General features: G+C 43.0%; 4 protein-coding genes across 7 annotated transcripts in view; 2 read left to right on the top strand and 2 right to left on the bottom strand.

Annotated features, from left to right (window-relative positions):
• Positions 1 to 12,093, bottom strand: part of sec16a (SEC16 homolog A, endoplasmic reticulum export factor) — a 13,748-nt gene extending 1,655 nt beyond the window's left edge. Inside the window, 27 exon segments of the mRNA XM_029444692.1 lie at positions 51 to 133; positions 286 to 423; positions 687 to 792; positions 868 to 924; positions 1,011 to 1,109; positions 1,196 to 1,257; positions 1,260 to 1,362; positions 2,238 to 2,282; positions 2,412 to 2,857; positions 3,469 to 3,670; positions 3,809 to 3,922; positions 4,013 to 4,153; positions 4,329 to 4,434; positions 4,546 to 4,657; positions 4,758 to 4,875; positions 4,961 to 5,042; positions 5,128 to 5,225; positions 5,631 to 5,873; positions 5,954 to 6,092; positions 6,425 to 6,486; positions 6,886 to 7,028; positions 7,144 to 7,327; positions 7,656 to 7,854; positions 8,055 to 8,181; positions 8,289 to 8,377; positions 8,511 to 8,665; positions 8,779 to 12,093. Coding sequence (XP_029300552.1) covers positions 51 to 133; positions 286 to 423; positions 687 to 792; positions 868 to 924; positions 1,011 to 1,109; positions 1,196 to 1,257; positions 1,260 to 1,362; positions 2,238 to 2,282; positions 2,412 to 2,857; positions 3,469 to 3,670; positions 3,809 to 3,922; positions 4,013 to 4,153; positions 4,329 to 4,434; positions 4,546 to 4,657; positions 4,758 to 4,875; positions 4,961 to 5,042; positions 5,128 to 5,225; positions 5,631 to 5,873; positions 5,954 to 6,092; positions 6,425 to 6,486; positions 6,886 to 7,028; positions 7,144 to 7,327; positions 7,656 to 7,854; positions 8,055 to 8,181; positions 8,289 to 8,377; positions 8,511 to 8,665; positions 8,779 to 12,093 — 6,768 coding nt within the window.
• A 20,099-nt stretch (positions 12,094 to 32,192) lies between these two features.
• Positions 32,193 to 56,040, top strand: notch1a (notch receptor 1a). The gene is made up of 34 exons (XM_029444691.1): positions 32,193 to 32,411; positions 33,327 to 33,408; positions 39,890 to 40,152; positions 40,252 to 40,590; positions 42,004 to 42,126; positions 42,221 to 42,454; positions 42,821 to 42,976; positions 43,089 to 43,274; positions 43,427 to 43,540; positions 44,160 to 44,273; positions 44,372 to 44,605; positions 44,700 to 44,810; positions 46,023 to 46,215; positions 46,351 to 46,496; positions 46,609 to 46,722; positions 47,264 to 47,383; positions 47,539 to 47,691; positions 47,786 to 48,014; positions 48,107 to 48,308; positions 48,612 to 48,765; positions 48,873 to 49,057; positions 49,389 to 49,521; positions 49,615 to 49,872; positions 49,964 to 50,076; positions 50,358 to 50,929; positions 51,213 to 51,653; positions 51,750 to 51,895; positions 51,984 to 52,197; positions 52,307 to 52,391; positions 52,501 to 52,663; positions 52,752 to 53,050; positions 53,159 to 53,306; positions 53,419 to 53,516; positions 53,638 to 56,040. Exons 1-34 carry the CDS (start codon positions 32,354 to 32,356, stop codon positions 54,880 to 54,882), a joined length of 7,425 nt encoding a protein of 2,474 aa, XP_029300551.1. The 5' UTR covers positions 32,193 to 32,353; the 3' UTR covers positions 54,883 to 56,040.
• A 1,315-nt stretch (positions 56,041 to 57,355) lies between these two features.
• LOC115016714 (calmodulin-regulated spectrin-associated protein 1-B-like) lies at positions 57,356 to 90,230 on the top strand. Of its 2 annotated transcripts, none has more exons than XM_029444694.1 (19): positions 57,356 to 57,692; positions 58,777 to 58,958; positions 64,163 to 64,425; positions 68,774 to 68,935; positions 69,016 to 69,096; positions 69,502 to 69,534; positions 70,672 to 70,813; positions 74,770 to 74,909; positions 74,984 to 75,080; positions 75,174 to 75,300; positions 79,275 to 79,360; positions 79,895 to 79,976; positions 80,077 to 82,474; positions 82,557 to 82,693; positions 83,028 to 83,236; positions 84,258 to 84,345; positions 84,422 to 84,555; positions 88,089 to 88,207; positions 88,323 to 90,230. In XM_029444694.1, exons 2-19 carry the CDS (start codon positions 58,778 to 58,780, stop codon positions 88,611 to 88,613), a joined length of 4,770 nt encoding a protein of 1,589 aa, XP_029300554.1. In that variant the 5' UTR covers positions 57,356 to 57,692; position 58,777; the 3' UTR covers positions 88,614 to 90,230. The 2 variants fall into 2 exon arrangements, with proteins under 2 accessions (XP_029300554.1, XP_029300555.1); XM_029444695.1 differs by having other exon boundaries at positions 84,434 to 84,555.
• A 4,197-nt stretch (positions 90,231 to 94,427) lies between these two features.
• Positions 94,428 to 101,654, bottom strand: LOC115016735 (CD5 antigen-like). Of its 3 annotated transcripts, none has more exons than XM_029444743.1 (7): positions 101,366 to 101,654; positions 100,549 to 100,863; positions 98,967 to 99,254; positions 98,041 to 98,355; positions 96,436 to 96,720; positions 95,827 to 95,924; positions 94,428 to 95,726 (listed from the first exon to the last, which is right to left on the bottom strand). In XM_029444743.1, the coding sequence occupies exons 1-7, from the start codon at positions 101,568 to 101,570 to the stop codon at positions 95,622 to 95,624; spliced, it is 1,611 nt and encodes a 536-aa protein (XP_029300603.1). In that variant the 5' UTR covers positions 101,571 to 101,654; the 3' UTR covers positions 94,428 to 95,621. The 3 variants fall into 3 exon arrangements, with proteins under 3 accessions (XP_029300603.1, XP_029300604.1, XP_029300602.1); XM_029444744.1 differs by having other exon boundaries at positions 95,832 to 95,942; XM_029444742.1 differs by having other exon boundaries at positions 95,827 to 95,942.
• Positions 101,655 to 115,000: the final 13,346 nt, after the last annotated feature.

Here is a 115,000-nt window from a genome sequence, read left to right on the forward strand (position 1 = left end):
GTCTTTTTAACACAAACTGACGAGGTTCACCAGGACAGAGAGATAGATACCTGTGGAGCAGCGCAGGCGTTTGGTGAATTCTGCAGCTGATTTCCTCCTTCGCAGCCTTCGAGAGGTTGTTGATCGTCAGGAGCTGAAGCAGGGAGACAGGAGAACACGTCAGCACAGCGTCTCCTCCTCATCAGGAGCACCTCGCTTGTGAATGTACGGTTACACATGTAAACTGAGACAGGGTTGTTTATCGCAATCATTTAGATTTCATTCATTTTGACGCGTCACACGCACCTGAACTAGGCACAAATAGGTTAGCGGGCATGGGCATCGGTGCCAAAGGAGCGAAGATGTCTGCAGGAGCCGGACCTAATCCTCCCGGTTTATTAATTCTACTGGGGTTCAGAACATCCACGTATCGGCTCTTTGTGCCTGAGAAGAGAGAAACACGTGTGAGGGACAAGAAACGGAGCAACCAGCTGTGAAATGGATGGATGGAATGATAGTTTGGGCTGTAACATGTCAGTAAGACCAAGGTGAGGTCTTTAAATGTCTTGTGAGTCTGAAACCTGAAAGCTGTTGATGTCATAGAAAACTGCATTTTCAGCCCTTTTTGCTTGAAACATTACTTTCACCCGTCAAATCTATTATGCAAGCTCAAGCGTGAAGTTTGTGAAGCCAGAGAACAATCTCACCTGCCCTCCTGGAGAACATGTTGACAGGAGGCCCCCCCGTCGGCGGTGCGACGAGCATCTGAGGCATCTTGGGGAAGCCAGCGGGAGGTGGTGGAGTTGGCTTACTCTGAAATAAAACCATAACATCAGAAGTGTCCTCAACTCATCGTGTGCCGACATCGTATTTTACAACATGACAGACCTCCTCTTCAGGCTCGTTCAAGTCGACCCATCTCTGCTTCTGTTCATCCCACACAATCTGCAGAGAACCCAAGCCTCTCGTTACAACCAGCACACGTACAGGAGAGACACACAATACAGAGGAAGGCTGCATATACCACTTACAGATTTGTTTTTGTCATCTGGTAAGTGAGCCTCATTCTTCCCCTTCCTAATGATCCAGCTTAGCAAGCCCCCCACTCCTCCTCCACCACCACCACCACCCTGTGTAGAGGAAAGGAACACGGATCAGTAATGAACGTTGCAGGAGCTCAGACAGAAGATCTGAAAGGTTGTGTGTGAACATGAACCTTTTTCGGGGAGTCCTTCTTGACTCTCTTGGCCTCTTCTTTGCGGGGCTGTTCAGGAATCGAGGTGGAGGCGGAGAGGCCTGCTTCACTGCAGAGTTGCTCCGCTCCTCTTCCACCCGAGTGGGAGTGGAAGATTCAGAGGTGGTGCGAGAGCGACGCCCGGAAGCCTGAAGACAAGAAAATACTGGTCAGAATAATATATATATAATATATATTTTATTAATATATATATATATAATATATAATATATATATATATAGATAATATATATATATATATATATATATATTATATATATATAATTATATATTATTAATATATATAGAATAAGATATATCTATATATATATATATATTATATATATATCTAATAAAAAATATATATATCTCTTATAATATATATCTTTCTCCCCTATCTATTTATCTATATCTTTCTCCTCTCTCTCTCTTTTACTCCCTCACTATCTCTCTATTTTTTCCTTCTCTCTTATCTTTTCTTCCTATCTCTCTTTTATTCTATTTTATCTTCCTCCTCTCTCATCCTCTTTCTCATATTTCTTCCTCCTCTCGTCTTCATCTCTCTATCTCTCTCTCTTCCTCCCTCTCTCTCTCTCTCTATCTCCTAATCTCTATCTCTATCTATCTCTCTTCCTTAGATCACTCTCTCTTTTCTCTGAAGCAAGAGAGAGATCGCCCTCTCTCTTTTTATATATCTCGAGGATATATCTCTATTATATAATATAGTATATATATCTATATATATATTATATATATATATATCTCTATATATATATATATATAATATATATATATATATATAATCTATAGAGAGAAGAGAGAGAGAGAGAGGGGAGAGAGAGAGAGAGAGAGAGAGAGGAGAGAGAGAGAGAGAGGAGAGAGAGAGAGAGAGAGAGAGAGAGAGAGAGAGAGAGAGAGAGAGAGAGAGAGAGAGAGATATAGATCTATCTCTCTTTTTTAATATATAAAAATATATATAAAGAAAAACAATATTCCAGCAGTAAATACGTGAAACACAAACGCACATGTATTGAAGATTGTGAAACAGTCCTCGATCTCCTCCCAGGAACCTGCAGAGCCAAAAAAGACAATGTAATCACTATTTTCTATTACATTGTGCGCGCCACAAAAGCAAGTCCACTTCTGTGGATGAAGAATTGTGAATGGGTGAAAGAAAAGATATTTTCTTTAATACTCACCATCGCCATTTGGTCGTAGAAGTCCCTCTGGGGAGTGAAGGAGCTCCCGGGTGGGGAGGAAGACATTGGGTGCATCTCTGGTGGGGCGTGGGACATCTGCTCTACAGGTGGCATGTGCCCAGGAGAAGAGGGCATGTGGTGAGGCATCTGGAGCGGCGGGGGGTTCATCTGTATCGGTGAATGCGGCATGTGTGGGGACATTTGGCCCATTTGGCCCATCTGGAGAGGCGGGGGACACGGCTGCTGATGGGCTCCTGGGTACATCTCTATCTGCTCAGGTTGAGGCTGGAAGGGAGGAGGGGCGAAGCCGGGATCCTGTGGAGGGTAGCCTGAGATGGGCATCTGGCCTGGCGGGCCACTGGGGGGGACTGGGTAGAACTGGGGCACATCGTTGGAGGGGAAAGGCTGCGGAGGGGCCATCCCGTCCTGGAGGATAGAGGTGGGAGCTGAGAGAAAGAGATGAGGTGTGATGCCTTTTGAATCTTGCTGACATGTTAAAAAGGAAACGACAAGGAACAACACGGACAGTTATACACTTTGTCCACAGAATTAGCACACGCAGCATACGCCGTTTCTTTTGTGGGAAAACCAGCTAAAGGTGGACGACAGATCTTTACTAATGCCAATAAACAAGTGAGAGGCTCCTTCATCCTTCTGGTGTCACGTTCAACGCCATTTAAATGCATCGTTGGTTTACATCTGTTACTCATTCAGTCCCCGTTCAAACCAGCGTTAGTGATTGTTGAACAGACGGTTCTGATGGTCAGCGAGATAAAATGACCAGTTCTGTCAATGGAGTCTGGTCTGCCGGCTTAGAGGAGATATAACAGATCATCCTCATCACATCTAACTCTGACTGGAGTCTGACTGCAGAGTCATTTGTGTCGGGAATAAATGAAGATTGTAACACTAAAGACAAAAGCCAGGTTTTAGTGGGTGTTCGTGGGGCTTTTGTCCACACACACACACACACACACACACACACACACACACACACACACACACACACACACACACACACACACACACACACACACACACACACACACACACACACCTGGAGGCATCAGCTGCACTCCCTGCGGAGGGGCCCCGGGCAGTAATGAGCTCATCAGTTGGTTGTCAGGAGTGGAGCCATCCATCTCCACAGGCATGTTGTACGGCTCGGAGGGGCTGGGCTGGTCCAAGTCGGAGCTGGGGCTGCTGCAGTCGTACTGTGAAGGACTTGCTCGGTCCTCACTGTATGTTATCATCCCCGTCTAAAAAACATCAAACATTTGAACAAACTACAGATAATAACTCCAAGTAGCACAATAGAAATTCTTATACTCAGAAAATACAACTAAAACTAAATGTTTTATTTTGAAAATCCTCCCCTTTTCCCTCCTCTTCCTCACCCTCATCTGTCCATCCAGCTGTCTGAGGTGGATCAGCCATTCAGGCTCATTGAACAGCTCCTGCTCGGGCTTCTCCTTCAGTTGTGGATCAAAGAATCGCAGCTTTTCCGACATCTGTCAACAAACAGCGTAAAATGTCACGTCTATTTCCCTAAAGCTGGAACGTTTGGGACAGAGGAGGTGCAGAAGAAGAAGAGTAAGTACCTGTATAATTTGGCTTATGAACACAGGAGAGTAATAGGAAGGCTGCATGAGGACATTCCGAGAAATAACTTCACAGTAGTGGAAGGCCTGAGCACTCAGACCTGCTTCAGCCAGGCGGCAGGCGTAGATCAACTTGAACACCTAATAAAGGAGAATAAAGAGCAGAGACGTGTGATCGTGGTCGTAGACGGGCAGGGAAACGCTTCTTTAGTAGTGAGCATTGACCTATGTATTGTTTTATACAGCACATAGTATAAAACACCAACAGAGTGTGTGTTGGTGTATTCATTTATCTGTAAATACCCAAAGGAAATACCTGGAAATTGGGTTGTAAGCACGGCTGGGAGCCCAGAGACTGAGCATACTCGTACGCCTCCGTCCTCTGGATAGCGTCATTGCTCGCACATTGGTAAAAGGGCAAACTGAAGAGACGAAGATAAGATTATATGTGCGGCATATTACGTGCAAACTGTATCGTGGTCTAAAAAGGTCCCTTACAAAAAGGTGTGTGTGTGTGTGTGTGTGTGTCTAACCTGTGGTTGGAGCCAATCAGAACCATCTTAGCGCTCTTCTTTGTGTAAACTCCCAGACCAACTTGGGCCATCAGGTAGCAGAAGTGTGCGGCGTCGATGAGCCCCTTGGAAGCTGCCAACACACAACAAGTGCAGAATGTGAGGCAACGTCTTTGTTGTGGTGAGGAATAAAAACATTTATTAGTTCTCTGCAGCGGGAGATGCAATCCTACCGAGAGTGTCACCCATGGTGGTGATTGTGCGCGTGTCCAGGTCCAGGGTGTGTGTGAGGTTAGACAGCACCATGGCCAGGTGAGGGCGCCAGTCACCCCACTTCTCCTCCCCGCAGCACTGTGGGAACGCAACACATCTCTCAGTTTAAGCGGCAATAGAGACACACAGGATGGCACGGCTGTAAAAAGAAGACGATGCTTACAGTGGCGGATGCAGGCATCCTCCCTGACATCAGCTGGTACACAGTCTGGAGAGGGTCGTTGATGGGCAAACTGTTGGCGAACCTACACAAACAAAGACACGTACAACATGACGTCCCAGAATGCAGCTACGTTCAGTCACAACCTTTCTGCGTCACTGGTGCATTACCTCGTCATGACACGTGCGTGTGTCCTGTTGTCCATCTTACTGGCCAACAGCAGGGCGTGGCCCCAGAGCCCGCCCTTCATAGCTGCTTCTAGTGCATCCTGTTTCACACACACAAGTGGAACTCATGTCACATGTCACAAGATAAAACAATAACAATAATAATAATAATAATAATAATAATAATAATAATAATACACTGAATTCATACAGAATTTTTCAAAATAAAGTTTTTAAAGCGAACTTATGGAATTAAAATTACATTTTTAATTTAAATTAAAGCAGAAATAATAAAAAAAGTTCTATAAAGAATTGAAAGCAATGACATAAAAAATGTTGAAATAAAATGATAATAAAAAGCTTTTTTAAAACAGATGTGTTTTGAAAAGTGATTTAAAAAGAAGTTGCTTTAAAAGTAACCAGTAAAATGAATCCTAAAACGTCCTACTAACCAGCCTGATCTCGTCTTCGGTTTGTTAAAAGCAAAGCCGTCAGCATTTCATTACCTTCTTGCGGCCGAACAGCAGCAGCTCCCTGAAGCGTTCCGTTTCCTTGCCGAGGTTCTCCGGGACAATCATGAAGGTGTCGGAGAGGAGCGACAGCGGTCCAGCTCCTGGCTCTTCCTCAGCTCGAGCCAGCGGTTCATTGTTAAAATCAATCAAGTTCGCCTCATTAGGACTTTTCCCCGGCAGCCACACGGAGCGATGCTCCTTCAGCAAGAGGTCAGCGATGTCCGTGCCGACCACGGTCTGAAGAAAGCAGAGCGTGACAGTGAGAGAGAGTTGTTTCAGGAAAATATACGACGTCACATTCACAGTTATGTCCGTACCCCGTTCTGTCTACAGAGCAGCATGATGAACTCCCAGAGCAGACGGGCAGAGTCCCGGTCCAAGAGGTTGTTGTCACGAGAGGACTCCAGCGCTTTGTTCTGGGAGAACTTTATCACGTCCACCTTGTGGGTCTCCTCCCTGAAGGACAGGATGCAACATGTGAGGCAGGTCAGCGGTGAGCCAACCAGAGCTCAACACACAGACTCTGTAGCGCTGGGCCTAAAGGACCGTTCAATCAAAACATCTCACCAAAAGACCAAAACCAACAATGAATCGGTCTAGTCTCTGTAGCTCCAACAAATGCACCTTCTGCTCCTGTCTGGTACTTACAGATCAGCTCAAGCATAGAGCGTTTATTTCTCGTCTCTTCTCTCAGTGGGAAGCTTTGTGTCGAGGCAGACAGGCCAGCGATGGTTTTGGTCATAGCAGAAAGAACTTTGCCAGTTTACCATTAGAGAAGAAAGACTTACTTAACAAGAGGGCCAGGGAAAGCTCGTAGTTCTGCCTGTTCCGGGGTGTCCTGCAGCATGGTCTGCAATACAGATGTGGTTCAAAACACAACTTTATACGGTCTTAACATTGTGTTAACGGTCAAATGCAAGTTCTCTAACGAAAACAATGACATGCAACAGGAGAGCAAAACATATTCAGACTTTATGCTGTCAGGTTGAGCAACATATGGAGAGCTAGAGCTGGATTTAGCACTAGACAGACAGACAGACAGACAGACAGACAGACAGACAGACAGACAGACAGACAGACAGACAGACAGACATATTGAAGAGAAGATTAAATAAAGAAGTTTAAACACAGGGAAGTTAAAGGGTTAACAGGGTTTTCAGTCCCGTGCTCGCAACACCTAATGCTTCAATCCCTTCCTGCCGTCACCAAACATCCCACAGTTCTGAGGTACAGTCTGTTACAAACGTACCTCCATGTTGTGGATATCTACGAGAGCAGGCTGCCCGGCCGAGGGGAGATTGGGCAGAACTTGGACCAGATGACCGCCGGGTCCGAAGCGGGCACAACGGTGGGGAATGCTGAACTTCTCTGGGGTTGCAGGACGAGGAGGAGCTACAAGGGAAAACATCAGTCAGACTAGCAGCAGGTAGAAGAAGAAGAACTCATTACGTCCCAGATGTGGAGGGTTAATTAACTCTGCGTTAACATTCACTGTGTTGAGACTCACGTTGGTCTGTTGCGATCCAGGTGCCGTCTGCGTTGTATTCAGGGGGGTAGAGGTACTGGCTGTAGTTCTGGGTAGCATCAGTCTGGTCGGGGTACTGTCCATACGAGTAGTCCACAGCCAAAGTGGAGGATGTGGCGTCATAGGCCGCTGACGTCAAGTCCGTCTGGCTTCTGTACACCTGGCTCTGCAGGGTGTGACGACAAACGCAGGTGATTATCCAAACAAGACAAAACAGCCTCATACAGTAAGATCGAACGTTTACAAGACCAACGACAACAAGATTAAAAACTCATTTCAAGAGCGCAGAGTTGGCTCTTTAGTTTGATACCAGAAACGTTTTGGAGTATGAACATATGAAGCCGTTTCCCACAGTTTGTTTTTAGCGACTCAATCGTCTTCTCTCTGCATGTGAAGGAGCGTACAGTACCGTCCAGGGTGTCGTACCAGTAACACGGCGTGTTGTGAATAGAAGCGTCACGTTTCAATACGAATGCAAACATAAAAACATTAACCTGCTGAGATCGTGAGCTGAAGCTGCTTCGTCTGCTGTTGTGGCTGTGAGAGCTGTGCACACTGTGAGCCGACTGCTCGCTGTGGACACTGCGCCGGTCAAACTCATCGGCGTACGCTTCTCCACGCCGGCGGTAATCATCGTCAAAACTGGCGTCGTAACCTGGATAGTACCGCCACGGATCCTCGTAGCCCTCCTTCCTGAGAGAGGGGTTTGGAGCACTACTTTTGTATTAATCAATCTGCTGCAATGTATGCAGTGCGAGACGAGTCACACATGTGACACGTCAGGCTTAAAGTCACACGTACACTATACACCGACAACACTTACTCCGCTCCATCTTTTACCAAATATGTAAAAGCAACAATATCGTTCACATGCACACATTTCCTCTGCATACCTGGCTGGATACACCTGCTGCTGGTTATAGTAGTTTTCTCTGCCTCTGTAGCTTTCGTCATAATTAGCCCAGTAGGCCTGATCATAGTATCCTCTGTAGCGCGGGTCGTACTGTCCGTAGTTGTATCCTTCACACAGAACATATGGAGAGCACGAGGATTCATACACACAGTGTGCTTTGTGAACAACAAGAAGTGGAACATGCATTTGTATTCTTACTAATCACAGCTTTTACCTGCATATTCACATTGCTTGGCGTAATCTGCATAATATTCACTATAGGCACTTTGGTTTGCTCTGTTGTACTCCTCAGGGAAGCCTTGCCTGGAGAAGAGAGGTTCACAGTTCAAGTGCCAGATAGTTACATAGTTCACAATGCTCTCTTAAAGAGACTTCATAAACAAATTAACGACTTCATTAAAAAGTGCTGACTCGAGTGAGAAACCGTTTCACAGACCTGGATGAAGGCCTGTCCGAGTACTGACTCGCTCTGGAGCTGGGTCGTTCTGGCTGAGGCTCTCTGTACTGGTAGTTTGGATCGCGATACGCTGTCTGAGTCTGTCCTTCATATCTGCCATACCAAGGATCTGTTCTGCCCCGGTATGCACCGTCCTGAGAGATAAAAGCAATGAGGGCTTGTCAGCAGCTGCTCATGCATGATCTTCTCCTTCACAACAAACGTGCACATTCACAAACCGGCATACAAAAAAGGACGTTCCACGTACTTGATAATATTGCTGAGCTCTAGGATCCCCAGGTGGAGGTGGGTACTGGCCAGGAGGATAAGGTGCTCTGCTGTCCGGGTATTCTCCATAATTACCATAATAGCCGCCATACATCTGCCCTGCCGCTGGAGGAGGGGGCCCATAGCCTTGCTGGCTGCCTGCAGCGGAGGGTGGTCGAGGTGGCTCTCCAGGAGCTCCTGGAGGTGCTGGTCCTCGAGGCCCCGGAGGGTAAGCATCAGCGGGAGGAGGAGCACTCCCTGCAGCAGGCCCCTGTGCTGGGGGTGGATACTGGTCACGGGAAGGTTGTGCTCCACTCACCGGAACAGGAGGAGCATAATTTTGTCCCTGCAGTGCAGCGTGAGAATCTGATGTCTTGGGAGGTTCGGCTGGTGGCGGCTGGATGATTGCAGCCGCTTGAGAAGTTGCTGGTGGTACCTGTGGGGTAGATGAAGAGGCTGCGGTCTGGACAGGGACATTCCCTTTTGCTCTCACCCCTTGCTGAGCATCTTTGGTAACCTGTAGGTAAAATCCATTACTAGACTGTGGAGACTCATGTTGAGACGCTTGGGTTTGGACTTGTGATTGGTGCATAGAAAAATCAAGCAGTTCATAATTTGATGGCTGATTATGATTAGAGACCGGAGCAGTCACGAGAGGAGCCTGTGGGTTAACTTGGAGAGGAGAGTGGCCGTCTCCAACCAATGATTGGCCCCTTGAAAGTGGGGGGTGGAGTGGCTGAGACGGCGCTGGAGCTGTGACGTCTGATGTTGCCGCTTCTGCGTAGTCTCGGGTCAGATTGAGCGGGCCCTGGTTAGAGGCTGAAGAATTGAAGCTTAGAGGTCCAGGGGCAAACACTGGATTCTGATTAGAGGTTACTGGAGGTGGTTGGGAGGTACTGGCCCCCTGTCCCTGTGTGAGTGGCCTCACAGGGGGGGTAGTTTCCCTAAGGCTACTTTGACTGAGTGCTTGAGCAGGGGTAGCGGGGGGAATCACACTGTAATTAGACACTGGCGGGGCAATTAAAACAGGCTGTTGGACCGAGTCGGACACAAGGAGCGACGCATAGCCCAGGTTGCCTTGAGGGTCAGTTGGCTGTGCCTCACTCACCATTGGTGGGTTCTCTAGGTTCTCCGAGTGTGCCGTTGTCTGGATTCTCTGGAGGGGCTGCAGGTTCAGTGGGCCATCCTCTGGAGGTTGGATGACATCAGCACTGGGCTCTCGTAAAGGGGCAAGAACTGCCGGGGCAGCAGGGGCGAGGAGGATGTTAACGCCTAAGCTGGAAGGATCATGCTGAGCCCACAGAGTAGTGGCAGGGCTCTCGCAGGGCCGACTGGCCCCAAAAGAACGGGATGAAGGTCGAGAATGAACCACTGGGTGTGGCAGATGAGGACCGCCACCTCCAGCCCCAGCAGGCAGGGGGTGTCCTGGGCCATAGATGTTTTCCATATTATCTGGTGGCTGCTCCAGGTTGCCAGTTATAGAATCCACAACCCCTTCCGCAACCATGTTAGCTCTATCAACTTCCGCAGGACGAACCCCAACCCCATGTGAGCGCACAGGTTCAAACGAGCTGTTTGCGCTGGCCTGAAAGATACCAGTTGGTTTGGGAGGGCTAGGTGTGGAGGGCCACATCTGCTCCGGGGGGCTCTGTTGCGCACCCATAGCTCCGGCTGGAGAGGTGTCGATCTGCTCAAAGTAGCCTCGAGTAGCAGCAGACAGGTTAGCGTCATCAGTGAGACGCGGACTTTCCTGCTGAATAAAGGTACCTACTACTCCCTGATGCCGACGAGTGCCACTTCCACTTCCATGGCTCATATTGCTATAGTTGGATGACACACTCGCAGATCTAATGGGTCTTGGAATAGAATCTGGAGTCTCCAGGTTAGGCCCGGTTTCAAACTGGTCTACTCCATGGGCTGCAGTAGCAGCAGGGCTGCCATGGATATCACTGGGTAATACTTCCTGGTTCGGCACACACTCCAAATTCTCCACATGGTCGTACTGCGAATCAGGAGGCTTCTGGGTACTTGCCTGTGGTGCATGGTTGCCATCATGCATGTATGGTAGGTGTGAATGATCTTGCAGAGAAGGTCCTTGGTAATCCAAAGGAACATCTGCATGGCCACTGTGGGCTTGTGGGTTGCTGTGATGCTGAAAAGAATCAGGAACACCATTCACTGCCTTATTCCTATCTCCAGCCAGTGTTTCTTCGTTTTCCACATCATTGTCTTTGAAGAACATTGAGAGTGAACCAGACTCCTGAAAGCATGGGACTGGGGCAGCAGCAGAACTAGGCCCAGGCCCAGTGTTGGAGGCATGAGATGCAGCAGAGGCAGGGTGGGGCTGAGGATGGGCCAGGCCAGTCCCCATTTGGTGGTAGCCTGAGTCCTGTGGAGGCATGCTGAACCATGAGTCCTGGGGGGCAGAGCCCTGACTGAAGTAGCTCTGAGTTTGGAAGTGGGAATTATGCTGCTGAGGTGCATTTGGGTCAGGCCATTGAGAACTGGAGGCATTCACAGGGCTATGGAGAGGGAGAGGAGCCTGAAGCTGGGGATGTCCGGGTTGTGTTGGAGGGGTGGGGGTGTTGTGATGGGGTGATGGAGTGTGGGAGGGGTACATCTGGGTCTGCGGAGGTAAATTAAAAGGCTGTGGCGGTGGGTCACTAGTAGGCTGGAAATAGTTCTGAACTGATGGAGGGCGACTTCCGTGATCAGGGGCCCACTGGGAATAGGAGGTGGGGGGAGGCACAGGCTGGAAGGGCTGAGGAGGAGGCCGCCCTTGAAATTCCTGGCTAAAAGGTGTCTGACTCGGTGCTGGCGCTGAGGCCACGTGTGGGGGCTCCGTGGCCATGGATGGAGTCTGTTCCATTGAATTAAAATAGCTCTGTTCAGTATGTGAGGAAGCATATCCTGCTGGGCTGGGTGCTGCGTAAACACCAGGGGATGCTGTACTGTGAGGGTTGAACAGTGTCACCCCCGGCAGAGAGGATGGTGGGGGACCTGGGGGAGCAGCTGGGACATCCTCCAGAGTCTGCGGTTGTGGGGGGAGCCCTGAGCCGGCTTGCAAGTACATGGCGTTAGGTGGGGCTTGCATTGGTGGAGGGTTGCTGTTGGGTATTGTTGGGGGACCACCTGCAGCCATAGGGGGAGGAGCTCTAACAAAAGCAAAAGGGTTCATCATGGGTTGAGTAGCGGGTGGCATTGCGGCGGTAGCTCCTGCTGTATGCTTTTGAGGCCTGGTCCTGCGAAACATATTGGGCCCAGAAGGAGGTGGGCCTGAGGCTCCTGGAGGTCCAGTCCGAGGAGGGGGCTGCATGGCTGCAGAGCTAACAGGTCCGAGGACCAGGTCACTCTCGTAGATGTCACTGAAGAGACTGAAGTCAGGCAACGCTGGGTAAAGAAAAGGAAAGAGGGAGTGGTGAACAAAAAGCTACACATGTCTCTCTGATGGTCACCGCACCTTTGTTTGTGCGCTGGTCTATTATTCAAACCAACGATGCAACGTGGCAACTTCTACATCAGCTCTAGGATGTAACGACAAATAATTCAGTAATATACTGAGTCGAACACAATTGACTGATTGTAATGAATGCCAACTTCGATTACATCCCACTCGGAGTATAATGGCTTTCCTAAAAAGCTTGGTGCTTATCTCACTCAAGCAAATAGAAGAATCAGGATCATATAAACAAATGCAAACATGCGTTTTATTCTGTAAGGGCAAATGTATAAAAGTGTAATGAAACATGAAACATTTGAGAAGATTAGTTAATCTTTCTACAGATTTAAAAAAGCACCTGCTTTCGGTCACACACAACTTTTGTCAGAAGGTCGTTTTGAATCTGGTTGCTTCTAGAAACAAGTCACAAATAGTATAATGCCATTATAGGTATTTATTTGGGATAGTTCATCTTAACAGGAACTCTCTGATGTAGCCAACAGGTGAACACACACTGCTAACTTGTGCAGCTGCTTTGCTTTTGTTATTGTTGGCAACTCATTTGAATAAAGATGCCGGAAATACAAAACATAAGATAGTAAAGCGCTGACTGTGTTATGAGGACATTATTAGCTATATCTCTCAGATCCATACAATGTGCAACTGTCAGTGGGAAGTTCAGGGGAGCTAGCAACGACTGACATTGAGCATTTCAGATGTTAGCATGAAAGAGCAGTCACAGAACGAGGTGGTAATGAAAGGGCTCTTGGTTAGATGAGCTCTACAGACGTGATCCCGGATCATTAAAGCTGCTCCGGGTTATAAATCCACCAAGAACCGTTGCAAGCTAACGTTAGCTAATGTTAGCTAACATTACGCCGACGAGCCAACATGAAGCAAAACAGTAACAAGTGAGCTGTTGAGATGCACACTACCGACTTCTGATCGTTACCTACACTTGTTAAACTCCACCCGGACACTAGCTAGCACTTCATGCGCTGACACAACATTAACTTAACGTTACACATTAAGCTGATGATGAGGTGCAGACTAGTGCTCGGCTCAACAGCTAACGCTAACGCTACACGTCCTAAACCCAGCAAAACAAGCTATCTAAAGTCACCTATCGTCTAAATACTGCCAACAAACTAACGACTTATCGTTTTTATACATATTCAACACCGATAGGGGCACACACCGAGCAGTTACACTGAGCGAGCATAATTTAACAGGTTCACTGCCTGGTCAGCTAGCCTTAGCATCGGTGCTTAGTTAGCATTGCCTGCTAACTAGCCTATGCTAACTAGAGGGTAACAGTTATACACACCAGATTAAAACGTTCAGAGCAACGCATTGTTAACGATAGTATATATTCACTCTGTCTCTAACGATGTCAGAAAAGTGTAAATATATAAATATATTCTTACAAATGTGCAGGACAGTGAGTCTGACACAGCGCCACCATCTTCAATGAACACATCCTACTAGGCTACGTGTACAAGCAGCGTCAAGGGCCAAACAAGGGTTGCGTCACCGCGGGGCGGGGCTTGTTAAAGGTGAGTTCTGCACATTTATCAGAATACCTTTATTGTCATTATACTCGTGTACAACGAAATGTCGCAGGCTTCTCTCTATGTACTGTAAATAAATAAGAAAACAGTAAATAAGTTGTAAAAAACAGTCAAGAGAGTACAACAATAGAAAGCACTATTTAAATTACAATGTACAGGTGAATTATAACATTTCCATTGTGGATGTAGTCTTTGAGGGGTGGGGGGTGTGTGTTTATATGTGTGTCACACAGTCCTAGGTGTGTGTGTGTGTGTGTGTGTGTGTGTTATTGTAATGTGTGTGATGGAGGAGCTCCAGGAAAGATCTATTTGACACAGTCCATGCTATATATCTGAATCAATTTATGTGCATCCAAGACTTGAAGGATTTAATGTTTTAAAAGAGACATTCTGTTATGGATTTCTAGAAACTGTTGCGCATTTGTTTTGGCATTGCCTTTTTGTGATGTGCTTTTAAAACTGAGACTATAGGTGAGAGGACTGTGTCATGTGTAGGATACATCACAGGTAAGAAACCATGCTTTATTTATAAGTGTATGAACACTGTAGCCCAATGTTTATCTTTTACTCTTGTTCAGCTTTGTTGTCCTTGTTTTTTGCTGTTTTTCTATTTCTGTGCATGGCAATAACCCGAGTGGTATTCGTAGTATGTGTACTGTACGCTGACTTCCTTTAGCAATGAGTTCAAACAATACATTCATTCAAAAGCAATTAAAATCGTAATAGCATGTACTGTGTTAGCATTTGAACACAGATTATAAGACGAATGATCTACAGCACAGAGCAGTTTAAAAAAGGCAAATGTTGTAACATTCAGCCATATTCTTCCAAACCAGGGATATGAAAAGGTAATTTAAATTATGACTTGATTACAAAAAACATCAGTCAGCTACAACACCTGCACATTATGAGACTATAAAGAGTCATATAGTGAAAAGTAGTTATGAAGTGAGAATCATTTTCTCAATAAATGGTTGAAATAAAAGCTAAAACTAATGGCTAAATTGTCTAAAAGGTAATTTCTAAACAGTTGAAACATCCCTTCCAAGCAGTTGTCAAATTCAAACATTGACAGTCCCAGAGAAGAATATTATAACATGTATTTATGTTGCATGAAGAAGATGTTTAAACCTGAAGGGGTTTCCAAGTGTGAAATGCTGAGGCAGCTTTAATATGTTAATATATAACTTTGCTGATGCAAAAATTGCAAATTATAAGTTTTAAACTAACTCAAAACACAGATAAACAACAAATAAGTACCAGAATTATACCAGAAGCATTTTAAGTGCAGGCGCTGTGGAGTTACATCATTCATCCGCTAGAGGGCGCTCTAGTGTTTATCTACTGGTTATCCACTACCATCACTGAGGGCAAGACTGTTTCACCACACACCATATATATTTCCATATAAATATATATAATATAAATATATATATATAAATATATAAATAAAGTATAAAGAAGATAGATAAATATATACATAAAAATATAATAAATATATAAATAAATAAAGAATAATATACGAAAAATATAGACAAATAAAAATAGATGAAATATAAGATAAATATATAACATATAATGAATAAATAGATAAGAAGATATAAGATATACGGATATACATATACAAATAGAATATATATGAATAGAGAGTTCTATATCTATAAAAATATATGAGATAAAAGATAGAGATAGAAAATATATACATGATAAAATATAGATAGAGAGATAAAGAGAGATATATACAATATAAATGATGAGAATGATATATATATCTAAAAATATAATATATAAATATATAGACAATATAGATATATATATATATATATTATATATATTTATATATAGATATATATAAATATATAAATATGTATATATATATATATAGTGTTGATTTACTCTGTAGTGTCGTGCAACTAGACACTGTATGTACAGCAGTGTATTAAAATACCTCCTGGTCCCCTTTCCATAAAAAATGCCATGTTTTTGAAACTCTAAAATACACACTCTTTGTGTTAGGTTTCCTGATAAAGATAAAAGCAACAGATTAACAGCAATATATCATATATTTTCTTGAATGTATGACCGAATATTAGAACATTAAGAGATAGTTACAAATACATACGACATAACAGAATACATTAAAACAAAATTCAAAATGTATATAAAAGAACAGTACAAAAATCCCATCACTGTACATTAGAAATGTATATGTGTATGTGCAACTTCAGATTACAGTATGATCATTTTAAAATGCATTATAGTCCCAAAAGTCAAAGATAAAGATTTAAACCAGAAGCATTTTAAGTGCAGGCGCTGTGGAGTTACATCCTTCATCCACTAGAGGGCGCTCTAGTGTTATCTACTGTTATCCACTACCATCACTGAGGGCAAGACATGTTCACCACACACCTAACAATCTGTTTTATATGATGATTTATATTTTATATATATATATATATATATATATATATATATATATATATATATATATATGATTTACTGTGTAGTGTCGTGCAACTAGACACTGTATGTATAGAAGTGTATTAAAATACATGTCATGTTTTTGAAAGTTTAAAGATAAAAGCAACAGATTAAATAATAATATATCATGATTTTTTATGAATGTATGACCGAATATTAAAACATCAAGTGATAGTTACAAATACAGATGTTTGGGGTCTATGATACTGATTTGTTGTAATATTTAATTCTACGTATAATGCTTGTCAAAATGAATAAATCTTGAAGTATGTATCCAATAACTATACACATAATAAATAAATGTTCCACCTTAGTAATACTTATACATTATCTAACCTTCCATGCAATACACGAGACGTACAGGATTCTCCATTCATGAAACTGTTTCTAACGTAATGGAAAAGTCCAAAAGGGAAAGTGGTACAACCCACAACACACACATTTCTGTCTGCTTCACACACACCTCCTTTCCCTCTACTTTCGCTCAGACTTGTCGACCGAAACCTGGCCTCCCACTAGACTGTGTCGGGAGACTACGGGCCACGGGGCAGGTTGGGACAGACCCTCCGGTTTACACCTGAACCCCCCGGCTGGTCCTCTCGGTGCAGGGTGGGGTGCAGGGTGGGTGTGTTGAGAAACCTGTGATGTAATGTAACAACTCTCTCAGGAGGATAAACATGTAATGAATCCTGTTCATGTTGCTGATTTTATCTAACATGGATGAATGTTAACAAATGCATTTCAGGTGTTTATTAATGTGTGTGTCAACTCAGCTGCTGTTTAAACACATACATGAGAGTAAAACACAGATATAATTGTTATAATACTGCACATTCATAAACATTTAAGTGCGCTTATATCTGCTTACAACTACATTTCAGTAAGTTATAAACTTCTGTTCCATTTATGCGTTAAAGGAGGTAAAGTGTAACTCAGGATGTCCGGCTGTAACTGAAGATGCTATTTATGTTCTTCACTCCCACCTCATCATCATCATCATCATCAGAAGCACAGACCTGCGGCCTGCATCACTTCCTGTGGGGACACGATGTATGTGTTGGTCCTCAGAGACGCTGCCCTGCGAACTCAACTCAACTTTATTTATAGTGCACCTTTCTTACAAACATGCACTAAAGTGCTTCTCCTAAAAATACAACAATAAATAAACATTTTGCAAGACAAACAATGACAATGAAATGTTAAAAATGTTTTAAAATGTTTAAAGAAAATAACATTTAATTAACTTTAAAGAAAAGATTTTAAAAAGAAAATTAATAATAATAAAAAAATTAAAATAAATAATAAATAAATAAAATAAATAATAATAATAAATAAAATAAATAAATAAATAAAATAAAATAAAATAAATAAAATAAAATAAAATAAAATAAAATAAAATAAAATAAATAAAATAAAATAAAATAAAATAAAATAAAATAAAATAAAATAACAGAGGTACTTTTTTGGGACACATTTAAAAGAGAAGCGGTGGAGGATCTTAGTGATCTTCTATTACCATACATTGAAATAAGACCTCTGCTGTAGGGAGGAGAAAGGACATTCTCCTGACAGAATGTGATGAATGTTCCTGTTTTAATGAAGACTTCATTCTGACCTAGCTGTAGTTTCCTTGCAGACTTTTTAAGATTACTACAACAGTCTAACCCTTCTGGTAAGTGTGTTTCAGCATCTGTCTGAGGTCTGACTTTAAATGTAAATCTAGAGTCACTCTGAAGTTTGAGATGTTAGTTTCTGTTTGCAAAGGTCGTGTTTATAGGAGAGACAGGAGAGTGGTTAATGTTTGGTTAACCACCGTCTAAACTCCTGATAAGCCCCCGAAGATCGACCTGAGCCCTGAGTCTGTTAATGGCACAGGGTCTCTGAACAATATCCCCGGAGTGAGTTCGTCCTCGCTGAGGCACGTTTGCTTGTAATCAGCTGTCACAGTTGGCAGGTGTGTGATGACTGAGATAGCAGCGCAGCAGACAGAGCGGGTTTGTTTTATTTGAATAGTCAGAGACGGGAATAACAAATATTTAGGTTTAGAGTCTCATCCTCTTTGCCTTTCTCACACACACAGTTAATAGAGTGATAGAACAGATTGTGTGGGCGTGTGTGGGCCTGGTGTTGTACTGCAGGGTGCAGAACATCCTCTATCGGAGAATCTTCACATGGGTGCAGGAAGTTTCACAGTTAGTGGCCTTAAGACCTTAAAACAGGGGGGGTCAAACTCATGTTAGTTCAGGGGCCACATGCAGCCCAATTTGATCTCAAGTGGGCCGGACCAGTAACATCATACCATAATAACCTGTAAATAACCACAACTCCAAATGTTCCCTTTGTTTTAGTGCAAAAAAGTACATTCTGAAAATGTTCACTATATTTTTACAAAACATTATGAACAACCTGAAAGTTCTTAAGAACAATAAGTGCAAATTCAACAATATTAAGCCTCAGTTCATCATCTACACATGTGCACAACATCACATCAGTGTGTCTACAAAGGCACAACACATGTAGTCACAGGTATCTGGAACAATATAGTATTTTACTTTATGATCAAAACAACTCGTCAAGATATAGAAATCATTTTAAAATGACATTAATTTCCACATCTGTGTAGTAATCCTGATCACCTGAACTGACAGCACACAAACTGAAGTGGGACTATTAAGGAAGAAGGTTAAGTTATCCGCCTTGTAAATGTATAAAATGTAAACATAATAAATCCATAAACGTCTCGTTGTACTGCAGCTGCTGACTGACATTATGTCACAATGTTCAATGTCTTCAAATATTTCCAAAGTAAGTTCATTTTCACAGAAATATATTGTTCATGGTGCAAAAGTGTCTGAAGCAGCATTTGCAATAAGTGTAGTATGGCAGGCTATAGGTCACGTCTTCATCACTGAGGAGGCTGTCACACTGACGGTGACTCAGACCTCTGGCTCGGATGAAACAGTTCGGACGACCACTGCCACGACGTGATGCATTTTTAACGACTTGCAACACAAAAATACAGTGAAATGTCCAAAAACCATGTCCTCCATTTGCAGCCTGTACTTTCTCTCTGAGTTGTCACAACACCTGCTTCTTCCCCGATCATTGATGGCGCGCCATCTGTAGCCACGCTAACAGCACGGGCCCAGTCCACTCCGACCCGGTCCAGCGCTCCAACTCAAGGAACTCCTCGTGACGGTCCAAGTCTCATCAACACCACGAATGAATGTGGCCGGTTGAGCAACATCCCAAATGTCCGTTCTCTCATCTGGCTGTTTACCTCTGCAGAAACATCTGAGTCCTATCTGCCTCAGTGTTTCTCGTCTGTTGATGTCTTCTCTGTAATCTTTACACTTTGCAAAATCATCCCGCGGGCCGGATTGGACCCTCTGGCGGACCGTTTCCGGCCCGCGGGCTGTATGTTTGAGACCCCTGCCTTAAAACATGTTCACTGCATGTTCACTTTGAGTTAAATACAATGAAATGTTTAAATAATGTGCACATGACATCCGAGGGGGCAGATATAAAATGCAGAGGCCTCGAAAGAAGATTACTTTAGCAATGAAACGCTACAAAAATACAAGTAAAGATTGTGCAAAAATGACTTAAGTATTCGTAACTAAATACATTTAATGTGATTAAAAGCTCTCCTCGTGCAGAAAGTATAATATTGTTATATTATTGGATCATTATTATTCTGCATTCACGTGTAAGCAGTAGCTTTATTGGATATTATTACATCACAGTGCATCATTTGTAATAAACCTTTCATATGTTATGAATGGAACATTTTAAACATAGGTAACTATAGCTGTAAGATAAGTAAAGCGTGCAGTAGTTCCCTCTATAATGCAGATCAGTTGGAGTGTAAAGTGGAATTAAAAACATTATGTTCAAGCTCAACCCGTTGGTGCTCGTGCCCCACGAGAACCTGGATCATCTCTTCTTCTCTCTTATAAATAAAAGTAGAAAAATCACTTTCCGGAATCCTTTTCGTCTGATTAGTTTCTCTTGTAGTGGCGAGAGAAGCGACCAGACGGGGGCGTCGTTGCTCAGCGGACTTGTCTTCAGATGAAAAGCAGAAGAATAACATAACACTTATTAAAAGTGCAGAAATAGTTTAGCCTTTAATGATGAGCTATTTCATTTGAGCTTTTTAGGAGAAAGACATTCAAGATTAATAAGAAGTTTATGAGTTCCTGTTTTTGTTCTTCTGAGTGTGTGTGTGTGTGTGTGTGTGTGTGTGTGTGTGTGTGTGTGTGTGTGTGTGTGTGTGTGTGTGTGTGTGTGTGTGTGTGCAGTATTGAGTGTGTTAGGAACAAGAAGTAGTGAAAGGCTGCACGAACAGACTGAAGGGCACGAATCATATTAACCATCAATTAGAACTGGATGCAATTACAGCATTACACAATTAGGGATCATTTTGTTTCCACGTTACAGCGAGAGTGATGGGAGGAGACCGCGGCGGTGGAAAGTAATGTTTTTACAAGTGGAAGATGGATTGTTTTACAAGCAAGGGAGTGCAGACGTCACATCTGTTGCTGACACTCCCCAGCGGGCCTGAGAGCATGGGAACCTGCAGCAGCTCCAACACACTGCAGAGTGCACTTCATTTATCAATTCAAACGGTAAAAGAAGCCCGACATCATCTCAATGCATCGTATTTGAAGGGGGGTGGATACATAGCAGAGTTCCACCCATCATCCAGTTGTGAGATGAAATAAACCCTGCGTGATTAATCTTTGGTAGTGAAAACACAAGCGTCTGTCGTCAGCATTTCTATCTGTGTACATGCATCTAATAAAACGTGCAGAATCTGCAGCTTGTGTTGTGCACATTGCTCAGTCTGCCACAGAGGGTTTTGAGTTTCCCTCTCTGTCTTGTCCTGCATCGGCCCCCCAGAATGTTGACCACCACACTTTAATAAGCCATTTCACAGAGGTCAATTCCCTTTTCTCCACGGCGTCAGCTGGGTTGCCCCATTCACCCTCTTCACCCCTGCCTCACCCATGGCTCCCCCATTGGCATGTGTTCAGCCCGGCGCTGTTTACTGGACGGCGCATTTAGAGGGGTTAGCGTTTCACCATGGCAGCTGTTTGCACCATGTGCCTCCCCCTCGGGCGGCTGGTCGACGGCACGCACGCCACTGCTTCACACACCCTCCAGCATCCCCCTGAGGACTCCCCCCCCCCCCTCCTTCCTCTCTCCCCACGCTTGGCCTTGGTTGAAACCAGTAGCCTGATCGGATATCATATACCAGTTTAATGTGAAGACACAGTTCTGGATTTAGTCGACGGCTCCCGGTTGCTTCTCACAGTCTGCTGCCAACTGAGCTTTAGGCTTGAAGACGTAAATTCAGTGTCAACAAGGAGCTTCCACTTTCTGAATATAGTCTGACATGTGCAGACTTTATTCATAGCATGACAGCTAATATCACGTCTGTCATTAGCAGGATTAAGGGCTCCTGTCACTGCATGTTCCATGTCACCTCTCTCGTTGATTGGCCCGACAACTGTGACGACCACCAGGACTCAGTGAGACACCAAATGTAAAGTTTTAGCTCGTCTTGCACATGAAGACGGCTTTTGTTTTTAGCCATGACAGCAGCCTGGCTCTGTGGACGTCTGTCTGTCACTCAACCACTTTCCAGACTGAAATAGCTATTAAATGGATCGTCGTGACACTTTTTACAAACATTCACAGTTAATGACATCGTTGAGCCCCGAGCATGCTAACACGATAAACTAAGAGGCGTTAGCATTTAGCTCCACTGCAGCTAAACAGAGCTGCTAGCATGGCGACTCTTAGGCTGCGGTCGAATAGTTTATTTTGTTTATGAGGTTCCTAACTGAGGGACGTGACCAAGTGGCTGCCATGATGAGAGATGGTTCCTTTCTTATCTACTGTTGCAGAGGATACATGGGAGCATCCTTTACCAAGAGATAAAGAGATAAATCCAGATAACAGACGAGGAATACTGAAACTTTACCACGTGGACAGATGAGAGTGAAGGCACAGGGAAGGTAATATGCTACTGAAGTGGAAAGAGGAAAGTATGTGACTTATCTCTGTGACATTTAGTCCTGCGAATCACAAGTGGCTCGCTAATCAGCCAATAAACCACTCAGCAGTTTCTGCCGGACTAGTTGTCGCCTTCTGCCGTAATTCAAGGTGACACGCGAGAGAGGCACACGGCAAATTCTCTTAAATATAAACCCACTTGAAGATATACTCGGAGACATGTTAGTGTCTTCGTACACTTGGACGTATATCTCTGTGATTGGCAGATGGCTGTGTTTTTGGAGAGACGGGGGAGATTGTGAATGTTGGTAATCTCATCCCGCCCCGCCCCGGATAGTCGAGTGAGTCTTGGGAGAGTGGTGTAGAGAAGCAAGGTCAGGGTGACAGTTGTCAGACCCCATCCATACCGTTTGGATGGAAAGTGATACCACAAACAGCTGAGGCAGCTTCTGTCACTCTCTGGGTTAATTTGGAGCGTCTTAACATTCACTTTGCTCAGATTTGTAATGAACGTGGAACTGGGGGGTAAATGGAAATCTCAGCATCTGCGTCTCCTTCACCTCTCTCTCCCTCTCTCCCTCTCTCCCTCACATACACTGAATTACAGCATCTCGAGGTCGCGCCGCAGATTCTTGAGGTTGTTTTGTAACCACAGAGTCATGCGGTGCCCATAACTCTTTCAATTACATTTACTGTGGAAAGGCCCGTCAGCCTCCTGCACACACCCCGCCCCACACATACGCACTCCTGGGGTCCGGATCATGAGCCCCTTGGTGAATGTTTTCCTCCTTCGCCACAGTCCGGCTGCATATCAGGAGGTCCCTAAAATAAACAGCGAGGAATAGGGATGAGGCACTAAGGCGCTCTTCTGGACACGAAGATATTCAATCTCTAAAGGGGACCCGGAGAGTTCCACACACCACGAGCGGATTATAAGATAATGGGCTCCTGGGCTCAGACATGCAAGAGGCCCCTCGATCTTTTCTATAGGAGCCAGACACACAGACTCTCTGGTGGTCGTTTGTGTGTCTTTGTAGTCGTTTTGTGTCTCTTTGTAGTTGTTTTGTGTCTATTTGTAGTCGTTTTGTGTCTCTTTGTAGTTGTTTTGTGTCTCTTTGTAGTTGTTTTGTGTCTCTTTGTAGTTGTTTTGTATCTCTTTGTAGTTGTTTTGTGTCTCTTTGTAGTCGTTCTGTGTCTCCTTGTAGTTGTTTTGTGTCTCTTTGTAGTTGTTTTGTATCTCTTTGTAGTTGTTTTGTGTCTCTTTGTAGTTGTGTTGTGTATCTTTGTAGTCGTTTTGTGTCTCTTTGTAGTTGTTTTGAGTCTCATTGTAGTCACGTTGTGTCTCTTTATAGTCATTTTGTGGTCGATAATCCATCTGTGCCACACTCACCTTCAGCGTTAGCTTGTAGATTCAAGGAGATAACGTGCAGTGTACAGTACTGTTTCCCTGAAGAGGAAGTTCTCTTTGTACTCAACATCATTTGTTCCAACACAAAGGAATGTTGATCTCTTGGTTATCGCCTCACTTTTCCTCTTGCGACACCCTCACGATGACCTTTCTGGTTAAAGTTGAACTCCACCAACACATCAAAGTCTTGACTGCATGTTTGAAAAAGTCGTGCAAAGCCTTTTGTGGCTACGCAGTCTGATGATCGTCCTCAAGAGACGTCACTTGAGGTCAGCGTTAGCTGAAGCTGAAGGCCACAAGTTTGAAAGTGAAACAAATCTGGTATTCTGGAGTTAGTAAGAAGTTAGTTTACAAGACATCTGCAGCCTGAATCACTCACCAAACTGCATTGTGGGTAATGTGTGTGCCAGGTTTGAAAACAAAAGACAAAATCTCTGGTTCTGATGCACTATAGTCACCCTGTACTCACCAAGTTAAATACTGAGATCTGGGACATTTTGATCCAATAGTTTTATCCAAAAGTCATATTATTATATACATATTTATTATTATTATTATTATATTTATTATTATATATATTATTATTATATATATTATTTATTATAATATATATTATAATATATATATTATTATAATATATTAATACATATATATAATAATAATAATACAAATATTATTTATTATTATTATATATTATTTATTATAATATATATTATAATATATATATATATATATATATATTATAATATATTAATACATATATATAATAATAATACAAATATTATTATTTATTATTATTATTATTATTATTATATATTAATGTTGTCACATTTCAACATTATTTAGACCAGTGCATATCATTTATCTTTGTTGTGTTTGTATATTTTTAAATTCTGCAAATAAACTCAAACTAAAAATAAGTGAGAGGAGAAACATGAGTGGTCTTAATCAAGCGTACAGGTTTAACACTAATCCCCATGTTAGCCAAACTGGGCTTTGGGGATTTTATCAACTGTCTGTAGTTGTAGGTTCACACAGTTCTCCTGTGCACTGAGGCACATTACTGACATGTTGGTGCATTTACTTCTCTCGATACTCGAGGCTGTGTTTCTATGTTCTAACTAACACCTTCAGTTTCAGATCAGCTTTATTATCCCACATGGGGACATGTGTTTGGTCCAGTTCTCCTGGCGTGAGTTCAACATAAAGTCCACAGTAAGAACAATAGAACAACAATAAGACCACATACTCATAATACAACCCAGTTGATCACATTCAGACCGAATAAGATAAATAAAATAAAGATGGCACATGATATAGTGTAAAAGCGACCAGCTGAGAGACCTGTTGATTTAGCTGCATGTTAAACAGGCTGAAAAGATTTCCAAACACTCAAGTTGTATTAATAACAAGATAATAAACCAGAATTATCCTTTAATGATGGAATTTGACCCTGCATGAACCGCTGTCTTTGTACCCAAAAACTTGGCCTGCTGTCAAAGAGAGAGGGAGAAAACATACGGGCATCCATTAGTGTCCATTAGTACCACCACCGGGATGTGGGATCCTTTTTCACCGTCAAACATCCAGTTAGTCAAGAGACAGAACGTGTTTCTAATCGTCCAGCTGTGTCGTTACATCATTACTGTGCACAACCACACGGGTTTCTACTGCTCACCTGTCACCTGTCTTCATACGTTCACTCTCAAACACACACAAGGTCACGGTGCTTTACAAACATTAAGACATGCATCCCATGGCATTTAAATACATACATACATATTTAAATAGGCAAGAAAACAGAAAAACATCTGTAATACAGGAATGAAAGTTACAGTGTGAGAGAGGAATGATTATCTGATCTCATAAAAGCAAACAGAAAAGTTTTATGGGATGTTTGATGATAAAAAGTGAACGCTGCTCCATGTTTAGCCCCACTTTAAGGAGCCACAGAGGGACGAAGAATAATGGTGGTGGGGGGGGGGGGGGGGGGTGAGTTGAATTGAAAGTCTTTCTCTCCGCTTGCCTCTTGTTTACATTCCCCCCCCACCAGAGCTCCAGTGCCTAATCTCATCAGTAAATTCCCCGGCTGAACAAATATCTCCTCTCATAGTGAATATTCTCTCTCACACACACACACACACACACACACACACACACACACACACACACACACACACACCCACACACACACACACACACACACACACACACACACACACACACACACACAATTCTACTTAGCTTTCCTCGCTGTGTGTCTTGTCTTTTTGATCCCTTTGCTAGATTGAGATTTGTGGTTCACCTCCTCCTCAGCCCGTCACATCGTCTCCTCCCTCTGTCGTATTCTTTCTCCTCATTTCTCTGCAGCGAAGGACACAAGTCAGACCCCGTACCAGACGGGCTGCACTGGAGGGGAGCAGGGTCTTGGGTTCATCAGGATAACAACGGTCTTTGTTCCAGTGTTGAAGGGTTCGACTGGCAGGAGACACACACACACACACACCGACACACTGCCCAGAGAGAGACCTCGGAGCGGGACGGGGAGGTGGGTATGAAAGGCTGGGTGGACAGACACACAGGGAAGGCTATGGGCCTCCAACTGTGCCACCCTGACCCGTTCGTGCAGCTATTACGGATCTGATCAATGGGCCTGCTGCACTGCGAGCCTCAGCCAGAACCAGCCGGTGTTCCTTCTGAGCGTCTGCTCATCTCATTCATCATCTTTGTTGATCATTAGTTCTTTTGTAAAGTACAACTTAAAGGAATTCTTCACTCCCAAAATGACTATTTGCATATCAATGACTCACATTGTGTCACCTTGAATTCCTTCAGCGAAGATTCAAAAACAGAGAAATGTAAATGGGAGGGGGGGGGGGGGGGGGGGGTCGCGTTGAGCAACAATATGTATGAAAACATCCGTTTACAGACTCTCACACAAGTCGTGCATTATTCATCCAGTCGTGTGCTCACTGCTTCACGGGCCCGTGCGGTGCAGGAAGCGTAAAGTATTCAAACCTTTGTAACGTTAGTAGTTCCTAAAGATCCACACTTCAATATGAAATACTTTAATATATATATATTAATATAACTACTGGATTAAATGTCTGCACAGTGAGTCATTTGACTTTCTTAATGTTGATCATATTTACACACTTTCAGCTGAATATTTCCCCCGTGTGGCATCAGTACTCTTACTTCTTCCTCCACTTGTCTTTTCTCACAAGGTTGTGAATGAGAGAACATTTCCTGCACTGTTCTCACTCTGGGCTATAAAGGGGGGGGGGGGGGGGAGGACCCCCAAAAAATGTCTTTGTCTTGGTGTGTGTGTGTGTGTGTGTGTGTGTGTGTGTGTGTGTGTGTGTGTGTGTGTGTGTGTGTGTGTGTGGACAGCATGGAGCCGGCCCTTCCTGTTCTCCATTGTTCCTTCAGCCAAGTAATATTTAGTGGACAGTAACTCAAGTACTCTACTTTACTACTTTACTCGAGTATTTCCAGTTCCTGCTACTTTGTACTTCTCCTCTACTGCAGGTAAATATTTACTTTTTACTTCACTAAATGTATTTAATTACTTTAAATCATTTAGATTAATAATATAAAATATATTTAGGATTATAAATAGACATATTAATGCATCGATAATTAAAATCCAATAACATTCTGCATAATGAATACTTTTACTTTTGGTATTTTAAGTATATTTTGATGCGAATACTTTTGTATTTCTACTTTCACTTACAAGATCTGAGTATTTGTCCCTCTCTGTGTAGCATACACACAACAACATAATTATATTCCTATTATTATTTATATTTATTGTTATTATATCTGCATACATATTACGATTTCAACAATATCCAGATATGCAGAAGTATATATAAGGGATTATTAATAATAATAATAAAAATAATTTGGGTCAGATTATTTTTAAATTATAATACTATTTTATTATTAAAAAATTAAGAGACTAAATTAAAAAATGGGGCAGAATTAATATTTTTTATTTATATAGCACTTTTCAAAAACAAGTTAGAAAGTGACATAAAAAACAGATTAAAATAATAAATATAAATATAATGGATACAGTAACAAGTGAAAGTGCGTGTTGTCTCGTCCCGTCACCTTGATGATGAGCTCTGTGTCTCGAGGCTCAGCTCAGATCTTTAATTCTCATTATTACCCTGAGTGTCTGGGCATGTTTGATATCAGCAGGACACACACGCACACACACACACGCACACACACACACACATTTATAAAAATCACACAAAGCATTTAAAGCTGCTTATTTAGTAGAACTAGTACAGTATATTATGTATATATAATATACTGTATATATTTACTATATTATAAATATATATATACAGTATATATATTTATAATACACTATATATATATATATATATATATATATATATATATATAAACTGTATATATATATTTATAATATACTATATATACAGTATATATATTTATAATACAGTATATTATAAATATATATATATATATATATATATACTATATTATAAAGATATAAATACAGTATATATATTTATAATATAGTATATATACAGTATATTATATATATATATATAATATACTGTATATATTTACTATATATAAAAAAATATATATATACAGTATATTATATATATTTATAATATACTGTATTATACATATATATATATTTACTATATTATAAATATATATATACTATATTATAAAGATATAAATACAGTATATATATTTATAATATAGTATATATATATTTATAATATACTGTATTATATATATATATTTATAATATACTGTATTATACATATATATATATATATATAATATACTGTATTATAAATACATATATACAGTATATATATGTATAATATAGTATATATATATATATTTATAATACAGTATATTATAAATATATATATATATATATATTATAAAGATATAAAGACAGTATATATATTTATAATATACTGTGGTATATATATATTATATATATATATATATATATGTATGTATATATATATATATAATATACTGTGTATATATATATATATATATATATACTGTATATATGTATATATATATAATATACTGTGTATATATATTATATATATATACACAGTATATTATAAATTATAAATTTATGGGTTCATAAAAAAAGAACTTGTGCAATTTGATTAAAAATAATATATCCACATATTAAATCAGATGTTACAGTGAAACACTACATGTTGCCGTAACATGTAGTAATATTCAATTGAAAAACTTTTTTTTTTCATGACATTGGAAACCATAACTAAACATTGTTCTCGAGTGAATTAAACAATATGTCCGATGACGGCTCTGCACTGTGCCGTGTGCCGTGGAGCTTGTTTAGGTGTGAACCAAGAATAATAACCCGGCTCTGGTTGGACTTTGAGGTCTGATAGTAGGATGACATCATGCAGTCCTTGTCACAGGGAACTACTTTTTATCACAACCTCTGGCCTCGCTCCACGGCTGGGACCGGAGAAGGAAGGAAGGGAGTCTGAGGCTGTGTGCTCCAGGGTTCATACTGCAGAGGGCAGTCGCATTTATATTTAATCTCAAAGAAATGACTCTGTTGTCTTGCACTCTGCGTCGACCTCGCTTGGTTTTGATTCTATATTAAGCTTTGATAGAGTTTGTTTTCCGAGCTTTGGGCCTTTCCCCTCTTCAACCTTGTGAATCCATCACAGAGCATTTTCTCATGGCCTTAAATTTTACCCCCCAAAACAAATATCTCGTCAGCGAGAGCCTCACCAGCAAAAACACAAGCTCTGATTTCATGGTAGATAAAAAGACGGCACACTCTGCCAGCACTTCTGACAAACCAGCACTTTGAGCTTTAAAGACGAAACAACTGTTGTTTCAAATATCAACATTTCAAAAACCATTCATTCACAAATATGAAGCGGATATTATCAAAGATGCACGACAACAGTATTACAAATAAGTAAACCAGGAAGAGAAAGGAAAAAAACTTGCTCTAGCAATGAAATAATAAATATGTCATCACACATCTTCCTTATGTTCTGTCACCAACTCATAGGATCAAAATAAAGCTGCGACTAAAACACAAACAATCACCAACGACTCTGATAATCGATCAATAATCAAAGTCATCTTTCATGTAAAGATGTCAGAAAAGGTTTTTCTCAGCCTCTCAAACTAAACATCCAAAGACGTCACCTTAGACGTTGAGAGACTGGGAATGAAATAAGAAACTAATCTGCAGATTAGTCAACATTGGAAATAATCGTTAGTTGTTACGTGAATACTTACCTACGTAAATACAGTACGTGAATACCTACGTGACTACGTTAGCGGTACGTTAGATAAAGGCTACGCTGGCTGACGGTGAATCCTACAGCCAGTGTATTGATAACGAGTGGATAACCTTATTCCTACCCGATGTTGAGATGATGCCTGACGACGGAGTAACTTATTAAACGTGTTTCTACAGTACAGCTAGCGTTCAGCATGTTAGCCGTTCTCCAGCATCAGCATGACGTGAACCAGGTGGCACTTTTCCAGCTCAGTTGGCCAGACGCTCTGATACGTTTTAAATAAGTAAGTGCGTCCTTTGTACGATCACAACTCACCCTTAATTTATATCAACCTATTGTCGATATTTCGTATGCGCCGTTTACAGCTAGCAAGTTACAGTTTACAGCGTACGTTTACAGCTCAGGAGCTTCCATGTGCACGGTGTGATATGAGGGCTTGCCCTTACCCTTTCCAAGCGTGCAGCTTAGATCAAACCGCACCTTCCTGCGTGCACTGAGGATGCAGGAGGGCATGTGGTGACAGCAGGCAGGAGTGTGTGCCTGATAGACTTTACATTTTCTCACGGTGGGTCAGGTGTTTTTCTACTAGCACCCTGCATGCCCGTACACATCTCTTTTATTTCATACGTCCAACACTTATTTGCTTTTCTGTTATGCAATAAATGTGATTGCTCACACTCCCTCTTTCCCTCTCTTTCCTTCCGCTGTTTCCCACACTACACACACCTCGAGAGACATAGCCCCTTTTGGCGTTGATCCATTTGGCAGTCACACCTACAGAAGACCAGCATGTGCGTGGGCTTCATAATAAAATAATCTTTGCCCTGGGGTGCTGAAACTCTTCAGCTACTCCCTGACAGTTTCACTTGCCCTGAGAGTAAGAAAAAAACAGATCTGGCACAGACATGCACGCTCTGTGTCGGCGCATTGTCGTAACTGAAATATCAAGTAATGCTTGGAGAAAGAAGTTATGTGTCTGGAAAAGGATCCGTGCTGTGAGACAGAAACTGTAACAGGATCTGAAATGTATCTTTATATCATTCAAATTAAGATGTTGTGCTCTAGAATAACACGAATCAAGCAGATACATGAAGATTAAGATTCTCACATCAGATACACAACCGTGTGTAGTTATAAACCTGAAGCACAAAGGACGTCTTACATAAAACATCATGTTCTGCTTCTCTCATGTCAGCGGTGCAACAACTATTCAGATCTTTTGTAGTAGCAACGCAACAATGTTAAAATATCACATTCAAGTAAAAGAAAACTTCAAAAACTTATCAGCCACATAGATCACACAGAAACGTACAAAAAACATAATGTTACATTAGTTAATTAGTGTTTTCATTGAGCTCATCGTAATACTTTATACACAGTTTGGTATTTTAATCTGTAAAATAAATGTAAAGGAGTAAAAAGTACTTTATTCTCTTTGAAATGTGGAAATAACAGCGAAGTAAACAAACTGAAATACTGAAAGCTTACCTAAATAATTGTACATAAGTATCATTAGCAACATGTCCAGTGAGTGTTGTGATGTTATAGCATTATTCATTACTGAAGCTTTAATAGCTTTAAGCATTTCACATTCTGGGCATTAAATCTAAACATCATCTTTAAGAAGCGTACCATGTGTAAGAACTTGATTTATAAAGTAACTTGTATTTGCAGCCACCAGATAAAGTCGTGTTCTGCATTATAAGTAAATAAGTATCAATATCAACATGTAAAAGTTATCCACGCAGGAGCATGTTATGATATAACATCATCTATTACTGAGGCTTGTTTAAATATCAGCTGTTTTTGATCAAGGTGGAGGAGTTCTAAGTATTTAATACACTGTTGTGCAGGTAAATCTACATGTTATCTCATATTTTATAAGCTGTAACATCTTCATTTATAAAGTAACTTGTATTACAGCTGTAGTGCAGTAAAACGTGCAGGAAGTAGATGCATAAAGTATTGGAAACACGGAAATAATGAAGCAAATTGCACTTTTTCTAATGCTAATAATTTCTCTATTGGACAGTGAGGGGGGAGAAGCAGCTTTTATTCGGCCTGAGGGGGAGGAGTAGAGGGGAGAAGAGGGGGGAGGAGGGGGAGTGGGAGGAACTTGTAGAGTTGCCTGCAGATTTCATTGAGAACTCGGAAAGCACCAGGTTAGCATCTACGAACTGAGTCCTCTTCAAGATCTTCTCCTCTCTCGCTGTTGGATTTACCTTTTCCCCCACACGGATATTTATTTCAAGCCAACACCTGGAGTGTACCAAACTGTGGATCTATGCGAACCCTACGTGGGAGTCAACGACATTTTGTGAAGTTGAACAGGAGGAATGTATCGTTTCTTTGTGAAACTAACATTTCTGATTCCTGCAATCGTCATCACACAAGGTAAAATATATGATGAAGACTAGAATCTGATTACATCTAGTAAATCCCTCAGAAACCCTAATTGAGTTACTTTAAGCGCCTTTCTTGGTCGTGGGAATTCACTACCAGTGCATGAGCCAAATGCTGCGGTGCGCCTGCTGCTGACTCCAGTGCACGCTCGTGAAAGTTATTTTACACAAGTTAACTGTTTATTTCATAGTCATCATCTGCACTTTTTATAAAAAAGCTATAAAGAACTAGGTGGACCAAGATTCTCATTGTATTAGTTGTTATTATTATTTGATCTCATTATTGTTTGTCTTGTTTTTAATTGGTTATAATACAAATATTTGGAGTTCTCAAATTGTTCTGAGAGGCGGTTTTAAATAACATGGGAGATAATGGAAGCGGGTGCGTGTGTTGGGTCCGGGGGACGCGGTGGGGGGGGATGCAAGAGGGGGGGGGACACCTTTTGTCTGCATGTGTGGGAGAGTGTTGTGGGTGGAGGAGGTGCTGTTATTCCCGTCTGCCGGTAAACAATGCCCGAGGAGAGTGTTTTATGGCTCGTGCTGGACTCTGATTTCTTTTGTTCCGCCTCTGAGCTCCGCAGCTGCTGCAGCTTTCCCCGCAAAAGCGTGCGCTCCCCCCAAAAAGCCACGCACCACACGCTCTGGCCTCACCGGTGTCCACAACAGGCTTCCCAATATCCCCCACGGACAACTGTGTAACAAATCAATTAAATGTTAGGATGTGCACGCGCATGTGTACATTAAAAAGAAACCCTGTGAATAAAGATGCATTGAAAACCTCACTGATGAATAATTTCCCACTCAACCTAATCCGTGTTAATCCTAACAGCTAGTTCAGCTGTACAGATGTCACACCTGCTGTTTACCTCGTGAGGTCATGATTCATTCTTCTTCATGTGCTCAACAGGTCTAAAATGCTCCCTGCCCACTGAATCATGCCTGAACGGAGGAAGATGTGAAGGCACCCATAATGGAAATGGAGAATGCAAGTAAGTAAAGCGCAGCAACATGTGAAGCACCAGATGTTGGACCACCACACAGTATTAGCATTTCCTGTTATCTTCTTGTGCTGTTGTGTGTGTGAAATGTGTGCAGTCTTAGAAATGCAGCGAAGTGTATTTTTGGTACTTGAAAGTGCTTTTTTTTTGGGGTTGGAAAGAAAAAAGGGGGCCACATATTCCCCCTTTTCATTCCAGCCTTTGAGCGGGCCCCGTGCCCAGCAACCAGAGGCCCTTGAGTTTCTTCTGGGCTGCTGTGCTGCTGCATCGCTCCAGAAGCCACATTGCTGTGTGAGGCCGCACACATTCCCCTAAAAAAGAAAAGAGTTTAAGAAGTGAAAAGTAAAAAGAGTGTGCAGCTCCAGAGAGGTGAGAGAAGGAGAGCTGGACAAAAGCCCACCCCCCTCCTTCGCTCAATCAGTAGGCCCGTTAATGAATGCGAGACCCCTTCACCAGCAAAGTGAGAGTACGCGTCCAGTCCTAAATCTTGTTTTTCTGCCCTTTCATGGGCGACAGCTGGGGCTCGCCCGCCGCCCGTCACCCATTGTCCTGCAGTCAGAATAATGCTGTGTGACTAATCTGAGTGGGGCTTCCCATCATGCCACAGCCACCCCAAACACCACAGCACACACCAAACCCCTGCCATAACCCCCCCCCCTCCAAAAGGCTTGTCTCCTGCATTCTGAATGGACCCCCCCACCTCACCCGCTTGTGATCTCCATTAGAAAGCCAGATGGCTGTGAAATGTAATTGGATTGGATGTCAAGAGAGTGAGATTAATTGGAATAAAGTGCAGAAATTTGAAGGCAAACAAGTGGGAACAGACAGAGAGGATTGTGGGTGACACATATATATATATATATATTTATAAGTCTGCGAGCTTCCTGATTCACCTTGAATGTTCTCAGTTTAACTCAAGAACAGGGAGGGGGATAAAGAAAAGTTTTTTTAACTCAAATTTTTATTGTGATTTCCAGCTGTGGTGGCATCAGTGTTTCTGTGTGTAAAGAAGCTCAGGGGTGGCCTCGTCTACCCTCGGGGCATGTGGTCATGGCAGGCGCTTCTCTGCTCTGCAGGGACAAGGGGGAGCTATTCAGAGCCCACGCTGCTCGCCCAGGGCCCCCGATTCACAACGTCTAATCTGCACACTCCACACACACACACACACACACACACACACAGATGTCTGCACGTGTGCACTGAAACTTGTCCCTCCACCCTCCTCCTCCACAAAGCTGTTATTGTGGTCTCCATCTCTGCTCAGTCCAATTAAAAACAGACAGGATAAGAGCATCACTTCACCCTCGCTCTCTCTCTTCCTCTTTGCTTGTGCTCACATTAATCATTCGTCGCTGCCAAGCCGAGCAGCCATCAGTCACGAGTCAGAGTGTAGCGTCCATACCAAAAGGTTAGGGCGGAGAGCAACGGTTATTTTCATGCTGATTATTTTCTACATTAATCGTTTGGTCAGAAATAGTGAAACTTGTCCATCCTTTCTAAAGATATTCACTTTAATATAATATAAAGCAGAGAAAAGCAGGAAATCTTCACATTTGAGAGGCTGCACGCTCAGTCAGGAATTGTGTGGCGCGTTAGTGGAAAGTCCACCTGAAGAAACTGATGTTTTGCGAAGACGAAGAGGCGTGCACTTCACTGCACTGCCCCAAATTCAGTTCCCTTCACACGATTAGGTTGAAAAGTGCTTTAAGTCACATATGCAGTTGTTGAGGTTACCTATGAGTCATGTCTGAGGCATGTGATGACACAGATTTGAGTGGTAAGGTATAGATTCAAATCCTCTTTCAGCACCGTTCCCACGACTGTGAGAACACAGAGAGGCAGATCACATGCTGGCAGAGACAACAAGGTTAGCTTGATGTAAACTGTGGTAATCAGATGTCTTACACGTGGAGTTAGTGGGATAACAATCGCGTTGTATTCTGTCCCGTAGAAAGGATGTTTTTCTGTCCTTCCTGCTTCTAAAATTAGTCACCCTTAATTTAAAAGCTTTTCAATGCGGATCATCCCCAAAACAGGAACTTGCTTGTGTCCTGTTTATTAAATCGCTGCGTATTTATGTCCTTGAGGATGATTGGGTTAACGTGTATCTGTGAGAGCAGCAGCAAGACAAGGTTTGTCCAGCAAACGGTTGTGATCTATAAGACTCATAGCAACAACATCATCATTGGTTGTACAGTACAGTTTTACCTTTCCATCTTTTTTCATATAATGTTTTAATTGAAGACATCCACTTATTTACGCCACAGATGAACTCGTCATGAGGAAAGGGAGCCGTTTGAGGAACATCTGAATCAGGTCTAGATTCGTCTAGAAGTGTACTTTAGTTTGTAGTCGTACTACACACATCGAAACAACAACGCGCCGGTGTAATGGGGAAGCACTCGGTCATGATTCTGTGAAGTAAAAGGTTATCTGAAGGTCTGGGGCTTCCTGTTTCCCCTGCAGCTGTAGTCGTCTTGTTATATAGGCAGCTTCAAAAGCATGTAAGGGCACGGTGTCGTGAGTCAAATTTAGTTTCCATTTGTGCGACAGTGATGGGGGCACAGCGAGGTTGAAAGGTTGTTGCCCTCAACCCGCCCTTTGCACGGCTGCCTGACTGTCGATGCGTCTTTGCTGAAATAGACACTGTTTTGGTCCGAGGTGACTGTTAATAATACACTCAGAAAACATCTCGACTGTCTCGCTGCATGGTTGAAATACTGCAAGACGTGTGACAGAAATAGACTCAAGTCAGAAAAATGGAAAGTCTGCAGTGGTTGGTGTAGTGAAGTCAGACCTCTGTGACCTTGCACAGAGCTGTCTGGTATTGCGTATTGATGATAAAATGTCTCACCCACAAAGACCGTCTAGCGCGAGCTCAGCACCACTGAAAAGACGTTCCACTCTCCCACAAGAGGGAATGTCGCTCTTCATTTGTCCTCCTATAGGATTACCGAGCAGGACTCTGTTAAGGCTCAGCTCCATGTGGGCTTAAGCGAATCAGGTGCATGGCTGAGTCAAGTGTTCCTGTCGGTGTGGGGCTTTTATTGGGGTTCAAGCTCTAAGGCTGCCACTCCCCTGGTTGGGCCCATTCCCCAGATGCCATGGCCCTAAATGAGCTTGGTAGTTAAACTTTATGTTGAGTTTCAGTCTCAAAAATCTACCGTGGAGACAACCTGAGTTGCATAGACAAATATTTCTCCACATTTAGTGTCGGCGGTGCCTCAGAGTGGGCAGTGATTGGGATCCTGTGAGTCTGCAAATCCTCAGAGCGGGACGATCAAAGTCGTGCTGTGACAGCACACAGATAAGAGGCTATTTGGCTCGAGTGGGTGCTGAAAGTTCACATGCAGCGGCACAGGCTGTCAAATGTAGAAACCCCAGCTCCTCTGGCAGGTCGCTGGGGTTTAGATGCATAAATGTAAGTGCGTGTTTTAACCTACTATTGGTTTTAATCACCAACTATTTCTGAAAGTCAAAAGTTTCTGATTCTAGCTTCTTGAATATGAATATTTTCTGGTTTCTTTCCTCCTCTATGACAGTAAACTGAATATATTTGAGTTGTGGACAAAACAAGACATTTGAGGACGTCATCTTGTGCTTTGGGAATCAACATATATATATATATATAGTTTGTTGCACCCTTAATTACATCCGTGAGAGAAGAGTTAAAACAGTGACCGCTTGTCATCCCATATTACAAAAGAGTATATCTGCTGCGAGGAGCTGGTCCCAGTTCAGCTCCAAAGGGAGGATGTGACATATTATGTGCCGACCTAATAAAGTGTGACCTGAGGTACTTTATCAGATGTGTTGTCACTGATAACAATCGTAAAAGGTGGAGCGACAGGCAGGTGCTCCTCCTTAATTCCCCTGTGAGGTGGGACGTCTCCAGAACAACGTCCATCGCTGAAGTTACGACCCCCAACTGGTGTTTTGTGCGTGAAAGTGATCTTGCAGTCATTAGTGGAGCAGGTGCTCAGTCATGTGTCTGACCCTTGTAAATCTTAACCACTTCACTCTTTTCAGAGTGTGAGACAGGAAATAGCTTAATCACTACCACAAGATTTAAACTTAGTTGTGTAAGAAAAGTGCAGCTTGAGAGACAGGGAAGCTCTTAACATGAATACTTACCTGTATGTCCAGACATTATCTCCTACTGCAGTATCCAACCCACTGATCCGAGCAAAGTGCCTTCCAGGCCCAGTACATTTCTCATTTCCTCTCTCAGAGCTTTACTCTTCTGTTCTCGGTGTTGCTCACAGATGTGGACCACAGGGGTCAGACCTCGGCTAATGATTACACACATCCAAGGGAACGTCAGCTAACTAGAAATAGTAAACGAGGAGGAAAAGGCAGAAACAAAAAGCCACTTAACGAGAAAGAAGGCGGCAGCGAGTGTGTGAGAAGAGACATGACGCTGTTATACTTTCATAAACAACACGAGAGAATAAAACCCTTACTCGCACACATAATTACGGTGTTCCAACCTCGAGCCATTTACATAACATTTTCCACAGCAGTGGCATTTCCAGCGTACAGTGGGGCTGGTTTTGTGTCGGAGGATAAAGTCACCGAAGAGTGGCAGATGGTAGATCGGGCCCAGCAGGAAGAAAAGAGAGAGGGGAGAGAAGGCAAAGAGGGCGTCCCACAGTCACAAAAGTGTTTGAGGTCAGAGGTCGGGGAAGCATCTGCTCCGGCCCGAGGGGACATTGCAGCGCTGGGAGAGACCTGTTGCCGTGGTGTGTGCTGCTTAGCTTTTCAGCGTGTGGGTGGATCTTTATCTCAGTCTGGACTGACTTCAGGACAAAGAGGATCTATTACACTTAGTTAGCGTGGGATGACACGCACACGAAGGCACACGCACACACCATTAATAACATCTGTTCCGTTACACTTTGGATTTTGTATGAAGGCGGTGAATTCTCTCAGTGATTCTTCAGTGTGTTTTCATGCTAAAGTGGAATGGGAAGCAGAGAAACTTCAAAGCAACCCCAAATGCTTTTACAATCTTCTGCCAATTGCGACTGTCTGGGCTCCCTGTGGGGCTCGTGGTCCTGTTAAAAACTCCCTGATTGGTCTCACCTAACAAAGTCAACAAGGGAGTTTTTAGCAGTCCCATGTGACATATGGGGAACGCTGTAAAAAGCAAACTGCTGGGAGCTGTAAAAAAAAAAGTGCACGCACACAGGAAAGAATTGAGAAAACAGTAATAAGCTGGAGCAGAGAGGGAGAAAACTGCAGGGAAACGAGATTCAGTATCAGTGCAGAAATATGAAATCGAAAGAGGAACAGGTAAGGAAGAGAGGAATTAACAATGAGTGTGGGGGTGAAGAGACAGAAGTTGCAACAGCTGACTTCCCATGGGTTCTTTATGTCCCTGGAGAAGAAGTTGGCTTGTTGCACCCCCATCTGACAAGGGGACAGAGGGGAGGGGGGAGGGAGGAGGGGGGAGGAGGAGGAGCCCCGTCCAACAGCTGCCTTCATTAACATGCGCACCTGCTCCCTGTGGAGACACTCGGAGGCCAACAGATGCCCTCCCTTACACATAAACACTCACACGCTCATGTGCACAACTACACACTCACACACAAGCCCCAATTCAAACATAAACACTTTTTTTGCTGACTTGCGTCCACACGTGACAGATAGGACTTGACTGCTACGTACGATAGCACTGAAACGAACAATTCGCTTTTATTCATCGAATAATCTGCAGATTTCTTTATAGATTAATCGTTTGGTTTATAAAATGTCACGACAAAACCCAAATATATTCACTTTAATGTGATATAAAACAGAAAAGCAGGAAAGCTCCATATTTGAGAGTCTGAAAGCAAAATTGTCCGCCATTTTTGCATGAACAATTACTTGAAATAGTCGCTGATTGTTTGTTGTCGTTGCAGCTTTAATGTATAAACTCAGATGAGGTTGACGATGACTTGTTTTTCATGGGGTAAAATGTAATACTGCCCAGACACTGCAGAAGGGGAGGCCAGCCCTCATCTGTGTCGAGTTTCTTCACTTCAGCCAGAGAGCTATGTGACTGTAGCAGCATCCATCCTCAATGTGGATGGGAGGGCTTAGGCCCTGAATGCAGCGCTTCAAATAGGACATCCAGAGCCGGCACAGTCCCCTTGATCTCTACAGTCATTCAGGATGAGTGTGGACAGCGTGGGGGCAAAAGGTAGATGGGAACGGCTGTACTATTTAGTGCCGTCTGTTGTCCCGGCAGAATGTGTTTTCAGGGTTCTGAGGGAGTCTAATCCAGAGAGACACACTAGAACAACATGTCGTCTCTGTCCCGCTGCAGTGGGACTTTCCTGGGCGGGAAACTTGTTAGTCCCACTACTCCCTCCTCCCACCCTCCCCTCATTCCCCTTTTGTTTTGATAATCTCTCAGAGAGTTATACAAAAAAACGATCCTTGTTTTCTAACCACCACTACTTCTCCCTTCACCGTGTACTCCCAGGTGTCCCAGTGACTACGTAGGCAATCGGTGCCAGTATCCGAGCCCCTGCAGCCCTTCACCCTGCCGCAATGGTGGCGAATGCCGTGCTGTTTCCCATGGGAACACGTTTGATTTCCGCTGCGTGTGCCGCCTGGGTTTCACCGATCGGCTGTGCCTGACCCCCAGCAACCATGCCTGCATGAGCTCCCCCTGTCGCAATGGAGGAACATGTGATCTCATCACCCTCACTGTCTTCCGCTGCCGCTGCTCACCTGGATGGTCAGGTATGTAGATCAAATCTGTTATCGAATACTTTTTTTGTTGCTCTCCTTTCTATCGTTTCACCATGAACCATAATAATGAATTACTCTCTTCCTTTAAAGGTAAAACCTGCCAGCTCGCCAACCCGTGCGCGTCCAACCCATGTGCAAACGGTGGCCAGTGCTCAGCCTTCGATTCCACCTACATCTGCACATGCCCGCCCGCCTTCCACGGTCAAACCTGCAAGCAAGACGTCAACGAGTGTGCCCAGTCTCCCTCTCCCTGTGTCAATGGTGGTGTGTGTGTGAACGAGGTGGGCTCATTCAACTGCCGCTGTCCTCAAGAGTACACCGGCAAACACTGTGAGACACTCTACATGCCCTGCAGCCCCTCGCCATGCCACAACGGAGGCACGTGTGTGCAGAAGGGAGAAACCACCTACGACTGTAGCTGCCTTCCAGGTAACACACAAAAATAAGCCGTTTTCTCATATGAACTCCAGACAAATCCAGAGAATCAGGTCCCCGCATTGTCACATTTTCCCTTTCACACGTTGCACACAACAGGAGATTGTCCGTGTCAGACGCTTGGTATAGATAGGCAAGACTTGCCGCCTGGGTAGAGCGTGCAAGACATGACATGACGCGGCTTACACCCCGGTCAAGTAGCCGGTTCCTAATTTGGTTATAAACAACAAGTCTTTTGCCGTTCCTTGAATTTCTTCAGCATCAGCCCTTGCAGACAGAAGTTCCTGAATCTTGTCGTCTCTCCAGTTAGACACCAGATGCATGGAAACATCCCCAACACGTATCGGACATTACATAGACTTAGTACTCGCGAGCTGGCAGGGTAAAGTCCGCTGACGTCTGGTCCGATAGATCTGGACGGTGCTTGCACATGCAGCTCCTCCGGGTGATGTCGAGATAGGTTCAGGGCTGCAGTGCATGTGTGAAAGGGGCACAAGCAGAACAATTGTTTTGTTTGTTGACATATGGAGTTGCATACGGCTAGTGCAGTAACAAAACAAACACTTTTGTTTGTTAAGCTAAAAAGCAGCCTGTTGTTGTAGTGAAATCTGATTGAGTGGAACAAGTAGTCTCTGGTTCCCCCCCTCCCATGTCTGTGCCAGCCTCCACTGGCAGGATGCAGTCACACAGACGTTTCCTTCTGATAGTCTCCCACAACACCAGGGGTACACACATAAACGTATAGATTAACACACCCTATTCATGAGGTATGTCTTGTTTTTCTGCTGAATACAGCCGGTCTGATGGGCGTCTTTATTGTGTTGGCACCCAAAGCCGTTGCGGTGTTGTGTAAAACTTAATTTTGAGCAATTGTGGTTACTGCTGTTAGAGGGCAGGACAGCAGCTGTGAAGAAACGTTTCTTTCTAAAAAAACACATTTCTATTTCTCTGAAATATGTGGTCATCGTGGAAGATTTCAGCCGCCTGTGTTATTGTCTGACTGTCAGAGTGCTTATGACCAGCGCAGAGCCAGTTGTTTGGATATGCAGATGAGCGACAGATATTGTGTGTTAAAGTTTAACCCATGCTGTGTGTCTCGTGGGTGTCCGTGCTGGAATGCGGCGAGATAGCGAAGCTGCACGGGCACCTGCAGAGCTGCGGGTTGATAGTCAATCAGACGTTTGTGGCTGTAAAATGCCCACAAGAAGCCTTTGATGTTTGAGGAGGACACAAGTTGTTCTGTCATCTACAGGGCATTAAAGCAATCTGCCACGAGGATATAGAGAGCTTATCTTTCTCTTAAGTACGCAGTGATAACAAGAGGAAAACGGGGTCTTATCAAAGCAAATGTTGCCACATCTTTTTCTATATCCTTTTTCACATCTGTCTTTGTCTCTCCCTGCTCAGGCTTCACAGGTCCGCACTGTGAGCACAACATCGATGACTGTCCAGGCCACAACTGCCAGAATGGTGGCGTGTGTGTGGACGGTGTGAACACCTACAACTGCCAGTGCCCACCTCATTACACAGGTGATCATCTGCTTTGAGAATTACCATTAAAAAATAAAAAGACCTGTAAAGAAAACATGTATAAAATTCCCTTTTGTCTTCGTGTCTCTTTCAGGTCAATACTGCACAGAAAATGTTGACGAGTGTGAGTTGATGCCCAACGCGTGCCAGAATGGAGGGACGTGCCACGACACTCACGGCAGCTACCACTGCGTCTGCGTCAACGGGTGGACGGGTGACGACTGCAGCGAGAACATCGACGACTGTGCCAGCGCGGCTTGTTACCATGGCGCTACCTGCCACGACCGCGTAGCCTCGTTCTTCTGCGAGTGTCCTCACGGCCGCACAGGTACGACTATTCGTGGCTGTCCCAGACATAATGTACGCGCAGATAATGATCTTAAAGGAAAACCCACAAAATCACAATTGTTATATTAATTACTCACCCCTCGTTGCCATGAATTCTGGAAGAATATTCATGCAATCTTGAAGAATCAAAAAACTGGGAAAAGTTGTGATGAATTGACGTAAATGGGGGCCGGGTCCGTTTACAAACTCTCACACAACTCGTGGATAATCCAAGTGTCAATTATCCAGTCGTATGCTCACTACTTCACAAACACATGCATTTTCACTACAACCTTACTATTGTAACACTTTGGACTTAAATGTTAAGATACAGCTTGTTGAAAACATGCTCTTGTGGTGCTCACAGGTTTGCTGTGCCACCTTGATGACGCCTGCATCAGCAATCCATGTCAAAAGGGCTCCAACTGTGACACCAACCCAGTGAACGGGAAGGCCATCTGCACCTGTCCCCCGGGTTACACCGGCTCAGCCTGCAACCTGGACATCGACGAGTGCTCCCTCGGTAAGTTATAAAGTCAACGTGACTTTCTTCTGGTACAGTTTTAAAAGGTCTTCTACAGTTATTATGCATAAACGTCACATATGTTTGACAACTTGCATCTTTTATGTTGTAGGTGCCAACCCTTGTGAACATGGTGGGCGCTGCCTCAACACCAAAGGCTCTTTCCAGTGCAAATGTCTTCAAGGGTATGAAGGACCGCGTTGCGAGATGGACGTCAACGAATGCATGTCTAATCCTTGCCATAACGATGCCACCTGCCTGGATCAGATCGGAGGGTTCCACTGCATCTGTATGCCGGGTAAGAGCATTGGCGTATATCGCATGGAGAGTTAACTACAGGGTTCTTTGTAGTTTTGAATCATTATCAAAGAAAAGTAAGAAAAGAAAACTTGATTTGACTAATAACTAACTAACTCATGTGTGTGTGTGTGTGTGTGTGTGTGATTTCAGGATATGAGGGTGTGTTCTGTCACATCAACACAGATGAGTGTGCCAGCCAACCTTGTCTCAACAATGGCAATTGCGTCGACAAGATCAACTCCTTCCACTGCGAGTGCTCCAAAGGTGAGAAATGATGAGGCAATGTGAAAGATGAGTAAATAGAGTAAAAGAAAAAGGTTTTTGGATCCTTTGCGTCTGTTTTTAAACCTCAGACAATGGGAGCAGAGAAAAAGCTATAAATGAGTGGAGCATTAACTCAGCTGTCAATGAGTATAGCATGCCATATATGGCTCACAGATCAAATGTGAATGATTTACTTCCTCTTATAGTGTCACTGAAGGGTTTTTGGGTGAACAGGACAGAGCGGATCAGGTTGCAGAAACATTAGCATATTTGGCGGGCACGAGAGTTTGTGTTAGAGCTTAGCGCCAAAATTGGGGGAGGGCAGGGATTGGTTTATGGCCAGTGAGCTGGAGTCCATTGTGTTGTGGTTTGAAAGAAAGATTGCCCTGCACAGTAAGAGCCGAGGAGGGGAGGGGGGGGGGGGTCGTGGAATGGTTCGTTAGGACCTTCAGTGTCCTGCAGACATACTTGAGATGCAAATGAGTTGTTCTGTTCTCTGTTTTCCCATTACGCACAATCTAGCCATGACATACAGAATTTAACTTTCAATTTCATACATTTACGCAATTATCTGAAGAAAAGTTTGATATAATTTTTTCGTTCATTTGTGCATTTGCAGGTTTTTCAGGGAGTCTGTGTCAGGTGGACATTGACGAGTGTGCCAGCACCCCCTGCAAGAACGGAGCTAAATGTACTGATGGTCCCAACAAGTACACCTGCGAATGTGCTGAAGGTAAAACAAACAATTGTTTTTTTCTGAATTTGAAATGCACATTTTCCTCTCCAAATGAACATTACCATTATTCTACTAAATACTCTCTTCCTGTCCAGGTTACACAGGGCAGCATTGTGAGACTGACATCAACGAGTGCTACTCTGACCCCTGCCACTATGGTACCTGTAAAGATGGCCTCGCCTCCTTTACCTGCTACTGTCGCCCTGGCTACACTGGCCGCTTGTGTGAGACCAACATCAATGAGTGTCTCAGCCAGCCCTGCAAGAATGGCGGCACTTGCCAGGACAGGGAGAACACATATAATTGTGCTTGCCCCAAAGGCACTGCAGGTGAGACTTTAAACATCAACATTCGACAGATTCCTTCAGTTCAAATGTTGAGATTTTCCTCACATCCTTTGCTCACATGTGTTCCACTTGACAGGTTTCAATTGTGAGGTGAATCTGGACGACTGTAAGAGCAAACCCTGCGACTACGGGAGGTGCATCGACAAAATCAACGGCTACGAGTGTGCATGCGAGCCCGGCTACACAGGTGAGCACTAGGTGGAGTGCACATGTGCAGGGGGGTGGCCCCCTGAGCTTTGGGAGGGGCAGGTAGGACAGCTGGCTGGCGGGTCCACTCCTGCAGAACAATGGTGTCAGATTGCCTGTGTTGGATGGGGGGGGGGTTAGAGAAAGGAACACAGTTCCCAACCTGATACACACACACAAAACAACACACACACACAAAGCGCTAACTTTGTTTGCCATTTGAAAAGGTTGTGACGTTGAGCCTGGACAGTAAGGTGATACTTTAAAAGGAAAAGAGCCTTTTAATCACATTTCTGATGTTTAGTGGAGTGTAGCTGCACGACCCCGTAAATATCTGGGAGTGAAGTCCCTCACTTACTTCACTGACACCACCTGGAATGCACCAGTAAATACAACTAGTGACAAAGTCTAATCCCAACAAGTGGACCACTCTTCCTCCCATTCGTGGCCCAACAGAGCCGGTTCTGACTGGTAGTGGCTGTGTGATTATGCTAGAAAGGGGGGGGGGGGGGGGCGAGGCAGTGAGGAACAAGTGTGCAGGCTTCTGTGCATCCCTCCTCCTCTTCCTCCCCTCCATCTTTTTGTGTTGACGGGGTGAGCGTGGAGGGCATGGCGGGACTGAGACACACAGAGGGACAGAGGACTATTGTAATTGAAGATCAGGCAGTTGGGCCCTCCCCTCCTGATTGATGAAGACCAGGGGAGGAGGGGGCTGAGGGGATCAGAGGGGGGTTTAATTGTTACTCGGCCGTGTGTGAAATGGGTCTGGCCTTCTGTCCCCTGTAAACAGCGCTGGGTGAGGTTAGTTCTCCCTGGATGGGGGGTGGTGTGTGTGTGAATAGGGACGGTAGCTGCAGCCCCCCCCCTGCACCTCCTGGCAGCACATCCCCCTCTCAGATCCAGCTGAAACCCTCCTTCTGCCTATTCAACAGGGCCCCATTCGATCAATGGAGGAGAGGCAAAAGGGCCTCCAGGGGCCGCCAGGCTAGGCACACATTGGAGCTGCTACAGCTTCTGCCTGTTTAATGTTGAGGGAGTCTTTAGTAGTAGCTCTCTATTGTCCAAGAGCCCCAGTGCAGCTCAGCGAGCAGCTTATAAAGGCTCAAAGAATACGACACCAACGTCCAGCTGTGGGGCCTCATAATGACCAGTGTACATGCATCTTTCCAAAGCAATACATGCTGTACTGAAATGTTGTCTTATTGTCTTTCAGGATCAATGTGTAACATCAACATCGACGAGTGCGCCATCAACCCTTGTCACAACGGGGGCACCTGCGTCGATGGCATCAACAGCTTCACCTGCCTGTGCCCAGAGGGCTACAACGACGCCACCTGTTTGTCTCAGGTGGATGAGTGTGGCAGCAACCCCTGCATCCACGGCCGATGCCAGGACCTCATCAATGGGTGAGCACAGATCCAAATTTAAAGTACAGCTCACCCCAAAATCAAAAATAACTGACCCTTTTAAAGTTGAATGAGCAGCAAAAAGTGGCACAAGTCAATCAACACCACTGACCTGACATTTCCTTTGCATCAAAGCTACAAATGTACCTGTGACTCTGGCTGGAGCGGCCCCAATTGTGACATCAATAACAACGAGTGTGAGTCCAACCCGTGCATGAACGGGGGAACCTGCAAGGACATGACCAGCGGGTACCACTGCTCATGCAGAGCCGGCTTCACCGGTCAGTTATAACCCTCATGACTTCTCGTCACTGCCTTCGCTCATTGAGAGTGAGTGTGTGCCCTGCGAGCCGACGTCTAACCCAAGTGCGTTCTCTAATCCTGCCGCTGTAGGTCCTAACTGCCAAACTAACATCAACGAGTGTGCCTCCAACCCCTGCCTCAACCAGGGCACCTGCATCGATGATGTGGCTGGATACAAGTGCAACTGTTTGCTGCCCTACACTGGTACGACATGTAGCTGCTTATTCTTCACGCTATTACCTGGGTTGTTTATTTAGTTCGTTGTTTGCACAGGTCAGAAAATGTAAAGACAATCTTCCACTTTCCACACAGAAGGCTTATCCAGTCCTATCTTGTGTTGTTTGAGAAAACATCACCTAATGGCCACAAACAGGGATGTCTGTTCTTGGCATCTCTGTGTGGAACGATCTGCCTGTGTGTGTGTGTGTGTGTGTGTGTGTGTGTGTGTGTGTTTTGGAATAACATGCCACAGCGGCTAATATAAGCCGGAGAACTGGAGCCTGCTTCAAGCCCCATTCCCACTTCCACTGCGTCCTGTTTCCTGTCTGTGATCAAACAATAGCAGGAAACAGGAAAACCCTTCCTGTTTGGCTAATGGATAAGGAAGTGGGATCTAGAAATTGATGTCACTCCTCGACATAAAATCTATTACAGGGATATTAGTATTTATGTATTTGGACTGAAGCAGTTGCTCCATGTTACCTGCGTAATGCAAACACTGATGTTTTCTTCTCTCTGTCACCAGGTGAAAACTGTGAGACCCTGCTGGCCCCCTGCAGCCCTAGACCCTGTAAAAACGGAGGAGTGTGTAAAGAGTCTGAAGACTACCAGAGCTTCTCCTGCATCTGCCCTGAAGGATGGCAAGGTATCTATCTATTTCTACCTTAAAATGTATCTAAGAAGTGAAAGCATTCCCCGTGACGTCCCAGTGGTTGGTGGACGATTGTTTTCGGTCGTCGCCATCTTTGTTTTTTTTGCAGACGCCAACTTTTCTTTTTCTAACTTTCTCTTCCCCTCAAGGTCAAACATGTGAGATCGATATCAACGAATGTGTGAAGAGCCCATGCCGCAACAGTGCAGTTTGCCATAACACTATGGGGGGCTACCAGTGCAAGTGCCAGCCAGGTTACACTGGCCAGAAGTGTGACACAGACACCGATGACTGCAAACCAAGTAAGGAACATATTTCCACCATTGAAAGTTCTCATGTTGTCTCCAATTCAAACCTAGAAAACGGTTATTTAATTTCCTCCTTTCTGTGTTTCAGATCCCTGCAGTAACGGCGGTCTGTGCCGCGATGGCATCAACACGTTCACGTGTACCTGTCTGCCCGGGTTTCGTGGCGGCCGATGTGAGCAGGACATAAACGAGTGTGAGAGTAACCCCTGTCGAAACGGGGCCAACTGCACCGATTGTGTGAACAGCTACACCTGCACCTGCCCGCCCGGCTTCAGTGGCATCAACTGTGAGATGAACACCAACGACTGCACTGACAGGTAGCTCCCCTACTCAGAATGTTCTCTGTACTTGTTTAACCTGCACACATCAAATAAGGTTTTAACATGTTTATTGTCCTGTGTCTCTCCAGCTCCTGTTTCAATGGAGGCACCTGTATGGATGGAATCAATGCCTTCACCTGCCTGTGTCTACCTGGATTCACTAGCAGCTACTGCCAATACGATATCAATGAGTGTGACTCCAAACCATGCCTCAACGGAGGATCCTGTCTCGACAGTTATGGGACGTACAAGTGCACCTGTCCTCATGGCTACACAGGAATCAACTGTCAGGTAGGAATCATCTTTTGTCAGGCTAAATGTGTAACAAACTGGTGGGTTCATGTATAACCCCATTTATACAGTTTATCTGTTGTTTTCTGTCAGCCAAAGGTAAAAAGGTAGCACACACTCACAGATCTTCAGGACAAAGTTTGGATTCAATTGAGATTAGTCAACCTTGTCCTGAAGTCTGGATGTTTGCTACATTTTTAACTATTGGTGTTCAAAGTTGGAACTCTATAAATGTAGGTTTAGCACGACAAACTAATCCTCTCAAAGACCTAACTTCTACTTTCTGTCTTTGTTTCTGTCTAGAATCTGGTGCGCTGGTGTGATTCATCCCCCTGTAAAAATGGAGGTACGTGCTGGCAGCAGGGAGCCTCTTACACCTGCCAGTGTCAGACGGGATGGACTGGTCTCTACTGTGACATCCCCAGTGTGTCTTGTGAGGTTGCAGCCAAGCAGCAAGGTGAGACCTGCCAAAAGTTATTTCCCCTCATGCGATATAGCTTTTTGTACGAGACAAGTCCTGTGTGTGATTGGTGCATTGTGTAACTTCTTCCTTGTTTATTTCAGGGGTGGAGGTGGCTCACCTGTGCAGGAACTCAGGCCAGTGTCTGGATGCTGGAAACACACATTACTGCCGCTGCCAGGCCGGCTACACCGGGAGTTACTGCCAGGACCAAGTGGACGAGTGCTCACCTAATCCTTGCCAGAACGGAGCGGCCTGTACTGATTATCTGGGAGGCTACAGCTGCGAGGTAGGTTCATTTACAGCACACAATGTGATCATAACACAGCAATTATATATTTATTAAGTGCTTGAAACTGCTTGAAATTGTAATTGCTTACTTTCACAATGAATCACTTTCTGACTGAATAGTTTACTTTGTAGATAAAGAAATAAAATAAGTGAAGAAATCAGTACACTGAATGCACTGTATATAAATATGTAAAATACCACAGCTGTAAGTTGCTGGAAAGCTTGACATGCACATTGAAAATGCTTGAAAGTGCTTGAATTTGACTTTGCAGAAGGTGAAGGAACCCTCAATAATAATTCCTATGATGTTTTTTCTTTGTCTCCATCAGTGTCTCCCCGGCTACCACGGTGTAAATTGCTCCAAAGAGATCAATGAATGTCAGTCACAGCCTTGTCAGAACGGAGGCACATGCATCGACCTCATCAACACCTACAAGTGCTCCTGTCCCAGAGGAACACAAGGTTCATACCTGCAGAGCACATTCAAAGTCCTGCACTGGCAAAAAAAAACACAAAAACAAGGATTTTTCTAACGCCTGTTTCTGTCCCTCGTAGGTGTGCACTGTGAGATGAATTTGGATGACTGCACCCCCTCCAGCAACCCGCTGACCAACGAGCCCAAGTGCTTCAACAATGGGAGGTGTGTGGACCGCATTGGAGGTTACCAGTGTGTGTGCCCAGCCGGCTACGTAGGAGAGCGCTGTGAAGGCGACGTCAACGAGTGTTTGTCCGACCCCTGTGACCCCAGTGGGTCCTACAACTGCATTCAGCTCACCAACAGCTACCGCTGCGAGTGCCGCACTGGATATACAGGTACTGATGTGCATCCAGCAGCACGGGGCAAGACTGCAATATCCCTGCATGCAGTGTCTGATGGGTGACACGTGCATTTTCTGTTTTCCAGGTCAGCGTTGTGACAAAGTGTTTGATGGCTGTAAAGGAAGACCCTGCAAAAACGGAGGCACATGTGCTGTTGCCAGTAACACACCTCATGGTTTCATCTGCAAATGTCCACCTGTGAGTATAGCTGAATACTTTTACTCTCCTTTTATATCTCAAGTAATAATAATAATAAACTTTATTTATGTAGCACCTTTCATAACAAAATGCAGCTCAAAGTGATAATCAAAAAACAAGTATGAGAAATATAAAAAAACATTAATGATGTTAGAGAAAGGTGTATTTAATTGAAACAAGTCAACAGAAGTTGCTTGTTTGTCTTCTGTGTGATGGGAGTTTGTTCCAAACCCTTTGTGTCAAACAACGATCATAACCTTTCTCTATTTCTGTCCCTCTAGAGCTTCACCGGCTCTTCCTGCGAGTACGATTCTCGCTCCTGTGGAAGTCTGAATTGCAGGAACGGAGGCACATGTGTGTCAGGCCACCTCGGCCCACGCTGCCTGTGTCCACCAACCTTCACTGGGCCTGAGTGTCAGACCCCCACTGACAGCCTCTGCATCTCCAACCCCTGCTACAACGGTGGCACGTGCCAGATCACTCCAGACGTGCCTTTCTTCCAGTGCAGCTGCCCCAGCAACTTCAACGGCCTGCTGTGCCACATCCTGGATTACTCCTTTGTCGGGGGATTTGGCCGGGACATCACCCCGCCTCCGGAAGTGGAGGTGAGCTGCGAGATTCCTCAGTGCGACGAGTGGGCCGGGAACCATATCTGCGACTCTCTGTGCAACAACCACGCCTGCGGCTGGGATGGAGGAGACTGCTCACTTAATTTTGATGACCCTTGGCAAAACTGCTCGGCGGCGTTGCAGTGCTGGCGCTACTTTAACGATGGGAAGTGTGATGGCCAGTGCAACAGCCCTGGGTGTCTCTATGATGGCTTCGATTGTCAGGGACAGGAAGGACAATGCAAGTAAGTGTCGAAAACAGAGAACAATTATTGTGTGGGTGTCGTAATATACCGGTATTGATGACAACTGTGATATCTCCTCTTAAATCATTTTCATTTCTTTACGTTCTCGCTTTGTCAGTTCATCTGGTTTTTTCACTTTCCTTTCGTGTAATTGTTAAAGATTATTTGATTTATAGCATTATTATGACTTCAATATTTCTATAAATATGAGGATAATATTGTTATGGTGTAGTATCTTTACAGCCCTAATCACAATGCTAACATATCTCTACTTTTCTTCCAGCCCGCTGTATGACCAGTACTGTAAAGACCACTATGCTGACGGTCACTGTGACCAGGGCTGCAACAACGCCGAATGTGAGTGGGACGGTCTGGACTGCGCCGACAACATGCCAGAGAAGCTGGCAGACGGGCACTTAGTTCTGGTGGTCCATATCCCCCCTGAACAGCTTAAGAATCGTTCGTCAACCTTCCTCAGAGAGATCAGCAGCGTCCTCCACACCAACGTGGTGTTCCGCCGTGATGCCAAAGGAGAACCGATGATCTTCCCGTACTTTGGCAACGAGCAGGACCTCGTCAAACATAACGTGCTGAAGCGCTCCGCGGATGGCTGGCCCGAGTGGGCTTCAGTGCCGGCCAATGTTTTGGGTCAAGTGAAGGAGAGTGTGTCTGCCATGGTCAGCCCTCGGAAACGCAGAGAGCTGGATCCTGTGCAAGTCAAAGGGTAGGCACCACAAAGAGATCTTCTTGAGTGTTTTTATTAGCATCTCTATGATGAATCGTATGAATGTTAAATGTTTCCTCCCATTTGTGCCTGTAGGTCTGTGGTGTACCTGGAGATTGACAACCGTCAGTGCTACCAGCAGTCTAGTGAATGCTTCCAGAGCGCCACAGATGTAGCTGCATTCCTGGGAGCGCTGGCCACCAGCGGGAATCTCAATGTTCCCTACATTGAAGCTGTCACCAGTAAGTATCTCAGCCCCAGCCCGACGTCGTAAATAAAAAATGGCCGTTGAAATCCTAAATAACACGGTGACTTTGACCATCTTTCCAGGTGTGAGACCTACTCCCTCCGGTTCAGAGCTCTACCCCATGTACGTAGTCTTCCTGGGCTTGGCTGCACTGGGTTTCATCTGCCTTGGTGTTCTGGTGTCCCGTAAAAGGCGGCGCGAACACGGCCAGCTCTGGTTTCCTGAGGGATTTAAAGCGTCGGAGCCAAGCAAAAAGAAACGCAGAGAGCCGCTGGGAGAGGATTCTGTTGGATTGAGGTAAGAAGACTTTGAAAGTGGAATATGAAGGCAGCTGTGGTTTAAAGTCTACCTGCAGCTGCATGTTTCTTTGATGTTATGTAACTCACCTGCCTCCTCTTTCCAACAGACCTATGAAAAACTCTGACATCAATCTTATGGATGACAATCAAAGTGAATGGGATGATGAGGATCCAGACTGCCGGCGCTTCAGGGTAAGAAAGAAAACTCTCCTCTTGTCTAAATTAACTATGTTTTATCGTTCTCGGCCCTTTTCACGTGGGCGACAGATGCTCATGTTGTGCTGATTGGTGTCTCTTGCAGTTGGAGGAGCAGGCCATGTTGGATTTGAGGGACCACACTGACCACAGGAAATGGACACAGCAGCATCTGGATGCAGCTGACCTGCGTATTGCCTCCATTGCGCCGACCCCTCCTCAGGGAGAGATAGAGAATGACTGCATGGATGTCAATGTCAGAGGGCCAGGTGTGTACACTTATAGAAACAGAAGAAGAATGTTCTGTGAACAATGACATACAAGGTATTGGAACTCATTGTAATCCTCCTCTTTCAGATGGTTTCACGCCCCTGATGATCGCGTCCTGCAGCGGTGGAGGACTGGAGACTGGTAACAGCGAAGAGGAAGAAGATCCCTCAGCAGAAATCATCTCTGACTTCATTTATCAAGGTGCCAACCTCCACAACCAGACCGACCGCACAGGCGAGACTGCCCTCCACCTGGCCGCTCGCTACGCCCGCTCTGATGCCGCCAAACGCCTCCTTGAGTCCAGCGCCGATGCCAACGTGCAGGACAACATGGGACGCACTCCTCTTCACGCTGCTGTGGCTGCAGATGCTCAGGGAGTGTTCCAGGTAACATCTTCTCCCACAGGAGTCTTATGTCTCTCTTGGCTTGGGTTTCTGATGAAGTTTGTCCAGCAGCTTAAAAGCACTTAGCTAAACATCCTTGTGTCCTTGCAGATTTTAATCCGAAATCGCGCCACTGATCTTGACGCCCGCATGCATGACGGAACAACACCCCTGATCCTGGCAGCCCGATTGGCAGTTGAGGGCATGGTGGAAGAGCTTATCAACTGCCACGCCGACGCTAACGCCACCGATGACTCTGGTACGCTAGCTAACTTTACTATCAACCGATCATCTCCACAGTCCATAACGATCCCTCCCAGTGTGCTGAGCTGTTTTGATAATCAACCCTCTTGTGTTTACTCTCTCTGCAGGTAAATCTGCTCTTCACTGGGCCGCGGCCGTAAACAACGTGGAGGCTGCTATGGTGCTGCTGAAAAATGGTGCCAACAAAGACATGCAAGACAACAAGGTATGTGAAACTAAAGGACAGTGATGGAGCTATTTAAGATACTTGATTGAGAGACCCTTAGTGGTAGAAAATTACATATTGTTTGTTTAACAGTGTGTTTGTTTGTTTGTTTGCTTTTTAGGAAGAGACACCAATCTTCCTTGCAGCCCGTGAAGGAAGCTTCGAAACAGCCAAAGTTCTTCTGGAACACTTTGCCAATCGTGAGATCACCGACCACCTCGACCAGCTTCCCAGAGACATCGCCCAGGAGCGCATGCACCATGACATCGCCCGCCTTCTGGACGAGTACAACGTGGTCAGGAGTCCCGGGCTTCACAGCGGCCCCCTGAGCACCTCCAGCCTCTCCCCACCTCTCTGCTCCCCCAATGACTATCTTAGCAACCTCAAGCCCAACCTGTCCGTCAAGAAGGTTCGCAAACTTAGCGCCGGCGGCAAAGGAGGGAAGGACGGGGGCAAAGATAATAGAATGAAGAAGAAAAAGTCGCTGGACGGGAAGGGTAACTTGCTCGACACGTCAGGTGTCCTCTCCCCGGTTGATTCCCTCGAGTCACCGCACGGCTACCTGTCAGACGTGTCCTCTCCTCCCATGACTTCCCCCTTCCAGCAGTCCCCGCCTGTGTCTCTAAATCACCTACAAGGCAATGGGGACCATATGGGCCAGATGAGCATGGGTAAGGATATGGGCTGTATGTCTTTCGACCATAACCCACCCCGCCTCTCCCACATGCCTGTGTCCAGCCCTAACAGTCAGGGCACAGCATCCATAGGTGGCAGCAGAGGAGGCCAGTGTGACTGGATCTCCAGGATGCACCCAGGTGTAGGCCAGCAAGGAGGCTTCACGCAGGTGCAACCCATATCCCACAGCATGATGGGTGCTCTGCACGGCGTCAGCACTGCCACGCTGTCTCAGATCATGGGCTACCAGAATATGCAGACCAGTCACCTCGGCTCGTCCGCTCACATGATGCAGCAGGCTCACTCGCGGCAGCTCCAGCACCAGAACTCCAACTCCACCACAGCCGGCCAGTCGCTCAACCAGAGCTTCCCGAACGTCGAGCTGAACGACATGCAGCAGAACAACCGCTCCATGCCCATCCTCACCGTGATGCCCCAGGAGACGCAGATCCTCGGCACGCAATTCCTCACCCCTCCCTCCCAGCACAGCTATTCTGGCCCCATGGACAACACACCTAACCACCAGCTACAGGTGCCCGACCACCCGTTTCTAACCCCCTCCCCCGGCTCCCCCGACCAATGGTCCAGCTCGTCCCCACATTCCAACATGTCCGATTGGTCGGAAGGCATCTCCAGCCCGCCGACAAGTATCCATTCGCAGATGAATCTGATCCCAGACCAGTTTAAGTAGACACTTATAAAATGGACAGAACTCTTAAAAAATATACAAACACATAGAGAAAGAGAGTGACACCTGAAGAAACTCCTTTTTTATTATCCGTTTTTATACTAACGATAAAAACAGTTTTAGTAATTTTGTATTTATTTATGTGCTTTCTTTGAAATATAAAGAAGATGCTTTTATATTTATGCTTTTTTATTTTTTTGTTCTGTTATGTATGGGAAGATTAGAAACTGTTTAAAAGGAGTGTATATCATAAAAAAAGACTCCTAGATGTGTACACTGGCTATTTATTTGTGTCTTGTGTTGCTATATTCACTGGATTTATTTTAATCTTTCGGTCTTCACAAATTTTTATTTTTGGGATTTACATTGCTTTATGTTTGTACAGATTTCTTTTCAACTTTTATAGATTATTTTAAAATTTTCAGTATTAATTAATTATATTTTAACCTCCTTTGTCTTTTAAACGACACAGGTTTTGTTACTGAACGACACTTCACTAAGTCTTATCACTGAGTCTGTGTTAGATGATGATCAAATACAGTATATATTTAAAGTCGCCTTTCATGATGTTGCTTGATGTTGAGTAACTGAGCCGAGGTAACAGAGACCTTAAAGCACAGGACGAACATCCCTTATGAGTTGAGATGCATCTAAATCAACCTGAGCCTATTTCCTATTGACTGGTCTTTGATTTGTGATAATTTATGATGCAAGGACTGTTTCTTTCTTTCATATCTTATCCCAAATCAGTGATTATGTTCACCATGTTTAACCTGTTAAGTGTTAAATTGCAGTCCTGTTGTTGAAAAGTTGAAATGTTACATCCGTTTAAAATAGTGCCAGAGTGATTTTTTGTTTTTCCCAAGAGAAAAGCAACGAGATTTCTTGTAAGGAAAAATGTCTGGGAACATTGTTTGTGAAAGAAACGGGGACCTTTTGTTTGTGTGTGTGTAACGACACCAGCTGCACTTTGTGTGGTTCAAGGTGTCTTTATGTCATGTTTTATAAACTAATTCAGAGATAAAAAAATATGTTTTTAAGAAGAGATGTAATTCAAAATCAATGTTCATGCAAAGTTGTAGTTTGCAAAGAAGTATTTCCTGATTACAAATGTTTTGTAAAAATTGTCTTGATTCAATAAAAGTTGCTGTTGAACCTTAAGACATGGCTTCCTCTTGTTTTACATTCATTCTTAAATCTGTGTGTAGCCACCAACGGAGAAGTGAAGTCACTCTCACCCAGACGTTGGTGTCTGTTGCCCTCTGGAGGTGATACTCTTATAGCACCGCAGCTTTATTATCATTCACTGGTTCTTTATGTTTCCTGGAATAGTTTATGGATTTCATATCTGCCTGGGGTTGTTATCTTCAGTATGAAAAATGTATTTATGCACAGCTGAAATTGAATTTGAACGGTCTTGAATCTATTCAGAGCGACTCATCTATCTCACGTCCGACCTCTTCTCTATAACTATACAACTGACAGACCCCACTGCTAATATGTACATCCCAAGTATCAGATCTAACCTAAACTCATTCATATGCTTATTTATTTATTTCACATTACCTTCTGCACATTGGGGCTTCAAGTCCTTCAACATTATGGAAGTACAATACTCAGTATCCTTATAGCCAGTATCGCAGGATCACACAAAACCAATATAAGTGCTTTAAAAACATTTAATGAAAAACATCTTTTGAACAAAACATTTTGTAATTATAACACAAGTCTAGAAAACTAGTACAATATAGAAAAAGTTACAAATTCAAAAATAACATACATATGAACCACACAAGAGGTTTACTTAATCAGGTATAATATTGAAGAGTTTGCATGAATTAATAGTTTTGTTAAATATTTATTTTTAAAAATGTGGTAGAGAATGTGTTGGAAGATATATTCTTGGATCTGTTTGTTTAAATAATAATAATAATAATAATAATAATAATAATAATAATAATAATAATATTAAATACAGGAAAATACAAAAAGAAGGAATATGAAAACAGGTATAGATGCCATAATTAATAGAAAAAGATGAGATATAAAAACCTCAGAATAATATTAATATTAATAATAAGTATAGAAATGTTATGATGTTAAAATCAGAACAGATATCCATGTTTTAAAAAATACAGACAAGTACTGTAAAAGTCAAGAAAAATAATATCAAATAGAGAAAAGGAAAAGGAAATATGAAAAAGATACTATTAAAGATACATAAATGTAAAATATCACAGTGTTGATATTGATAGAGGAAGTGCACACGTTCACAGTAAAGAGAATACACTACAGGGATAATAGTCTAAATATATAAATGTAATAAAAGCTGGAAAGAAATGTAATTTTATGAAGTTAAAGCTGAAATAATGAGCAAACTAATAAAACAGTGCGCTCTCTGCCGCCGCACAGGCCTGCAGCGCCCCCTGCAGGCGAGCACGTGCGCTGCAGCAGCGCGGACACAGGATGACCGTCGTCCCCATAGAGACAGGCTCCGACAACAGGGACCCGTCACACCGTGCGCTCCTCTCTCCGAGGCGACCACAGCCTCAACATGAAGCAACCGGCTTCTGGCCATTAGTCATTCCCTCGAAAACAGACTTTTAATGGTTGCCATTCAGATTTTTTATTATTGGATTAACCAGCATCAGCCGCCAGCCGCAGCTTTATCCTGAGAGGCCGGAGATTTGTGTCTGTGCAGGGAGGAGTCCTCTGTCCTCCCCCCGCTAGCTGAGCGACAGCCAGGTCAGCATGTCGGCGTTGTAACCGCACAGACGTAAAGCCGTGGAAAGCAACCCAATGCACGCGTAAAGGTGAGTCTTTGTTGTGTTTCTCGCCTTGCATTTTCTAGGTGTGTGTGTGCGCAGTTTAGCTAGCTAACATAGCTAGTACTATGAACTTAATGGTGCTAGGTTGGTGTTAGGTCATTCTCTGGTCACAATACTCCAGCCCCGACTGGACCCTGGCTGGAAAATGCATCAAAGATCAACTACACTACTATTTTCTTTCATTTTTGGTCGCTAATAAACACAGCAGCTCTCATTTGTGTCCAAAAGTGCTGCCTTTCTTATACCCAAACACCTGCTCATCAGCTGAAACAATGTGCAAATACATTTCATGGGCGTTAAATACATATATAGTCATGGTATATGAGTCATGGGGCTTGACAGCAGACTGTAGCTGCAGGTAAACAAGGTGAGTGTATGTGTAGTATTTCATGTCTCCCCATCATCAGAGCAGGTGCTGTCTGTGAGACCTGCAGGCCCTGCGTGTTGTTCTTCAGGTCGATGATGTAATGCAATCGGCTGCTACTGGCAATAATGTTTCTGTGTCATATTAGGGAATGTCCTTACAAAACTAAGAAAGCAACACCACGTGGGAAATATTTAGGGAAGTCTCAGTTTGCAGACATTAACTGGCGCAAGGCATGGCTTGTTGTTGAGTCACAAGCAAAACTGGAGAAATACATCTGAAAATCTTACATATTGTGTTACATTTTGGACTTTACGAATGATATATTGTGCAAAACAACACCTGTAAGTATTAACAGTTTATGTACTATTGTTAACCTTTAAACAAAAAATCCTCCATATTCATAAAGCTACATTTCCTAATTCTTTTAATTTATTTATCCAATTTTTCTGAAGAAGATTGTTTTTGTTTTTTAATCTTTAAATGTTGTATATTATTATTATTATTATTATTATTATTATTATTATTATTATTATTATTATTATCATTATTATTTATTATGTATTATTATTATTTATTATGTATTATTATTTATTGTTATTATTATTAATATAATTATTTATATAATATAAATTTGTATTACTGATAGTTTGTACATTAACTAAATAACTCTAATAATAATGAACGTTCCTGTGTCTCGTGCAGGATGGATGTGGAGGTGTGTGCTGGCAGGGACAGCACCTGGAGGAGAGCAGCAGCAGCAGCAGCAGATGATGCAGGTGGAGGAGGCATGGAGGCTCAGGTCGTACCGCTGGAGCGCTACGACTCTGCCAGAGCCAAAATAGACGCAAATCTCCGCTGGTTGTTTGCCAAAGCTTATGGAATAGGTAAGGCTTCCTCTGTGTTCACTGTGGACTGGAGCAACAATCTGCTGTGCATGAACTGAACTAGTCTAGTTATGTTTATCCTGATGCATGACCAGCCTCACATATTATAGTCGTTATGGTGTTTGTGCAATATAGATTCTTGACTTTAGTTGCATCAGTTATTTGTCTTCAGCTGCAACAGAAACAACATAAATCTATATCTCTGTCAAGAAGCCTGGCTAGTCTATTGCAGTACATGTATTATTAACTGATGTTCTAGAGGCCTGGTGAGAAGATACAGTACAAAATGCAGCCGTGCATTGAAGTGTGCACGAGAGGATTTCGAACTGGAGGCATCTTTATACAAACGTTTAACCTTTCAGTCACTTCTGAACCAAAAATGCTGAACATTTCTTTGCACAACTTTCTTAAATATCGGGATTTGCTGCTTTGTGGTTGTGTTGTGTGCTCGTACACTGAAAGTATTTGACGGTTTGTCTGAAGAAGCGAAACATCTGAAGACTTTTTATGGACCAAAATCATGTCGACATCAATGAATCGAGAACGCAATCAGCTGGTTAATTGATCTGAAAAGAATCATTACAGCGACCTTATAGCAGAGAACTGGTGTCACTAACTGATGTAGTAAAGGCCGGTACATCTTATCGAGATTCATTTAGTAATAGAAGACTTCCCTCACAGTAGTCACTCATTACATGGACGTTATCTGCTTTGTGAAATGATGCATCTGCTCCGCTCTCATAACAATGTTTTCTTTTTGAAAGTATCTCTGCTCTTTGTTTTACGGCGCGGTGGCACCCGCAATTAAACCCTGCAGGAATCAATGAAATAAATTGCAGTGTTTGGATAGTGCAGTGAAATGCATGAGCTGTGACTGTGCATAAAGCTTTTAGAAATAGTGTTATTATATTGGAGCTAACAAACAAAAAAAGAATCGCCAACTATTTTGATGTTATTTGACATTTTGAAGTAATCTTTTGTGCAGAAATGGCAGAAAAAGCTGTTTTTCAGCCTCTCAAATTTGGAGATTTCCTGCTTTTCTCTGTTTTATCAGATTAAACTGATTATGTTTGTGATTTGGACTGAAAAAACAAGACATTTAAAGACATCATCTTGGACGTTTCACTATTTTCTGACATTTTATAGACCAAAGGATTAATCGATGAAGTATTAGGTCCAAAAAGAAAAAAAAATATGAACAAATTGTATCTGCATCTCCTCCGTCCACTTGTGTGGTTGTAATGTAAACAAGCGTCCCGAGCAAGAGACCGCAGCGACGGTGCAGAGCTTCATGTTAGTGAGGCCGACATCTCACCATCATCGTCTCTTACACTCGGGTCACTAGCCTCGCTCTGACGAGGGCTACTAAAACATTCAAAATGACTGCTCGACGTGCTGTGTGTAACTGTCTGGAGACGACTCCTTGAATGTGGGTTTTTGTGTCACTCCCTGCTCGAGTGAGAGCAGGAGGGTCAGCCCGTCCTGCAAACCTACTCGTCTCTGTGATTTAATTATCCGTTTGAAAATGAGACAATCATCCAGTGAAAACTCTTCGTCATCATATCCATTTTATAATCCAGACGTACTGTAGTTTAAGTGTTTCCTGCCTTGCAGTGCTTCGCTGTGGATGACTCAGTAAATTGACTCTGAGTGGAAACAAACCCCTAAAATATGAAGCTTGTAAAGTGCGGTGAGGTCAGCATCTGATCGGGATGGCATTGAAATCAAAAGGAGGAATACTGAATGTGATTCCAAACATTCAGAGACGTGAAGAAATAACTTTCTCAAACTTTGGCAATATCGTGAGCTCCGTCTTGCTAGTTAAAGGGATAGTTTGGATGTTTCAAAGTGAGGTGCTTATTGTGGATCCAAACTAACCCTTTAAAAAGTCCCACAATAACACAAACAGAGGAACCAGTCGAGGCAGAGAGAGACCACTAACTGTGAGGGAAAATCACTGTTTTTGTCAATGGAGTCTGGTGGCTTTGAAGAGAGCGTAGATAACGGCTCCAGGTCCCCCGGGGGGGGGGAGTGCTGAGTCACAGCAACGTAAAGCTGTGAAAACATTCTAAATATAGTGTTCACGTAAACTGATATTGACTTTTTAAGGTGGCTTCGCTTCCTGCTGCGTGTTGAACGCCATCTACTGTCGCTAACGCACCAACTACGGGTACAAAACGATCCCTTTAAAGCTTCACCTCTGTGTTACACAACAGGTCAGAGATCAGACGCCCATAATAAACGCCACACCATCACCTTTTCCTCCTGCTGCTTCCTGTAATCTGATTGGCTCCTCCTGACGTCAGAGACACTTCCTGCACTAGCTACACTCTCTCAACGGCGATCAGACGTTACGAGCATCACATAGTTTGACACGTGTCATCCAGTAGAGATGATGCAGAACATTGATGAGTGTTTTCTGTAGTTTCCTCTCACTCAGTGCTTCCATCACAAAGATGCCACAGCTGATATGGGATTTAGGGTTTTGGCAGGAGTGAAATGTTTCTACAATAAGACGGCTAACTAACTGGAGCTTATGAATATATTACAGCTCATCTGTTCTTGGCAACATTTGATACACTGACACCTACTAAATCCAGAATGTCTAACTGTTTAAAAAGCGTTATCATGTTATATTCCTGTTATATTCCTGTTAATCCTTTAACATATTTACAGCCCCACACGTACCATGTTTGTTTCCTGTGATCCCTGGTCAGTGTAGAGGTCACAAGAACCAAAACAGTTTTAGATTAGAGGGTAAACCAGCCAATGCCGCGGTGCTGGGGGGGGGGGTCACATGTTTAAGTGTTTAATGGGATTGGACCTGAAGGCTGGTGGTTCGTCCGACACATTTGGACTCGTGACAGTTTGATTAACTTCAGGAAGAGATGCTGTTGGATTCTAAATATCTTCCCCAAACGTTCCTCTCTCCCTCGGACAGAACCACACACCACCGTGACGCATGACTCAAAATACAATACTGGAATAAATATTCTGGAGGATGAAACATTCAGAGGCCGCTGAGAGAGTCTTTTAATAGACGTGCCTCGACAGCTTTACCTACGATAACTAGTTTCATATTTATCATTGTGCATTTCACATATTTAAAAGCTGCAACACAAATATAAACGCATTGCTCAATTATTTACTGTGTTAACAGATAATGTTGTGTGTTATGTTGAATCACACACGTGATACTGGATTCTTATTATATTTGTGTGATGAATAAACATTATTATTTGTATTGTTATTATTACATTATCGGCTGAACAATATTAATATATCTGCACTAATATTATAGATATATTGTGGATGATCTGCATTAACTAAACAGCATTACTGACTGTGTGTAAACATTAAACCTTCTTCTGGGACAGAGGACTTGATGCTTCCTGCAGAGCCCACAGCCCGACTGTCACATCTCTGCTGATCAATCTGACCTTGTGTCTGAAAGAATAGGAACAAAGGCTTTCCCTGCACCCGCCCCACACACACACACGCGCACACACACACACACACACACATGCACACCAGGGTGGTCTGGGATCAGGTGGAGGATAAATATCGAGGGAGTGGTAGCTTCAATTCCCCCGAGCCACTCGCACATACACATAGATCTCCTGAGTGAGCAGGCTGAAGCAGCCCCCGCCGTCAGCCATGTTGGCATCCATTCATCTCCACAGCAACCGTGGAGGACGAGGGGGCATTCTGGGACAGCCGAGGAAGTGGCTGGTAATCTGCCGGAAGACGTGCAGGATTTGCTGTTGAGAGAAAAAGAAATGAGGCGGACGAAGACCTGGAGATGTGGAATGAGCTCTTTCTGACATGATCTGGTGTTTTCATGGCCGTATGGCAGCAACACACAGCAGCTCAGAGGGAGACAGATACTGTAGCTCCACTGTGCCAAGCAAGCAAGTCTGTTGTGAAAGTAGCAGTGTGCAGTAGCTCTGATCTGATCTGAGCCAGGGTGTGTGTGTGTGTCTTCTCCACTGAGGGAGTCTGTTCCTCCCGGTCAGCTGGCTCCTGATAAGAAACTAAATGAGAAAAGATGCTGTTGTAAAACAAACAGTTCACCCCGAATCAAAAACACTTATCTTTCCTCTGACCTGTAGAGATATTTACATGATGATCTCGTCCGTAGAGACGTCGGCCTTCTCTACAACATCAAGGAACGACATGGCAATGTGGCGCCAAAATAAAAATACATTTGAACAATTCAACAGCGATGTTTCTTTCCAGAAATCAACCAGAAAGGAGTTGAGAAGATCGAGACCTTCTTGTGCTTTAACCATGACGCTACAGCAGCAGGTTAGCCTAGCTTAGCATAAAGACTGGAAGCAGGGAGAAACAGCGAGCAGGGCTCTGAGCAAAGGTTTTAATAATTAGCATTATATCTTGTTTCATGTAAAAAGGATCCTTTCTTCAGAGCTAAGTGGCTGCTGGCTGTAGCTTCATACTTAAAAACACAAGTTGTTTTGAGTTTATAATTGTTTCAACTCTTGGTAAGAAGCATATTGCAATCAAAATAAAATACAATTAGACTTTTAATTTTTAAATAAGACAAATATGCCTTTTAAAGGCGTTTCTTTTCTTTCAATAACTAAACTAAAAGTAATTATTAATTTAGGAAATATTCCAATATTTAATTCCAATTTCTCACATCTTTGTTTCCTGTCGTTCTCATCATATTTTTTACTAAACCAGTCACTGACTCTATCAGACATCAGTCTCTGTTCATTTCTTCCTAAATCTGCCCAGAAAGTGCTGGAAGTTCAATTCCGTGAGTGCTTGAGGCCTTAACTCTGGATTAACATGTCAAGGTATATAAAAATAGCTGCCCCATGTCTGCGTTCATGAGCAGGACAACTCCCCGCTGGCTGGGACAACACCATCAGCTTAAGTATCACCACTAAGTCCTGTTAGCTCTTTGGCTTAAAGCCTCAGGTCCACCTATGGGTCGCTAGCTGGCATGCTGTTTAACCATTGACGTTGTGTCGGTGCTCTCCTGCTGCACTGGTTTCTTCTTAGACAGTCTGATACCTTGAAAGTCCAGCGAGATTCTCTGTTACATAACACGGTGAGGCATTGGTGGACACGTGTGTGTACATAAATGAGTGGCTTCTTACAGCTTTAATAGGTGAACCCTGAACGTCCCACCAGTTCAATCCTTTATTAATACATATATGTGCTCGTCATGTTTGCAGATCACATCCCTGTAGACCTGCGGGACCCCTTCTATACCGACCAGTATGAGCAGGAACACATCAAGCCCCTCATCATTCGCCTGCTGCTGTCTGGAGAGCTCTACTGCCGGGTGTGTGGGCTCATCCTGCACGCTGAGCAGGCTGCCTCGCTGCAGAGCCACCAGTCTGTCATCCAGGCGTTGTCCAGGAAGGGCATCTATGTGCTGGAGACGGGCAACACGCCGGTCTCTGATCTGGACCTCAACTCGTCTCCCATCAAGATGGTGGGTATCTCAACCTGACGTCTGATTGACCATTACATAAACGTTAAAGCAGCTACAGGGATTTACTTTGTGATTCTGGCGCCCCCTGTGGACAACAGCGGTAGTGTTTCCATCAGCACTGTCCCCTCGTGTCGTAAAGATCTCGATCTGACTTGAGCGTTTGTTTAAGAAGCGAGTGAAAGAAAGAAGCAACTTGTTCATAAATACTTTTACTCCCCTCTCAACTTTACAGAAAGCTTTGCAGCGCTGGCGTCACTCGACACATGTAGCCAACGTTAGCTACAAGCATTAGCCAAAGCGTAAGCTAGCTTTGTTTTAGCCAACAATATAAATCTTTCTTTTCAAATCTGTTGAATGACAGACCAAGGTTGACTCCATCACCGTCCCTTTTAGCTTTGTTTTGTTCTGCACTCAATTATTTTATTTTCCTCTTCGCTGATTAACCACGAAATATAACTTCTCCTGTTTCCCTTTAACTGACATGATAATACGTCGACGTTCGGTTTACGGCTCTTCCCACTTCCCAAAACAATCATTTAAAACAGCATTAAGAATTCTTCTATAATAAGTAAATCACGTTCTCTGCAGCAGTTCAACCCACACTTTCCACCTGGCAACAATCTAAAGTGACTCCAGAGCCGAATATGAGCCAGAATAAATAATGCACCAGTGAATGTTTTGCAGGTTTTTAGGGTGTGTAGCTAAAATATTCATGAAGCAAAATGAACCAGCATTTTTCATTTAAAGCGAACTCACTCGTGTGAGGGATCAGCCTCAACCTACAGGTGTGGAAACACCAGAAGCAGGTTGTGTGTCCGTATGAAAGTAATCTTTGCTGTTGGCTGCAGAGATTCATATTAAGTGAATGTAATAGATGATGTGTTTGATAATGAGTTGAAGCAGAACACACACACTTTTTCATTTTTGTGCAGCTGTAGCTCCACGTGTTCTTTTTACACCAATAAAAAACAAAGCGTGAGTCATAAAGACACCGGGGGGAGAGCCTCACGTGCAGGAAGTTCTGCCTGTTTCCATGGAAACTCAGTGATGGAGTATGTTTCCCCCTCTTCAATAGAACAGCACACGTGCAGTGAGCACGGACTGGACCAAATGTTTTGTACATTCGATGCTTAAATTGAGGACTTTCGTCATATTTGTTGACGACAAACAAAACAAAAACCTCAATTTTAAAAAGTGTTTTACTATAATTGTGTTAAAGTTAAAATACATTTGTTTGTTATTGTGGTTGTATAAATGTCATTTACGGGGCTGTTGATACAGGAAGACAACAACTGTCGTGAATTTTGGAAATAATTACTTTTCAACAGATTTTCATTTTTGGACTTTAATTAAGCGCTCTGGAGTTTGTGGAAACGTTTTAATCACACAAGTCTGAAACAATCCTACACAGCAACACTGGAATCTAATTCTACTAATAATACTCCATCCATCGTCTACCTCTTATCTGGGGTCGGGTCGCGGGGCCAGCTCCGACTGGGGGATCCTGAGGCGTTCCCAGTGAGGAGATATAATCTCTCCATCGAGTCCTGGGTCTTCCCCGGGGTCTCCTCCCAGCTGGACGTGCCTGGAACACCTCCCTAGGGAGGCGCCCAGGTGGCATCCTTACTAGATGAACCACCTCAACTGGCTCCTTTCAACGTAAAGCAGCAGCGGCTCTACTCCGAGTCTCTCCTGATGGCTGAGCTTCTCACCCTCTCTCTAAGGGAGACGCCACCCGTCTGAGAAAACACATTTGGATGAAGGGCCTGACAGCGAGTGCCTGGTGGCCAGGTTTGCCACGGAGCCCGGTCGGGCACAGCCCGAAGAAGCTACGTGGTGCCTCCCATCCATCCATCCTGTGGGCCCACCACTCATGGGAAAATCCGCTGGGGTCGGGTGCGCTGTCACACGGGTGGCAGTTATGGTCAGGGACCTCGACGGACCAGACCCGAGCAGCAGAGGCTGGCTCTGGGGACATGGAACGTCACCTCTCTGTGGGGGAAGGAGCCGGAACTACTGCGGGAGGTGGATCGCTACCAGTTGGATCTGGTGGGGCTTACCTCCACGCACAGTCTTGGCTCTGGAACCGTACTCCTGGATAGGGGTTGGACTCTATTCTTCTCTGGAGTTGCCCAAGGTGTGAGGCGTCGGGCCGGGGTGGGGATACTCACTAGCCCCCGGCTGAGCGCCGCTACGTTGGAGTTTATCCCGGTGGACGAGAGGGTCGCCTACCTACGCCTTCGGGTTATGGGGGGGAAAACTCTGACTGTTGTTTGTGCCTATGCCCCAAACCGCAGTTCTGAGTATTCGTCCTTCTTGGAGACCCTGAATGGAGCCCTGCAGGGGGCTCCAGTAGGGGACTCCGTAGTCTTGCTGGGAGACTTCAACGCACACGTGGGAAACGATGGATACACCTGGAGAGACGTGATTGGGAGGAAGGGCCTCCCTGATCTAAACCTGAACGGTCATTTGTTGTTGGACTTCTGTGCTAGTCATGGAATGGCCATAACAAACACCATGTTCGAACATAAGGATGCTCATAAGTGCACGTGGTACCAGAGCACCCTAGGCCAAAGGTCAATGATCGATTTTGTAATCGTATCATCTGATCTGAGGCCGCATGTTTTGGACACTCGGGTGAAGAGAGGGGCGGAGCTGTCGACTGATCACCATCTGGTGGTGAGTTGGATCAAGGGGTGGGGGAAGACTCTGGACAGACCTGGTAAACCCAAACGGGTAGTGCGGGTGAACTGGGAACGTCTGGAGGAAGCCCCTGTCCTGGGGATCTTTAACTCACACCTCCGGCGGAGCTTTTCAGCCAACCCTGTGGAGGTTGGGGGCATTGAACCTGAGTGGGCGATGTTCAAAACCTCTATTGCTGAAGCTGCGGTGATGAGCTGTGGTCTCAAGGTCTTAGGTGCCTCAAGGGGCGGTAACCCTCGAACACCGTGGTGGACCCCGGTGGTCAGGGAAGCCGTCCGACTGAAGAAGGAGTCTTTCCGGGTTATGTTATCCGGGAGGACTCCGGAAACAGTTGCAGGGTATCGAAGGACCAGAAGGGCAGCAGCTTCTGCCGTGTCAGAGGCAAAGCAGCGGGTGTGGGAGAAGTTCGGAGAAGCTATAGAGAAGGACTTTCGGTCGGCACCAAGGTGCTTCTGGAAAACCATCCGGCTGATACTGTGGGAGGTGCTGCGGGGGTGTGGGGGTCACTTTTGAGGGCCATCCAATCCCTGTACACCCATAGCGAGAGTTGTGTCCGGATACTCGGCAGTAAGTCGGATTTGTTTCCAGTGAATGTTGGCCTCCACCAGGGCTGCGCTTTATCACCAATCCTGTTCGTGATTTTCATGGATAGGATATTGAGGCGTAGTCGTGGAGGAGAGGGGTTGCAGTTCGGTGACCTGAGGATCTCATCGCTGCTCTTTGCAGATGATGTGGTCCTTATGGCATCATCGGTCTGTGACCTTCAACAGTCACTGGATCGGTTCGCAGCCGAGTGTGCAGCGGTTGGGATGAGGATCAGCACCTCAGAATCTGAGGCCATGGCTCTCAGCAGGAAACCGGTGGAATGCCTACTCCGGGTAGGGAATGAGCCCCAAGTGAAGGAGTTCAAGTACCTCGGGGTCTTGTTCGCGAGTGAGGGGACGATGGAGCGAGAGATTGGCCGGAGAATCGGAGCAGCGGTATTACAGTCACTTTACCGCACCGTTGTGACGAAAAGAGAGCTGAGCCAGAAGGCAGAGCTCTCAATATACCGGTCGATCTTCGTTCCTACCCTCACCTATGGTCATGAAGGCTGGGTCATGTCCGAAAGAACGAGATCACGGGTACAAGCGGCCGAAATGGGTTTTCTCAGACGGGTGGCTGGCGTCTCCCTTAGAGATAGGGTGAGAAGCTCAGCCATCCGTGAGAGACTCGGAGTAGAGCCGCTGCTCCTTTACGTTGAAAGGAGCCAGTTGAGGTGGTTCGGGCATCTAGTAAGGATGCCACCTGTTCCAGGCACGTCCAGCTGGGAGGAGACCCCGGGGAAGACCCAGGACTCGGTGTAGAGATTATATCTCCTCAGTGGCCTGGGAACGCCTCAGGATCCCCCAGTCGGAGCTGGAGGATGTGGCCCGGAGAAGGGAAGATTGGGTTCCTTACTGGAGCTGTTGCCCCCGCGACCCGATCCCGGATAAGCGGTAGACGATGGATGGATGGATGGATGAAAAGACTTAAAAGTACAAAGTATTCTAATGTTGATAACGAAATGGTCAACGTTATGACTGAAGTACAATACTTGAATGTAATACAATCAGCTGTATGCTGTAATGCTATATATTTATGTTTCTGTTGCAATGTTCCCCAGAGCGCCCACGTGCACCTCATCGATGCCCTGATGATGGCCTACATCGTGGAGATGATCAGCATAGAGAAGGTGGTGTCCAGTGTCAAGCGTTTCTCCAACTTCAGTGCCTCCAAGGAGCTGCCTTTCGACCTGGAAGACGCGATGGTCTTTTGGATCAACAAGGTCAGAACCACACCTGTGTTGTTACCGTGCGACATCACTGCGTCCTTCTGTCTGTGTTGACCCACACTATCTTACTGCAGGTGAACATAAAGATGAGGGAGATCCTGGAAAAAGAGCTGAAAATGAAGCAACATTTGATGGAGTCGCCCAGTCACCAGAAGGTGTGTGTGTCATTTTCTGTCTGTCTTCTTCTCTGGGGTGACGGTGTACATGCAGCATCCTTTCCTCCCTCGATGCATTAGTAGGTTTATAGGATTATAGGTGCATTAGATCTGATAAGCACCTCACATCACCTCCTGATCACAGACAAACTTCTGTAATAGAGTTGCATTAGTGTGACTTAAGGGGACACAAAGTGCAATAGTACACATTTACTTACACTATACACACACACACACACACACACACACACACACACATCCAGTTGTCTTTAAAATCCGATCTGTCTCCGTGGTACAAGGAGGCATCTGATTCCTCGTCACTGTTTCTGACCCTTGACTTGTCTGCTGCTCTTCCTCTTTGTGTCTCCCCAAACTCTCCTTTCCTTCCTGCCTCTTGGATGCTAGTCTCCCTCCAAATGGTACTGGAAGCTTGTACCTGTAAGTGCAACCGCTAGCAATCGCCTGTGTGAGTGTTCGTATGTGTGTGTGTGTATATGTGTCCGTGTCAGATCAGACAGCACACAAAAGGAGCCGACAGTGCCCCTTGGTGGCATAGGAAGAAACAGCTCATTAGTCCTTTTAGATCATTTGCTCTTTAGCAATTCCTTCAATTTAACCTTCCCTCCTCCGAGACATTCACACACCTCTGAACCGTTTTACTCTTGTTTTTATCCGGCAACGCTAAGGTGAAAAACAGGCCGTAAAGCAACCTGTCTGGAGTCCACTCACTCAGTCTCAGCTTTTCTTTCATTTCATTAACTTCCTCCCAATCATGTCTGTGTTCCCTCCCCAGCCTGATATATTGCATGCTCTGGTCAGCTGCTTATTGGAGCCTGTGGAGTTCTCTCACATGGTAACGTACCTCCATCGACCCTGTCCTCATTTCATCCAGACCGTTATTGTTTTTCCCTTTTGTATGTATCACATGCACCCACTAACTACTTACCCCCCTCAGTATTAGTTACTTTATTATATCTGACAATGCTTCACATGCTTGCCAGGCACACATGCAAAGCTCAAGCACTGGATGCCACATACAGACACCTACTGGACAGTATATATGTTAAAGGAAAAACTTTGGTATTTTTCAACCTGCTGCAAAACATGTTGCAGTGAAACCTTTGTGCAGCTGTGCACCGTCAATGTATGTCCACTAAAAGGTCTTGTTTATGTCAACAGGCTCAGATTGTTATTATAAGTGTCTGACAACCTTATGGAGAGAAATAAAACTACTCCAACAAATTGGGACTCTTATTTCCACCGACAACAAGTCACTCAACACATTAAACAGACTGGATCAAGTGAGATGTTTCTTCCATAATGATCCATACTGTTGTCAGACACTTGTAGTAACAATCTGAGCCTGTCTGTGACAAACAAACACTTTATCTGGACGTACATGGATGATATGATTACATTGCTGCAGCGCTCTCGGACACTGACACAAAAACATTGGATAATATTGTCCAGGTTGAAAACTACTGAAGTCAGTTTGTGTGTGAACATGTGAGTCATTGTTCTGATTTCAAACATTTATGTACTTTGTGTAAACTTGTGCCGTCTCCTCCGGTGCAGGTGCGTTACCGCAGAGACCACCTGTCGGGTCGGACACTTCAGCACTTCCCTCTGCTGGACGACTTGCTGAAGGACGTGTGTGACGGCACCGCTCTGCTGGCTGTGGTCCACTTCTACTGCCCAGAACTCATCCGACTGGAAGGTACGGTGACAGTGCACCGTAGATCTTAGTGGTCATTCAGCGTCTCTTTGTTGTAGTGTTCTGTCTCTTTGTTGTAGTGTTCTGTCTCTCTGTTGTAGTATTCTGTCTCTTTGTTGTAGTATTCAGTCTCTTTGTTGTAGTGTTCTGTCTCTTTGTTGTAGTATTCTGTCTCTTTGTTGTAGTATTCTGTCTCCTTTTCGTAGTATTCTGTCTCTGTTGTAGTATTTCTGTCTCTTTGTTGTAGTATTCTGTCTCTGTTGTAGTATTGCTGTCTCTTTGTTGTAGTATTATGTTTCTTTGTTTTAGTATTCTGTCTTTGTTGTAGTAATCTGTCTCTTTGTTGTAGTATTCTGTCTCTGTTGTAGTATTCTGTCTCTTTCGTTGTAGTATTATGTCTCTTTGTTTTAGTATTCTGTCTCTCTGTTGTAGTATTCTGTCTCTCTGTTGTAGTATTCTGTCTCTCTGTTGTAGTATTCTGTCTCTGTTGTAGTATTCTGTCTCTTTGTCGTAGTATTCTGTCTCTTTTTCATAGTATTCTGTCTCTGTTGTAGTATTTCTGTCTCTTTGTTGTAGTATTCTGTCTCTGTTGTAGTATTTCTGTCTCTTTGTTGTAGTATTCTGTCTCTGTTGTAGTATTGCTGTTTCTTTGTTTTAGTATTCTGTCTTTGTTGTAGTAATCTGTCTCTTTGTTGTAGTATTCTGTCTCTGTTGTAGTATTCTGTCTCTTTCGTTGTAGTATTATGTCTCTTTGTTTTAGTATTCTGTCTCTCTGTTGTAGTATTCTGTCTCTCTGTTGTAGTATTCTGTCTCTCTGTTGTAGTATTCTGTCTCTGTTGTAGTATTCTGTCTCTTTGTCGTAGTATTCTGTCTCTTTTTCATAGTATTCTGTCTCTGTTGTAGTATTTCTGTCTCTTTGTTGTAGTATTCTGTCTCTTTGTTGTAGTATTCTGTCTCTTTGTTGTAGTATTCTGTCTCTCTGTTGTAGTAGTCTGTCTCTTTGTTGTAGTATTCTGTCTCTTTGTTGTAGTATTCTGTCTCTTTGTTGTATAATCTGTGTCTCTGTTGTAGTATTCTGTCTCTTTGTTGTAGTATTCTGTCTCTTTGTTGTAGTATTCTGTCTCTTTGTTGTAGTATTCTGTCTCTTTGTTGTAGTATTCTGTCTCTTTGTTGTAGTATTCTGTCTCTTTGTCGTAGTATTCTGTCTCTTTGTTGTAGTATTCTGTGTCTCTGTTGTAGTATTCTGTCTCTTTGTTGTAGTATTCTGTCTCTTTGTTGTAGTGTTCTGTCTCTTTGTTGTAGTATTCTGTGTCTTTGTTGTAGTATTCTGTCTCTTTGTTGTAGTATTCTGTCTCCTTTTCGTAGTATTCTGTCTCTGTTGTAGTATTTCTGTCTCTTTGTTGTAGTATTCTGTCTCTGTTGTAGTACTTGCTGTCTCTTTGTTGTAGTATTATGTTTCTTCTTTGTTTTAGTATTCTGTCTTTGTTGTAGTATTCTGTCTCTTTGTTGTAGTATTCTGTCTCTGTTGTAGTATTCTGTCTCTGTTGTAGTATTCTGTCTCTGTTGTAGTATTCTGTCTCTTTGTCGTAGTATTCTGTCTCTTTTTCATAGTATTCTGTCTCTGTTGTAGTATTTCTGTCTCTTTGTTGTAGTATTCTGTCTCTTTGTTTTAGTATTCTGTCTCTTTGTTGTAGTATTCTGTCTCTTTGTTGTAGTGCTCTGTCTCTTTGTTGTAGTATTCTGTCTCTTTGTTGTAGTATTCTGTCTCTTTGTTGTAGTATTCTGTCTCTCTGTTGTAGTAGTCTGTCTCTTTGTTGTAGTATTCTGTCTCTTTGTTGTAGTATTCTGTCTCTTTGTTGTATAATCTGTGTCTCTGTTGTAGTATTCTGTCTCTTTGTTGTAGTATTCTGTCTCTTTGTCGTAGTATTCTGTCTCTTTGTTGTAGTATTCTGTGTCTTTGTTGTAGTATTCTGTGTCTTTGTTGTAGTATTCTGTCTCTTTGTTGTAGTGTTCTGTCTCTTTGTTGTAGTGTTCTGTCTCTTTGTTGTAGTATTCTGTCTCTTTGTTGTAGTATTCTGTGTCTTTGTTGTAGTATTCTGTGTCTTTGTTGTAGTATTCTGTCTCCTTGTTGTAGTGTTCTGTCTCTTTGTTGTAGTATTCTGTCTCTTTGTTGTAGTATTCTGTCTCTTTGTTGTAGTGTTCCGTCTCTTTGTTGCAGTATTCTGTCTCTTTGTCGTAGTATTCTGTCTCTTTGTTGTAGTATTCTGTGTCTTTGTTGTAGTGTTCTGTCTCTGTTGTAGTGTTCTGTCTCTTTGTTGTAGTATTCTGTGTCTTTGTTGTAGTATTCTGTCTCTTTGTTGTAGTATTCTGTCTCTTTGTTGTGTATTCTGTCTCTTTGTTGTAGTATTCTGTCTCTTTGTTGTAGTGTTCTGTCTCTTTGTTGTAGTAGTCTGTCTCTTTGTTGTAGTATTCTGTCTCTTTGTTGTAGTATTCTGTCTCTTTGTTGTAGAATTCTGTCTCTTTGTTGTAGTATTTCTGTCTCTTTGTTGTAGTATTATGTCTCTTTGTTTTAGTATTCTGTCTCTGTTGTAGTATTCTGTCTCTTTGTTGTAGTATTCTGTCTCTTTGTTGTAGTATTCTGTCTCTGTTGTAGTATTCTGTCTCTTTGTTGTAGTATTCTTTCTCTTTGTTGTAGTATTCTGTCTCTTTGTTGTAGTGTTCTGTCTCTTTGTTGTAGTATTCTGTCTCTGTTGTAGTATTCTGTCTCTTTGTTGTAGTATTCTGTGTCTTTGTTGTGTATTCTGTCTCTTTGTTGTAGTATTCTGTCTCTTTGTTGTAGTATTTTGTCTCTTTGTTGTAGTGTTCTGTCTCTTTGTTGTAGTAGTCTGTCTCTTTGTTGTAGTATTCTGTCTCTTTGTTGTAGTATTCTGTCTCTTTGTTGTAGTGTTCTGTCTCTTTGTTGTAGTAGTCTGTCTCTTTGTTGTAGTATTCTGTCTCTTTGTTGTAGTATTCTGTCTCTTTGTTGTAGAATTCTGTCTCTTTGTTGTAGAATTCTGTCTCTTTGTTGTAGTATTCTTTGTTGTAGAATTCTGTCTCTTTGTTGTAGAATTCTGTCTCTTTGTTGTAGTATTCTCTCTCTTTGTTGTAGTATTCTCTCTCTTTGTTGTAGTATTCTGTCTCTGTTGTAGTATTCTGTCTCTTTGTTGTAGTATTCTGTCTCTTTGTTGTAGTATTCTGTCTCTTTGTTGTGTATTCTGTCTCTTTGTTGTAGTATTCTGTCTCTTTGTTGTAGTATTTTGTCTCTTTGTTGTAGTGTTCTGTCTCTTTGTTGTAGTAGTCTGTCTCTTTGTTGTAGTATTATGTCTCTTTGTTGTAGAATTCTGTCTCTTTGTAGTATTCTGTCTCTTTGTTGTAGTATTCTCTCTCTTTGTTGTAGTATTCTGTCTCTGTTGTAGTATTCTGTCTCTTTGTTGTAGTAGTCTGTCTCTTTGTTGTAGTAGTCTGTCTCTTTGTGGTCATTTTGTTTCTATATGTAACTTCCCAACAAGAAGTTTGGCAGTAACTTCCAACAGTAGACTGATTTATTAGTCCGTCCATGTCTGTAACACTGGACTGTTGGTCGATACTCATCTTATGTCTGGACGCAAAACATGAAGCTCGAGTCAGGAGACTGTTAGCTTAGCTTTAAGACTGGAAGCTGGCTGGTTATACATGTAGAGTAAACAAATCAGCCTCCTGGCATCTCTAACGTTCACTTATTGACTAATTAATACATTATAGCTCCTCTTTTTATACCTCCTCCCATAAAAGCTGTTTTTCCTGATATTCAGCGGACACACATGAGATCTTATCATCAGTGCATTTCACAGAAAATGGTTTTAAAATGTCTTGATCTACCATGTAGCTGTCACAGTACACAGTGTTGAGAGTGTTGACTGCTGTTGTCCTGTCCTGCGCAGATATCTGCCTGAAGGAGGTTCCCTCCATAGCAGACAGTCTGTACAACATCCAGCTGCTCCAGGAGTTTTCCATCGAGTACCTGAACAAATGCTTCTACCTGAAGCCCGAGGACATGTTGTATTCTCCACCCGCACTAAAGGTGAGCCCAAAAACACAACCAGAACAACAGCACAGTCACGTCCTCCTGCTGAGCCTGAAGTGTGTGTGTTGCAGAACAACGTGATGGTCTTCATTGCTGAGCTCTTCTGGTGGTTTGAGAGTGTGAAGCCAGACTTCGTGCAGCCCAGGGACCTTCATGAAATCAGAGATGGTATAACAAACTCTCTACTTATTTATTTTTAAACAATAGCACACTGTTATAGGATCTCTTCTAATAGTTAAACTCCTTCTATGATTCTTATAGTGAGATTACTGCTGCAGCCCAAAAGTTCACGATCCCACATTCCCATCTCCAACGTCACCAAACGCAGCTTCCTGACGACATCAAACTCTGCGGATATCTTGACCACGTCCCCGAGCCCTGACCTCAGGTAATAAAACACACACACACACTCACTCTAGAGGAGGTGACAAGGAGGGAGACCACACAATCAAATAACTTTTCTATATGGTTTAATTTAAGTAAAATTATACACAAAGCACAATATAAATAGCAGGCAGCAGGCCCGATGGAAGAGACAGAAGATCTTGCAGGTCTCTTTATAGCCTGAGCCCAGCCTGCTCAGGTGTGCTGAATCAGTGATGAGGAGATGACGAGGTCTCAGCTCCACCAATCAACCTCCTGAAACACAGGTTAAGCACACAACATGGGAAGGACAGGACAGGGCCACCTCTGAGGCTGTCACACTCCCCCCCATAAGACAGGGTTCCTACCCTGGACCCTACCCTATAAACCACTAACCACACATTATTATTGTTATTGTATAACTCCAACCTCAGCAACCTTGGTACCTGGAAGCAATTTAAGAGTAAACCAAAACTGCAGAGGACAATGTACAACACATGTTAGTCAAGTACAGGGTAACTTGGTTACAAAGGTGCACGGGACAAGGCATCTACCCTAACATTATCTTTTCCCTTAATATGGCGGATGTCCAGGTTGTCTTTGACAAATTGGTTTTCCGTCGCCCACGTCAATAAGATTTGTTTTCGAAGGCGTGTCCGAAAATAGGGATGGATAACTTCTCATCAGTTCCACCAACTCTGAACACTTTGCCACAATCAAGTGAGCCAACAAAAAATCCAACTTCTCAAGTGAGTCAGAGTTCTTCAAACGCCCCCGCCGTAAAACATAATCAGGCGCTGCCACTGCTTCCCCCCAACTAAATGCTGACTGCGCCACTGTACCAACAGTCAAAACGGGACATGCTTCTGAGGAAGAGGAATCCGAGAACTCAGATTTACAGATCAACAGATACTCAGCCTTTGGCAAAGGCCCAACACAGTCTATGATCAAGTGTTCAAATGGGTGGTCCACTGCAGGGATTGGATCAAGTGGGGCAGGCTTAGACTGATTTGGTTTACCCGTTACCTGACATGTATGGCAAGTCTTAATGTAAGCTGCCACATCACGCTTAAGACGAGGCCAAAAGAAGTAACGCAAAATGTGACGGTACGTTTTCTTAACTCCCAAATGCCATGTCTGATCATGAGAATATTTCAACACTTTATTTCGATACTTAGTTGGAACCACTATTTGGACAACCGGCTCACCCACAGAATCAAAACCCTGGGGCACCCCCTTACGTACCAATACTTCACTCTGCAGGAAATAACCAAAAGCTGCACTTTTAACGTCATTGCTAGGCCGCACCTGGTCAAACAGCTCACTCAAAGCAGCGTCAGCTCGCTGTTCAACAATAAGCTCCTGCTGTGAGATGGGAAGAGATTCAGGTACATGCAACTGTCTTTCTTAATCACACTATTCCTCCTCAACGGAAGAATCTGACCTAGCGCTAGTCATTGCCCGTGTCACAGCACAAATTGTGAAGACCTCAGGGAATTCCTGTTGACACTTATCTGGTTCTTTCAACAAAGGAGTAGACTTAACAGATGGGGAGCCTCACCATTCAAAAGGCCACAACACAGACTGGCTCTGTGCAAAGGAACACACAGAGTGGTTAAGCCCATTCCCCTTACCACCACACAATCACCGGTATCTGAGTCGTGAGAAAAGGGAAGCACGGAAGCTAGAATAAATGAATCCTTAGCGCCTGTATCTCGTAGAATTTTCACAGGCACTTTAATATCATTCCCAGTGAGAGATACAACCCCATCTGACACAAAAGCTTCAAAACCAGAATATTTTCTAGTTTCAGATTTAACTGAATCCAGCACCTCCTCCGAAACAACTGGAATTGTCCTAACTGGAGCACTGAGAGCAACTGGTTTTAATATATCTACCACCCGTGCGATTTACCCTACTTTCCAGTAGAGGACACTCTGCTTTCCAATGTCCCCTCTCATGGCAATAGTTACATGCATGATCAAAACGAGATGAACGCGGACCAGGATTCATCTTTGTGGACTCAGACCAAGAGAATTTTGCGGAGTGATCAACACCTTTAGCAGTAGCATTATCTGCCCCACAGTTTCTTCCAAACTTTCCTTTATGTGCCAGCACATACTCATCTGCCATGGTAGCAGCTTTAGAGGCAGTCTCAACTCCACGCTCAGCAATACGAGTGGCAACCTCAGGTGGAATACACTCTTTAAACTGCTCTAGCACCATCAGATCACACAGATCTTTAAAAGTAGTAACTTCCAACGCTGAACACCACCTATTGAAATGTTTAATTAATTCCCTTACAAATTCAACATGTGACTGCTCGTCAGACTTCATCCCAGACCTAAATCGTTGCCGATAGGCCTCTGGTACCAACTCATAAGCTTTCAAAACAGCATCTTTAACAGTAGAATATTTCTGGCTTTCAACTGCACTATGCGCTGAATAAGCTTCTTGGGCCTTTCCTGTCAATACCGATTGCAACATCACTACCTGGTCAGCCTCGGGCCACCCTCTCCCATTGGCAACACGTTCAAAAAGGGAGAAAGAAGTGTCTGGGTCTCTCTCATCAAACTTCGGTACGAGACGCAAGTGTCCCACCACATCAAATTCACCTGAATCCCTAGTATCAGCTTTACCTGATTTAATTAGGTCTAACCGGTACTGCTCTAACTCCAATCTTCCCTTTTCCAAAGACTGTCGTTCCTTTTCCAGGCCCAATTTATCGCTCTCCATCTGCAACAGCAATAGCTCTTTTTGTTGCGCGAACGTTAAAGCTATTGTAGGAGAAACCACAGATTCACCAACATTGTCACTTGGACTCTGTAGTGTAGCTGGCAAAACACCGATTTATGTTAAAGTATCACTCAATGACCCTTTAATTTCCTTTTTTAACCGTTTTTCTCCAACATCATAATGCTCAACAAGCTTCAACAGTTGCTCTTTTGTACAACTATCCAACAGTTCCTCAGACGGAGACTGAACAAAGTTAGCCACAGTAGCCATAACTACAAACACCAAGTCCTCCAACACTAATGCAACAGGGTTAACAGCTGTTTTAACTATGGAACCCAATCCCTCCGGCTACCTATTTAACCAATACTAACTGACTCACTCAACCCTAGACTTCATGCAGGATTGTGGCGGGATGGATTAAGCACAAAAACCAGCAACTGGTTAACTTCCAGCATGCTGAAAATCACCTAGACAGTCCTAGAAGTGCCCCCCCCGAGCAATGCTCTAACCACTTACTGCACAAAAATAACAAACAAAAATAAAAAAGAGATCAATAGAGACAGCCAGTGTGTCACATTGCTTATGCCTAACAGGAATAAGGGTTCCAAATTATTTACCAGCCCTCAACTCCCCAATAGCAGCTCAGGAAAACATTCACCAACCTATGCCTAGACAGACAAACTGCTCTTAATCACAACCAACAGCCAAAATTATAGACTGAGGCCTCCCAAATCTAATACTCTCCTCCTCCTCTAAAGGCAAGCCAGAGACTTTACCTAATAGCTAAATGCTTACAGTCTTCTACTCAGTATTAGACAACTTACCAAACAAATTTTGGACGAGCCCCATTTGTCACAGCCTGGCTCGAGAGGAGGAGACAAGGAGGGAGACCACACAATCAAATAACTTTTCTATATGGTTTAATTTAAGTAAAATGATCCACAAAGCACAAGCACAATATAAATAGCAGGCAGCAGGCCCGATGGAAGAGACAGAGAAGATCTTGCAGGTCTCTTTATAGCCTGATCCAGCCTGCTCAGGTGTGCTGACGATGACGAGGTCTCAGCTCCACCAATCAACCTCCTGAAACACAGGTTAAGCACACAACATGGGAAGGACAGGACAGGGCCACCTCTGAGGCTGTCACACACTTCATAAATATTTAAAATGTAAAATCACATTATTTTGGACACACGCTATCCGAGTCTGTTTTAGAAAAGCTTTCTCTGTATAAAACTGAAGCTCTCTGTTTTTCCTTTATAGCTGTAAGCCGAGCTCCTTAAGCCCATCTCACTCCTTACTGCCCCTGAGACAGAGACAGCAGAAGGTGTCTGAGGAGAGCACTTCAGGTAATATAAGAGAAGTATTTACTCGAGCTGAACAAAGAAAGTTAAGAAAGGGTAATATTCAGAAAGAAAATTCTGAATTTCCGAGATTAAAGTCGTAGATTTCTTAGAAACAAAGGTGGATGTTCTCTGAGATAAAGTTCAGCGTAAAGCTAACTCACAGCAAAGTCTGGACGCTGATGATAATATGTGATTCTGGGATAAAATCACGAGGATTTCTTTATTGCTGAATCCAATTGCAAAGTATAATTTGATTAGTTGATTGATAAGTGAAGCGATTTATTTATTATCTTAGAGAACATTAAAGTTTTTTCCTTGTAAAGTTTAAAGTCTTGTAAACTATCTTAATCTCAGTTTCTTGTTAATGTACGACTGTAATCTTGGGAATTCTTGGGAAAATGGGAGTTTCTTTCTTGGAATATATATATTTGTATTCATACAATAGCCCTAATACGTTCTGTATATATATCATTTCGTCCACAGTTAGTGTTGCATGTTTGAGTCCTTGTTGTTATATGAATCATGTTTTCTGTGCAGAGCTGAGAAATAGGTCCAACTCTCTGACACGGGAAGGCCAGCTTCAGGGCTCCATCCTGGCCTGGCCAGAGAGGAGGCCGAGGTGAGCAGAGTGATCACAACCTTCACCGTCACTGTACCGACTGCAGCTATTGTGTCAGCGTGTACAGATGATTCACATTCCTCCCTCTCTCCCTGTCCAGGCCTTTATCCCAGCCGGTGCCCTACGCCTTGCATTATCCCCTGGAGGACGACGCAGACAGTATCAGCCTCGCTCGCTCCATCAGCAAAGACAGTCTGGCCTCCAACATACTGAGCATTACCCCCAAACACATGCTGGGTCCTCAACTGCCTCAACACAGACTCAGCGGTCAAAGCCTGCTTAGTCACATGCGCATAGAGGACGAGGAGGAGGAAATAGAAGAGGAGGAGCTAGTTGCTGTGATCCACCCTTCTGCTTTGCTTCGACGTCGACTTGCGAGTGACATGGAGCAGGATGAGCTGGAAATCCCGTGTGCCACGTCCTCCTCGAGACTTTCTAATACTCGTTGCTCTCTCCGCCTTGACACGGGTCCCTTTGCACCCGACCGCCCGACAGACGGCTACTATCTGGAGCCTTTGATGCCTGCCATCCCGAAGCCCGCCAAAGAGAAGAGCATCAGCCTGAATAAGGAGGAGGAGAGCGGGGAGAGTCGCTGCAGAGCGGCTGCAGCTGTTCGGAAAGCAGCCGCCGTTGTCCCGAGCACCTCACAGAGGAAAGCCCCCGCGGCAGAGCTGAACAGAAGTACCTTCACGCCCATATCTGTGGCAGAGTCAGGCCCTCGCTCTCTCAGGCCGCCCACAGAGGGGTCGGCTGTCATCTCTGACAAGAAACTGTCCCCAGGCTTTTACCTTCACGTGTCAGGAGAGCCGGACCACCACAGTCCTTTCTCCTCTGTGCTGGAGGGAGGGCACGACTCCGACTCTGACATTGCAGACCTCGAGGAAGACGACGAGGAAGAGGATCAGATGGGGCTGACTAAAGAGGTGGTGAGGAGAGGACAGCGGAAATTCCTGGAGGAGGGAGAAGTGTGTGAATTTGGAGAGTTGGAGTGTGAATCAGCCAAACTGAGAGAAGACTCGAAGGTTAGCGAGCGGGACGATAAGGAAGGCGGCAGCGGACGCTCCAGCCCCTGCCTCAGCACCATATCGTGGGCGAGCAGCTGCAGCGCTTCAGGCAGCAACAGTGTCAAGATGACCAGCTTTGCAGAGAGAAAGCTGCTTAAACTTGGCCTCCGCGATGAATTCTCAAGTACCAGCAGCTCGCAGAAGACCACACCGGATGGTTCTGAGGTCGTCCCCTGTCCCCCCTGGCAGCTGAGGAGTGACTACACTTCCGGCTGGCTTGGGAAGGAACCGAGATCCGTGCTGGGGAAGAACATGGTGGTGAGTCCCTCAGTGGTGCCTTCAGAGCTGCTGCAACTTCACATGCAGCTAGAGGAGCAAAGACGAGCCATTGAGTACCAGAAGAAGAAGATGGAGACCCTCTCAGCACGGCAGCGACTAAAGCTAGGGAAAGCTGCGTTCTTGAACATTGTTAAGAAGGGTGGAGGGAAGAGCGACACACTTCCCCTGCCCCTGAAACACTCCCAGGACTCCTCCGAGTTCGCCGACAGGAGTAAAATGAAGACCCAGTCGTGCAAGGACGACTCCTGTCTCGATGCTATGAAGGTGCAGGTGAAGGCGGGGCACAAAGAGGGAGGACAGATGAACAGAAACAACAGGTTGAACGCCCTGTCCCAGGATAACGTGGCTGAACCTGACGTGAATGAGTGTTCGCACTCCATAGATCTTCTCAATGAAGCCATTAGTTCCATTCAGCAGCAGATGATGCAGCTGTCTTTACAGCAAGACCTGCTGATGAAGCGCGTGGTCTCGCCTCCAGAACTACCCATGAAGCACGCTGTGTCGCCTCCAGAACTACTGATGAAGCACGCTGTGTTGCCTCCAGAACTACTGATGAAGCACGCTGTGTCGCCTCCAGAACGTGTAGACTCGAGCCCGAGCACAACCCCCAACACAACACAATCAACATCCTCTACCTCAGACTCCAGATCTTTCGCGGTTCACTTTGTCGACATCAGCGGCTGCAGCACCACACCTGCTCGTCGTCCGCCCAAGCTTAGCTCCAGCCAGCGCAGCAAAGCCTCGGAGCAAAAGCAAAGTAGAGAGAACAGCAAGATGGCTTCTGTCAAGTGTAACGCTCAGTCCCTAGGGAGCAGAGAGGATTCTGGTAGGTTCCAGGAGAGGAGTGTTGTTGAGAGCTCCAGGCAAGAAAGAAGCATTCGGAGAAACAAAACCTTCCGAGTCAGTGACGACCCGGACCAACGCAGCAGTGAAGAGGAAACTGGGTGCTTCTTTGACTGCTCATCGACGCCTCCTTCACAGGCTGCAGAACACGAGGACAAAGAGGCTGTGGGTGGAGATGAGAACGCCAGGGTCAAGGGTCAACTGATCGAGGTAGACTTCTCAGATATTCAGGATCTGGATGAAGTCAACGCAGACGTTACAGACGGCACGGCAGAGGGCGAGCTGAAGAACACGCTCGGTTTCTTCATTAAGGTAAAATTCTTCGATGTCTGAATGGATGATTTAGAGCGCCGTCTGGGAAACATAATAACATAAACATAATTACATCTTCCAGGATGAGGAGAAAGCAGAGGATGAAATGGCGAAACGTCGCGCGGCCTTCCTCCACAAACAGCAGCGCAAAGCTGAAGAGGCGAGAGTACGCAAACTGCAGCAGGAAGTGGAGAGTGAGCTCAAACGTGATGAGACCAGGTACGTTTCACACGCTCGCATATGAAGGGTAACTTTGCGATGTAAACCTAGAAAGTGTAGCTTTGACGATGTGGAGGAGGCCGAACCCTCTCGTAGGATTTCAGAACGAGACTTCTCCTTAAGAGAGACTTGGTTAGAGACCAGATCTGTACGGTCCGTTCCTTAATGTTGTCAGACACTTATAGAAACAATCGCAGCCTGTCAGTGGCAAAAACAAGAGCTCTTAGTGGACGTACATTGACAGTGCGGAACTACTTTAATTCTAAGAATAAGGAATTGTGAGAAAAGGTGAGTCTTTGTCATGCAGTTAAATTCTGCTTGTGTGAACTCCAAGGCGTAAAGCAGAAGAGGACCGTGTTCGTAAGGAGGAGGAGAAGGCGAGACGAGAGATTATTAAGCAGGAGTACCTGCAGAGGAAGCAGCAAGTGTTGATGGAAGAGGAAGGTCTGGTTAAGCCTCGCCCACGGATTAAATCCCGCAGGAGGAGGCCTAAATCACTGCACCGTGAGGAGTCCAGCAGCCTCTCCAAAGGATCCACCACACGTAAGAAGACCTTTTGTCTCGTGCTCCATGTTGTCTTCATATTGTTTGTTGTCAGCTTGGAGCGCTGTGTTTGTCTACATGCTGACCGGCTGCGTGTGCACATGTGTGTGTGTGTTCGGTACACGTCCTGTGTCTCTGATGCGTTCACATCCTAAAGGAGGCGCCTTGTTTTCACCCTGATGATGCTGCAATGTGAACAACAAATCCAAACGCACCACGTTGAAATTTGTTTCCATTTTCTTACCGTCTGTCGTTCATGTATCTCGTGCCGTTTCGTTCATCGTCTCAATAAAGTTATAGGAAAACGTGAAAACTCCTCTGAGTTAAAGACAATAAACATATTTCTCAAACTGTTTTACCATTTATACAATAGTTTATTTAAATCTTATGGATTGAATCACATCTTGAAAAAAACATTTTAGATTCTGAAAGATAAATATAATTATCTTACAAAATGTGAATTTGAATGTAAATAAAGTTATTATTACTAAATATGTCGATCAAATGGAAATGAAACGGGAATTTAACGCTACAATTAGACAAAAAAACCACACTTTTCTTTTGGGGATTCACTGAAATGAGCACCTGGGGGTCCCGGGGGTCCCGGGGAACCAGCTTATTGAACATCACTCCGCTCACTTGTGTGCATTCGTTGTCATCCTGAGTGTGTACATTTGTGTCGTGCAGGTCATTCTCTGAAGATGTCCATGTTGATCAAAGCCCAGAGCTCAGCAGCAGGCTGCAGGGGAGGTGAACCTTCTAACCTGCTCTGCATGATGTCATATCAATATACATGCAAACCCCTGAAGGACTCTGGACTTCATCCTTCTCACACTCATCCAATGCGTTCAGAGATCATTTAGTTTTGATTTATTTGTCATTCTGTTGTCTTGCCTGTTATGCAGCTTCTGTCCCTCGTTTGAACCCCAGAGTTGTAGACCTTTATAACATCCAACAGTAGAACAGGTGTGTTGTTTTGTTTGGTAACTGCATTAAAGCTTTCCGTCTCTGTCTTCTTCAGCTGATCTGAGCTGCAGTCATCGAGGATCCACGCTCTCTCTGGCGACGGAGGCCGACAGTGTTCTCTCCGGAGGAGCAGAGTCGCAGAGGTGAGACTTCCTGTGTTTGTGTGTTTGTGAGGAGATGACCTCTTCCCTTCTTGTGGTCATGCGATTGACCTGTCAGTGTGTCTCTCAGGGCCGGATCTGTGTGCTCGATGGAGTCGTTCCCCATGCTGAGCAGAGCGTCGAGCAGGAACATGGAGAGGGACTGGGAGAACGGCTCCATCGCCTCCTCCATCACGTCAACGGAATACAATGGTGAGCAGAGAGGCCGACAAATTTATTTATTTTAACTAAAGTGTTCGATGTATTGTCACCATCACAGAGCGATCCCGTGTGCAGATTATTTCTATTTCTATAATATGTTATTGGAAGAAACATTAAGCGCACAGATGTGAATGATTGTCCCTCAACCCTCAACAGCTGCTGATGAACAAAGGTTGGAAAATGTATAAATAGATAAAATAAATCCAAATAAATCAACTTCACATCAAATACTCAATGCTCCAAACTAATGAATTCATTCATCCAGAACTTTATTTAAGTCTAAAGATGAGAAATGTTATTATTTTGTCACTTTCTTTAAATAAGTAGTTTGAACTTTTCGGAGAGTTAGAAGAGAAGCTCGATAACTTTCTTGTCTATCCATCCATCCATCGTCTACCGCTTATCCGGGATCGGGTCGCGGGGGCAGCAGCTCCAGTAAGGAACCCCAATCTTCCCTTCTCCGGGCCACATCCTCCAGCTCTGACTGGGGGATCCTGAGGCGTTCCCAGGCCAGTGAGGAGATATAATCTCTACACCGAGTCCTGGGTCTTCCCCGGGGTCTCCTCCCAGCTGGACGTGCCTGGAACACCTCCCTAGGGAGGCGCCCAGGTGGCATCCTTACTAGATGCCCGAACCACCTCAACTGGCTCCTTTCAACGTAAAGGAGCAGCGGCTCTACTCCGAGTCTCTCACGGATGGCTGAGCTTCTCACCCTATCTCTAAGGGATACGCCAGCCACCCGTCTGAGAAAACCCATTTCGGCCGCTTGTACCCGTGATCTCGTTCATTCGGTCATGACCCAGCCTTCATGACCGGTATATTGAGAGCTTTGCCTTCTGGCTCAGCTCTCTTTTCGTCACAACGGTGCGGTAAAGTGACTGTTGTACCGCCCCCGCTGCTCCGATTTTCCGGCCAATCTCTCGCTCCATCGTCCCCTCACTCGCGAACAAGACCCTGAGGTACTTGAACTCCTTCACTTGGGGTAAAGGCTCATTCCCTACCCGGAGTAGGCAATCCACCGGTTTCCTGCTGAGAGCCATGACCTCAGATTCTGAGGTGCTGATCCTCATCCCAACCGCTGCACACTCGGCTGCGAACCGATCCAGTGACTGTTGAAGGTCACAGACCGATGATGCCATAAGGACCACATCATCTGCAAAGAGCAGCGATGAGATCCTCAGGTCACCAAACTGCAACCCCTCTCCTCCACGACTACGCCTCAATATCATATCCATGAAAATCATGGAATCCGCATTGTTCCTCTTCAATCAGAGGTTCGACTACCGGCCGAACCCTCCTTTCCAGTACCTTGGAGTAGACTTTACCAGGGAGGATGAGAAGTGTGATACCCCTGTAGTTGGCACACACTCTCTGGTCCCCCTTTTTAAATAGGGGAACCACCACCTCGGTCTGCCAACCCCTAGGCACTAGGTCCCAGACTTCCACGCAATGTTGACGAGGCGTGTCAACCAAGACAGCCCCTCAACACCCAAAGCCTTCAGCATTTCTGGACGGATCTCATCAACCCCTGCGCCTTTGCCACTGTGGAGTTGTTTGACTACCTCAGTGACTTCCATCAGGGAAATTGACGATGATCCCCCATCAGCTTCCAGCTCTGCCTCTACCATAGAGGGCGTGTTAGTCGGATTCAGGAGTTCCTCAAAGTGCTCCTTCCACCGGCCGATAACCTTCTCAGTCGAAGTCAGCAGGGTCCCACCCTTGCTGTACACAGTTTGGATGGTTCCTCGCTTCCCCCTCCTGAGGTGCCGGATGGTTTTCCAGAAGCTCCTTGGTGCCGACCGAAAGTCTTTCCCCATAGCTTGTCCAAACTTCTCCCACACCCACTGCTTTGCCTCTGACACGGCAGAGGCTGCCGCCCTTCTAGTCCTTCGGTACCCTGCAACTGTTTCCGGAGTCCTCCTGGATAACATAACCCTTGAGGCACCTAAGACCTTGAGACCACAGCTCATCACCGCAGCTTCAGCAATAGAGGTTTTGAACATCGCCCACTCAGGTTCAATGCCCCCTACCTCCACAGGGATGTCTGAAAAGTTCCGCCGGAGGTATGAGTTGAAGATCCCCAGGACAGGGGCTTCCTCCAGACGTTCCCAGTTCTCCCGCACTACCCGTTTGGGTTTACCAGGTCTGTCCAGAGTCTTCCCCCACCACTTGATCCAACTCACCACCAGATGGTGATCAGTCGACAGCTCCGCCCCTCTCGTCACCCGAGTGTCCAAAACATGCGGCCTCAGATCAGATGATACGATTACAAAATCGATCATTGACCTTTGGCCTAGGGTGCTCTGGTACCACGTGCACCTATGAGCATCCTTATGTTCGAACATGGTGTTTGTTATGGCCATTCCATGACTAGCACAGAAGTCCAACAACAAATGACCGTTCGGGTTTAGATCAGGGAGGCCCTTCCTCCCAATCACACCCCTCCAGGTGTCTCCATCGTTTCCCACGTGTGGGTTGAAGTCTCCCAGCAAGACTACGGAGTCCCCTACTGGAGCCCCCTGCAGGGCTCCATTCAGGGTCTCCAAGAAGGCCGAATACTCCGAACTGCGGTTTGGGGCATAGGCACAAACAACAGTCAGAGTTTTCCCCCCCATAACCCGAAGGTGTAGGGAGGCGACATTCTCGTCCACGGGGTAAACTCCAACGTAGCGGCGCTCAGCCGGGGGCTAGTGAGTGTCCCTACCCCGGCCCTACGCCTCACACCTTGGGCAACTCCAGAGAAGAATAGAGTCCAACCCCTATCCAGGAGTACGGTTCCAGAGCCAAGACTGTGCGTAGAGGTAAGCCCCACCAGATCCAGTGGGTAGCGCTCCACCTCCCGCACTAGTTCCGGCTCATTCCCCCACAGAGAAGTGACGTTCCACGTCCCCAGAGCTAGCCTCTGCTGCCCGGGTCTGGTCCGTCGAGGTCCCTGACCATCACTGCCACCTGTGTGACAGCGCACCCGACCCCAGCGGTTTTTCCCATGAGTGGTGGGCCCACAGGATGGATGGATGGGAGGCACCACGTAGCTTCTTCGGGCTGTGCCTGACCGGCTCCGTGGCCAACCCGGCCACCAGGCACTCGCTGTCGGGCCCTCCCTCTGGGCCTGGCTCCAGACGGGGGCCCCGGGCTTCCTCCAGGCAGGGTCTCTCTCGTTTTTGAACCATTCTTAGTCTGGCCCCTCGCCTGAGACCAATTTGCCTTGGGAGACCCTACCAGGAGCACTAGGCTCCACACAACACAGCTCTCAGGTTCATAGGGACACACAAACCTCTCCACCACGATAAGGTGATGGTTCCCAGAGAGGTTTCTTTTCTTTTTTTTTCTTGTCTATCCAATAAATATAAAGTCAGAGCCAGCAGCTCGTCTCAGCGTGGAGCACCTTTAGTCAGTAAAAACAACGAGGGCTCATTTCCTGCATTTGTTTAACTCGTATATCTTTGCACATTTCTTTGAAAATATTCCTTTAAACACTTTTAAATGCATTTATCTTATTGATCTTTTTGTTGCATTCGTTAAAGGTCCTAAACTCTTCAAGGAGCCGAGCTCCAAGTCCAACAAGCCAATCATCATCAACGCAATCGCTCACTGCTGCCTGGCTGGGAAGGTTAATGAGATGCAGAAGAATGTTATTCTGGAGGTGATCACGTGATATTTATTCATTGATGCTGATTATTTATTGTGAATATGTTTTTTTCTCTCACAGTTAAATTGTTCTGATATTCAGAAATGATGTTTTGTGTCTCTGATCTCAGGAGCTGGAGAAGTGCGAGTCCAACCACCTGATCATCCTCTTCCGTGACGGCGGGTGCATGTACCGCGGCATTTACTCGTACACACCGGAGACGGAGGAGATCGTCAAGTTCACGGGTACCGGGCCTCGCTCTATCGGCCGCAAGATGATCGACAAGCTCTACAAGTACAGCTCGGACCGCAAGCAGTTCAACGTCATCCCCACCAAGTCGGTGTCGGTCACTGTGGACGCCCTCACCATCCACAACCAGCTCTGGCAGGTCAAGAGACCAGGAAGTGCACGCAGGAAGTGAGGAAGACGACGCGCGTTCTGTTCTATCTAACGACTGTTGGGCAGGACCCAATAACGTCCGAGAGGATTGACATGTGATCATGTGACTGACGTGTCTTTAGACGGGGAGGGGGGGGGGGTTAGATGTTCTCAGAAATGAAACACCTGCCAACTGAATGTTTCTTGTTTTGTCTCGTTTATTCTGCATGTCACACGTTTGATTCATGGGTGCGTCCTATGTTAACTAGCCGTATTTACGACGGACTCTTACGTAGCAGTGACGCGGAGCTGGACCCTGATTACCACTGGATCTACTTACAGTAGCAGCTACTGTACGATACCAAGTGCAACTACAACTTTCAGCTTGGCAAAGAAATACCCTTCTGCTGTGATCAGCTCCACATACAGAGCCCCCATTATTCACCGGTAACTTCTACTGGTCAGTGCTTTTCTGAAGAGGGAACTAACTTTTGTATGTCAGTGTGGATGGATGTTAGTGAGTGATGATGTCCAGTCTTGTTTTCTATTTAGTGTGTTTGAGGAAGTGTGTGAGTCTTTGTGTTAGAGCAGAATGCATCCTGGGTGCGTCCCGCTCTGAATGTGTTATCTCACGCTCTTAAATTATGCTTTAAAACTGCAACGGAACTATGGAGCAAATTAACACCACGTTTTATTTTTCTTTGGGAGCTGCTGTTACAGAAATTATGTTTTTACAGAAGGGGAAATTGTGCTAGTATTCCAAACAGGAAGCGCTTTTCAGACTCCATTACACCTTTTCTGCAGAAGCCCTGAGAAGCAAGAGAGGATTTATTTATCTAAGTCTGATTGAAATTGTTTTTATTGTGTTTATGACTTAAGAACAGATGAACAAGTTTTACCGGATTAATCTGTATAAATTACTTTTTTTTTAATACAACAAACACTAATAAAAAAAATAAAAAACCCTGAAAACTTTTTTTCACCTATTTTAACAAAAAATAAAAAATAAATTATTAAAATGTTTCTGGCAAAACTTTTATTCCCCAACTGTTTCACAGATTGATTTTTTTAAAGGGATTTAGAAATATTATCCTGACAAAACCTTTTCTTCTTTAGTCACAAACACAGAAGATAATTTATTTTTAAATCAGACTTAAAAAACTGATCACCAGAATATTTGTTTTAGGGCTTACATACTTTTCAGTCGTGCATTATATTGTATTAACTTCACCTATATTCCACCTCCCGTGCGAGCCAGCTGATCCCTGAATGGCTCTTATTGCTGAACCTAAATGAACGGAGCTGCTCGTTGCTCATTCAGCGCTCACTGGATCCTTGTGACACCTACATGTAGCTTCTGGCACTCAACACTAGTAGTTTCCCTGTAATCACTGTCAGCAGCTGGTGTAATGTGTGTGCGTGTGTGTGGGAGGGGGGGGGGAAACTGCACAATACTTGATATTCGTTTGCTGCATTTTGTACATTTTGGAGAAGTATGTTTTGTACATCACGTACAAGTTATGTTTACTACAAAGCAGGCACTATTTTGAGGTTTATTCTGTTACAGGTGAGATGTCATGAGTCTTTATTTCATTGTGTTATATTGTATGTTTATTTATTTTGAAGAGATATAATAAAATGCAACTAGGTATGAAGTGTGTGCGTGCTTAGTGGTCTGTGAGTGTTTCTGTGTGTAACACATATCTGAAAGAGTGTGTGTGTGAAAAGTTTGTACAGCTGTTTAGGTATCACTTAAATTATTATACACAATCATATCATCACTCAGGTGTAGCGCAGGGTTCTCACACCTTCTTAAACATCCAATTCAAGGACTTTCCAGGCCCAATTCCTTCAAATTCAAGGACCCAACATGTCAGACTCAAACTAGCTTTACAGAAGCTGACAAGTAAAGTCGCTTTCTCTAACACAGCTAAACAACATATTGTGAAAGTTAAGAGATAATGAATGTTCAATAAAATAACTTTAATTTCTGTTCTCGCACAACATATATATAAATTCAAGCACTTTCAAGGACCCATGAATATTTACAAAAACTTCCAATGCCTTGATTAGGGTTAGGATTAGGGTTAGGGTTGACGTTATGTCAAAGACGTCTGTGTTGTGTTGCAGAGATATCCACTGAAGTTAGCATGCTAACAGCTAGCTGCCGAAATGTATCTTTAGTGCAACTAATGACAACACATCGAATGGTTTGGACTGAACTAAGCTATAACCTAAACTATACATGTCGAGGCCACACGTGAAGATTATAAGACTCAGTGATGTTTCGTCCGGTGCTCAGAGTTTCGGCAGTTTGGGGTTAATTTGGTTGGAGCATGTGACCTTTAATTACACATCTCTGCACCTTTAAACCTGCAACAACTACAACACAATGTTGGTCACTTGAGGGAAGCAGAAACAGGTTTTGAGCTGATATGGGGAACTTTTTAGTGCTTTGTTCTTTATATTTATATTTCTTACTGGTCCTTTTGCTTCACATCAGGTGTTGCACTTGAGTCGCCTGATTAGACCTCAGCTCCAGTCTTGATTGCCAGTTATGTGACTCACCTGTTAGTCACACAGCACCTTCCTTCTCTTTCACATCTTCACATCTTTGCTTCTCCCTCCTGCATGAAAATCTCCAAATATCGAGTTAATCTTTCAGTTAGTGATGGCGAGATGAAGCTTCATGAAGCATTGAAGCTTTCCATCCAATTGGTTCGCTCATGGGCCGAAGCTTCATGGTGCTTCATTTGCTCTACTGCGCCATCAAGTGAACAATAAATGTAAAACCGGCAGAGTGATTATAACAGCATGGCTTAGGTGTGTGAAGTAGTGATGGGCCAATGAAGCTTTTGTGAAGCACTGAACCACTTCAGCCAATTGTTTCGAAAATGGGTTTATTACTCGAAGCTTCTGGTGAAGTGCAAGGCTGCAGTGGATTTAAAGTATCTTACGCACACATCTAAGACTGAATATAATGTTCTATTTAAAAATAAAGATGGATGATTGTGTTATTACGTGTTATTGAGAAGAGAGTGCCTGGAAACGCCTTAAATGATAGTGCAGTTTAAGATTGGACAGAGAGAAGGGGAATCACTTGCAGCAAATAGCAGCAGGTCTGTTTCGAACCCCCGGCCGCTGCGGCAAGCATTTGAATGTGGGTCGCCTTCTCACAAGGAAGATCAGCTCAAAATGTTCCCGGGCAGGGGAAAATCTCCTCTTTCTTGCTGGTTCCATCACAAAAAGAAGAAGCTCGAATAAATCGCAAACAAACGCACAATACAGTCGGAAGTCCACAAATTATGAGGGGGCTCAATTGCGGTTCGCTCCCCCTTACATTTCGAATGGCACGCCAAACCCACGAACCAGTTCCTGAATCAGTCACGTCGTCACGTCGTTCAAGCCTTCAATATCTTTAGTTAAGTATAAATAATGGCGCACAACAGAAACAATACCATGATTGGTCTGTTCCTGACTGATGACAGCGTCTCTCCAGTGATCAATCATGGCGTGCTGTTTGTATTCAGGTTCCCATGGTAACGAGTCAGACCGTTCACACTAGTGATGGAGGTCCGGCTCTTTTCAAAGATTCGGCTCTTTTGGCTCCCAAATGTCTCTTCATGTAGTGTCACTCGGAGCCTTCTATTCTAGCCTAATATAGTAATTATAAATGGTTTGTGTTGGTAAGCAATCTTTCATTCAGTGTTTTCATAAAAGCATTATTATTATGTTTTGTTGTTTGTTATTGTTTAACATTTAATCAAACCTTTAAATGAACAACTTAACACAGAACCACAGCAAACAAATCAAATAAATAAAGGACAAAGTCTGAACATTATGACACTTTAGATAAAAGCGTATTTGAGTTACAAGAAAAGTGCTATACAAGTCTAATGTATTATTATTATTGTTATTATTATTATTATTATTATTATTATTATTATTATTATTATTATTATTAAAAGTCTTTAGTGCAGAGCTTCTTTTTCGCTCATTTCTTCACTTTCTCCCGACCTGTTGCATTTAAATCCCCCGTCTCTCTGTCTCTCTGTGTATCTGGCCTGTACCACTACACTCACTGTTTTAGGGGCGTCTGCCCCCCTTCCTTCTTTCACATAATGGTATGATCCTAGTCTGTCCTCGCATGTGATTGACTGCATGGTGTTCCCATCAAAATAATGTCCCGCCCCTGCCTGGACCGTCGCAAAAAATCAGTACTTTTTGTATATTGTATAATCTTCGTTCGGAGGGGGGGCCACAGGTGGGTCCAGGTTCAGTGTTACAGGGACTCTGGCCCCTGTTGGCCCCCCAGAACCGCAACTGGCAACCAGGCAGGAGAAGAGAGGGCGAGAGAGATTCCCCCTCTCCCAGCCTTTTGTGCAGGCACTGATTTCAGATTGCTGACACCTGAGGGAGCTGCACCTGGAGAGAGTTAAGCAGAGAGAGAGACCCCCCCACACACTACAGCACGTGACATCTTATCTAAACATAAACATGAATTCTACACATGTTCTTGAGAACGAGTAGACTCCACATCTTTTGTCCTTTCTGCTCTTGCTTTTTAGAATAAATAAATACTTACTATTCTGCTTTTTTAATTTCTGCATTTTATATTTATTTATTTCATTATTTTCTGCTCTAATTGAAGACGTACCCTTTAAGCATTGCATGTTTACAATGTTCTGCAGGGAAGGAAGGAACAACAGGGAAAGGCTCTATTATAACGATGTCATTACTAATGCTAAATCAATTAACCTGACATTTGTTAATAATTAGTTTGGTGATATAGTGTTGTATTCATTCCACACTGCTATTTCACACTTCTGGTTAAATGCTAAACTACATTTATTTTTCTTAGTACTTGTAATAAAGTGTAATCTTATCTAAACGTAAAAATGAATTCTACACATGTTCTTGAGAACGAGTAGACTCCACATCTTTTGTCTCTTATCAGAAACCAGTTAAAATCAGCTGATTCACACTTTCACAGTTTATTAAAGCAGTTGTATTTATTTGTTGAACAGATGACACTGATACATTTATTACAGGGGTCTTAATCATTTCATCTCTCTGTGTATTGAAGCAGCAAACACGAGTCCTGATCCGACAGCAACAATGGAGACATGAAAGCTGAACATCTGGCCCACATGTGAACACAGATGTGCACAGGTGAGTGTGAAGTTCTCCTGGTGATGCTCAGCTTTGGGTTTGGTTGTTAAAAGGTAGTGAGGTCACATGGTGTCGCCCTTTATAATGATTCAAAACCCTCAAAGTACTAAAGTAGTACTACTACTAAACGTATCTGTGCAGTACAAGTATGTGTGATTAGATTTTTATTCTTTAATTGTTTGTGACCTCTCCACATACAATAAATCATTATTGTTTAATGTGTGGGATCTATGAAGGCTCCTGCTACATGTCTTCATATTTTTATTATGATTATTTGTTTACTGATATTTTATATCAAAATCCTTTGAGAAGAAATTAATCAAAATCCTTAATTATACAAAATAAGCAAAGTTCTTATAAAATACATTAAATTCAAAGTAAGAAAAACACTGAATCAAAACTAAAACATTCTGCAAAATCCTTAAAGTTATAAAAGTTATAGATGTCACTTCCCAAGATGCAACAGTGTGTTCATTCCCAGGAATGTCTCCACAGACAGTTTGTAATACTGCAAATACAAACGCTTTCATCAGTGGACCACAGGCTCCATCACCATTGTGTTACCTCATCCAGATAGATAGTGACGGGAAAGACTTTTATATCAATTAACATCTTCAACATCACTTTAAGTTCAAAATTAAGCTAAATTCTTATAAAAAAGAATCAATTAAACAAATTCCTCAAATACAAAATAAACGAAATCTTTTATGAAACAAGCAAAATCCTTAATAATAAAACAATAAGCATAATCACTGATGACAAAGTACAAAAATAAGTAAAATTCTTCATTTAAAAAAAGCCACTTGTGTAAAAATCAAATCTCATAATTACAATATGAAGCAAAATCGTTAAAAGTTCTCGATTCCAAATTCAGAGCAGAGGGATTGCCTCCACACGGTTCTCGACAACGCCGTTGGTCGAGACGCCGTTATCAGCAGTAACCATATGAGCGCAGTGGAGAGCGGCGGCCATTAGCTAACAACACATGCACTGAATGCTCGTGCAGCCGGGCCGGCCCCCCTACAAAGACTGGGATTACTCCACTATATCTTTACACAGCAAATAGATATGTGACGCTGTATTCAGATTATTATTTAAGATACATTTGGTCCTGCTGCTAAAATCTCCTTCACAGCAAAAACTGAACCAAGTCGACCACAAGCGAGCGCTGAAGCGAGTCATGAAGTTCATATCTTGCTAACGAGAAGAAACAGGTGTCAGAACAGCCTCTGATGTTTAATACTGGACTTTGTTTGCTCGCTACACGACTTTGACTCATTGTATTTTTCTTTCATCACAAACTCCAACAGATTGTCAACATCTCACCAGATGTGGTTCACCAACCCTGAATGTGCTGCAGATCTACAAGTCCACCAGCAGGTGGCGCTGTCACACAGTTCTCCTGTTATCTCAGGCTGCTATGTTCTAATGTCACCTAATTACATTTGATCGTTGAGTATTGTAATACTGAATTTAGAGGATATTTCATCATGTTTCATGTTTATTTATTTAATATTTAACATTATTGAGTGGTTCCTGATCGGCCTGGGTCGCTGTGTCTTTGGTTTCAAATAGCCCGGCTGCTTGGACTCTGGTATACCTGCTTTCAAGTCTTCTATTCAAATTAAACTATTTGTGAAGTGTTTTAAAGATTTACATCTTCAGTGGGAACCAATGGGCTTGGAGCTGACAGGAAGTCAGAAAGTATGAAGAGACTTACACATTGTTGGTTTGGTCTTTCACGTTGACAGTAAGACAAAGAGGCTATAGTATATCATGTAATATAATAATTCCCGCCTGCTTGGTTAAAGGGAACATGCATATAAAATGAACTGATGGTGGGTTGTGTGTCAGATGTGAGATGAGCTCCGTGGAGGTGCTACTCTGCTCCCTGAGCTCCTTCTTCTTCAGCTGCAGGAACACCGGGGTTATAATCATCCAGCTCCATGTTCTCCCGTCTGCCCGGCTTCTGCCCCCTGCTGGCCTGGAGAGACATGACAGCACACAGATGTGACTCCCTGCATCACTCCTCTTCAGTTCAACAAACACAGACTTCAGTCCAAACAACAGACATGTGTCAGTACCTTACAGTAGAAGTAAAGGGCAACGTTCACCAACAGCAGCGTCAGCGGCAGGACGACCGCTCTGATGATAAGATCTGATGGTGGTGCTGATGATGGTGCTGGTGCTGATGGTGGTGCTGGATCAGATCAAACACATGGACAGTCATCACATCACACAACATCAAGAGTCCAACAGTCCCATTAAACACAAACGGTGGTGACCTGAACTCTAAAATCACGTCATCGTGGAGTCTTAGCTCTTAATTTATTACACTCCATATTAAACTTGATGTCCTCAACATCTTCATTGTGTTGGTTCATAAAGTTATTTTCCTTCTGGTCCCTCTACTCTGTGAAGAAGAAATCTATTTCCTGTCCGTTTGTTCTCTCCTCCTGGACTGAATAGTGTTCTCTGGTTTCCTCTCTTGTTCCTGTTCTGCCTTTCCCTCCTTTGCTCGTCTACACAGCTGCTCTGAATCAGCCTGTAAGTTCTTCAGTCAATCAGCTGTTCTCAGAGTATTTCCCCTGAGCTGTCATGTCTGCTGGAGACAGTCTGCTGCCATTCTAACCGGTACATGTGTGTTAACAAAGGTACAGTACTGTCACTGATGATGTCATAGATGGGCTCACCTGAGCAGGTGAGATTCAGGAAGGAATTATATGAATCTGATGCTGCACACTCCCTCAGAGCAGATCCAGACTGAACACAGTCAGAGTCGATCCTCCACACAGGTCTGTATGAGGACTCCTCTCTCCGTCCTACAGAAACAGCAGAGCCACAGTCCAGCTCTCTGCAGACAACAGCTGCTTCCTTCAGGTTCCAGTCAGAGACCATCACTGGTCTCCAGTGTCCCTGATGTTTCAGCTCCAGTGTTCCTGCACAGCGACTGTCTCCTCCCACCAACCTGACAGGCTCTGAACAGAAACAACAGAGTCATCAGTACATTTATTTTATACAACCTTTAATGCTGCTACTCTATGCCACTTTAAACCATTTAAATGTTGCTATAACTGGTTTAACATTGAATGTGTATAAATCTCACAGTGTGTATTTTTGAAAAACCTGAGATCAAACAGACGGTGTTACCACGGCAACAAGAGGAAGTTTCTCTGATAAATGTGTTTCATGAAAAGTAAAGAATACTATTGGAGAAGAACTGTCTTTAACCGATAGGTTTCATAAAGCTTCACAAACGGGGGTTTGTTTATGAAGCGGGCTTTAAACATAGATTTTACCAAAAGAATCTGGACTCACGGAGACGTCTGTGTTTTAAACATTAATAGATAAACAGAGAGGTCGACGCTGTAAACGTCAAAAGTCAAAGGGAGTAAACCAGTCAAAGGGCCACAGGGGCCCATTGTTGATCTCATGCTTTCAACATGTGGCTCTGATAGTTTTCCCGGCACAGATACGGAAACTTGGCCTGATTTCCAATGTTATTTAATACTATTTTAATTCTGCTATTTTATATTATTTTAATTCTGCTATTTTATATTATTTTAATTCTGCTATTTTATACTATTTTAATTCTGCTATTTTATATTATTTTAATTCTGCTATTTTATATTATTTTAATTCTGCTATTTTATACTATTTTAATTCTGCTATTTTATATTATTTTAATTCTGCTATTTTATATTATTTTAATTCTGCTATTTTATACTATTTTAATTCTGCTATTTTATACTATTTTAATTCTGCTATTTTATATTATTTTAATTCTGCTATTTTATATTATTTTAATTCTGCTATTTTATATTATTTTAATTCTGCTATTTTATACTATTTTAATTCTGCTATTTTATATTATTTTAATTCTGCTATTTTATATTATTTTAATTCTGCTATTTTATATTATTTTAATTCTGCTATTTTATACTATTTTAATTCTACTTCACACTCATTTACATCAACACTGTGATTATTGTTCTGTAAATGTTTTTATTCTGTTTAATCTTCTACTAAGTTTGATGTTTTTGCCTTGAAGCACTTTTGGCTGCAATTCTTGTATTAAAGGTGCTCTACAAATAAAGCTTATTATATTATTATTATTATTATTATTATTATTATTGTTATTATTATTATTATTATTATTATTATTATTATTATTATTGTTATTATTATTATTATTATTATTATTATTATTATTATTATTATTATTATTATATTATCAGTAAAAGAATAAATGAGTTTCATAGAAATAAACCAAATCAGAGCTGCAGCTCCTCTTCTACCTGAGCAGGTGAGTCCAACAGCTTTGCCAGGTGAGCAGGTGTTTCTATCTGAGCCTGAGCTTCTACAGTCCAGGAGAGCAGACTCATGGCCTCCACACTGGAACTCTTTGGTCCACATTGGAGCCTCCACTTCTCCATAGAGCGCCCCCTGGAGGACTGAAGGAGCCCCACAGCCAAGCTCCCTGCAGACCACCTCTGCATTCTGCAGGTCAAAGTCAGCTTCACACACTGAGGACCACCACTGGTTAGACTGGTTAGACTTCACCTCCAGTCTGCCTGAGCACAGACTAGTCCCACCCACCAGCCTGACAGAGTCTGGAGAGATGATAGAAGATAAGACAGAGAGAGAAGACAAAGAATAAAAAGATGTGATGAAAGAATAATTCAGTGATTCAAAGTGGACTCAGCACAACTCCAACATTAGTTCATGATGAACAACAGAACACATCTTCAGAACACAGACTGGAGAAATGTTCCACAACACAACATCTGCACATTTCTACATTCTGCACAATCTTTGCTCTCCACACAGAGACGTCAAGATGTTTCATTCTTTATCATGTTTCTGAGAAGATCTGCAACCAGAACTAAATGAATATGAATTCATAATGAATGACTATTTGAAAGTTATAAATCATGACCCCTCCCTAACACAGATATAGATCTTGGTGCATTCAGCAGCTGATTTACTGAAGAAGCAGCCGATCAGACTCCGTCATGTCTGCTGATGTCACTGATGATGTCACTGATGATGTCACTGAGGATGTCACTGATGATGTCACTGATGATGTCACTGATGATGTCACTGATGATGTCACTGATGATGTCACTGATGATGTCACTGAGGATGTCACTGATGATGTCACTGATGATGTCACTGATGATGTCACTGAGGATGTCACTGAGGATGTCATTGATGGGTTTACCTGAGCAGGTGAGATTCAAAATGGAGGTTGATGTATGTGATCCTGCACACTCCCTCAGATCAGATCCAGACTGAACACATTCATAGTCGATCCTCCACACAGGTCTCTCTGAGGACTCCTGTCTCCGTCCTACAGAAACAGCAGAGCCACAGTCCAGCTCTCTGCAGACAACAGCTGCTTCCTTCAGGATCCAGTCAGAGTCCATCACTGGTCTCCAGTGTCCCTGTTTCAGCTCCAGTGTTCCTGCACAGCGTCTGTCTCCTCCCACCAACCTGACAGCATCAGGCTCTGAACAGAAACAACAGAGTCATCAGTACATTTATTTTATACAATCTTTAATGCTGCTACTCTATGCCACTTTAAACCATTTAAATGTTGCTATAACTGGTTTAACATTGAATGTGTATAAATCTCACAGTGTGTATTTTTGAAAAACCTGAGCTCAAACAGACGGTGTTACCACGGCAACAAGAGGAAGTTTCTCTGATAAATGTGTTTCATGAAAAGTAAAGAATACTATTGGAGAAGAACTGTCTTTAACCGATAGGTTTCATAAAGCTTCACAAACGGGGGTTTGTTTATGAAGCGGGCTTTAAACATAGATTTTACCAAAAGAATCTGGACTCACGGAGACGTCTGTGTTTTAAACATTAATAGATAAACAAGAGAGGTCGACGCTGTAAACGTCAAAAGTCAAAGGGAGTAAACCAGTCAAAGGGCCACAGGGGCCCATTGTTGATCTCATGCTTTCAACATGTGGCTCTGATAGTTTTCCCGGCACAGATACGGAAACTTGGCCTGATTTCCAATGTTATTTAATACTATTTTAATTCTGTTATTTAATATTATTTTAATTCTGTTATTTAATACTATTTTAATTCTGTTATTTAATACTATTTTAATTCTGCTATTTTATATTATTTTAATTCTGTTATTTTATACTATTTTAATTCTGCTATTTTATATTATTTTAATTATGCTATTTTATACTATTTTAATTCTGCTATTTTATATTATTTTAATTCTGCTATTTTATATTATTTTAATTCTGCTATTTTATATTATTTTAATTCTGCTATTTTATACTATTTTAATTCTGCTATTTTTTACTATTTTAATTCTGCTATTTTATATTATTTTAATTCTGCTATTTTATACTATTTTAATTCTACTTCACACTCATTTACATCAACACTGTGATTATTGTTCTGTAAATGTTTTTATTCTGTTTAATCTTCTACTAAGTTTTATGTTTTTGCCTTGAAGCACTTTTGGCTGCAATTCTTGTATGAAAGGTGCTCTACAAATAAAGCTTATTATATTATTATTATTATTATTATTATTATTATTGTTATTATTATTATTATTATTATTATTATTATTATTATTATTATTATTGTTATTGTTATTATTATTATTATTATTATTATTATTATTATTATTATTATTATTATTGTTATTATTATTATTATTATTATTATTATTATTATTATTATTATTATTATTATTATTATATTATCAGTAAAAGAATAAATGAGTTTCATAGAAATAAACCAAATCAGAGCTGCAGCTCCTCTTCTACCTGAGCAGGTGAGTCCAACAGCTTTGCCAGGTGAGCAGGTGTTTCTATCTGAGCCTGAGCTTCTACAGTCCAGGAGAGCAGACTCATGGCCTCCACACTGGAACTCTTTGGTCCACATTGGAGCCTCCACTTCTCCATAGAGCGCCCCCTGGAGGACTGAAGGAGCCCCACAGCCAAGCTCCCTGCAGACCACCTCTGCATCCTGCAGGTCAAAGTCAGCTTCACACACTGAGGACCCCCACTGGTTAGACTGGTTAGACTTCACCTCCAGTCTGCCTGAGCACAGACGAGTCCCACCCACCAGCCTGACAGAGTCTGGAGAGATGATAGAAGATAAGACAGAGAGAGAAGACAAAGAATAAGAAGATGTGATGAAAGAATAATTCAGTGATTCAAAGTGGACTCAGCACAACTCCAACATTAGTTCATGATGAACAACAGAACACATCTTTAGAACACAGACTGGAGAAATGTTCCACAACACAACATCTGCACATTTCTACATTCTGCACAATCTTTGCTCTCCACACAGAGACGTCAAGATGTTTCATTCTTTATCATGTTTCTGAGAAGATCTGCAACCAGAACTAAATGAATATGAATTCATAACAATGACTATTTGAAAGTTATAAATCATGACCCCTCCCTAACACAGATATAGATCTTGGTGCATTCAGCAGCTGATTTACTGAAGAAGCAGCCGATCAGACTCCGTCATGTCTGCTGATGTCACTGATGATGTCACTGATGATGTCACTGAGGATGTCACTGAGGATGTCACTGATGATGTCACTGATGATGTCATTGATGGGTTTACCTGAGCAGGTGAGATTCAAAATGGAGGACGATGTATCTGATGTTGCACACTCCCTCAGAGCAGATCCAGACTGAACACAGTGAGAGTAGATCCACCACACAGGTCTGAATGAGGACTCCTGTCTCTGTTCTACAGAAACAGCAGAGCCACAGTCCAGCTCTCTGCAGACAACAGCTGCTACCTTCAGGTTCCAGTTATAGACCATCACTGGTCTCCAGTGTCCCTGATGTTTCAGCTCCAGTGTTCCTGCACAGCGTCTGTCTCCTCCCACCAACCTGACAGCATCAGGCTCTGAACAGAAACAACAGAGTCATCAGTACATTTATTTTATACAACCTTTAATGCTGCTACTCTATGCCACTTTAAACCATTTAAATGTTGCTATAACTGGTTTAACATTGAATGTGTATAAATCTCACAGTGTGTATTTTTGAAAAACCTGAGCTCAAACAGACGGTGTTACCACGGCAACAAGAGGAAGTTTCTCTGATAAATGTGTTTCATGAAAAGTAAAGAATACTATTGGAGAAGAACTGTCTTTAACCGATAGGTTTCATAAAGCTTCACAAACGGGGGTTTGTTTATGAAGCGGGCTTTAAACATAGATTTTACCAAAAGAATCTGGACTCACGGAGACGTCTGTGTTTTAAACATTAATAGATAAACAAAGAGGTCGACGCTGTAAACGTCAAAAGTCAAAGGGAGTAAACCAGTCAAAGGGCCACAGGGGCCCATTGTTGATCTCATGCTTTCAACATGTGGCTCTGATAGTTTTCCCGGCACAGATACGGAAACTTGGCCTGATTTCCAATGTTATTTAATACTATTTTAATTCTGCTATTTTATATTATTTTAATTCTGTTATTTTATATTATTTAATTCTGCTATTTTATATTATTTAATTCTGCTATTTTATATTATTTTAATTCTGCTATTTTATACATTTTAATTCTGTTATTTTATACTATTTTAATTCTGCTATTTTATATTTTATATTTTATTTATTTACTTCACACTCATTTACATCAACACTGTGATTATTGTTCTGTAAATGTTGTTATTCTGTTTAATCTTCTACTAAGTTTTATGTTTTTGCTGTGAAGCACTTTTGGCTGCAATTCTTGTATTAAAGGTGCTCTACAAATAAAGCTTATTATATTATTATTATTATTATTGTTATTATTATTATTATTATTATTATTATTATTATTATTATTATTATTATTATTATCAGTCAAAGAATAAATTGAGTTTCATAGAATGAACAAGTTATGAAAGAGAGCGGACCAGGTGGAGTCAGTGAGTGAAATCTTTGATGTTTAACAATTAATATGAGTTTTAATAGATTAATGCACATTCAACAGGTTATAGTTTAAGGAGCACAAGGGAAGATTGTGAAGACACTCAAATATTCATTATCATTTTAGAAAGATCTTTGTTTTGGTCTGAAGCTAATCATCGTGTATTTATTTTCTAATGTCCTGATTATTAATATCATCAAGACATCAACTCATTAATATTGCTGAGTTTTGTTTCCTGATGGTTCTGAGAGACACACGAGACGTTGTGTTGGTTGGTAGCAGGTTCTCTCTCTCACATGATGAAGCACTGATCTCTCTCATCTGTAAATCTTTATCATTTCATTATTTTCTCCTTTTTATAGGATTAAAGTTAATAGTTCTTACTTCACATATTTAATTCTTTCATATTTGAAAGTTTAGTTTGTTTCAGCTGCAGAAAGTTAACAAACACTTGATAAGAACCTCTGAATAAAACCTGATGAGTTGAACTAAAGATTAATAAACAATTACACAACAAAATAACCAACCTGTGTTCTTACGACTAACACGTATACATGTGTACATATACATAATATACATGTGTACATATATACATGTGTACATATACATCATATACATGTGTACATATACATAATATACATGTGTACATATACATAATATACATGTGTACATATACATAATATACATGTGTACATATACATAATATACATGTGTACATAATATACATGTGTACATATACATTATACACATATGTACATATACATAATATACATGTGTACATATACATAATATACATGTGTACATAATATACATGTGTACATATACATCATATACATGTGTACATATACATAATATACATGTGTACATATACATATGTACATATACATAATATACATGTGTACATATACATAATATACATGTGTACATAATATACATGTGTACATATACATATATACATGTGTACATATACATATATACATGTGTACATATACATAATATACATGTGTACATATACATAATATACATGTGTAACATATACATAATATACATGTGTACATAATATACATGTACATACATCATATACATGTGTACATATACATCATATACATGTGTACATATACATAATATACATGTGTACATATACATCATATACATGTGTACATATACATATATACATGTGTACATATACATAATATACATGTGTAACATATACATATATACATGTGTACATATACATAATATACATGTGTACATATATACATAATATACATGTGTACATATATACATGTGTACATATACATCCAGGGTCCTACAGCTGAGCAGTTTACCTGTTGAGTCTTGTTGTCCTTCAGCCTGGAGTCCTGAGGAGAACATCAGAAGACAAACATCATATCAAGAAGCAGGATAGAGAACACTCTCAGGGTGTTCTGTGAAGCCTTTTCTAGCAGCTCAGAAACACCTCAGTGATACTTTATATTAAGTATACTCACTTTATATTGAGTTAAAGTTTATTTCAGGAAATATGCTTCTTAATCATATACATATTATATATTATATACAGTCATCACAGTAAATAATGTTTATACAGCAACATTAAAATAATGAAGGTAACTAGTTGACAAGTAAAAGTGAGTTGAATGTTCATTCTGAAATTGGGAGGGACCACATCACAGAAGAGAAGATGCTTCCAGTTCCCCCCATCTCCTGTCACCTGACTCCCACACTCACCTGTGCAGCTGCTGCTCAGTCCCTTAACACTAACTGTAGTAATGAACACTGTAGGTATTTATTTATTGTACTAACCCGTACCTGTTGTAATATTACTCGGTACAGTGACCATTACTGAGCAACACACCTGAAGGTTTGGGGGAGATGGGGTAATGAGTTCTGGACCACTTCAGAAATCTGCTGGTGTTCATTTTAAAATGACCAAATACGTCCTAACACTGGAGTACAGACGATAAGAGAAGAGGACACAGGTATTAACGTACACACCACAGGGTATATTTAAGTCTTTACTCTGGAACAAACAGAGATCAAAGATACCTATTGAACAGTTGTATAGTTTATGTAGATTAAACATATACATTTGTTATAGATTGCTACTGTCTATTTTACTAAAATATCTTTTTGATTTATACCACATGGCACCAAGACAAGTTTAATTTGAGTTCTTATTCACACAGGTACAGATGTGAGTTGTCAACATGAATCCCTCTCAAGGGCCTGTTGTTGGAGGGCCGCTCTCTCTACGACCCCTCACCCCGTGGTCTTGGCTCTTTGTGGTTGTTTTGAGTCAATTTGTCACTGCCTATGTTAAATGTTAAAGATGTAACTGTAGATAAGTCATAATCTCCAGTGTGTGTGTGTGTGTGTGTGTGTGTGTGTCTTTAATTTGAAACTGCGGACTGATTACAGAAACGGTGGTTTCCTGTCACCATGACAACCAGGGCGGGCTGAGATGCTAGCATCAGATTAATGCTGTCAGTGTCTTCTTCTTATTTCACTAGATGTTAACATCAGCAGAGTCCTTCAGAGGAGACTGAACTACCGCTGCAGCTAACCGCTATATGAAGTGTTGATCAATCTATCCATTATGTTCTTTAACTCATCAATCGTTGTGTCAAACATCAGTAAACTCTGAGAAATGTGCAGCACAGTTACATTTTAAAGCTCAAGCCTCTGCTTGAAAACAAATGTCCCCCCCAACATGCTCTGTGGGGGCTGTTTACAGCAGAGACATCTCTTAAGACGCTTTGCAAACACTCTGTAAAAAGTAACATGTCTGTCATAAGAGGACGATGTGCCTCAGCCTCACACTGTCACTTTACACTTTAACATGTTCACTTTTATATGTTTCCCTTAAACCAGGGGTCAGGAACCTATGGCTCACGAGCCATATATGGCTCTTGCGATGACGCGATATGGTTTGCAGACAATTTTGAGCTGACATTTTTTAACATGATTAATTAACAAATAATAAATCATTATACTGTGTCATTTTAAAGTAAAACATTTAGCAGCGGATTTGTTTTTAGTTATCCCCTCTCCTTTCCTCCGCTCTGTCTCTGACTGCACAGCCCACACACGCGCGTGTGTGTGTGTGTGTGTGTGTGTGTGTGTTTGTACGTAGGGGGCGGAGCCCTGCCCTTCGCGAAACAGCAGAGGAGAAACTGCTCAAAGCAAGCAGTAGACCGGGGGTGTCAAACTCAATCACAGAGAGGGCCAACATTAAAAACTGGGACTACGTCGAGGGCCAGACACGGTCCACATTTATTGAACAGGACACACATATTGGATAAAGTGCAAAAAGATATGGAACATATTTAAGTCAACTGCAGACGGGTTGCTGAGCTGTTCAATTTTAATTTCTGAGCTGCAAAGTCTCTCAGTTGATCAGCAGAATGCTGTCGGGAACACAGAGGTGGAGATGTTTGTCAGTGTTTGGAAACACGTAGTGACCAAAGTTTCCTTCTGCATCGAGTCTCCCACAGGCAGCTCGGCATCACACATGTCTGTGATCACACGGCCCTGAAGCTGCAGGTTTAACAGTGAGATGCTTCGTTATGTCGCACTAACAGTCCCGCTCACATCGTCCCAGAGATCTGTGCTGTGTTTCTCTTTGCTTTCCAAAAACTTTCATTTCATTCACACATTTAGATTCTTCCTCAAATGTCTTTTCCCGTGGTTGTGCCATGCATTGATTTAATTACCAAAACCGGCGGGCCAGTTATGACAGACATGATATTTTCTCGCGCGCTGGATATAATAATAATAATAATAATAATAATAATAATAATAATAATAATAATAATAATAATAATAATAATAATAATAATAATAATAATAAATTGTATTTGTAAAGCGCCTTTCAAAGCTAAAAGCAATCTCAAGGCGCTAAAATGCAGGACAACAACAAAAACAACACCAACAACAACAGACATAAGAGGTTAAATAGGTCATAATTGCCTTGAGTTTGACACCCGCGCAGTAAACACTGAAACGTGCACATTAATGAGATAAATAACGTAAGCGTTGAGTTTATTTAATAAAAGAGCACCTGTTCAATGCAACACTGATACCGCTATTAGTACTCGGAGACGTGTTATTCTTAATAAAATGCACACATAAAGTTGCGTTCAAATTTATTAAATATATGGCTCTCAAGGAAATACATTAAAGAATATTTGGCTTTTATGACTCTCCCAGCCAACAAGGTTCCCGACCCCTGCCTTAAACAATTGAAACTAAAGTCCTGCAGTAATATCATCAAGTGCATTTGTTTCTGTTATCCATGGTTCACATGTTCACCAGTTACAGACTGTAAGAAGCCTGGTTCTGCTTTACAATCATTCACTACATGTTTACAATCAGGGAGCACAACTGGTTCCAACATCAATAATTAAGATGAGTGTGTGATGGAACAGTGGCATCAGAATGTACCACAGGAACCACATTTGGGCTTTTAGGGGAAATGTTTTCTCCAGAATCTTGTTATAAATCCATGTGAATAAAAACACATTGATTGATGTTGAATTAAAAAAGCAGAATCTAATGAAACACTGGATGTCAGTGTGTGTGAGCAGTTTGGCCTCTGATTCAAAGATCCAAGACAAATATTAGAATAATAATCTTTAAAGCGCAGTCCTACCTGAGCTCCACAGCAACAGCACCAGCACCAACAGCTGATCCATGTCCAGACAGACGTCTCTCTGACCGTCTGTCTTCCTGTCTGTCTGCTCTCTGCTCTGATGATCACATGTCCTCAGTGTATATCTGCGTACACCAAGAGGTGGAGCTTTACTGGAATATATCTGATTGTCACATCACGCCTCTCTGTCCCTCCCTTCCTCTACATTTCCACTTGCCCAGGCCTTCTGTTGTCCTTCTCTACCTGTCCACCAGATGCCCTTAGTCTCCTCCACCTGTCCCAGTCAGCTGACTCTCACATGCAGCCCCTCCCTGCTGTCCTGCAGAAACCCCTCTACCAGCCCCCTTTTCCTGCAGCTGGCAGATTGTCATTGTTGCTTTGAGTCTTGTTTCCATCTGAAGCTGCAACCTGGACAGTGTTGCATGATGGGAAACGATGGAGGGTTTAGAACCTTCTGCTGCTTCAGAACATTTTATTTCAGATATTTTTCTTGAGTATTTCCATTTCCTGCTACTTTCTACTTTTGTATTTATATGGAAATATTGTAGTTCTTTACTGCACTACATTTATCTGACAGCTGCAGTAAATGAGTGATCATGTTTATTAATGGTTAAGATAAAACTCCTTCAGTATGTATAGAAACAATACTCCTTTACCAGATGCAACATTACATTATGTTTGAATAATTGTAATTAAATAATATAACTTATATAATTGTGAAATGAGCTGTTGTGCAGAATGAGCTAAGATGAAGCTAATACTTTTATAATTTACTTAAGTAAGAGTTTGAATGCAGGACTTTGTAGCCTGTGGTATCACCACTTTGACTGAAGTGAAGATCTGAGTGCTTCGTCCAGCACTGGGTCTGACTGCTGCAGAAACAGCAGGTGGCTGTTGAACCACTGAGGCCTCAAAGAGAAGCAAAGACTTGTGTCACGGTGGCTGATTTACACTTCACTCTGCTTGGGAGATATATTTGATACATCTTTATACATCTGTATAGTATTTGCTAAACTGCCGGTGTTGTTGTGTGTCCAACTGCTTTCAGTAAAACGAGCAGAACTTCTTTTTATGTTTTCAGTTATTATGATACGAGGAGTCTCAGTTTCAGTTCCAGAGGAAACGTTCTCACACCGAATGGAAACACAAAGCATTGAAGCTTCAACCAGTTCTTACTTTAGTTAGTTGGGTGTTGATGGTCACTGCTTCTTATTTAATCAAGGGTTTAAAACATGTACCCTTGTGCTCACATTTTGAACCCACATCAGTTCATCACAGGAGCCAGAGGAACACGTGTGTAAGACAGTGAATCACTTTCAGCCTGGAAAACTGTTTTATCTTAGTTTAAAGTTTCTGCTCATCCAACTTTTAACTGCTGCCATCCCAGAAGTCAGAGAACACAGGGCGTTTTCATGGTCAGGCTCGAGCCAAATATTAATATAGTTAAAGTCCAACAACACAGAAACATGTGGAAACATGATGGTCAGTGAACTGAGAGAGAAGCGCTCACTTAAAGTGACAGAAACCAAAGCAGCAGCAGTTACACACAGACTGCAGGGAACAAGGAGACGACACTGAAACTCCAACAGATCATCCTGCAGCGTTTCTGATCATCATGTTCCTGTGAAACCTTTCAGGGGAGATGTTTGAATTCACAAGTTACAAGGAATTGTGAAGTAAATAAACTCCTGATTGTATTGTGTCACATTTAATGATTATCACATGCACTCGTACACCTCAATCTAAATGTATTATTGCACAACATGTATTTCTGCACAAATGTATAATGAGCACTATATTAGTTATGAATGAAGCACTGTAGGTTCTCTTCAAAGAGTTTCAGGTCCACCTCCATCTCGCCACCTACAAGACGGCCCACCAAGGGGCATAACCGCGCCAACATGGACCAATGAGGGACGACAACACCCTTCTGTAGAGAATATAGCAAAATGTTTATGATGTTTTTGTACCAACAGACAGCTAACTGGCTCTTTATTGATTCGGACTGTGGACTTGGTGTGTGAAAGTGTCCTCGGCTGAGGGTATTTTTTGACATTGCTGTCATCATCACTTTAAATAAATAAGTATCTTGATCAACTAGAAGTTTACTGGATTCAATTGAAAGACTATCTCAGCACCCTTTGGGCCTCAAAACCCAACAGAATCCAACAGGAATCTGCAGCTGGGAGCTTCCTACTGCTTCCTGAATATCTGTAGTTTTAGAAACAAGACATTAAAGACGTCACCTTGGACTCTGACACACTGTGCTGCACATTTCTCAGAGTTTACTGATGTTTGACACAACGATTGATTAGTTGAAGAACATAATGGATAGATTGATCAACACTTCATATAGCGGTTAGCTGCAGCTGTAGTTCAGTCTCCTCTGAAGGACTCTGCTGATAACATCTAGTGAAATAAGAAGAAGACACTGACAGCATTAATCTGATGCTAGCATCTCAGCCCGCCCTGGTTGTTATGGTGACAGGAAACCACCGTTTCTGTAATCAGTCCGCAGTTTCAAATTAAAGTCACACACACACACACACACACTGGAGATTATGACTTATCTACAGTTACATCTTTAACATTTAACATAGGCAGTGACAAATTGACTCAAAACAACCACAAAGAGCCAAGACCACGGGGTGAGGGGTCGTAGAGAGAGCGGCCCTCCAACAACAGGCCCTTGAGAGGGATTCATGTTGACAACTCACATCTGTACCTGTGTGAATAAGAACTCAAATTAAACTTGTCTTGGTGCCATGTGGTATAAATCAAAAAGATATTTTAGTAAAATAGACAGTAGCAATCTATAACAAATGTATATGTTTAATCTACATAAACTATAAAACTGTTCAATTGGTATCTTTGTCACGTACAGATAAACTATGCAATGATCATAGCTCAGTAATATGTCACATGTTGATGTTGTCCAATGTCAACGCTCTATTTCTGCTTCTTTCCGGGCAGTCACCCACTCAAATCCCCATAGTGACTGTCTGCCCCACGACCACTGAAATTAATCAAATCTATGGTTAACAGGAGTTATACATGAAAACATAATAAAAATAAACACCACCGCTGCAAAAGTGCAACTAAATAGAAACATTAAATGTGGACTCAGATCTTTATCATCGAAAGCTGGATTGGTAAATGATTTAATGTCAGATAATAAGATTGATATATTTTGTCTCACTGAAACCTGAAGAATATGTCTAAATGAATAAACTCCTCCTGCTCATATTAATACTCACGTTCCTCGAGACTCAAACCTCTTGATCAACCTGAACCCGAACTAAACTATAACTCTTCTGTTCTTATGCTCTCAAACCCAACATGGGAAACAATAAAGCCAGTTATATTAGTTATAGTGTACCGCCCTCCTGGTCCGTATTGTGAAGTTGTCACGGTGGGGAAAAGATGAGGACCCAAATGCAAGACGGGGAGATTAACAAAAAGAGGGCTTTATTCCAAAAAGCTTACTAAAGTACAAAATAAGGCAAAAAGTAAAACTTTAAACACAGACCAGGATGACACGGGAAGCACGAGAAACATCTACTACAAGGGTGACACTTAGATGACGAACTGACAAGGAACACTGGGACAGACAGGGATATACACTCACAGACACCAAACGAGGGGAACGAGACACAGCTGGGGAGAGAAGCCAAAACACAAGGGCAAGGTGAACGGACACAGGAGGAACAAATCAACAATCACAGAGAGGGAAAACACACAGACAGGAAGTACAACTAGACATGACACAAGGGGGAGTGAACACCTCTAAACAAAACAGGATATACAAAATCACGATCATGACAGAAGTTCTTTCTGTATTCTCTGAATTTTTACAAAGTTTAGTCCTTAAAACAGATAAAGTAATTACTGTAGGTGACTTGTATTGTATTCATGTGGATGTTGATAATGAGCCTTAATAATGTGTTTATCTCATTATTAGATCCACTGGTTCAGTCAGAATGTACATGAACCAACTCACTGTTTAAATTCTGGACCTTGTTCTGGGATATGGTGTTGAAACTGAAAGTGTATCAGTGTGTCCACATAATCCTCTTTTATCAGAACATTTTAATAACTTCTGAAGTCCTGTTACTGGACTACAAGCCAGCAGGCAGAACATCCTACGCTCGATGTCTATCTGAAAGTGCTGTGACTGAATATAAGGAAGTGATTCCATCAGCACTTAATTCAACACCAGGACTCAACATCAATATAACAGAGGACTCCAATGCTAACTTTAGTCCCTCCCAAATTAATCATCTTGTCGTTAGCGCTGCAGCCTCACTGCGAATAACACTCGACTCTGTCGCTCCTCTAAAGAAGAAGATCATAAAACAGAGAAAGCTCCGGATTAATTTACAAATCCACAAACTAAAACAAAAATTGAGAAATCTTGAAAGTAAATGCCGTTCCACTAAATTGGAAGAATCTCGTTTAGTCTGGTGAGATAATGTTAAAAGGTATAAGAAGGCTCTCCGTAATGCCAGAGCAGCTTATTACTCTTCATTAAGGGAGATTGTGTCATAAACTATGACGACACATTCAAAAACCTCAGTTGTATTTTTCTTTTGTTCATATTGTCACTTTTCTTGTACTACATTTAGTCTGCAGTCACCAGACGACTGTTTCTTAACCCTCGTATCGTGTTACGGGTGAATTTGAGCCATTTCAGTTTTTGAGTTGACCAAAGTTCTGGTTAACTCGTCATTTTCTTCCTGACATGTTGAGACTTGTCCTCGTTTAGGGTCATGAACTGGGGTGTAATATCTGAACACTTTGATGTGTGGTGGAATGTCTGCAGAGTTTGTATACAAAGATGATGTTGCGGGTCATTTTGACCCAAACACTTTGATGTGGGTAGGTAGCTGTTCAGACCCAAAGAAACATGTCTCTTTGATGCACTTCATTTTGATTGCATTTGTTTACATATTGAGTGGCTCTGAACACCTGTTTAGAAGCAGGTGTGTGTGTGAATTAGAAGGAGGAGTTAGCTTTCTCACGTCTTAAAGCACCAAAGAGACGGATTAAGAAGTAAAAACAATCCACACAGACGACTACTTAAATTAAATAATTTTACATACATTACATACATTGACATAATGTATGTGCAGCATAATATGTAATGTAAACACAACAATACTATGTTTTTATTATGAAATAGATTAGAATTATACAAGATTTATTCAAATATCTGTTTCCGAATCAAAACAAAGATGGCCGCGGGCCAGCTAACGTTACATGAATAGAAAACACCGTTAATTTACCGCTGTGACCCGATTATAACGTTATGCTCATACATGGAAAGCACAAACTGTGTCTCTTCAAGCAATGCAGTGTGTATGTGTGTGTGTGTTTATTTTTTATCGCACAGTCATGACCGTGAACCTGAGCTACCGTCGTTTTAAAGCTAACGTTAGCACAAGAAAAAGTCCCTAACCGGAGACTAGTCATCCAAATATGTCAAACTCCGACCCTCCTTCATCCTCTGGTAAACGACAACATTGCAAAACACCTTTAGTCGGACATGAATAACTTTAACATTAACTTTAAAGGATTAAAATCAACTTTTTTTTATCTCACAGCTAGCTTGCAACTCCAAGCTAGCTAGCCAGACTTCTGCTTCTTCTTCGTTGTCTGCCCTCCATTTCTCCCCTTTCCCCTCTGCTGACCACAAACCTCTTCTGCAGGCGTGTGGCGCCATCGTGTGGACATTTAGCAGAACTGCATCATTAACTAATTATTGTATGGATCTAGACCAGTGTTTCTCAAACTTTTTCAGACCAAGGACCACTCAACCAATAAAAAACCACTCACGGACCACCTAACTCCCCAAACATCCAAAAACAATAGGCCTGCTTACCTCTCCAACAGTATATTACAAATGACCGCCTAATAATGAGCTTCACACATTAAATCAACAATACAAATACAACTACGGATTCTACAAGCATTTCGTTCATATGCGATTTAAACGGTGAATGCTGATATATTTTACACATCATATGAAACGTAGACTACATTTATTACTGAGTTTATGTCCGTACAGAGAACTTACCCACAGCAACATCGTTTGCTCCTGAGAGATACGCAAAATGCAAACTGTGAGTGCACCTTCGTCATGTGTTTCTTAAATTCATCACGTTCTCTCAAAAACCCTGAAGGTTTCCCAAAGTAATCCTTGTGTTTACGCTCAAAATGTCGATTGACCGCGGCTAAAATTGACCGTGCAGATCATTTATGACGCAAGATCGCAAAACGAACCTACGTAGCTACGCTACGTCTGTGCTACACTCTAGTCCAGAGGTTCCCAAACTTGTATCACTGTCATCACTCTGTGAACATTTATTCATCTAGTCCTTGTAAGAAGCTGTTCCCCTTTACACTAGCTGAGAGCCTTTGATGTCACACTCTAATATTTCCCATCATGCACAAATGGCTAAAACGGTTGTTGTTTTTTATGATTGTTTTATTTATATTTAGGCCAAAGCATGTAAGACCTATTGTTTCTATAATGTGAAATAAGTGTGTAGGACAAAGTACCGATAAAGTACAGTGCTTCCCTGCGCCCCCCCCCCCCCCCCCCCCCCCTGAAATTCACAACTCACTTTTCACATTTGGTGCTCTTTTATTAAATAAACTAAACGCGTATGTTGTTTATGTGCACGTGTCAGTGTCTGCTGCGTTGCTTTGCGTATTTACAATCTCTCCTGTTTCGCGAAGGGCGGAGTTCCAATCACACACACACACACACACACACACACACACGCACACACACCCGCACACCACTCTTTGAGAAAGACTGATCTAGACTAGACTACTAATGACTTTTACTTTTCATACTTTAAGGACATTTGTCTGAGAATACTTACATCATTTTATTTAAATAAGGTTTTTAATGCTGTACTTTTATTTGTAGTATATTTCTTCCACCAAGGTATGAATGGAGTATTTTTATTTCTGCTTTACTAAAGTAAAAGATCTGAGTATTACTTTACACCCCTGATCTACTGTAATGCTAGAAAATATAATTTGTAGAAATGGAAGTAAGTAGGCCTACCATATAATAACACATATTTTTATACAGTGATATAAATAATATGGTTCAATGTAAATAGTATCATTTTAGACATGTTCCTACTTCTGGCCTTATTGCACTTATATTGATGCGTCTACATGTTTGCAAAGTAGCTTGTGTCTGGACTATCACTATGTTATCTATCATTTTGTATTTGTTATATAAATACTAGTGTATTTTACCAATGGTAATTTAATTGTATGTCCTGTAAGTTACTTGTATTTAGTTTGGTTTTATTATTATTATTATTATTATTATTATTATTATTATTATTATTATTATTATTATTATTATTATTATTATTATTTTCAATGTAGACCCAAGGATCTTTTGTGGTGGGTGGGAGGTGACGTTGTATAACTATGCTCCCATAGTCTGCTATATCTGCTAAGTCTGAGAGGTCAGAGGTCAGAGGTCAGAACCTCACAGAGCGTGAAGCTAAACCGACAGCCAGATGTCGACTCGAGAAGAAGCTCGAGGTTATTTACTGTAAGTAGTCGTAGTATTGTATATAAATACTATTTTTAAAGTACATGTACTTTACTAGAGTATTTCCTTCTCTACATTCATCTGATAGTTAAGTTACT

The sequence above is a fragment of the Cottoperca gobio genome, chromosome 12 (genome assembly GCF_900634415.1).
Source record: "Cottoperca gobio chromosome 12, fCotGob3.1, whole genome shotgun sequence".
Lineage (NCBI taxonomy): Eukaryota > Metazoa > Chordata > Actinopteri > Perciformes > Bovichtidae > Cottoperca > Cottoperca gobio.

What these genes read in the sequence shown, in the direction of transcription:
- notch1a (XM_029444691.1), top strand. Translation starts at nt 32,354, where the DNA reads ATGTATCGTTTCTTTGTGAAACTAACATTTCTGATTCCTGCAATCGTC. An exon ending in CACCTGCGAATGTGCTGAAG is followed by an intron (nt 44,274 to 44,371) that starts GTAAAACAAACA and finishes CTTCCTGTCCAG; the next exon opens with GTTACACAGGGCAGCATTGT. An exon ending in TAACGCCACCGATGACTCTG is followed by an intron (nt 53,307 to 53,418) that starts GTACGCTAGCTA and finishes CTCTCTCTGCAG; the next exon opens with GTAAATCTGCTCTTCACTGG.
- LOC115016714 (XM_029444694.1), top strand. Translation starts at nt 58,778, where the DNA reads ATGGATGTGGAGGTGTGTGCTGGCAGGGACAGCACCTGGAGGAGAGCA. An exon ending in AGAACTCATCCGACTGGAAG is followed by an intron (nt 70,814 to 74,769) that starts GTACGGTGACAG and finishes TGTCCTGCGCAG; the next exon opens with ATATCTGCCTGAAGGAGGTT. An exon ending in GTCTGAGGAGAGCACTTCAG is followed by an intron (nt 79,361 to 79,894) that starts GTAATATAAGAG and finishes TTTTCTGTGCAG; the next exon opens with AGCTGAGAAATAGGTCCAAC.
- LOC115016735 (XM_029444742.1), bottom strand. Translation starts at nt 101,570, where the DNA reads ATGGTCTATAACTGGAACCTGAAGGTAGCAGCTGTTGTCTGCAGAGAG. An exon ending in TTTGAATCTCACCTGCTCAG is followed by an intron (nt 100,864 to 101,365) that starts GTAAACCCATCA and finishes TCATCTCTCCAG; the next exon opens with ACTCTGTCAGGCTGGTGGGT. An exon ending in TGTTGGACTCACCTGCTCAG is followed by an intron (nt 96,721 to 98,040) that starts GTAGAAGAGGAG and finishes GTTTCTGTTCAG; the next exon opens with AGCCTGTCAGGTTGGTGGGA.